Genomic DNA, 125,726 nt, shown 5'->3' with positions numbered 1-125,726 from the left:
TTTTAAATTATCACCTTGTGTAGACGTCTCTTATTCCATTACCTCTTTAGATCATCTTACACATTTTGGTTCTGGACTCAGCCATTTAATCTCTTTAATTCCATTCTTTAAAAAAAACAATCTTCCTTTTAGTGATTAAATACTTAGACTCAATGCAAACCAAATTCCATCTTATTATTTAAAACTTAAATGTTGAAACCAAAATTACTTGCATTTAAAAAAAATTCATATTTATTCACATTGGCAAGAATTCAATGATCTCCTGAGAAGATAACCTCAGAACATTATTTCACCGTATTGTTGGTGTTCTTTGGTAAAGTGGAGCAATGTTGCATTTTGTGCCCAAGTTAAAGTTAAATGTTTGTTAAAATGGTCCACAACACACTTCATATTAACATTTAGCTAATAATCAAGTTACAAAAACAGTTGGGAATAATGATAGAAACTGAGCAAAATGTGGCTTCTCAACATCAATGTAAAGGATTAATTCCAGTATTGAACCAGTTGTCTCATGATGAACAATATTTTAAAAACTTGCTTTAACTGCTTGTTTAAAGATAGTACAACAGCCCTTAGTGGACTTTATTGATATTCAAAATGTTTTTGCATACAACTGTAGCCCTATAATATAACACTGTTTTAAATAATAAGAATGAAATCTAGTAGAAACCTGCGGACTCACACTGTAAAAGCAGAAGACATTTCTGCATGTTAAGCTTGAAGGTCTAGTTGATCAAAATATTGATTTTACTGATTAAACAAACTGTGTTCAAATTGTAGTGTGATTTATTTAATGCAAAGGTAAAAGAGAAACAGATTAAGAGACAAAATAAGGCTGTCTTTAGCTGATCTTTCCATTGCCTCTTAAACTGATGCTCCATGTCTTTAACATTCCAAGCATTTGAAACTCATAAAAGGACCTCCATTATGTTGATGACCAGATGGGGGCAACAATTAAGGCATACAAAAATATATAGGATTTTTTTTACACAGTATGTTGTTTTGAAGAAACTTAGAGTTATGATTCCACAATAACAAAGTTTTTTATAACTGTTCTCAGTCAAATAGTGATTTGGTGTAGAAGAACTTGTTTTTAACCCCCTGCAGTGTATATGATTTTAGTAACAATCCTAATGTCCAACCCACGGGGCTGTAAAAAAGTAAAAAAAAAAAAAAAAATTCCAGATCTATAAAAAACTTTATGATTGTACAAAAAAATGACCTGATTTAAAACAAAACTGAGTATCTAAATAATTAACGCACTCCCAGTCTGGATGGATGGATGGATGGATGGATGGATGGATGGACGGATGGATGGTAAACTTCAAAAACTTTCTTTTGATTGGGACATAATGTGTTGCTTTTAGACATTTTCGCAGCCTTGTGTCATCAGATTTTATCTAAATAATTTCACATAGTGTGAATATATATATATATATATACTTAAACAGACGGATGCTTATACAGACGAAATGAATAGTAATGGTAAACCAACCAGACGTTGTGGTGATGGACAAAAAGCAGAGGAAAGCTTGTGGTAGACATAGAAATACCAAGTCACTGCAACATCAGGAAAAAAGAACATGAAAAACAAGAGAAATACCAGGGGCTGAGAGAAGAGCTGGAGAAAACCTGGAAGGTCAAGGCATCAGTGGTACCCGTGGCACTGGGGCCCTCGGTGCAATGACCCCCAAGCTGAAGGAGTGGTTACAATAGATCCCTGGAAATACATCAGACATCTGGGTCCAGAAGAGTGTAGTTCTAGGAACAGGAAAGATACTGCTCAGAACTCTCACTTTCCTAATAACCTGGACTGGAGTGACAACATTAATGCTCTATAAAGCAAGGGTCTGGGCAGACCCATCCTACAGAGGAAGCTGAGATATTAAACGTGGTGAGCTCCTTAAGACCTATTTTGGCTCTGTTGTGGCTCCAACCATCTTCTGTGGTGTAGTTTGTTAAAGCAGCCACTTATCTTCCCTGAGAGGAGGAGGTTGGATAAGCTCATCAGGAAGGTCAGATTTCTACTAGGATCTAAACTGGACTCATTGCAGATAGCAGAAGTACTCAACATCAGTGTTGGACAATGTCTCCCACCCATTCATGGAGGTCTGCTGCACAGATATGTGTACTATGGAGTGTTATTCTGCAAGACCATATAATCATTGCTTCTTCTAAGTTGTTTATTGCACATTTTTTCCCTTTTTCTTGTAAACAGTCTATTGCCATTTTCATTGTAATAAGTTACATATATCCTTTAATTGGTGTACAGCATGTTTTTTGTCGTAAAATTTTCCATTACTTGCTAATAAAACACCCAAATTCCCCGTGGGAAAATAAAAAATTGTGTTTTTTATTTAATTGTGTATTTTTCTGTTTACATTTGGAATAGATGTCTGTTACTAGAATTTAAACTAATATTGCAATTAAACATGCACTTGTAGAAACCTAAGAATTTCTGACATTTGCAGCCTCTATACACATATTTTCTTCTTCATTTAAATGGTAAGTAAAAATAGAATTGAAACAAAATAGTACAATTCAAGAATTTTAGCCTTTTTGTTCATATAAGACATTTTATTTTGATTCAGCGGTTTATCTACGTTTTCATATAATATAAAAATTAATGGAACCGCATTGTGAAAAGAAGAAGGTTCACGATTAAATTGTAACTTGTTGTAATACCAGGTTTAAGAGTGTAAAATGACATTGACCTGTTTTTATTTTTATCATATATTTTTTATTGAAAAAAAAGAACATACATGAACAATATAGAACATTAATAATTACAAACATATACAACAAAAAAGGGCTTTACAGAACAGAACTATTATTTTAAAATGTCCAAATCAAATCTATGCTCGAGGGTTTTAATTCTTTAAGGGCAGTTATAATTTGCATGGCTTTAGCATTTGAACTAAATTTTAAGGACTCTATATGCAGTTAACTTTTCTCCATCCCAAACAAAACATCCTTATCTGTTAAAGTAATGTTAAGATTTTTTTGATTAAAAAAAAAATTGACATATCTCTCCAGAATATGTTGGTATAAATACAGTCCCCCCCCAAAAAATATGGATAAGCTTTTTTTCATTATTTTTACAAAAAGTACACATTGGGTCCAAATCCCATTTATATCTTTTTTTTTTATCAAAATTGCTTTAACAGGATAAACATTATCAATAATTTTATAAGATATTTCTCTTACTTTATTTTTTATTAAGTATTTTTTAAGGCGCTTGACCTGTTGTCATGCATGTGTTCCTAACTATCTAGCGTGACGAGCTGCCGTTCTGGATTCTGATTGGCTCCGATGGTTAAATGGGCGGGGTTAAAAGAAACCAGGAAGTGTTGATCCGTACTGTCGCAATGTATGTAAATATGAAAGAATGTGGTATTTAAAACCACAATTCAGTCATACTAGGCCCAAATAGTTTAAAGACCATGTTCACCTATATGTTAGTCCCCTGACAGAAAACCAAGTTGTAGAATTAAATGCAGAACTTGTATTAATCTACTGGGATCTAAGAGTTACTGTATGATAATTGATCACGTCATTCTATATGAATTTATTGCCTAGTTCAGTTAGGATTTGATGTTTTGTAGCGTTGTCATGAGGTCATGAAGCCTGTCAGGCCAGGTATTTGTGCAACGTGTGCGTGTTGAAAGGTTGACACCCCACATTGATAGCTTTAGTTGAGGCTCGAGCGAGGAAGTAAGTGATAAAAGTAGTCTTTTTAATAATTGGATAATACGTGCCTCGGAAAAAACTTGCTTGTATTTTGTTTTTCTAAGTATGTTGAGCTCAATGTTAGGCTCCCATGTCTGTTGTGCTATTGTGTGGAATGGATAAAGCTGTGCGGGGGGAGGAGGAGGAGGAGAGGACGACTAGATAAGAGGGAGAAGTGCTTTATTGGCTGCCTGCTGCCGCTTAAACCCTATTTTTTTCAACCCTAAAACAAAATGACTTGTCGTTTGTGTTTTAGGCCGTAAAGCAACAACATCCAAACCGCAACAGCGACGGTAGAGGACATGATAACCGTGGAGCGGGCCTTTATTTCCATTCCGCAGCGCCTACGCCGAGCTCATTGAGTCGGTATCCAGCGTCCAGACATGGGGAAGGAGGTAAACGGCGTTTCGCGGAGCCGCTTTGAGGTGAGTTAATATGTTGACTGACAGTCTGCGACTCGGACACAGCCGAGCCGTTAGAAGCGTTAAGCACGCGCCCCCGAACAATGGCTGGAGCTGTAATTATTAAAAAAGAAACGACGCTGCAGCTTCCGCAGTCGGTGTGTTTTTAGGATTAGGTCAAAACACAGTTGTTGTTTTTTTTGTTTTGTTCGGATAACATCCATCCGAGGCCTAGCGTGTCATCTAACTAAGGACTAATGACAGCGTTTGCAATATAACCCTTCGGTATCTCTTTCTCGGCTAAAGGCTAAACTTGATGCGTAAAATGTTCACTTCTTTTTACATTTTAGCCGTTAAAACAAAGGCAACGAGGCCACGGAGCGCAGCACAACTTTCACAGTCGGACTGGTGGATGTCTTTTGTTTTTTCTTCACCAACCTATTCATTTTTAACTTGTTATAAAAGTGGTAGATTGCTTTATAGGTTCGGCTTTTGTTCGGTCCAACCACATATTTGTGTACGAATGTGGTCGCGGCCCTCTGCCCATTACTGCTGCCCTTAAATACAAAGCAACGGCTCCAAATTACAGTAATATAACCTGTGGAGATAAACAGGACGACCAACTGGTTAAATGCACAGATAATCGGAGGTAGACCCAAAAACTTAAGTGTTATGTTATGTGAATATTTGGGTGAGCATGTATCTCATGGGTGACATTGACTACGGCAGCGTTGGCAGTGGATGTTTAATCCCCAGCTAGCTTGGGATTTGTGTGCGGTTTTATTTATTTTTAACGATGCAACAGCTGACTACTCAGAAGACTCAGGCCCTTTTACCTTCTGTCCCGACAGCTGCGGCCAATCTAATAAAGCTACCTGGAATTGGGACAGGAAAGAACCGGAAATGGCTGGACCGGCCCTTCAATATAAAAGTATTTTATGACACAAAGTTGGAAGGTGATTAGATATATATCACCTATTAGTTGAGGTTCATAATAAGAAACGATTTGTTCGATTTGTCTGTATTCCTGCTCATGTAGGAATTGAAGGAAATGAAGAAGTAGATATATTAGCTAAACCAGGGTTTCCGCAGGTCATTAAAAATCATTGAAAGTCATTAAATTATTAGTTTTTAAATTAAGGCCTTAATTGGCATTAAAATTCATTAAATTTGATAAGCGTGGCATTAAAATGGCTTTGGAAAAGAAGCTTGAGGCGGACAAAAGGCTAGAGAATGGGGGGAAAAATTCAAATTTGAACCAAAGTAGCGGGAAAACGAGGAACTAGGGACATGGCTGCAGCCTGTCCATGGTGAAAATGACAAAGGATTTTGCCGTATATATATATATATATATATATATATATATATATATATATATACAAAGTCATGGTACTTGTTGATGGCATTAAGATTATTTCTAAGAGCATTAAATAACAGTCCTTAAAATCTGATATTATTAACATAAGTATTCCTTTAAGCAAAAGTGAGAGTAAATCTATAATTCAGGATAAAATCTGTACAGTTTGGCAGGAACAATAGGATAATCGCGACACTGGTAGAGATCTATATAAAATTCAAAAGACTGTGGGCGGTAATGGTTGTACAAATGGAAGGCAGAAAGAAGGGGTAGTCATATCTCAACTTAGAGTTGGTCATACTCTACTTAATGGTTCTCTTTTCAGAATAGGGAAACATGACACAGGAACTTGTAATCACCGTAATCAGATGGAAACAGTGGAACGTGTAATATTAGAATTAGTATTCACAGGAACGTCAGCATTTAAAGTCAATACTAAATAGAGAAGTACATCTAATTCTGCTAAAAATCAGTTAATTAGATAAAAAAACACTGGATTATTATGCGTTAGACTGGATTATTATATGTATTTAAAGTGAGAATAGAAGTGTGTGTATGCATGTGCATATACACACATACTAATTTATATGTGAGTTTGTATAGATATTGATCAATAGATAATATGCAGATTCTTGGATACCATTAAGGTTTGAATTAATAACTTCTCCCTGACATCATTGATAACCACACTCCAGTCTGGTAGGTGGCAGTAAATGCACCTTAAGTTGGTTGCCATCCGCCAATTAAAAAAATAATAATAGGAAGAAGTTTGAAGGAGATAAGTCTAATATAAGTCTTACTAAGCAGCCTTAGTAAGTCGTAGGGAAGTCATATTTAAATTTTAAATAATTCTGGCGTAAACATGTATATAAATGTACTTTATTAGACCATATAGTTTCAAAAGTTAGAAAATTTCTGTCTGAAAATCTGTGGGGGTTTTTTTCTTTTTTTTTTTAGTTATTTTATGCAGGCCAGTTAGTTATATGTCAGCTTGTACACCTAAATTCGTCCAATCGTATATATCAATGGTCAATCAAATTTTTTTTGGTCATAACAGCTGGATTCATATTTCGCAGCTAATACACGCAATGGTTGAAATAAGAACCGTTTACTTTACCATTAAGTTCCGTCCCAGTGTTCACGGGGATGGACGTCTGTGTCTTCGGCAGGCATAGAGCTAAGAGAACTGGCAGCGTTGCGAGGCGAGGGCTGAAACATGTATGGCTGTAAGTCTTCTACACCAAACCAAGCTTCTGGCGTTCTCTTCCACAACATCTTCGTCCCCGCTTTCCTCCTCTAAATAAAAAATGAATGACGGAGGAGAATCATCCACGACCTTCGACACTAAACTCTCCTCCTCTTGCATGTTTCCACTGTCCATAGCGTTCCTTGACAGTGTCTTTTCAAGCATCTTGCTAACCAGTTAGCAACTTAGTGCTAATTGGTCCCACTGGAATTTCCCATTGGGAACCAACTAGCACTAAGTTGCTAACTGGTTAGCAAGATGCTTCCGTGACACCAGCCACAACCAAATTTGCTTGCGAACCTTCTACCACAACAATCCCGCCCCCTTGATAATCGACCAATTACATTCACTTTATTCACTCATGTATAGTCGTGGATCACTCGGGAGAATTCTGGAATCGTTGGAACAGCCACTTCCCCATGACTTTAATCCTCTTTAGCTATTTATTCTAATCGTTTTATCATAATTTATTTATCATAAATTACATTGTTGATGCAAGATGAATCAATCCAGGCTACCAAATTGTACAAATACAAACCTATCAATTGTCTTTATAGCCTATATTTTTGCATGGTCTTTGTTTATGATTTGGTATTAGGTGGGGGGAAACAGGACGTGTTGCCAGCCTTGTATTGCCTAGTGAGTGCAATCAATGCACCATGCATGTCTTCAGCCTCTGGGAGGAGACCAGAATGACCAAAGGAAACCAACCAGTAGTACAAATAGCCGAAACTCATTGTTCAATTTGCACCCCTAAACTTCTCCTTATCTTTGTGTATTTAAACCCTAGTGAACTGGATTTTATAATGGTTTTGTTTTTTTTTACAACTTATTATGATGAAGAGTAAGAGGTTCATTGTTATTTAAGAGAAATATTTCATGAAGACTCTCCATTTGTTTTTTTGTTTTTTTCACTGTTTTGATTGTGACCCAAGTAAAATTTGACATTATATGATTGTCACCCAGAGCTTACTGGATAGGCATTTGCCCCCTTTGATTCTGACAAACAGCATCAACATGCCAGCTGCTGAATGCATACAGTAAGCCACTCAGTTGTAATAAAGCTAATGCTGTCCAAACAGAACATATGTTCTACTAGGGCTGCAAAGAACTGTCATTTTGAAAAGAATTAATCTGTTACTTATTTTTTCGATTAATAATCAGATAGCAAAAGGGTCCTAAAATGATGATTTTTATGAAACTAAAACTTTTCCACTTGAGGAGTTCTGGATAGAGCATACTGATAGAAGAAAACTTTTTTTAAATCTTCAATGCAAAAAGGTTTATATATTTTTTACAAACTTGATTTAATTACTGTTTAATGTGGGTTGCTCTGTCAGCTAAAAGCATATTTTACAGTCTCTATGATGGTAATGATTAATCCATTACTAAATTAGTTGACGTTTATTTCAGTAATCGATTAATCACCATTAATCAGATTAATCCTATAAATTCTTTCAGCCCTATATTGTACATTTAAGATTAAAAAGTCTCTTTGTCTTTAAATGGGCATAGTCCTCCAGAACTATTTGAAGGGAATTTTTATCCATTGAACTGAGCTTTCCGATTTGTTATTTAGCCATTTACAATTCATTTAAATATTCAATAGATGGGTTTTTGTGAAGTTCAAACATTCGATGGCTGTGAATTTACTAAATGGATTTAATTTGACATTAATAGATAAATGGATCAACAGATAAATCAAACTGCAGCCCTACTGAACAATATAAAGGGGTAGACATCTTTTATTGAAGTTGTCAAATCACATTTTGTACAAGTAACTGAATGGTTTATAGGAAGTTACTTTGAAATGAGTATCAAAATAAGTACAAAATGTCCTTCAAACAATGTCAGTCAGGCATGTTTGACACTAAACATTTCATGTCATGGATAAACTACTTGCCAAAAAAATCTAGGCGTAGAGAAATATAAAGATGTCAGTACCTCTACTGTCTGAATCGGTGTTCTAGAAACGTATCAGGAGTAACTGTTTACCAATTCCTTTACTTGTGACTTTGATAATCAGCTTCAATGCATACACTATAGTTGGTGTCTTATTCTGACACAATATCACTTTGCATCTTATGGTATGAGTTCCTCATTTCACACAGTTTTGACAGTTATAAAGATTTGTTACAGTTTTGGTGGTTACAAAAGCGATGCATCTAAACACATACAATTTGGTTAAAATGCCAAAATGGTTTGAATTTCATTATATAAATTATGCACAAGCGGAATTCCTTGTTTGAGAAACATTTCTACTTTATTACCAAGTAAAATTTGGCCTCATATTAGATTTATGTCAGTCAGTCAACATTTATTTGATGTTTGAGCTCAGGTTTCTCGTTTATAAATCATGGAAATGGAAGAATTTACTTTTGTTTAGTTATTTTTTCTGATTGGCCACATAGTTCCTGTAATTGAATAACAGTGCTGGCCTAGTGGTTAGAGAATTGCACTTGGAATCCAGAGGTTCTGAGTTAGAGCCCAACTCCCACAGACTGTTACTTCCTAAACAAAGACTCCACGCTGCTCCCCGGGCGCCGCACAATGGCAGCCCACTGCCCCCAAAGGGGATGGGTTAAATTTAGCGAGTTAATTTCATTGCTCTGTACTTGTTTTTTTTTTCCAGTTTTTATTGTCATTAAATTTTACAACTCACTTTTAACCTACTCTCAAATTTTGAAATCATCCAGTGAATGCTTTAGGATTTTATAATTATTAAGGTTTCAACTATTAAAGTACTTTGTTAAAAATATCTTCTGAAAAGTAGAGGGTGCATTTTTTCCCCCGCTCTGTTTATCATGAGATATAGGCTTCAGTACAAAATACAAAACATTTTATCAGGCTTTTATTTTGAAATGCGGTAAGCGGAAGTGGTCCTTTTTTCACACAATCAACTTAGCCTTTGTGTGCTTCCTCATAACCACAACAACTTAAGCTGCATTTCCAGTCTTGGCCTTCGAAACAGAGTCATCACTTTTCTGTAGAAGGAAAATAAAAAGTAATTAAACTTAAAATTAAATGTAACTTACATTTATAAAGTAATGACAGGTGATGTCTTTTATTTAAAATGCCTGTTAATCTGGTGGGTCCAAAATGATAATTAAGTTTTAAAAATTAGAACAAACAATTGTACTGTTTGAACATAAAATGTTTCATTTTTTTTTTATCGTTGACTTACTTTGTAATTTGTAAATATTTTTTCCTGAATTTTGGACATGAGTTGTATTCAATTTAAAGTGAAAAGCTATATCTACATATTTCACGATAGACTGTGGCGTAACTTTAGAAAAGCTAAATTAATTGAGCAGTGGTCTTTGTTTTTATGGAGAATATCAGGAAAAAATGGCTGAAATTTGGTTCTTCTGCTTATCTTTTTCAATTAAAGGCAGTAATTCCAACATAAGCCCTCCATCACCGCTTTATCCTTTATCAATATTGTTAGTTTTTTATGTATTGCTCTTATTTTTTTCTTTTTCTTATAATTGTTTTTTACAGCAATATTACCACTATTTCTAATTCACTTCATATGTTGTTGTTTTTTTTCACCGATTACACCGATAACTGGAGCTGTATGGAGCTTGGGTCAAAGCAGCACAACATTTTTTTTTACCCATCTGTTGGTGGACACTACCGATCACCTGACTGAAAGAATAATAATAGTAAAAAAAAAAAAATCACAGTCAGTGATGTTGCTGAAACTTAGGATTCCAGAAGAGATGGAATTTTTAAAGTACAACTTTGAGTGGCAAATGTGTTACCTACTGACATGTACTGGGCAGGCTTTTATTTAATCAAGTGATGTTTTATGAAGAAAAGGGCAATAAAAATGGATATTATTCTGTCTATTAAGCAGTTAAAATTAATCCTGAATTTATAAGGTATGATTGCTTAATTATATTAGTCATTATAACAATGGACTACTTGTTAAAAAGAAACAAATTTGTTATATCTTAGCAGAAAATGATAATACTTGTCCTTTTAAATAAAAGCAACAATATGAATTAAAAATAATTCCTAAATGTTGCATTTTCTACTGTAGATTATAAGGTGGAAAGTTGCAACTGAATATGGCACTGACTATTGAATCGATGCGGTCCTTAGCTCTCTCTCTAGTGAGCCGTCTGATTGTTTTTTGAGTTTTTGCGACACTGTTGGCTCGTTTTTTCGACAGTGGGCTGACAGGAAAGGGGGTATAAGAGAGGGGAAGAGACATGCGGCGAAGGACCACAGGCAGGATTCGAACCCGGGTCCGGTACGTCGAGGACAAAGGCCTCCGTACATCGGTCGTGCGCACTAACCGCTGCGTCACCTGCACACCTAAGCAGTGTGATTGTCAATTGAAACTGTTGTTTCACTTTGAGCAGTGGTCTTTGGTTTTTTATGGCGAACATCAGGAAGAAATTACTGAAAAACCAACTTGTTAATTGAAATTAAAACTGAGTGTTAAGTAGACATCCTTTCCTATAACTTAATTTAAAAAAGACCTACGAAATATTTCTGAAAGTTTTTACTTATTTTAAGCTAAATGTATTGAGAAGGAATCAAATCAAGACTTCTGGACAGTATTGCACTATGTTTTCGTGATTTAAAAGGTGTTTTTTTTTTTTTTTACCACTGAGGCAATTTCTGCTTTTTCATAGATTCTTAGAAATAAACAATTTTAGAAGATTAAAAGTTAACAACATATTTATTTGATATTTTTGCAAATTGAGTACAGGAATAGCACAAATAAATGGTTCCATAACATTTCTCTGTGCTTCAATTTGATCAAAGTCTTACAAGTCAAAGACTCGATTCAATCAAGAGCATTTTAATCAATCTGACTGTATTGTCTCTGTAAAGTGCCTTGACATGTGCTGTAAGATATAAATAAACCGGCGCTTTATAAATAAACTGAATTGAATTGGTCTTTAACTAGAGGTTGCAGCTTTTCAAGCTTTTTTCCAGGCTTGCTTTTCTGATTATAGTTGACCAGTGGAGGCATCATAATGCTTTCTTTCATTGAATATCAGGTTCATTTTATGTTAGATTACAAAAGAGCACAGTGTATGACTGGTAAACATGCACATCTGTCTCCTTGGAACAGGCGCTGGGTTATTTGTCCGTAAAAGAAACACTCTGGAAAGGCGAGCTGTCATAGCCGGTTTGCCCCAAATCCAAACAGCAAATGCCTGTCCCTTCTTCTCCCTCAAAATTTTACACATGTGTGCTGGCAGGCAGCCCTTTGTGTAGACAGCTTTGTATGTGTGTGTGTATGCAGAGTTTGTGTTTATCAGAGGCATAAAAAAAGGCTTTGACCCAAGGCTCACTGGCTCTTTAAAGGTCCAGGCATTAATTTCCCCCGGCAGACATGTCAGTTTGTTTTTTATGCTGATGAATGAGTTGAAGTCCAACAATATCTGAGGCCTTTGTGCGGTTTCAGACGCCCATAATTAAAGTAGCTCCCTCAGCGGTGCTGTAAATTATTTCTATTGTTTCAAGACAATTAATAAATTCTTAGTTTAGTTTTAATTGTGGATGACTGATTAAGCTAACAAAACGGCAAATCAGGAGTAAGAAAATGTCTTAATTTATTGTTGCAACAAAACCCTCAGTCCAACTGCTTTGGTCTTGCTTTATTTTTGTTCCAAAGCTTTTGTTGTGACTAAGGATTACTCTGTCTGTAAGAGCTGCCAAAAATTTTTCGTCTTCTGTTCTGTAATCTAGCTCAGATCAACTTCTTCCAATCAATCAGGTACACTTCAGGTTTTAAGCAGCAGGTTTGTGGGTAACAGCATCTAAAGATTGATTTAGTCTCTGTGGACTTAGACCTTTGCATTAGAATTAAACCCCTTTCAAACATGTGTTTTTGTTTTGTTGTCTCTAAATCCTTTAGAATCTTACAGGAAAAGCGTCATGAAAGGCTCAAGAAAGCTGACCCCGATGATGACTCCTAAAACTTTCTGATGATGATGATTTTAATGTCAAAACTTATTAGTGTAAACACAGGAATACGGCTATTATGCATTAAAAAAACGATAAGATGAAATCAAAGGTCAAAACAGCTGCTAGTACACAAGACAAAGTCCTTTAGTGGGGATTTTCCTTGAGAATCCTTACATTCGATCTAGTCTGTGTCAATAGATTGTTAGAAAGTATCTGTTGATGCAATTACATGTCTGTATGGTGGGCTTTTTTTCAGGGGATGGGACACTTTAAGAAAAGACAGCAACACTGATATCCTCCCATTTCTTTTCAGATGTTCACAAATAGTGACGAGGCGGTCATCAATAAGAAGTTGCCTAAAGAGCTGCTGCTACGGTGAGTGACATTTCAAAACTTCTGCAGTCAGCATATCTGCAGGTTTTGTAAGATGGAGATGGGGGGGTGCTGGAGTGTTACCCACCTCATACTTCACAGCCACAATTTGAATCAGCAGAAGTAAATCCAGTAGCATCTATGCACCATTTTTTTATCCTGTAACCCCTTAAGCACCACATTCACAGGCGCACATGAAAACACGTTGTGCATTTTGCAATCATGTATGCTCACTTGCCCAACCACCCGTTTTCCCTTTTGTTACCCAAGTTGCTCTGCTCCCCGAATGCTATAAGTATAATTAAAGACAGATGCTGGTGGCTATAAAACATTTAAATTGATTTCAGACAACAAAAAAAAACTAAACTAAACAACAACCCCTTAGTAAACAGAAAATGAAGAACATAACTCAATCCTGGGCCATGCCAGACAATCTCCCTGCACTGCGACAGGTGCAGGGAGGTGCAGAGCTGTAATTTCTAAAGCTGGCAGATGGTGCTGCGACTCGCTGTTTCCCTGCTTCTTTCCTAATATGCTCTTAGCTGCATTCTAAGATCCTGTCATAGTTTAACTTAGATCTTTTTGGAGTTTTTTTTTTATGGAAACAAGCCTATATCACAGAAAAAAATCACAGTTATATTTTCTGCTCACGTTCAGTTATATTAGCCAGTTTACTCGCTGCCTGGTGCTGTGGGTGAAACAGATGCAAAGTTGACCTAAGGTTAACCTAAAGCCATTGACAAGTTCTTGGCAGACACATGTAAGTGGCTGAGGAGTCATCTTGGATGAAAAGCCTTACATGTGGATTATATATTATTGGCACAACTTCTGCCCTCAACTTTTCTTCTCTCAAAAAGTCAGAAGGATTCAAAATAAAAATAAAAAATCAGTTTTTAAAAAATCTTTCTACCTTTAATGATGTTCTTTAACAGATGTAGAATCGTTGCTGTCGCTAAAATCCTTAGCCCTCAGTGTGCAGTTGAATTTGTACCTATCCACTGTGAATATTTTTGCAGACTTCCGTGGTTTTGGAGGGAAACCAAATGGATTTTAACTGTTATCATATTTGATTGTATTTGTTTTCATCTCTGGAGATCGACCGATAAATAAGGCGGCTGATATCTTGAGCCAAAACTGGCCTGTTTTTCTTGTATCACCTGATTCATTTGTGCTATTGCTGATTCATCAGCGAAGTGAGCAGCCACGCCTCGCCTCCATTCGCTATAAATTGGTAATTTTTTGTTTGATTTGTTAATAAATGTTGCTTTTTGTTTTTGTTCAAACTGGGACTTGACATTTTTAATCATCCTTTCACTTTTATCATGTGAATGGGAGGAAGAGAAAGCATTAGGAGCCCCTATAAACTACCTATAAAACATCTACAGGACCTATCGTTGATCAGTTTAACTGATGTGAAAACAATCAGTTACAGCCTTAAAAAAAAAAAACCTTGAATAAGTTAATCTCTATTGTTTATAGTTAAAGGGATTATGGTAAAAAAAAAAGAAGCAGCAATTCCTTTGCAGTTTTTGAAGATGGCTGTATGTAAAAGCAATCATATCCTAGCAAACAAACAAGGTACTAGTTTAAAAAACTTAATTAAGTAAGCTTCAGGAGATAATTGAGTAGTGTTGATGTCATTCTTAACACTAATCTGTACACAGTGGCTGCATTTAGTTATATATATTTTTTAGTGTATTGATAACCTTAGTGGGAAAAACTAATTATGTGACGATACTTTTTAGAGTTTTCAAACATTATCTGGAATTTATTTATTTTTTAATGATAACCCTAAGTTCCTAAGTATTTTTTTTCCGTAAATGTCCGTCGTCATGGCTACAAGAGATGGACCGATACATTTGCCAGCCAATATTGGCCAATATTCTTTACTTTATCGGTGTAACTGATTTATTAGTTCGATCATCCACAATGCTTGGAGATCAAGTGAAGAATATTAATTTCTGCTCCATCAATCTGCTATTCATCTTGATTTTTTTCTTTGTGTTTTCTTTGACTCAGGTTTCAGCTCTTAAAAACCTATAGGGTTAGAGTTGATTCCTTCCTGGTCAAAACGTCCGCTGCTAAGCCAGGCCAACAATGACCTTAACGACTTCCCATTACAAAGGGGTGGAGCTGTTTTTGGTTAAATTTGCAAGTTTTTTAACAATAACAAGGCTTTTGTTGGGCTACTCTGTAAAGCCTGGAACTCAACGCTACTCCAGACATTTTTAATTGAAAAAAGCTTCCTGGATATGAAGTGAAACGTCTTCATACTTTGAAAACAAAGTCCAGTGGTTTTGTTTTCAACTTTTTTGTAATGACTATGACCTGGATAACTGAGAATCTTCACCAGCATTTTCTTTAAATTATTTATTTTTTAACATCCATAAAGTGTTACTTTGTGCTTAAAATTACTCTTATATAAAATATGTTTTTTTTTCGTTTAGTTTCTGGGAGAAGAAAAAGCAATATTGGCCTAAAGTATCGGCCTTAAAGTATCAACAGTGGATTGGTTAGACTGATGTCAAAATAATCGGTATTAACCTTTAAAAAACTGTATTGATCGATCTCTAGGAGCCACACATATTTGTTAATCAGTTATTTGTAGACAAGCATCCTGGTTCCAACTGCATCCTGTTGGACTTTGTTGACACAGCAGGTCTTGTTGCTTAATTAAAAGGGGCGACAGTGGCGTCGGATGTAGGAGTTTGCCCTGAAATCGAAGGATTGTAGGTTCAAGCGCCGGCTCCAACTTTCAGTGTCCTTGTGTCCTTGAGCAAGACACTTCACCTGCATTGTCTACTGATGGTGGTCAGAGGGCCCGGTGGCGCCAGTGTACGGCAGCCCCGCTTCTGTCAGTGAGCCCCAGGGCAGCTGTGGCTACAATGTAGCTTGCCACCATCAGTGTGTGAAAAAAACGCTATACAAGTTCAGGCCATTTAAAATGTTTTGTTTTTCTGAAATCACAAATTTTTCTCATGGCTGTTCATACTACTTGTTAAATGCTCCTGGTGTCTGAACTGTTCAGGACATCAAAGCTATGTAGATGTCACACAGCTGTGTACTGTTTACAGAAGTAATGATTAATATTACTATCACTGTTCAATGAAGCTTGATTTAATTAAAATATACATAATAATAATGGTAGATGACAGCGTCTCTGTGTTATTATGAAGTCCTCCAGCAATGGGAGCCAAGAGTATCATGGCGCCATCATTAACAAAGAAGGAAAAGCGGCACAGCTGTTAACAATGGCTATTTGCAAAGCAATCAGTGAATACTGCTGCTGCAGAGGAGTTTGTGTTTATTTGTTGTGGGGGATCTGGTAATGATGTTAAAGTCTGATGAATTGTGGCATGACTTTTTTCACTGCAGAGGCTCTAAAGTTTCTGATTTAGACCCACACATGGAAGTGGAACAAATAAGATATTTTGGGTTTGGGAAGCGATCAAAGTTGGGTCGTTCAGATGGCTGTAGAAAAGTCCCATAATAGTGGCACATAGGCCGAGAGATCAGATTTGGGTCACATTTGCCTGCAGCATGAAGGTAGGATGTCCTGGAAGCTTTTAACTACTGAGCCTCTCACTATGTCCTATTTGGAAGATTATAAATGTTGGTTTATGCTTTTGATTTGATTATATTCAAAGTAAAAAAAACAAAAAAACAAAATTGTAAATGCAATTCACAAAAGCAGTCACCTGCCATCGATGGATAAAACCTGAAACAATAAAGTTAGCTAAACTAGACATTTGTGACTCACACAAAGAAACAACCTTTAGCCAGGGGGGCCAGAGTCTCTGAACGGTCCCTGTCTGTCTTCCAGAATCTTTTCCTTTCTGGATGTGGTGACACTGTGTCGATGTGCCCAGGTCTCACGGGTGAGTCTGTGTTCACTGTTTGCATATTTGCATGTTTCTGCATGTGTGAGTAGCTGTATAGCATAAGAATTCAACTCTAGACTTCTGTATTTTCTCTTTGAATCCAGTCCTGGAATGTCTTGGCCTTGGATGGCAGCAACTGGCAGCGAATTGACCTCTTTGATTTTCAGAGGGACATTGAGGTGAGCAGATCCTAAATGACTTCCTGATTAACTGGTAATGCCACTTAAGAAGTTATGAGGATATTTAAAAAGTCCTAGAAATGACCTTAGATGATTGTTTCGTTGCAGGGCCGGGTGGTGGAAAACATTTCCAAGCGATGTGGAGGCTTTCTTAGAAAACTCAGCTTAAGGGGTTGCCTGGGTGTCGGTGACACTGCCTTAAGGTGAGTTTGTAGTTTTAGTCCTAAATTGTAAATTGTAAGAAGAATCTATACCCAAGTTTTTCAACAGCTGTTATTTCAATGCTTCTCTTTAGGACTTTTGCACAGAACTGCAGGAATATTGAGCTACTTAGTTTGAATGGCTGCACCAAAATAACTGACAGGTATGCATTTAGCTCTTTTCGGGTTATTTAACCACAGTTTCTTCCTGAAAATGCTCAATTTGTTTCTCTGTGTCTGCAGCACTTGTAATAGCCTCAGTAAGTTCTGTCCAAAGTTGAAGCACCTGGACCTTGCATCCTGTACCTCAATCACCAACCTGTCTCTTAAAGCTCTCAGGTATGTTGGATCCATATAGAAACATCACTGGCATCTTAATACGATGACAGATGGAACTTTTAGGGTATTAAAAATAACAAAAGCGATGATTCTTCTGGTTGTATAAGTGTTCACGTTCCTGATACTTGTTAATAACATTTTGATATCAATAGTCTTTTATTTTCTATTGTAAAATTAAATCCCTCTTTATGTTTTGGTTGACTTCCTAAGGTGAAGCCACAGCATGATGCTGCCACCACCATGTCTGATTGTTTTTGTGGTGTTGCTTTGACGGTCTAGGGTTTTTGGTGCCAAACATACCTTAGGAAATGTTCGTTCGAAGGGTTCATTAGTTTATTACACTATAACTCATAACTTCACAAGAGTTTTGGCTATTTTACCTCGGCAAGATGTTTTCTTTGGAATAAATGGATTTTCAACATAGAAAGGGCTGAAATGACTAAATGGATTAATCACAAATAATTGATTGATGAATCAGTCATCATAGGCTGATCGTTAAGTGGTGTATAGAGACCTATAGGGACTAAACCTGCCAGTTGTTGAAATACCTACTGACTCAGAAGCAATTAAGCCAAAAGTGTATGGATAGTGCATACATTTTGTCCTTAAAAAAAAAAAAAAAAATTCTATCTATCAATGTCCTGTAATCAGAACTCCTGCAGTGCAATTTCTGAGCATTGAATGGAGTGTTTTTCAAAATTTATTTTAGGCAATTAAAATGCATTTAAAGTCTGCAATAAATGTTTTTTTTTTTTTTTTAGTTGGAGCACATTTTTTATTGATGTATGTGATTGACGAAGGGTATCCCTTTTTAAATTAAGTGAAAATATTTGCTTGGTTGTTTACTAAAATAATTTATCTGCAGCAAGTAGAATTTAATTGAAATACAGGTGCTGGTCATAAAATTAGAATATCATGAAAAAGTAGATTGATTTCAGTAATTCCATTTAAAAAGTGAAACTTGTATATTATATTCATACATTACATACAAACTCATATATTTCAGATGTTTATTTTGTTTAATTTTGATGATTACAAATGACAACAAATGAAAATCTCAAATTCATCATATCAGAAAATTAGAATATTACTGAAGACCAATAAAAACAAAGGATTTATAGAAATGTTGGCCAACTGAAAAGTATGAACATGAAAAGTATGAGCATGTACAGCACTCAGTATTTAGTTGGGCCTCCTTTGGCCTGTATTACTGCAGCAATGCGGCGTGGCATGGAGTCGATCAGTCTGTGGCACTGCTCAGGTGTTATGATAGCCCAGGTTGCTCTAATAGTGGCTTTTAGCTCTTCTGAATTGTTGGGTCTGGTGTATTGCATCTTCTTCTTCACAATACCCCATAGATTTTCTATGGGGTTAAGGTCAGGAGAGTTTGCTGGCCAATTAAGAACAGGGATACCATGGTCCTTCAACCAGGTACTGGTAGCTTTGGCACTGTGTGCAGGTGCCAAGTCCTGTTGGAAAATGAAATCTGCATCTCCAAAAAGTTGGTCAGCTGCAGGAAGCATGAAGTGCTCTAAAACTTCCTGGTATGTGGCTGCGTTGACCCTGGACCTCAGAAAACACAATGGACCAACACCAGCAGATGACATGGCACCCCAAACCATCACTGACTGTGGAAACTTTACACTGGACTTCAAGCAACGTGGATGAAGTGCCTCTCTTCTTTTCCTCCAGACTCTGGGACCTTGATTTCCAAAGGAAATGCAAAATTTACTTTCATCAGAGAACATGACTTTGGACCACTCACCAGCAGTCCAGTCCTGTTTCTCTTTAGCCCAGGCAAGACGCTTCTGACGCTGTCTGTGGTTCAAGAGTGGCTTGACACAAGGAATGCGACAGCAGAAACCCATGTCTTTCATACGTCTGTGTGTGGTGGTTCTTGAAGCACTCACTCCAGCTGCAGTCCACTCTTTGTGAATCTCCCCCACATTTTTGAAGGGGTTTTGTTTCACAATCCTCTCCAGGGTGCGGTTATCTCTCTTGCTTGTACACTTTTTTCGACCACATCTTTTCCTTCCCTTCGCCTATCTATTAATGTGCTTGGACACTGAGCTCTGTGAACAGCCAGCCTCTTTAGCGATGACCTTTTGTGTCTTGCCCTCCTTGTGCAAGGTGTCGATGGTCGTCTTTTGGACAACTGTCAAGTCAGCAGTCTTCCCCATGATTGTGTAGCCTATAGAACTAGACTGAAAGACCATTTAAAGGCTTTTGCAGGTGGTTTGAGTTAATTAGCTGATTAGAGTGTGGCACCAGGGGCCATCAATTTTGAACCTTTTCACAATATTCTAATTTTCTGATATGATGAATTTGAGATTTTCATTTGTTGTCATTTGTAATCATCAAAATTAAACAAAATAAACATCTGAAATATATGAGTTTGTATGTAATGTATGAATATAATATACAAGTTTCACTTTTTAAATGGAATTACTGAAATCAATCTACTTTTTCATGATATTCTAATTTTATGACCAGCACCTGTATGCAAACTGTTTGGGAAAAATTAACTTAAGTGATAATTATGTTAATAAAAAAAACTGTCGAGAGATGAATCATTAGCAAAGTAACGGCTGGAGGACCAATCCTACCATAGTTAAAGATGCATAAAGAATTAAATTAATATAACCCACTGCCAAAATACTGGCTAAAAATTAATGAACCATTAAATACAATGAACTGATAAAATAAAAAAAATTTATGAAATACTTCCATATAAGCATACAGTTGTACATTTTACATACCCTGTCAGGGTCGCGGTGAGGTCGGTTCCTGTCTTTGGCAGTCTATGAAGAGGAGGGGGGGTTCAGCCTGGGCAGGTCACCAGTCTGTCGCAGAGCAACGCTGAGACTCACACCTCAGGACAATTTAGAGATGCCAAATAACCTAACAGTCATGTTTTTGGAATATGGGAGAAAACCAATGCATGCACGAAAGACCCCGGGCTGGGAATCAAGCCCAGAACACTGTTGCAAGGTGCAGCGCTAGAACCTGTGCCACGGTGCTGCCCTACAAACATAGGTAGCTATGAATAACTAAAACGACTACATAAGCCTGATTGAGCTCCTAAACTAAAATGTTTTTGGAGGCAATCACTTTATCCGGTGTTTTCTGTAAAGTTCAAAAAATGTCAGAATTCTACACCTGTTCTACTGTTCATGAGCAAGGCACTAAATCTGTCTGGGATGGTTCAAAATCATTTTATTTTACTAATTCATGTAGTCATTTTCTATTTATTACTTTTTTTTAGTTTTGTGTTATTTGAATTCCTAATGTGAATTGATCATATTCTTTAATGGTAGCGTACATAAACTTTCAAGCACATATGTGTCAATCTTTTATTTAAACTGTTCTATATATCTCTGTGTTTTTATTTGTATTTTTTATTTAAACAATGAATATTCAGTGATAGTTTTTTTTCTGGATTGCTGTATTTTTTGTCCATATTATTACAAGTAAATGTTTTGCTGTTTTATTTTTCATAACCCTTTTATTTTTATTTTTACCATCCAAATATACCTAAAACATGTTTTCCAGCCTTTATATTATTTCCTTTTCTTTTCCTTGTGCTAAGGGGTGTACCTGTTTCTAATATATCAGATTGTCTATAACTGAAGTAAAATTTGTTTCAGTGATTTTGTAGTTTTAGGATATGCTATTACCGGTAATGTATATGTGTTTTTCTGAACAGCTGTTTGTTTTTTGTTGTTTTTTTTCATCCTGTGCGGCAATCCAGAAAACTTGTAGAATTAATGTTGAGAACTTTACTTTTCTAAAAGGCCGCTGTATTTGCTTCTCCTTTGTCTCTGTTAGTGAGGGTTGTCCTTTGCTAGAGCAGCTGAACATCTCCTGGTGTGATCAGGTCACAAAAGATGGCATCCAAGCTCTGGTGCGCTCCTGTCCTGGACTCAAAGGCCTTTTTCTTAAGGGCTGCACACAGGTACAGCAGAGTGCATTGAGTGAACTGTTGATCATTTTAGTCCATGTGAAAATAAATCAACAGAACCAACCATTTGAGATAAAAGGCTTTATTAAAGTTCGTTGTATTGATTTCTTATGGAACATAAATAAACAAAATGAGTCGCTTTTTAATCAGCATAAGATGTTTTGGGTTAGAAGGTTACTATTTACTGTAAACGTCAAGTTATATAAAACTTGTGTTCAAAGACGGTTTAAGGTGCCACAGATCTGATCCCTATAATATAAAATTTGTGCTTAAAATAGGAGATAAGAGTATTAAAGGCAAGTTAATGTTTCACACCTGATCCTTTCCCCCCCATAGCTGGAAGACGAGGCTCTGAAGCATATCGGGGCACACTGTCCAGAGCTGGTTACCCTCAACCTGCAGACCTGCTCAGTAAGTCCTCTTGCAAAATGAGGAAGTTGTTTTTCCTTTGAAATGCAGGGAAGAAAAAAGCTTAATAATTAGCCAACAGCATATTACGGAAACTGATTCTGTAATATGACCGTTTCTGATTCTTGAATGGCTTACTGAACGAGTATTTTAGCACTTTTATTTTCTTTTCTTTGCGGAAAGGACATTCAGATACGGCAACGAAGTTAGGTGACTGTTCAGTTACCCTGAAGGTACTGCTTTAGTAAAATAAACAAAACGTTTTCTAAGTGTCCTCAAGATGAGGATAACATCATGATCTTAAGGTATTTACTATTTATTTTCTCTGCTTGCTGTACCGGTCTCTTGTTCAGCAGCTCTGAAACAACAAAGAGATTAAAGTGATAAAGCATCAATGTTCAGTGATGCTTTCTGTCCCTTAAGACTTAAGTTGTAAATCTTCATTCAGGTGAATCCAGCTAGCACATTCCTTCTGTTTCCTCCAAAATTCTTTCCTTATAATAATAATAATAGCTCTTAAGTCCTGAATAGTTCTTAAGTAAAGCCATGAATCTTTCCTAAATAAAGGTCAAGCAAGGCAGATCTGAAACCACACTTGTACGCAAATACTTTGAATAACTTCAGTGTGTTGTGTGCTTATTAGTGTTAATTTAGCTTATAAATAGGCTTCATTGAAGGTCAGACTACTTTATCTTTTAAATAAATCTGTGCAGACGGCAATCGGTGCAGATATGATTACTTGGATTGTTCAGTATTCATTTTGGTCTTTCACTTCTTTGCATTCATGGTAGTATGATATCAGATTTATTATTTTCTAGGACTGGATCAGTTGAAAGAAGACATTGGAGTCTGGGACATTATGTTTTAGCAAATTCTCTTTTATCCCATAGTTTTAAGAAGATATTCAATCTCTTATTGATTCCTTAATAAAAAGGAATCCACTAGATGGTTTCACTGCAGGTTTTTGCTTCCTTTTGTTGATTCCTGAACATTGACTTTAACTCGGTAGTTTGAAGCCTGGTGTGGTTTAGTTCTTGGTTTGATTTCATATGCGATCTCATGGATAGTGTTCTCTCTTGTTTTCTCATTTTGTGGATAACTACTCTCACTCTGGTGCACTTGAGACCCAAAGTCCTGGAAATGCCCTTAGAACGCTACACAGACTGATGTTATGATTGTATTCAATCTGTTCGTTCATTTAATTCGATTGTGGGCATGATGAGTAGGTTCTGAGATCTTTTACTCTGCCCCATGTTGCCAGACAGGTTCTACTTTAGTGTTTTTCTTGTTTTTTTCTCTTTTTTTAATGTATGTGAATCGCACCTGCTTTGAGCAAATGAAATAAATATCACAATTAACTCTTGATTTGACAAAGTATGCAGGAACAATTTCCATGGCTGCTTAGATTAACTTTATCCCTCAATTATTTTCTCTCTAAAGATTTGAAAGCTGCTTGCCTCTTTCATCTTGGTCTGATATTTATATTAATTGTGGGAGTTAATATAAACTGGGGGAGTGGCGGCCTAGTGGTTTTGAATCCTGAGATTGTGAGTTTGATCCCCCACTCCCACAGACTGCCACTCTGAGTCCCTGAGCAAGACCCTTAACCCCACACTTAAGGGTGCTCCCCTGGCGCCGCACAATGGCAGCCCACTGCTCCCCAAGGGGATGGGTTAGATGCAGAAAAGTAATTTCCCTCTGGGATTATTAGAGTATATAAAATACAAAAAAAACTTAGTATAAAATATGGATCTAAAGATATGGTCTTACAAAAAAAGCGGGAAAAGGTCCTTGTTCATCACTGTATATGTCTGAAAGGGTTAAAGCAGAGGAAAAAATGTGCATTGAACAAATATTACAAGTTACTCTCCAATGTGGTTCAATGGCTGCCATACTAGTTTTCCTTGGTGAAATGTGATGTTCTGCCCATTGGCCAGGCACCCATAGTCAGCATGATTATAAATGAATAAACAACATTCTTACTCCATCTTTGTCGTTATTTGACTCCTAAATCTCTTAGTTTCAGTTAATTGTGTACGAATCAAAACATAATTCAACACATTGTTCTTGTTCTTCATTATGAATTTGTCCTCCAAATGTGTATCTCATGGTGGCGCTCTGGGTGTAGCTGATATCCGTCAGACTGAAGGCCGACAACAGGTGTCGTTATTGGGTTAGTTTGATCATTTAGATAAAATTGGATTTGGATAACTTTAATTAAATCAGTTGTTGACAAACTTACCGAAGACATATGATGCCTGATTTTCATACAACACTTAAAGATCTGTTTCCTTATGCTGGAACCAATTGGTACTAGAAGGCATTAAACCATGTTGTTAGGAATAGCTCTCATTATAAAAAGCTCCAATGTCTACATGCTGTCGAGCTCCGTCTACGCCAGCCAAGCTCGTACAAAGCCTCCTCTGTTCACGTTGATCATCTCGCTGTTTTAACAGACAGTCTGATGTTTCAGCAGCTGCCTGATTACAGTTCTGCTTCACTTATGATGCTAACACTCATACCATTTGGTGCCCGATTATTGAAAGCTCTTTGCAAGTTAATTCTTCGCTAATCCATCAAATGTGCATTGATTTGACTAATTTGATAATTATCTTTTTAAGCTAATTTTAAGTTTTTAACTTGTAAACAAAAGCTGCATACATCAAAACACATTTAAAATCCAAAAACAAAAAGATAAGAAATAAAATTTGATTTAAAGTGAGTCGAAAACTTGCAAACAAAACCCTGTTTATTATTAACTGGTTTAGAATGGCCTTGAAAACAGTGACACCATAAATTCAAGTCTTTCTGCAGTTGATTCGAGTTCAAGGGAGTTGCAAACTGAAAGGATTTATTTTTTATGCCACGATCAGTGAGAACATTTGGTTGATTTAGGGAAATGAACTCAAATGAATGTCGTAAGTAAATTCCTAAATGGTTTCTAACATTAGGGGGAGGAAAAAAACCCTAAGAGCTTCCAGGTGATTTGATGCTGTGGGGTTTTTTTTATACACTAAAACTTTAATTCCGTTATGAGCTATAGAAATTCCTTAGTTTGTGGTTTGATTCAGGACAAGACATGGAAAAGGCTGAAAATGAATGGAAGTCCATGCAAAGTCCTCACTAAATGGTTAAAGCACGTGTAAAGTCTCCTCATTTCCAATATTGTGTTTGAGTTTTTGAATATAAACCTATTTTGCTGTTCATTGTTTTTGTGAGTATACCATAGAAGAAGATATGAGAATTTAGCTAACATTTCTTTTTTTTTTTTCCTTAAAATGAGCAGCAGATCACAGATGAGGGCCTCATAACTATCTGTCGAGGTTGTCATCGTCTGCAGTCTCTCTGTGTGTCGGGTTGTGCCAACATTACAGACGCCATCTTACACGCACTGGGACAAAACTGCCCGCGTCTCAGGTACGTCTGCAGATCCACATTAACTGGGAATTTACTACTTTTAACACCCTCCAAAAGCTCATGTTTACTCCATCCAACTATTGCATCTTTTTGTTTTTCTTCCAGAATATTAGAAGTGGCTCGCTGCTCTCAGCTTACAGACGTGGGCTTTACTACATTAGCAAGGGTAAGGGCGTTTTAATGGTTGTTGTTTTTTTTGTTAAAGAAGACCTAGCTGTGTGGAAGATTAATTTTCATGTTTTCTTTTTTTGTAGAATTGCCATGAACTTGAGAAGATGGATTTAGAAGAGTGTGTACAGGTGAATACAGACATTTAAAGAATGGATTCCTCAAGTAGGAGGATGTACATTAATTGAAAGGATTTTCTTTTCCTCCGTTTTGTACCAGATCACAGATGGAACTTTAATCCAGCTGTCCATTCACTGCCCTCGCCTGCAAGTCCTGGTGAGTCCATGTGCTCTCCACCGTATCTTATTGTTGCTTCTGTTATATTTCTTTGCTCTTTTTTGAGTAACCTGGTTCTCATGGTGGAACCACTGTTTTCCCTCAGAGTCTGTCTCATTGTGAGCTGATCACAGACGATGGCATCAGACACCTGGGCAGCGGCCCCTGCGCTCACGACCGCCTGGAGGTGATCGAGCTGGACAACTGCCCCCTCATCACAGACGCCTCGCTGGAGCACCTGAAAAGCTGCCACAGTCTGGATCGCATTGAGCTTTATGACTGCCAACAGATAACCCGTGCTGGCATCAAAAGACTAAGGGTAAGTAGGGATGGGTATCGTTACGGATTTAACCTTAACACTGCTCTTGATCTGTATTTTATTGATGCCTTTTTTATTTTTAAAAACGAGGGTAAAAAAAACAACAAAACAAATAATGAGCATTGAGCCGTTTATTTTTTAAACATTTTAAACAAAAGCATACCAAATGACTTAAAAGTGATAAATAACTTTATCTGCAACAATAAAACACTAAATAACAAATAACTTTATATTTAAACAAAATACCTAAACAGTTTATCTTATATAAAAAGTAACCTGTATAATTGTAGGAAACGGGACTATCAAAGTTGGCAAAACAGGTAAAAAAAATGAACCGTGGGCTTCATGGTGGGTAGTGCTGCTGCCTTGCAGCAATCCCGGCCTGCGTCAAAATCGAGTTACCGAGAAACAGCCGGTGTTTCTCGGTTTTGTTCCACCCTTGTCTCTGCAACGCCTCCACTTATCACCAAATCAAACATACTAAGAAAACCATACAGAGAAAAACGGGGCTGCCTTTTACAGCTGCTTTTTGTATCTCTGCTTCTGTCTCCTTGAACCCCAATCGGCCCTGGCAGATGGCCGCTCACACTGAGCCTGGTTCTGCTGGAGGTTTCTTCCTGTTAAAAGGGAGTTTTTCCTCTCTACTGTCGCTACAAGCATGCTTAGTGTGAGGGATTGTATTTGAGTCAATGAGTCAATGCTATCAACTGTTTTTCCTCAGATAGAAAACTTTGAATCAATTTGATTGTTTGATCTGGTTGAACTGTAAAGTGCCTTGAGATGACATGTGTTGTGAATTTGGGGCTATATAAATAAACTGAATTGAATTGAATTCAAAATAGCTGCAAAAAAGACTTAGCACTGGTTATGTTGTGTCTTTAAAACTGATTTATTTTGTTCCCTGCTAAAAAAAAGTTTGTGAATTCAGTTAAATAATTGTTAAAATATATCTGTCATCTGTGTGTTTTTAGCTTTCTTCCTGTATGGGAAGCTTTTCAAAATTTGAAACATTAGTGCAGTGGTTTATGTTATAATAAACCTTTGGGTTCAGAAAGTTGTCGCAAGCAGGTTTTTCTTGTGTTTCTTGTGAATTTGGTCTTAAATTTGTATTTCAAGTGGCATTTAAAAATTCTAAAATTTAACTTGCCTTATGCTGTAGGAACCCTGTCTCTACGTTGCCCTTAGGTGTGTGTGCATGGTTATGTGTCTCTGTGTTGCCCTGCGACAGACTGGCGACCTGGTGTCATTGTACAGTGGACTAAATGTAGATCCATACAAATAGAGCTGGGTGATATTATTACTTTTTTTTTAATTGAAGTTTTCCTCGGGTAACTGTTCAGCTGTCACTTAATGCCACAGCATACATGCAGAAAACCATATATAATTATACTCCTTGAATTTACTTAATGTCTCAATGGGGAAAAAATGAAAGAAAAAGGAGAAAAGTTGTCAAAATCAACACATCAACCTTTTTTTAAAAACATTTTATCATTGATAATTCAAATTCATTGTTTAGACAATAAATAAAACTTGTTATGACTAGAAATTTCTAACGGTGAACAAAATGATACATATGCACCCTGAAAAGCTAAACTTTTTGATTTTGATCGTTGGAAAACCTTCTGACTTTAATTCCTTTCTACTTTGTGATGAGTTATCAAATAAGAACCAAATGAAATGCCTTGAAATGTAGCTGTGATGAGATCATAAACATTTACTGAAACAGTTCTAACTAAAACATCATTAGTTCAACTTTTCTATTTTCTTTAGCCCAACTGTTTTTAATATTCTTTTTTGTTTCTGCATTTTTCTTTCTACTTGCTTTGATTCTGTTTTATTTTCCTGTATTTTAATCATGTAAAGCATTTTGCATTGTCTTTGTACTGAATTGTGCGATACAAATAAATTTGCCCTGCCTTGCCTACTGAAATATCCATCATCCAACCTTTTTTTTTGTTTACTAAATATCTTAATGTTTGATATTCATTAGGGTTAGCATGAACATGAAGCATCTGAAACTGGCTCCAACACTAGCATGCTGTTTGCGCACTAGTGATTCAGGTCCATACAGTGTAAAGCTCCATATTTGGAGCAGTAGACTTGCAGACCCTGCAGCTGTTCCCCAACAGTAACTGTGCTAACTTTTAAACATGATTGGTAATCCAAGGGCAGGGAGTTTTATTTTAGTTTCCAAACTGACTTGTGAGTCACTGCACCGCCCACACATAGCTGGTAAACACGAGCTGGGCTCGTCATAGTTTGATGTCAGGCCTGCCTGCTTGATTTGGATAAGAATCAATCACAGCATGACTGCATCAGTAAACAGGAGTTTTCTGCCACTGGAGTTACGTTTACCGACTCGAGATTCTCAAAGTAGTTTTTTTCATTCAGGCATTAATATATTTCTTATGTTTCTTCCTCCCCCTCAGACTCATCTGCCTAACATTAAAGTGCACGCATACTTCGCTCCTGTCACTCCACCCCCCTCCGTCGGGGGCAGCCGTCAGAGGTTTTGCCGCTGCTGCATTCTGCTATGATGCAAAGACATCCCTCCCCCCTCCCCCTCCCCAGTGTCAACTCCCCAAACACATTGCCACACCTTCTCATCTTCTGTCAAAAGCAAAAGCATACAAAAATCTTCATGCTGGTGTGCCCGCTCTGCTTTCTTCTCGTTGGAGCTTCAGAGAAAGGGAGAGAACCAAATCGAATGATGGAGATCAGGATTCTGGATATCCATCCTGGAAAAAAAAAAGGTTTTGACCCCCCCACCCCCCAAACCATACATGGAAACTGTGTCGTCTTCATCGGGCACATCAGTATTATAAAGAGGGGCTACGTGCATAGCAGCTGTGCTCATCAGTGCTATAAGATTTCACCTAAATGAAGTATGGACGCATCCCCCTCCCCCATTAAACTCTGAATTTCCCTTGGTTCTGAAGGTCACTCAAAAGCTACCTCTAAACAGGAACTGCACTTGAGTAAGACCAGTGTTTGCTGATTATTTCAAAGAATAAAAGCGGCAGCGACGAAGCCCAAAAACTGCCAGCAGCTCCGACAAAGAAAAGCAAATAAAGCAATTAGAACTCGCAGCTATTTGCACTTACAGTGAAAAAGAAAACAATGATCAGACACTTTACTAACATCACACACTGGCGCTCACAGCTGTCGTCCTCTCACCTCTATCCGTTACAATCAGACGCTTTAAGATACTGAAGAGAATGGAAAAAAAAATTCAAATATTTTTCTAAAACTCAAGACTCACAAGTGGGGACTTAAGAAGATGCCAAATCTTGCATGTAACTCCTCTAGTCTTTTTTTTCTTTTGTTTTTTTTTTAATTAAGAAGACAAACGAGTGTAAATATTTAACGGATTTAGAGGCGAAGCCAGCAAACAGAAGCAGGACCGTGACCTAAGATGGGGGCAGTGATTTCTAATCAGAGGAAGATCCGGCAAAGTTCGAGCATGCTCGTTTACATACTGATTAGCTGGAGAGTCTGAGCCAGCTGTGTTTTGAGGCGAACTGATGGTGGCCTGTTACAGCTTATGACGACAACAGAAATAAAAAACGTTTTCTTTCCCTAAGAGGTAGAACTGGTGGAAAGAAAAATCCGGCATCACTACAGGAATACGAGCTGTCGAAGAACAATGGAAAGATAAAGCCAACTTTAGAAAGGAAAAAAAAAAACGGTGTTGGATCGTCTTCTTTCCGTTAGTTTGATTTCATTGAGTTGCTTTTTTTTTTTCGTGTGGAGGACAAAGGACATGCTTAAGGTCTAGATCTGCATCTCCTCCACTCCTAAGAGGCCTTGCAGGAGCACCTCTATCTGACTGAGACCATTGACCCTGCAGTCGCTTAAAGAGGAAGCTGACTGAATCTGAGGAGCGCACTATCTTGGCCTGCAGAGGAGGAGCTTCTACAGGACATCAGCTCCTGACCTTTTGAAGTATTGAAGCCTTTTCTTATGAATTGCTCTGTCCTGCTTTCACATCTGCTTCTTCCTATTTCTCCATATAAATGTTATTTTTTTTTCTCTCCTTGCTGTAATTTCTTCTGAGTCTTTCGCTCTTGTTTTGCTGTGGTTTGAGTTCTGTCTCCGTTGTGTTTGAGGTCGTAAGTCCAAGTCTTTGTGGAAAGAGCTTAAGCCCCATTTTTCAATCCTAGTTTTCATCTGATGGAGTTTATTTCATTAAGTTTGTTACTAAATGTGTAGCATTTGTCCGTGGGAAGTGTTGGCATCAGTGCAATTGTCCTTTTTTTCTAACTACATAAAATATGTGGCGATTTCTAGTTGAATGTTTTAATCAAGGAGAGGAATATTATTTAAAATTACCCCACCAACATGCTTTTTTTAAAATTTTGCCTTGTTTTCAGGAAAAGAAAAACTTTATTCAATGTCCTCACCCTATTTGCTTCAAACTAAGGGGCAAATACGAGCACTGAGCATTATTTTAACATGCATTGCAACAAATTGGCATCAGGGAATCCAAATCACGATTCTATTCAGCTTGAATTTAGTCAAAAGAGGGCTTTATGAGAGGATTTCTATAGAGGCGAGTCAAAAAATTCAGAATACATTAACAAACTCTCTCTGTGCTCCAGAAAACAAGACTTCAAGTTTGGTTGTGACACCTGTCTGTCCTCAGGTTCACCAGTGCAGCTAACAGCGACATGCTTTCAACCTGCTCCTGAAAGTTTCATGTGTACTAAAGAAAATGTCATTTGATGCTACAAAAAGAAAACAAAAGAACACAAAACACTACAGTTTCCACCTTGGACTCCTTTTCCAGTGCAGTATCAAACTCTTATCTTTATATCTGAGCTCTGTATCCCCGGGTTTACATGGATATTGGAGCCTCACGCTCCAGTTCTGTCTGTTTAATGCACGTTTTGTCCTAAACACTGGAGTTGGGTTAAGAAGAACAACAGAAAGGCAGAAAAAGCTGAATCAACAGTCTGTGTTGGAGGTAGAAAATTTGACACCTGAGAAATAATAAAAAAAAAGCAGTTTTGGAAGTGACTGTAGTTCATATAATTACTGTAAATCTTTTTCCTTTTCTTTCTTTTTTTATAATTAACCAATATAAAGAAAAATGTATGTATGAATAAATATATACCTATATTATTAAGACTTGTGTTTTTATATTTTTGTTCTGGTTGATGGCGGTTTAACACAGTAGATGGCAGCAAAGAACACGCTATGCTAAATCCATCTTGGCTACTTTACTTTTACCCCCACTTTAGAAAGTTGAACTTGGATTGATTCTGATATTTCACTTGATTCAAAATATTTCTAAAGAACTCATTGATTAAAATATAAGTTTGTTTCATTTATTACTCCTGGGGTTTTTTCCTCAGTGGTTTATGTGGGCTAATTAAAGACCCTCATATAAAAACAAACTAAAAAAATAACCAGTTTACTTGTAAACTCCTGTTTTAAGGTCTGATTTGAAAGAGCCAACTGTCCCAGCACATCTCGACCTTCCAAGGAGTTCATTAAAACTGAGCATAAAAGTTTTACCCTGCCTATTTAGTTACATTCAAACATACAAACTGGTATTTGAGTCCGGATTGTTTATATCTATGAAACATGTATAGAGGAGCAGTATAGTGGATTGAATGCAGATCCACACAAATAGAGCTGGGTGATATTATACTATATATTAACTTTTTTTTTTTTTACAATGGAAAAAATCGACATCTAAATGAGTCATTTTTTCTTAAAATAAGTGCATTTTTTTCTTGAATGGAGGAGTTAAGTGGGACACTTCGCCAATGTAAATAAGACGATTTTAATTTAAAATAAAAAAAATTGTATCGTTTTATTTCAAGTTTATATTATCTAATTATATTATTTTAAGAGTAAAAATACTCATTTCATCTACAGATCATAATATTTACCTACTCAAATCAAGGGTAAATGCACCTAATTTAACAATTGTCTACTTATTTCTAGATAATTTTTGCAGTGTAAACATGAAGCCAATGCATTTTCTTTAATGACTCTGGAACCAGTATTTATGAGCTTTGTGTGTCTTTTATTGACACCTCTAAATACACTTGAGGAGAAGATCAGGTGATTGAAAATCAAAGTCTAGCTGTTTTCTTGTGTGCTCGTTTGCAGTTATCTCTGCATGATGTTTCTTTAAAAATAGAGCTATGCTCATATAACAATAGACTTGACTCCAATGTTATGTTTTGAGTCTAAAATTAGATGTAATTTTCTCTTTACACTTAGGCTCATTGAGTCTCTACAACTTAGTTGTTTTGTGAACAGAACCAATAACTTATGATCTATGGTGACAAACGTAATAAATGACACCCAATAATACTAAAGTAGAGGCTCTGATGGTAAGAGCATGACCCTACAGCAAAAGTGCATTATGTAGTGTAGTGGAAAGTCTAACCGATGAGCACTAAAAGTCTTGTCAGCCTTCAGTGCTGTCTGCAGAAAAAAAATAGTAAAAATGATCCAAAAAATGTTATTCCATCTTTTTATCTAGGTGAAAAAAACAAAAAATATCTACATATTGATTGTTGGCTGGAATGAGATCAGATACAGTTAATGTGTGTTTAATTTAACTTCTGATTCAATGGAAAGGACCAACTCCAACTCTATCTAAAAATCTAACCATGAATCTTTGAAACCTTCTTTAGGCGTGTTCATATCTCTAGTGGACATTTGGCGGGGTGGGATACAGGCCGGACAGTTCAGCAATCCATCACAGGGAAAGAGACATGACACATACAGCGACTCATGCACACACTCATACCTACGGGCAAATGAGTAAAGAAGCCAAAGTAACTGAAAAGCACACTTCCAACTGAAGATCATTCAAACTTTAGATAGGAAATCATATATCAATAATCACTGCACCACAAGTCTTGAATAAAAAAAAAAGAGTATTAAACATTTGAAAGAATAAGAAAAATAACAGCATTGTCTAGAATAATTTCCTTTGCATACAAACTGCTAATAACTGCACAGTTTGATGGCTGCAGGTTTGAACAGTATCTCTTGGATTCTGTTTGCTTAGATTATTTTGTCTGTGGTGAAAGCACAGATGAGCAATTGGAGCCAATTTATCTCAGAGGGCCCCCAAAGAGCAGCAGCTCTGGTCCTGCGGCTGCACCATGACGACCGCTGTCACGGCTGGGATCTGTCTTCCGCCGCATGAGGCTCATTTTGTTCCTCTCGTCGTCCTGCATCTCTCCTCTGTGTCTAAATCACTGAGGCTGAAACTGTGTGTTCCACTCCTGTGTTTAAGGTTCATGTTTAGATGGAGTTTTCATTGCACCTGGGGTATAACGTAAAGAGATGAAAGGAAGATGGCTCAGAGGAAGACATTTAAATTCCCTCCCTTATTTAGTTTCTCTCAGCTGCTCTCCTTTCCTGAGTTTGTACACAGATGGTTTGGAGCAGAGCTCTTAGCACACCAACATATTGCGCTTCTTGTTATTTCTATCAACAAAGGCAATGCCATAAAAACAGACTGACAATTTTTAAAAATCGTTCTCAGTGTGCTTCATTAGTCTAAAACGTGTCAGGATGTTGCTTAAATAGAAACATGTCAGGCTCCTTTTATTTCTTACCATTGTGACATTAATAGTAGCTGTAACTCGTCACATGAGTGTGTTTTATAAGAAGTTTTTTTAGACACGTGAATTTGGAGATAGGAGTGACCTAGTTGGAACTATTATAGCGGATGTTATAACCATGTAATGAAGCACAGGCACATGCTGTGTCCACTACCTCAGGATGGTGAAAGATAAATCGGGGAGTTGAATAAAATGTCAAACATTATTCAAGTAATATGGTTATTTTTAATTTACCCTTAGCACAGCAGAAGGGCTGCAAAAAAACTTGATACTTTCCATATCTGTGTTGATACAATGCTATGGAAAAAATATTCCTACAACCAGAAATTTCAGGATTGTGTATAAGAGAAACCTTTACTAATAATGGTTTAAAAGGTTTGCGTGAGATTTTAGTTTATCCCCATGTGTCAACAATAGGTGGTGAGGTTGCTGGAGGACCCAGATGCAGAGATGAGTTCTGAGAGGTTTAATTGCTGACCATAGGTAGCAGAGGCAGAAATCCAACTTAAAATATAAAACAAACCAAAACCATGGAGACATCAAGGGGAAAAACGAGCCTGAGGAGCCATGGGCAGATGAGCTGAGAAGATGAGTACAGCGTTGAGAAGGAACCAGCACTGAGTGACTGCAGAGGTGGAGTATTTAAGGAGAACAAAACAAAGGATGGACTAACGAGCTGAATGGGGAGCAGGTTTGGGTGGGACTGGCAAGAGGGAATCCAAGGGGAAAGAAAACAATCACAAGGGGGCAACAGAGAGTAACCAAAGAATGCTTGAATATCATGGAAAATAAAAACAACTGATAACAGAAAACTGAAAACTCAGAGTCAAAACAAATGAGAACCATAACACCGTGTTACACGGAAGCCTCTGCATAAAGCCTCTTGCCTAGAGAATCCAAGTAATTAGTAAATAGCATATAAGCTTGTTTAAATTCAGGAATAAAGCTTGTAAAAATCCATGGGTTACAGAGAGCATATAAGCATTTAAAGAGCATGGCAGTTAAACAATAAGATCAACCTATAAAAGAACAAATTTCAAAATGTAAGAATGGAATCTCAGAGATCAGCAGCTCAGGTGAAATCAATCTGAATGTATGATGGAAGACTTCAAATAATCCAGAATAAACCACTAGTGACATGAGGATGGCAGGATCCTGATGTAGGAATAATTTTCATCAGCATTTATAGAGAAGCTGCATGATGGGAAAATGGTTTGATCCTGGAGAGAAAGCTGAACGAGTTCAAATAAAACACATTTTACACTTTTCAGATTATACTAATAAAAATTAGCGACAATTGGACGCTTTCAACATAAATCAATTTAGATAGATAAGGCATCCAGAACTAATAATAGACATATTCGGTGAACATAAAAAGAACAGGTCTATTTTAATAGATAATTCTGTTCCTTTATCATTTGAACCAAATGCTATATTTCGCTGCAAACTAAATATATGGGCTGATTTTGCTAAATGAATCCCAAATGAGTTGTTTAAAAAAAATCCTCCAATCGTGCGCCTCAGACGCATGGATAGGCGTGTCTGAAACTGCGCTTAAAATTAAATCTGTGCGTTCATAATGACCAGAGTTTCCAGATACTCTTCACATCTCACAGCTTCCTTCTTTGTGCTTAAATTTGCTTTTAAATAAATTTTCACACCTCAACGTTGATTTGAATCTTTCTGTGGCATCTGGAGGACGGAATTTTTGCCACATTGGAGCTTTGTGCGCGTCAGACGGCGATCCACGGGCCAGTTTGGAGAGGAGAATTCAGCCTTCTGTTGAACGCATGTCCTCACATGGCCTGGAAGCAAATATAGCTCAGTCACTTGCTATAGGACTTGCTGCACCAGTTCTTTTTTTTTTACCCGATCATGGTGTGGAGGAGAGTGACCTCGTAGCAGCAGCAGTGCGCAATCTTCCATCTGACGTGGATCTGCTCTCTGCCGGTATTTCGCAAAGCTGAAAGCATCATTATTTTACCCAGTTTGAGGAGTTGAAAGTTTTCAGTTTTGTATTCTTGTATTCATTGACTCTCATCGACTCAGTGATGATAACTGAGGACAATGAGATGGAGAGCGACGCGCAGCTCCAGCGCTCCCCAAACAACATGCCCATCCAGCCGGTTTCATCCAAGGCAAGTACTTTTGACGTCTCTTGTGTATTTATTTTACTAATTCACAATACAGATTACACATAGATCCTTTTCCAAAGTAAAAATAAGGCTCAGTAAAAACTTTGGAAACGGTTGCCTCCAAAATCCCAGAGAAATTAATTGAATAAATCTGCTTTGTTTTATTGTTGTTTTTAATTTTCATTTCCACCTCTAATATTTTTGGATTACGTAATGGGGTTGACAACATTTCATAAATGCAGTTGTATTCAAATGACTGCGTCACTAGGTGTAATCTCCCACGTAACATCTGATGTCACTTTCCCTCCTGTATGTGCCTCTTCAACACACTGAGACACACACTGACTGGTAAAATAAGAAAAATGGTTCTCACTCAGACGACCAAACAGAAACACATCTGTTGGTTCATGTTTTATTAATTACATGGTGAAGCATTATTTATTAAGTACTCTAGTTGCAAAGATGAATTGGTATTTTACTGTAAATGCTTATGCATTTGCATTATTGTTTGTTTTATTATGATTATTTTCTAATCCACAGTGCTGATCTCAGTGTTACCTCATTTAAAAAAAAAAAACAATATGCAGGGAAATCTTTACAGGTGCAAATTTGGACTTAAACAGGCTAAATAGATTTTTTTTTTCTTTACACAAACTACCTGACAGGAGCCTGACATACTTTAAAGTCTCTGTTTAATGATGCCATTTGGGTTGTTGACTCAACTTTATAAAAAAAGATGTATAGGAAAAGGAGCTCTGAAAGCTTTGACATCGCATGGAACAATAGGTCATTAGTTGATCTTCTTGCACAACTTTCCCTTCAGTGGAGTCTTTGTCTCTACCTCATGCCCACGCACAAACACTGCAGGCTGCACGTTTGAAGCAAAGTGACACTCCTGAGCGACGCAGTCAGATGCTCCACTGCAAGCCTCTGTGCTGCATCTAAATATTTGATGCCCTCCATGAGAAGATGACATTGCTCCCGGCTTACTGTGCTCACTTTCTGTATCTGCTCCATATCCACACTCTTCTGAAGCTGAGACCAAAGAAAATCAGCAGATTCAGCTGCAGGCAGGACCAAAAATGTTCACATCAATAGAAGTCCTGATTTTGGCTTCAACTACATTATATCTTTCATAACAAAATCATTATGAGTTTGCTTGCCCCCACCTGCTCTTTCCGTTGATTAAACACATCCTATTCTAAATTGAAGTGGCTTTTTATAAATTCCCTTTAAGTATATAGTGTGAAATAAGCCTTTACCTGTTAAAGAAGTGTTGTGTTTTTTACCAAACTCACAAATCTTGGATCAACATGCAAATTTTTGCATCAAAAGAAGACATCAAATACAAGAGCAGTTTTTTAATTGAAAATCCCTATCCACTCCAACCTGTGTGAAAAAGTACTCAACCCTTTTTAAAACCACGGATTAACTGCCACTCGACCAGTGTCGGACCTGTAAAATAAAGAAAGGAAAAATGGCTTTGGAGTGGCCTAGTAAAGTTTTCAATCCAACAAACAGCCTGTTTGGTTTAAATGTCTATAAAAGATGATATAAAATTGTCTTTACTATCCATTTTCCATCACGCTTTATCCCTGCTGGGGTCATGTGGGGTGCTGGTGCCTATCTCCAGCTGTCTATGGGCAGGATAAACCCTGGACAGGTTGACTGTCTATCGCGGGGCAACATAGAGAAAAACAAACATTCACACCTAAGTAGAATTTAGAGAAACCAATAAACCTAACAGTTGTGTTTTTAGACTGTGGGAGGAAGCCAGAGTACCTAGAGAGAACATGCAAACTCCATGCAGAAAGACCCTGGGCCAGGAATCAAACCTGGAACCTTCTTGCTACAAGGCAGCAGTGCTACCCACTGTTGCACTGAGCAGCCTTTACCAGTTATTACAAATCTAGCAGCAGTTGCTTCTGGAAGTGCTTTTTTTTTTAAACCTTACTATAAATAGTGACAGCCCACAACAAATGCCATCTGAAGGCACTCACCGATACAAACAGTTCAGTTTCAAATCCATGCATATAAAAGAATATAGTAGTAACCAATCACAATATCTATCGAAACAGGTAATTGCATGGGGTCCTTCACACTAGCATGAATTAATGACTCATTATTGGTGCTTTTTCTGCTAAAAAACAGTTCCACTGCTAAATGGGTCCACCAAAATATGTGGTTCTGATGAGGCTATCTTGACTACAATTTTATGTGGGACAGCATACACAAACATGGTCATTAGCAGCTGTTGGTAGAGTCAACCCCCCCCCAGGTATTTTGTCCCACTACTCATTAGCAAACTGCTCCAGTTGTCTCAGGTTTGAAGGGTTCCTTTCCCAGATGACATGCTTCAGCTCCTTACAAAGAGGCTGAATAGGATCTAGGTCAGGGCTCATAGAGGGACACTTCAAGATGGTCTGATGTTTTCCTCTCAGCCATTTTGGCTGTTTTCAGCTGTTAGTTTTGGGTCATTATCCTGTTGAAGATCCATGACATGCGACTGAGACCAAACTTTCTGACACTAGGCAGAACATTTCTCTCTAGAATCCATTGATAGTCTTCAATTTTTAATTGGCCCCTACAGAGAATCAAGACACTGTGTGCAAGATGAAGCAAAGCAGGCCCAGAACATGACGGAGCCTCCTCCTTGTTTCACAGTTTGCTTATCTTAATATGCTTCATTTTCGTAGTGCTGATGTGCTTTGGCAAAAACGTTCAAAATTTGTCTCATCTGTCCATAGGACATTCTCCCAGATGCTCTGTGGCTTGCTAACATGTAGTTTGGCAAATTCCATTCTGGCTTTTTCATGATTTAATTTAATGTTGTTATCCTTTGTCATCCCTCATTAAGTCCACTTTGTCCCTAACAACAACATGTGATCTGACAGTGAAGTTACTTGAGCTTGAAGTTCACCTTTAATCTCTTTATAGGTTTCTTCTGGGCTCTTTTTTTTTCTTTTTTCTTTTGAACCATTCATATCCTTCGCGTTGCTTAGGTTTCCTCCTGTGGCCAAGTTTAGGGAGGTTGACTACTGTGGTGTAGCCAGAACAGTTTTTTAGGGGTGACCAGACAGAGACAAATATGCAAAGAAGCATGGCTATTTCTGGGGAAAAAAGTAATAAATTTGATAAATAATTGTTGTGCATAATATTAATATTTACATATACCTACATTCAATGGATTTATTTGTTATTCATCTCTAATTACACTGAAGACTCTGAGATGACTGTAGATACATAACTCTTTCTGCTCTTCCATAAAACTACTTCTAAATAGAATAGGAATTTAATACTTCATCATCTTTCATGTAAGTATATTGATGTGAGGGATTAACTAGTGTATTATTATTATCTCAGTTTATTGTTGATATACAAGTAATGAAAATGTAAAATTAGTTTTAGAGCGGAACTGCTTATGAATTATGACCACATGGGATCACCTGGCCCCCCTTTTACCTCCCATAGATCTAAGATTTGTGAATAATAAATGGAACTGTTGTCACAGGAACATCAAGCTGATTGGGTATGGTCCTATTGCCTTTGCCTCTAACATGCTCGCCTATCATTTACTTTCTAATCTCCTGAGACAACTAATTCCTTCACCTCCAAATCATATTTAATCTCAGCCCCAAAGTAATATGCTTTGTTGAGGTACCAGAGTATTAATTTTACCCGTGTCAGGAACACCTAATCAGGAGCATTTCTGAAGTATAAATTCCATCCACAGGAGGTAATTTTGAAGTAATCTAATCAGACTCAGACATGTGTCAATGTCTTAATTGGACAGGAAGAGACTGGCAGAGAGAGGCTCTGGTAGCAGATACTCTTAGAATTCCACCAGCAGCAAATTCCAGCATAGATGGGTATATAAAATCATGGATGGCTTTAAATACTGCCAAAATGATTAGGAGGAAAGGATATATGGACTGTCTCTGCAGCATCCAACAATGTGCGATGGCCTACTTCCAACATTGGCAGGAACCTGAGTAAAACATCCAGTGATAAGTTGTGTTGTGAGTTGGTTTTTGAGAGTATTTGAATCCGTTTGAGTGTTTGATGAGAGACTTGTGAACAGGTAAGCCACTTTCTCCTTGTAGATAATGCAGCTCAGAGTTTTTAAGTACTGTCAGCAGCAACGGCAAACATATCTACATTATGCTGGGGATCGTCGGCCCATTTTTCAGTTTGTCTGCCAAATGGTGATGATTTCACCAAATTATCCATGTTCACACTCTGGAATATTCATCCAGCTCTTAAAATCCACACTTAGCATTTCAGCACAGCTGGCTCAGTGATAAAATATGGAGGACATTCACACTGTGGGGAAAATTGCTATTTATTTCAGCTTGAATTTTAAATGACACATGATTGTAATTAAAGTAAGCTATCTTTATTTGCATCTAAAGTATTTAAAGGACAACTTCATCCACAAAAAAGCTTGAGAAATATATAATGCGTTTGTAAATAGAGATGTTAGTTACGCCACATTAGTCTCCCCAAAAATGTGATCTCTACCAACAGTGAACTCTACCCTTACTGGGACACTTTTTGTTATAGTAGTATAATCTGACAGACACAATTTTAAACAAACCCTACCTTTAACCAGAGTTTGTTTATTTAGTGGGGGGAAACATGACATGTTTGGAATAAATTCATATTGACCAAACCTGTCACAGCTCAGAACAGAGGGCCCAATTTTCAAGTCAAGACTGACAGTGGGATTACCCAAAACATTTATTAAAAACATCGGATCTGCAGTTACAGGAGCTAGTGTCATGAAGCGAGGACAGATGGACCCAGTATTCAAGGAGAGACAGTCAGTAGGCAAGTTCAAAACGTTTATTAAATGAAAAACTAAAAGGGGAGCTGCTAGGATCTGTGGCATGCGGCGACTGCAGGTGGGGGGGCGGGGCACCGCCCTATCACAGACACTCTGTTAGTGGGAGAAACACAGGTAAGTGACCACGATCATCTGACAGAAGATGATTATCTGAGTTGGTCACTTACCTGGTTTAACAGTGCAGTCCAATAATTCCCCCAATTCTGCAGTTCCAGAGGTCTTGCAGGAAGCCGATCCTGGTCAGGGATCCAGAACAGACAGGAACAGACAGAACAGGCAGGATCCAGGTTTCCAGGTATCCTAGAGCTCCCAGGCGGGTTCAGAGTCTGACAGGGTCTGGAAGCATGAACAGGCAGTCACGCACTGGAGCAGACAGCATCAGGTGCAGACGGGCAGGCTCAGTTGCAGAGGGTAGCCGAGACAGGACGTGGAACCAGAACTTGATGCAGGACCTTTAAACTGGTATCCTCCTTGGAGCCAGGCTTGCTGGGATACAAACTGAACCTCCCCGCGTACAGAGCCAAAAACCAAGAGGGCTCAGCAGCAGAGGAACAGTGGACAAGCAGGAGATGAGAAGGACACAAAACCCTCCTTCCACTGGCCGCCAGGATCCAGGACATGAACCGTGGCATCAACATAACAGGCAGGCTAACAGAAAAACAAATAATGATTTGGCCCCGAATGCTCAGGCTGAACAGAATATAAACCAAAAGAAACAGGTGAGAGGAATAAATGATAATTGAGGCAGGGAGAGAAAACGACAGGTGAAAGAACTTAACAATTAAGGAATAGTAAACAGGCCAGATCATGACAGCTAGGGCATTTAAGGCAGGATCCTCTGGTTTTATAGATCAGTCCGTGCCCGGAGAACGGGACTGATTTCAACCGGTTGGCTGACAACAAGACGTGGCAGGCACTGCCCATAGAGTCCAAGACGCCGTATTCCCAGAGGACGTAGAACAAGCAGGAGATCAGATCCAAGCAGACAAAGGAAGGCAGGATAATCCAGAGGGCAAAGCCAAAGCCGGTACCAAAGACGTGTTTAGGATTCAGAACCAGGAGATCAGACGTCCGAATAGCTTGAGAAGGAAAATCCAGGTCGGTGTCAGAAGGCAGTTAGAAGTTCAGCAAACAGGCAGAATACAGCAGGAGTCCAAAGACAGGTCAGGCAAACAGATCAGATGGGAACAGGTAGGTTCAGTGGTTGAGAGGGCAGAACAGGATCAGGTAATCAGAAACACTAAGGTTAAGGTTGAGGTTAAGGTTAACTTAGCAGAGATAATGTGACCCCAAAAAGCACAAAAACATCTTTTGATGACATTTTCATAGTCGTCTCTGAAGTAGGCCAAGGTCTTTCTTAATGAATGATCACACCTTCATTGGTGTGATCTTTATTGATGTGACGTTACGATAAAGGTGAGCCTCTGAAATATTGGAGTCTTGGTCAGAAGGGCAAAAAAGATACTCAGCGCTCGGAGTTTCTCCTCCATTAAGCAATTCTTGAGACGGAGCTATAGAGAGATAGTATGTGTGTGGTTCTGCATGAATAAGCTTGATTGATCGCATGTGTGTACCAGTGTTTGTGATAGAAGAAGAAAACTGGAAGGAGCCTGTGATTATGCATTGCTTATCTCATATTCATAGCAGGAATCTGCCATCCAGCTATGCATAATAACCAATTTTAGGACATGAAATTGGTGAAGACAGTGTGTTTTGCAGGCTATACACGGAGATTGTGCGATATAGGAAAATAATGGGAAAAGTATAAAGTTCTTTTTCTTTTTGTATCCATGTGGCGAAGCTTTAAATACTTCATACCATAGTAGCCTACTTTAGGAGTATAATTTCCTTTGAAACTGCATATTCTTCCTGTGACCTAGAACTGCTGTGAGCCAGGAGACTCTGTCTTTCACAGCACATTTACACCAAAGCTGGTCCTCTTTAAAATAAAATATCCCCATTTAGAACAAGGTTGGACACTTTGACGTTTCTCATGTATTAATCATTTGACTGTGGCGTTTTAAAGTGAGCAGTACAGCCTGTATACACAGATAAGTGGACTCTATTGAAGAAAAAAAAATGGTTTTGTAATTTTCAGCTGTTATAATTGGATTAACTGTCAGAACAGATACAATATAGTGGCTCTTTTTTAATATATCCTGGATTATCACCATTCTTTAAATAGCACAGAGAGACATTTTGCAATGTTGGAGTGGACTCTCTATTAGAAATATGACATAAAGACATTTGAAAAAGGGTAAAATATGTGATGCTTAAGACATTCAACCAAAAAAAAAAAAAAAAAAGACAGAACAAACAGAACAAAAAACAACCATTTTAAAAGACATTAAAGTGTCGCAAACTTCAAACAATGACTCAGAGAGTGTTTTTTAATGAAAACTCTATAAAGAATATGCCAGTTTTTAGAGATCACTAAAAACTGTGGATATAAGCCACCTTCCTGTTGGGACCGAGGTTTTATTGTTCTGTTGTGACCTCTAGACACCCCCGCACATCCTATAAATATCTCAGTCTGGCCTCATTAAATTTTAACAGAAGCCTCAAAGACACATGTCTGTGTTCAACAAAGGTCTTATTACTCTTTTTTTAGCCGATCAAACTCTGCTTTCTTCTGTTGGAGCTTTGATTTTTGACATTTAGACCAAAACATGTGAGAACTGTGAATGAAGGAAGGTTTGTGAAACATGGTGTGCTCATGCAGTTCTAGGGAGATGAGTGATTAGAAGCCAATTAGATATATGATTTTAGAATAAATAAGAATAAAATAAAGGAAAATTTTTTGTCTGAAGTCAATATAGCTACACGGAAGAACGGATGTAAAAAAAGACATTTTAACATCTAATCTGTAGTTATGTGATTAGTTTCTGAAATGTTAGACCCGCCTTTGAAAATGGGCTTGACCTGCTCCATTCCAGACCTAAATGCCGTTTTCATGCCGTAAGCCAACTGGCTGGCCAGGGAAGAACCAGTATGGATGCATGGATGGAAATGATTGTTTGATCACAAAACAGTTGATCACATTTCTTTTCTTTCTTTTAATATTTTTACCATCTATTCGGAATTGCAAAGACATTATGGTCTTTGCACTCTCTCAAAATGGAGAGAAAACCAGATTTTTGGCTGCAACCTTTCAAGGTATTGTGATCTCTCCACTTAAAAACAAATACATCTCATAGTTCATACAAGCTTACTGTTCCCGAATGTCCTCCCTGACCCCTAAATACCTCAATCACTGTATAGAGCCGGGACTATATAGTTGACTTTATAGCGAACTCAGTTAACTTTAGTCTGATTTATACTCAGAAACCAGGTTGTCTGTGTCTGTCGCAGTGAATGCAAATGTACCCCCGCCCCTCTCACTCTGGTGCACCTCTCCAAAATTGTAGGTGATCACAGCCTCTGATTTGTCAAATCTACATCAGCTCTACACTATGCTTATTTCCTGTTTGGTACCTTACCGGCTTGTTTTGTTTGTATGACCGCCATTGTGGAAAACAACTCTGGATCCCCGCACTTTTTTGTTGTTGCACAAACTTGCCCCCACTTCCAGTCGCTCTGCCCCCCGCTGGCTCCCTTCCCACATCCGCCGGAGTTCTTGGACCAGCCCCGGAGCTCACGGCTTGGTTCTGCTTCGCTGTAGTCGACTAAAATCCCGGACGATTTTCAGGTGTTAGGTTGGGATCACAGTCATAAATATTGATCTTTTGAATTGACCAACAAAGGGGTTTTTGGTCACTTTCCAGTGATATTCTTATTGAAACAGAGACCTTTTTAGACCACTTGGTTCATATATAACTCTTAGTAATGGAGATTGACCTTCACAAAATTCAGTTGAAATTCTTTTCTTTACAAGGTTCAAAGTATTACATTTCTAAGGTTTTTAGAATGACAAAAAAATTATCAGTGGCTTTAGTTTTATTTTTTGTTAAAACAGAACACAAAACTTATATAGCCAAAGCCATTACCTTACATTTTTTTAGGAATGAAAAGTAGGACATGTCCAGGAAAAAGAGGACGTCTGGTCACCCTAATCTAGACCAACAGCTAGTTCCTGATTGTCCCTCTGTGTGGAATAACAGCGCAGACTACGCTTCAGTATTGGGCATAAATCAAAAATATCTACGACAAGCTCACTGCAACACACTGCTGCAGGGAGTATAACAAGTCCTTTACCGTACACACTGATGATCACATTCCTGTTGGTCCACTATGCAATGCGTGGGCCATCTTTGTTATTAGTCGCTGCTGCCGGGTTGCGACAGCCTATGGCGATAGCAGGCCGCTGTGACAGCAAATCCCACAATGCTTTCAGGAGATATCTCTGTGCAAAGCATTCTGGAATATATGCCTCTTCTTCTTCTTCTTTCTTCTCATGCACTTCGTGGACACTTTTTCTCTTACGACTCTCAGCCATTTTCAAAGAGAAAGGAGAGCTTCAATGAGTGTCTGAAACCGTAGTTCACCACAGATATATGTCTGAAAGTGTGCAAGCACAGAAAAAGATAGCTAACGGGGCGAGCACGTAGGATGGTTACGTAAACATATAACCAAAATGATTAACAATTAGGAGGACCACTTATTTAGATGATCCACCCGGAAATAAATAATTGTCCTCTATACCTTTAAGCACACAAAAAAGCACTTTGTATGATCTCAGACTTTATGCTTTCTGAAATAATATGTGGAACATTTTGCCTGTTTTTATGTGTGTTAATAGAAGTTAAACTGATTTTCAAGAGGAGCATTATCTAAGCCCGTTGCTGTTTGTGACCATTGCAGTCCAAGATAAACAGTTCAGTGTCTCCTGGAAACCAGTGCAGCTTCTGACACTGTAGCATTTAAAAAAATATTATTTGAATTATCCCAAGGTATAATTCAAAATAATAAAAAAAACATTTCTAAAGATGTGCTAAAAGTGTTCTAATAGTTTTACCTTGAAGAATGACAAAATATTATGTCTATAGTGCTCTACCAACACAGATATTGACAACACATATTTGATTAAAGTATCTATCTAAATAAGATCCATCCTCATGAGGCAGTGTGTCTAAGGTATGAACATTTAACCACGTATGGTTTTAGGGCTCAAATTGCCCGATCTTCATGTTACTAAATAAAAAAAACATGCAAATTGGGAAGGTTATCTTCACACCAGGTGCAAGTCCAGTTGGTGAAGTTTGTAAAATGACTGAAACAGTGGGTGTAAAGGTTTTTTTTCATGGATCTTCATAAACACGAAGATCAAATGCTTATGACCAAACCACACAAAAAACAAGGTTAAGGAAATGCAAATGTGAACACCATCTGCAATTTATAATTTTTTGCATATTTAGTTAAGGAGTTTGTCGTGCAAATTCTCAAGCAAAATAATTTACTGTTAATTTTGCAAAAAGGAGGCATCATTGCAGTAAATGATGATGGAGAGAGGGTGTCTCTATATATGTAAGCATATTTGGACTGTTAGATTAGTTTGATCTGAGCCCCTGGGCTACAACCTGTAGCAGGTGGAAGAGGTGTTCAAAATATGGTGCTTACAGCAAAACCAGCCGTCTTATTGAATCTGGATTTATTGTGTTTAACATAAAAAAAAAGATTAAATCGGGAATTATTAATTTACAGATAAAAGTGTAACTTTTGCTTTCTGTTTCTTTGACTTTGACCACTGATCATATAAAAGATGAAGGTAGTGCCCCCCTCATAAATACAATAAAGTGAAAAACACAATAAATACAATAAAACAACAAAATACAATAAACTTATTAGAGAGAAATATAAAGACTGCATGTAGTTGAAGCATCGGTTTCTGTTCTAAAATTAGACAAAGATGATTTTCCCCTCAGCATATTTTGCTGAGCACTACCCTCTCTGATTACTATGCCCATGAACCTTTCTGAAAAATTTCTATTATTGGATAAATTCAAAGAGCTGACTTGATTTGTGTGAAATGAAGTTAGAGGGCTTTGTCACAATGTCTTTGTTTCCATGATAAATGCTTCTCTGAACCAGCCTCTTGCTTCCATGAGCGCTTCTTACCTCTTACAAAGATTCATGTGAGATGACAGCAATGCCTTCCATTGAGCGTGAGGTCACCCTGTCCTTCAATAGGTGGTAGAATTCTCTCAGATAATGCTTAAATGAAGGCTAACGGGAAGGTTTTTTTGGAACTGCACACTGACAGTAATTCAGACATGTGCTTCAGTCGGAGCTGTTATGCTGCCACTCGACTGCGATGATTGGAGCTTGGCTCTAGGCGTATCAGATATACAGGTGCTGGTCATAAAATTAGAATATCATGAAAAAGTAGATTGATTTCAGTAATTCCATTTAAAAAGTGAAACTTGTATATTATATTCATACATTACATACAAACTCATATATTTCAGATGTTTATTTTGTTTAATTTTGATGATTACAAATGACAACAAATGAAAATCTCAAATTCATCATATCAGAAAATTAGAATATTGTGAAAAGGTTCAAAATTGATGGCCCCTGGTGCCACACTCTAATCAGCTAATTAACTCAAACCACCTGCAAAAGCCTTTAAATGGTCTTTCAGTCTAGTTCTATAGGCTACACAATCATGGGGAAGACTGCTGACTTGACAGTTGTCCAAAAGACGACCATCGACACCTTGCACAAGGAGGGCAAGACACAAAAGGTCATCGCTAAAGAGGCTGGCTGTTCACAGAGCTCAGTGTCCAAGCACATTAATAGAGAGGCGAAGGGAAGGAAAAGATGTGGTCGAAAAAAGTGTACAAGCAAGAGAGATAACCGCACCCTGGAGAGGATTGTGAAACAAAACCCCTTCAAAAATGTGGGGGAGATTCACAAAGAGTGGACTGCAGCTGGAGTGAGTGCTTCAAGAACCACCACACACAGACGTATGAAAGACATGGTGTTCTGCTGTCGCATTCCTTGTGTCAAGCCACTCTTGAACCACAGACAGCGTCAGAAGCGTCTTGCCTGGGCTAAAGAGAAACAGGACTGGACTGCTGGTGAGTGGTCCAAAGTCATGTTCTCTGATGAAAGTAAATTTTGCATTTCCTTTGGAAATCAAGGTCCCAGAGTCTGGAGGAAAAGAAGAGAGGCACTTCATCCACGTTGCTTGAAGTCCAGTGTAAAGTTTCCACAGTCAGTGATGGTTTGGGGTGCCATGTCATCTGCTGGTGTTGGTCCATTGTGTTTTCTGAGGTCCAGGGTCAACGCAGCCACATACCAGGAAGTTTTAGAGCACTTCATGCTTCCTGCAGCTGACCAACTTTTTGGAGATGCAGATTTCATTTTCCAACAGGACTTGGCACCTGCACACAGTGCCAAAGCTACCAGTACCTGGTTGAAGGACCATGGTATCCCTGTTCTTAATTGGCCAGCAAACTCTCCTGACCTTAACCCCATAGAAAATCTATGGGGTATTGTGAAGAAGAAGATGCAATACACCAGACCCAACAATTCAGAAGAGCTAAAAGCCACTATTAGAGCAACCTGGGCTATCATAACACCTGAGCAGTGCCACAGACTGATCGACTCCATGCCACGCCGCATTGCTGCAGTAATACAGGCCAAAGGAGGCCCAACTAAATACTGAGTGCTGTACATGCTCATACTTTTCATGTTCATACTTTTCAGTTGGCCAACATTTCTATAAATCCTTTGTTTTTATTGGTCTTCAGTAATATTCTAATTTTCTGATATGATGAATTTGAGATTTTCATTTGTTGTCATTTGTAATCATCAAAATTAAACAAAATAAACATCTGAAATATATGAGTTTGTATGTAATGTATGAATATAATATACAAGTTTCACTTTTTAAATGGAATTACTGAAATCAATCTACTTTTTCATGATATTCTAATTTTATGACCAGCACCTGTAGAAAGAGTCGAGGAAGAGTAATGAAAATTACAGAAAATATAGAAGACTTGATAACATTTAGTCATGGCTGGAAGTTAGGAGGCGTTGTGGTTAAATTGATTTAATCTAGACTTGTGTTTCTTAATGACTCCTTATTTCTCTATATAAACCAGATCTATTTGTCTGGAAAAGCGCATTAAGACAACTTTTGTTGTGAATCGGAGCTCTATGAATAAAAATAAATGTGATTAATTTTTTTTAGCATAATAATGAGGTTGGCATGACAACCAGGGTAATCAGTAACAATAGTTTTCAACAATATCTCTTCCTGTTCATATGCAAACTACTTATTAGATGTGTACAGGAAAAATAAAAACAACAATTTAGTATAGGAAAAAATTATTTTTCTTAAAAAAACTGATGAAGAAGGATGGATGGATAGACAAACAAATAAAGGACAGACAGATGGACGCATGAGTAGATAATTATCCAGTTTTGGACAATATCTTGATCATACTGACTTTTTCAGACTGTGTGTAAATCCTGCTAACTATTATTTGAATGCTTTTATTGGAACACGCAACAAAGGAGAAACAATCATGTTTAAATATTCAGAATATAATTCCTCCAGTCATTGGGGGAATATCTGCATATGAATGCAACACATACTTTGCATCCAGATGAAGAGAAGCTGCACATTGCTTCCAGCTGACATCATTTTTCTACAAAGTTACACGACAGTTCAATGATGGCATCTGTCACATTTCAGTTTTTTTTCTTTTTTCTCGGATATTATATCAGCAAAGACAATGCTTACAATTAAAAATCTTTTTCACAACAAGGTGCAAAAAGCAGAAAACACGTTCACAAGCAAAAAGAGCTGGAACAGTTCAATGTATACAGAGTATGTATTGGTGTAATCTAATGAGGTCATACTATCCAAATGGAGTTATGCCGGAAACATATGGATGGAACAAATGCACCTTCTATCTTTTGTCTCTGTGTTTGCCCCTATGTGTCCCTCACACAGAAGAATACTACTCTTAAATAGACAAAGTGTCTTCATATCTCATTACCAGACACGCAGGGCTGCAAACAACATGTCTCCGAAAAGTGATTAGGTTTGGCACAGAGCAGAAACGAGCATGCACTGGCAAACAGGCGGACCATCTGCACACAGTGTCTGCATTACTCTGATTGTCTGTCTGTCTGTCTGTCTGTCAGGCAGTTTGGCTATGCAGAGCCATTCTTCCCCTGCAACAAGACAGTTCCCTTCAACAGCACAGTTTCCTTGCTGACTGGAGCAGCATGTCATCATCATGTCATTAGCATATGTGTGCAAAGCTGCTGGTTAATTTCTGAAAATGTACATTCATCAATCATTGCCAGGCAGCTGCAGCTCAAGTAGCATTTTTCATATTTTGAGCCTTTTAAAAATAGGCATCAGCTAGTTATGTACTTATACCTGATTAAAACACACTGTGCAAAGGTTTAGAGACCATTTTTTAATTGCTTCTAAGAGGCCATAGTTTTCTGGGGTTTTTTTTGTTGCATTTGTTTGAAGTGGTATTAAACTTAAGTTTTTACAGTTCTTATATCTTTTTGTCATTCCAAAGCATGTTTAGAAAAATTTGAAAAGTGACAGATTGAGGTAGAGTTTTCATGCCCATTTGTTAAGAAAAAAACATTAACATTTTGATCTCCATTTATTTATTTATAATTCATTTATGACAACCAGGTTGTAAACAATGTGGCAATGACTTTGGCTTCAAATTAGTTCTTGACCAAATTTAATCTGCTCTTGGACTGACTTTAGAAAATTTTACTACTGATTTAAACTCATGTTAAATGAAAAAAGTGAGCCCCTATTCTGATAGTGGTCATTATCAAGTACTATTATATCAAAATACTGAAGAAAAGAAAAGACTTTTCAAAAGAAAATAAGAAGGAAAAGGCAATTTCTTCTCTGAAATCTCACCAGAAAATTTCAGCTATTTTAACTTGAGTATTTTTTGGTAAGTTTCAAGGTTAATAAGCAAAGCATTTTGTGTAATTGCAGGTTGTTGACATAAAACTTGTGAACAAAGCAGACAAGGTCCACAAAATATTTTACATTACCTGAAACCTATAACCAAGGAAGTATGAAAGACTTTTAATCAAACCATTTTGCTGTAGTATATTGGCTTAACATTGTTTGCTCAGCACAAACCTTTATGCTTTAAATGTTATTGTACCAACATCATCAGGTTAACAATCACCTGAACCTGCTGTTAACATGTGATAACACTGTTTAATCCCATTTAATCCTGCTAACCCCCTACTGACCACTACAGAAGAAAAAACATTTACACACTGCAGATTTCAATTTAAAACAACATGGTGGCATAAAAGGAAAAGGCTTATCTTGTTTAACCATGAACCAAATGCACAGAGAACACTTTTGTCTCACTTTAGGGCATTTTGAAACTTTAGTATTATTACTTTATCCACATGAGGCAATAATGAATGTCATGAGTCAATGTTATTTTCCCATTGAGAGCGGGTCTGAGCTCGGTGTTTTGTTTACATATACTGCGATATTGCTTGTGCTGTCCTGAGCGTGCATTCAGCATTATTACCTCCTGCTCATTACTGTTTATTCGTTGTATACCTTTCTGTTTTCGTCTATTTGTGCAGCTCCAGAGATTGAAACGCTCGCTGTCCTTCAAGACCATGATGCGCAGCAAGAGCGTGGAGAACTTCTTCCAAAGGTCCTACAGCGATGCTCGCCTGCCTGCAGACTTCATCACTGATCCACCGCCACCTTCTCCTCCGCTGCCACCCGGCTCCCCTCTTGTTGGAGAGCGTTCGCCCTCCATTTCACCGTCTCTTAGCCCCAACCCTTCCATCTGTTCCCACTCACCGTCTCTCAGCCTTTCCCCATCGCTGCCTGCCAAGCCTCCCCGAGCTCAGATTAACCACTGCTTTCAGGACCACATCTTTCGGAAGCCCACTAACTGCCAGCACTGCAAGCAAATGATAGTGGGTAAGGTGCTAAACCTGTTCTCAAAAGATTACTGCATTCTGTGTCTAAATATTTGAAACAGATAAGGCTTGATGACGATTTACAGACGACATAGAAATACATTTGTTACGAAGCATCTTAATGTTGTAAGGAAACTGCTCTGTTTCAGTATATTTGGGTCAATGATCATAGAAGGTAAAGAGAAAGAAATCTACAAACATTAGAAAACACTTCAATAAACAAATGACTGTAAAAATGTCATATATATCATTCAGTTTTCCAGTTATGCTCCATTCTCACCTAATTCTGTTTTGCAAAGCAGTCCCAAGTGTTTTATTATTGACACACATAGAAAAGCAAAACTGAAGACAAGACGTCCTTTACGTCATACTTACACCTCCTAGATGTAAATGAGCACCAACTGAGACCGAAGTGGTTTTCTTCTTCTTTACAATTTTTCCTCCCGGGAAATAATTCCCACAATGATGATTGTACAAGTTTTCTAATTTGTCTCACTTCTCTCTTTTCCTGTCCTCTGCTAAGAGAGAAACGAGACATACTGTGCAGATTTCAAATGTGTCCCGATTTGATATCCTTAGTTAGAATCACTATATCTATTATATGTTTATGCGGATTAAAACATGTGACCTCTGTATGGTGACCTCAGTCCTTGAGGCTGTTGCAGGTTCAAATCCTGGCATGTCTACCTATGCTGTAAGGCTACCCCCTTCTCTCACGTATCCCAATTTCCTGTTAGTTTGCTCTCAAATAACGGCTAGAGAAAAAAAGTAGTTTCATCTCATGTTAAGCTCTTTAATTTTCCTTCCAATCAACTAGGCTAAATAAGATCATGGCCGTATTATCATGAGATCCCCTCTGTTTATCCCACTTCTCAGGTTTTGCTCAAATGGATTCTCTAAACTCAACCTCCTTAGGTCTTGGTCATGTCTTGTCTCTTTAGCTTATCTCTTGCTCCTAAGGGACTCTTACCGGGTAGTTGAAGTAATTTAGAAATACTAATTCACAGAATGATGTGAATATGAGAGGCTTAAAGTGATCTCAGGAGATGAGATGGAACATCAGATGAGCAACACATTTTTCCTTTGGGCATTTTTTATTCTCTACCCATGCATTATTCTCATATGTTAATTTTTTTTTACCCCATGAAGCAAAGGTAAACACAGCTGGAGGAGAATCTTAATTTAATCAAAAATGCAAATCAGAAAGGAAACATGTAAGCTTTAGAAGGAAATATTCAGGAAAACCGCTTTTCTGATACCTTGTGCGATGTCATCAGAAGCATGTTTTTTATATATATATATATATATATATATATATATATATATATATATATATATATATATATATATATATATATATATATTTTATATTTATTTCTAGGGATGCACGATATTGGGATTGCGGCCGTTATCCGATATGCCGATATTTTAAAACTCATGTAGCCGATAACCGATATCGATACTGATGTTAAAGCTGGACAAAAATAAGTAGTCATTGAAAATAGCAGTTTTGTTATCCATTTCTGACACTTTGAAAAATAATATACAGTACTCAAATATATTTTCATATGCTGATATCAAATTGATTTTTAAAAACGCGGTATCGATCTATTTTACTTTCAAAATCTTGTAAAATTTCATCGTTCTGTTACAAACTCTCATGATATTTTGCAAATTCTTGTGAGATTTTGTTAGTAAAATAGATCGATACCGAGTCAATATATCAACATATAAAAATATGGCAAAATTTCGTGAATTTTCGGGGGATTTCATAGCATAACGATGACATATAGCAATATTACATTAGTAAAAGAGATTGATATGGTGTTTTTAAATGGCAATATATCAGCATATGAAGATATTGTGATATTTTAATGTATCAATATTTTTTCCCTCGTCTTTAGAAGTTTTTAAGTCTGTAAAAAAGAAGTTTTTGAGGAAGAAGAAGAAGTAGTATTATATTTTTTTTTTTAGACTTTAGAAACTCAGAAGCTGATCAAATATCGGGTTAAATATCGGTGGGGTGGCCGATGTCCGATATTCAGTACTCAAGCCGAAACCGATAAGGGGCCGATTATATCGTGCATCCCTATTTATTTCATTTTCACAACAAAAAGATAAAAACAGAATAATGTTTCACTAAAAAAGAAAATGTGATGGACAGCTGCCAAAAAACCCTCAAGGGGCTTAATGAGTGGCAGTCCTCATAAAAACAAATTTATTTCACCATTTCAAAACATCTACAAAAGCACAAAAAAACATTTCTTTGTATAAAACAATTTAAAATATCGTTTAAACCACAAATCCATATAGAAAATTCAGACAACTTAGTAGCAACAATTTTACTCTCCGTTTAAATTGTTCTTTAGAAAGATCTGTCAGTGATGTGGGAAGACTGTTCCATGTCCTTGATCCTCTGTATAATAGATTAAATTGTGTTTGAGTTGTACGAGAATAAGGAGGCCTGATAAGACAACTACTACGAGTTGGATACTGGTGAAATTCATTATTAAAAGTAAAAATATTACAAAAGTGCTGGGAAAGTAACTTTTTCTAACGTACAAGCTTGGTTTTGGGATATAAAATAGCCACAAAAGAGAATTAATTTTCCCTAACCAGGGTTGATGATTGAAGTCAAAATTAATAATCTTACCAAAAGTCCAGCTTAAGCTTTAGAAATGTTATCTGCTCTAATATGTTGCACAGATGAACCAAACAGAAGGTTAAAGAAAGTACTGTTTTTAATTAACTTGACAAATTCTCAAACAGTTAGATTTGCTTTGGCTGCATTCAATGAACATTTAATTAAAAGTGACTTGTTTCCCTCTGTGTGATTTAAGTGAAGATATTTTTTTGGAAAGTTTGTTGCTCTTCTGAGCTAACAGCTACTAGTATTTCTGCTAAATGCGTTTCCTGTCAGTATGACTGATTACAACCTCCTACCTGCTCCCCTGTGTTTGCGTCTGTGCTGTTGTTTTGCATACATTGTGGAGTTTATTTATGTAATGCATCACCTCGCTCTGGCTGCACTCATCTGCAGTCCTCAAATAAAGTCTAGCCTCTGTGTCCTTGTTAAGCTGATTAAGTACAATCAATGTTCCTCTTTAAAGTAAAAAGCTTTGCCTTCTTTAAGCCCTGCAATTTTTTCCCTTTATCTATAAGTGCCTTGTTGATGTTATCCTCATCCAGAGCAAATTTAGAAATCAGTCTTTCTTTGGATTAAAAACAAAAAAGGCTTTGCCCCTTTCATGCATGAAAACACTGTTTATCTCATTAGAAAACAAATTAGGAAGAAAACATCTGGAGGTGGATTTTTTTCTCCCCCTTTTAATATTTTAAATTGAAGGAAAACACTTGATGAATCACTTTTAAATCGATTATGTCTGAAATATCTTCAGCTGGTTTTCAATCTTGTGCTGTTGATTATAAGCTGTTAGTATCACCACCTGCAACACTGTCAGCTGGATAAAAACTAGGACAGAGCTAGATAAAGTGAGAAGAAAGAAATCTGCTTATGTGATCTGCAGGCCACTTTGTTCTCTTCACGCTTTTTTTATGTAGCCTGCTGCTTCCCTTTAGAAAAATGTTTCAGCTTGTTTGTGTCTGCATCGACGTCTGCGTTTCTTGGATTTCATTTGTTGCTTCTTTCCCTCTCTGTAGGAAATTCCAAACAAGCTCTGCGGTGTAAAACGTGCAAGATGGCTGCTCACCTGTGGTGCACATCAGAACTTTCACAGCAGCAATGTCATGGAAAGGTACATAAACTAAGTTTTGTGCTGCAATTATTGATTTAACCTACAGAATTCTTATCGGAATTTTACTGACATTATGTCTTATCTATAGGAAAAATGGTCTGCTTTTTTGCTTTATTTTTTGTTATTATAGTGCAAGAAACTGGAAAAACAAAAACATGAAGCACATATTTAGTACAATACCGTGTAAAGATTTCAAATTGATAAAAATGTGTGCTTGATCAAAAAAAAAAGGAAGATCAAGGTAAAAATGTTTGAGGTGAGGTTAATTAAATAATTTACCCTGAAAACAAGGGAGGACATGTTGTTTTTCTCTGTTTAATGACCTTGATGTGTCAAGATAAGGCAGAAAATACTAATTAGACCCAAGGCCTTCAAATTATAAAAAACAACAACAAAACAATGAAGAATTAACAGATGAAGTAAATCCTCCAAACGAAATGCAATAAAGAAACCTATTATAGCAAATGTAATGTTTATCCGATGACTTTTTTCAAACACTCATTTTTACATTAACTTTTAATATTATTATTATTCTTTAAATAATAGCGATAATCTGTTTGAAAAGATCATGGAAAAAAGGGTTTTGAGCTCTTTGAAGAGAAGCTTTTAGAATTACCTGATGAGGTTGCCATCTGTGTGGAAATATAAGAGTAGCATAAGGCATTTACTTTAGGGACACAATACTATCAGAGCGCTTAGGAAAACCAGATGATTGCATCCGGTCATTGACTTGCGAGACATGCTACTCCTGGAAGAGCCTGCGGTGATGACCTTTGCGAGCATTTTGTTGTTGACTCTTGAGCAATCCCTCAATCCACGCATGCAAAGAGCGACAGTGGAGAGGAAAACTCTTTTAACAGGAAAAAACCTTCAGTACAAGCAGGCTAGCGTAAGCTTCCTTTTGCCGAGGCCGACTGAGGTTCAAGGAGACAGAAGCAAACATAAGAAAAGAAGCAGAGATACAAAAGGTAACTGTCAACCAGTTCAACAGGAAAGAAACAGCCAGGAAGATTGGCTCCAAGCCAGTTGTACTAGTAACAATAAAAGAAACAGGACTACACAGGAAACAGGCCAAACTCCAATATCAATAAACAGAGATGTCGATAGCAGCACAGTTGATATTTCAATCCAGGATGGAGTCACAGCCGAACAGGAACAGACCAGATGAAGCTCCTAAAAAGAGAAAAAGCAGAGAGAGCATAAAGTTATAAGTTAAACTTGACAAATATTGCATTAGGAGAATAGAGATAGAATGAAGCAGAAGAAGGAAAAGTGCTCCCTATGTGATCCAGCAGCCCAAACATATAGCAGCACAAATACAGAAATTCTTCCCCACCAGATCGGGCTGTTAACGCTCTACGTCCACCTACTGCTCTGCTCACCCAGCGACTAAGCAAACACTACTCTGTTTTCAACCCTAAGCTTTATCAAAAAGGAAAGTTTTAAGCCTAGCCTTAAATGCCCACACGGTGTCTGCTTCATGGACTAAAGCTGGTCATTGGTTCGATAGGATCCTAAAAACTTAGGTCAGCAGTAAAAACAGGAAGTGACCATGATACATCCCACGGCCAGCAACAGCACCCTCTAGGTCAGGGGTCGGCAACCCAAACTGCTCAGAGAGCCATATTGGACAAAAAAAACCAAATCTGCCTGGAGCAGCAAAAATGTAAAAGTCTTATATCAGCCTCATATGGCAACATGGGCTCTAAGTGTATTATCCCACTATAGAAAAGGACTATGTGGGCATATATTATAAGCATTCATGATTAAATGTTTATCTTGGAGCAAATGTCACAGCATGAGGTGAGGGAGGAGCAGTGAACGCTCTCACTGCGCACCGCCCTTCACGGTGTGGTTTAAGTTTTGTTGCATTGATGAAATTATAGAAACACAATAAAGGAATCTTTCTATGGTGGAGGTGTTTCTGTTGGGAGGAGTTGATTGAGTCATGAGGAACCAAACAGGAACTGACATCCACCAGAGCAGAGCTCTCTAACCCTGAATTCCCACATCCTCTGTCACCAGCGTTCCTTGGTGTGATTTATATTTTTAGGATTTGGGGAAAAAATGGAAGAAAGTTCAATACCTGCATTAGAGAGCTACTTGTTTGATCTGATTTTCATACATTATTGAAAAAGCTCCAGGGAGCCGCAAGGGGGGCGCCAAAGAGCCGCGGGTTGCCGACAACTGTCTAGGTGCTACAGTATACTTAGAGGGTGCTGCTAGTAAAGAACATTCAAAGACCTGAACAACATCCAACATTCTTAGGTTTTTCCTTTAAAGCATGCTTACCCTGAGAAAAGACAGAAAGATGCTAAAACAAGTCTCTGTAAAAACGCTGAAATTTCATCATGGGACCTACAGCGGGATCTGTAGAAATCAAAGTGCACGCTAGTAAAGCATCTCTTACTTCCATGGGAGGTATGTGGGTGGAAAACCTTTGAAGAAATAAAAAGGACAGGCTGATATTTTCCATTGACAGTGACAAGAACTCCTGGAATGATGTTCTATGGACAGATGAGTCTATAATTGAGTTGTGTGGAATCTAGAGCAGAGGATATGTTTGGCATTAATCAGATACAGCGTTCCAGGAAAATAATTTCATACCAACTGTGAGGAATGGAGCAGGAAGTGCCATCGATCAGTGGTGATTCACTGCAGCAGAACCCAGGCCAGCTCACAATCACCACCATAAATTCTAGCATTCACCAGAGGGTGATTAAAGGAAATTTGAGACCATCTGTAAGCTGAGGCAGAACTAAACCCTGAACATGACTATGAATAAAAATAAAAGAAAAATTACCAGCAAATTAACCAGAACCTCACTTAGGATTAAAAAATGGGATTTGGATAAATTTTCTCCATTTACTTACAAATAATTTATTTGATTCTTCTTCGATTAAAAAAAAAGGAAATGAAGAAATATAATAATATTTACATTAGTCATCACTGCTGGTGGTTTTGTAGAGTTTCTGATCATAGCTCAGACTAGTAAAGATGAAACCTTTGAAGCTTCAGCTCTCTGTCTAATCTTCATCTGAAGTGAATCTGCCAGGGAAAAGACCGACGAACTACATGAAAGCGCTTCAGATGCTGTGTGGGAAGTTAGGAAAATTCCCATGCTACCTCCTTAATTCCGCCCTGACTAGTGTCTATTCTTTCTGCCTTGTGTCACAGCATAGACCAGGAGGATTTATTATTGTTTTTCTTTTAAATGTGTTTAAATTAAATCCTGCCATGGAAACCTCAACTACTTTACCTCAAGTGCATTTCTATGAGTTTTATGGTGTTGTTAAAAATAAATATATATATTCTTTTTAATCCAATCTGCATTTATAATCACAATTTAGGTGTCAGTCTGAATGCAGATTTTTATGGATGTGAAAATGAACCATGGATTAATTTGATTTACCTTTGAGAAATAAGAAACAGATAAATAATTTAAGAAAATGTATAACTGCCTTCTTTGAATCAGTTTGACTGTGTTATCTGGTTCTGTAAAGTGCCTTGAGATGACATGAGTTGTGAATTGGCCCTATATAAATAAACTGAATTGAATTGAATTGAAGTGAAAACTTATAGTTGGTTCACAAAAGTTTTAAGTTATCATGGAGCCTAAAACCGTTTCCTCCAAAATTGTAAAATTTCAGATTAGTGATACCTCTCTTGGTGCATAGGTGAGATCATTAGTGTGCAGCAAAAGGTGAGATCCTCTGAGAGCAACTTCAGAAATTTAAAGAGCACATTGTTGAAAACAGCTCAGTGGATTTTGACAGCTTTGCACAAACAGGACAGGATGTAGGGGAGTGAAAAGGGCACGGAAAGCTAAATTACATCTGCTTAGAAAAAGATCCAAATAAAGCTAAAGGTACATTTGGTTTTTGCTCCTCTATGACAGAGAGGCTCAGCTTCTACATTTGCAAGTAAAGACGAAGGAATTCTGACTTCAACTGAAAAGCTTACTGAGCTTAATTCAGTGTGAAATCGTAGACTTATGGACCCACAAACAGATTTCCTTAGCCACGCTTGTACCTAAGTAATAAGCGCTGTGTTTGTGTTTTTGATCTAGTAATTTTCACATGGCTTCATTAGGGTCCCTAAATCACTGCACATCTGAGTCCATTTTCCTCTTGGCTAAATCTGTATACAGGAAGCAATAGAAGCTAAAATAGTCCTTCTGCTTTCTGCTCTCCTCCATTAGTCTGGAGCATTCAAGCGAAACTTCAGCTCTCCGATGCTCGTCAATGACCAATTGGCTGTCGTCAAGGAAGTTCAGCCATGCCAAGGTGAGCAAGCACAGAGTGCCAGTGTGTGTGTGCGTGTGAAAGTGCTTGCACAGGTTTGTTTGCGTCCCTGCGCTTTTGTTTTGTGACTTTGCTCTGTCTAGTGATTTGGGGATATTTTTAGATTTTTGTGAGCTTTCATGTACGATAACAAACCCAGAGCTTCCTCCCTCTCACCTGACAACCATGAAAGCATGAAGTGGGGAAAAAAGATAAAGAAGAAGAAGAGCAACTTCAGCCTTTCTTGGAGGCTTTGGGATGGTCTGCACTGAAAGTATGTGAATAAATATTTATAAGCTGTGATGTTTATGTTTTTTAATCTGTTTATGATTTGCGTCGTATACCCCCGGACTGTTAAGGTTCAGAGACAGGCACTGCAGTTTGCATGTTTACAATCTCCGTAAACATTGAAATGCTCCCTAATTTATAATCAGCATAAGCTCTCTCCAACTCTCTCCTGAGATGCGATTACACCTCATAAATTATGTTTTAAACATATGTTGAATTCTCACTGCTCTTATTTAATCCCTTCTCTATAAATACTTGAATATATTCCTGTTTTTTTGTTTTTTTTTGGATGAGAGCTTATTTTGTAGGAGAAAAGACAGTTGTAGTTAAAAAGTGTGTACCAATAAATCTATCACATAAACGATGCAATATTGAGTTAATAGGGATGAAAACATGTTAAACTTCAGGAATATATTTGGGGAAAATCTGCAATTTCGGAGTTTAAGTAGTAGATTTTAGTAAAAATCATAGCATGGTAGAATATACTGCCTTTTAGAAAAGAGAGCATCAGTGTTCAAGCATTGTATTTCACCTTAATCTGATAATGTAGCATGCTTTTTTTGTTGGTCACTGTGTTACAGTGGCGGGCAGTGCATCTGGTACCTAGGCCTTCAGTGGGCACCCTTCAACTTCTTCTTAACTCCTTGATATCCTAGTTTGTATATGTATGCCTGTATTAATTTTTTATATATATATATATATATATATATATATATGGTTGCCAAAAGTTGCTGTTCTGTGAATGTGTAATAACTGGCGCTGAGGGAATGCACATGCTGTCTTTGTTAATACAAAGGATTTGTTGCATAATTGCAATCATGGGTGTCAAGGGGTTAATATCACTTTTCCTATTTTAGTTAAAAAAAAAAACATCAAAAGTTCTCAAATATGAAATGTAACAAGCGCAGATATAACAGAGAGTAAGATTATTGTGCGGGTGGATACAGAGATTAATTAGCAAGAAGCCCAGTTTAGACAACAACAATCCTCTATTCTAAAACCACAACTCCACCACATTTACATCATCAGTAGCCAATATGCATCTAATTGCCACATAGAATAGAGCATAAAGCATGAAAATTAAAAATATCGCACTCACCAGAGATGCAGATTATTTATAAACAAATTCCATCCTTCTGTCTTTGTGCAGAAAGTCTTAGTATCTTCATTTAGTATTAGCTATTGAGGCCAGAAAAACTTTTCCCAAAAGCGAATCTGAAATCCAGATTATCACCAGCTTAACTTGGCTGTAAAGGCTTTGCTCTAACTGACCAATTAGAGGACAGAAAATGCTGACATTCAGACGGGCCCTCTAGCTGGTTCTGTGGGGTAAATCTGAAATCTGATTGGAGAAAACGTTCCTCACTAACATTGATAAGGAAATATCAGCAATCGTAGCTGATTCTGAAGGCCCTGGGCAGATTTGATTGACATAGCAATGCACTAAAGCTGCAATCTGATTGGACAAAAAAATAGCAACCAGATAAATGTAATGGAAGCAGCCCAGCCAAGAAAAATACTACAAAATTAAGAGGATAGATTACTTGGAATAGATGAAAACAGCTGCAAAAATAAGTTAACTTCAAATTTGAAATGCTATATATATATATATATATATATATATATATATATATATATATATATATATATATATATATATATATATATATATATATATATATATATATATATATATATATTGCAGATTTACTCAAGAAAAAGTTACACAAGTTCTATGCAAGTGCTGCTCTAAAAACCTGATCTTAATATAATCCATTCTATTCTATTCTGTGCTATGCATACTGAAGATTAACTCAGTTTTGTCTTCTACACAATTACATTTACACCAGCAGGACCTGACTTTCAATTACATCAGCCAAACTTCAGCTAATGATTAATTTACCACTATGGATGAGATTTGGGGTGTTAGACCGTAGCTATCAAGTGTAGATGTCATTCCTAAAATGAGAAAAAGAAACAAAATAATGATGGCACTGCAAAAGAAAAGCTTCTCCTAAAAATTGTATATTCTACTTTCATCCTCCCAATACACTACACTATTTAAAACTCCAGAGCTTCAAAGTTAGCACACTTGCTTCTAAGCCACAGCAAGTTGTTAAATTCTTCATGGAATATTTTTTAAACTATGGGTCTCTTTTCACCCACATGCATTGCAAAATGGAAACATAAGTGACATATTCTGAAGAAATCTTAATTTACTTGTTTTGTATGAATTCAGTGAAGCTTTCACAGATCACAAGCTTTGTTTTAAATAATAGATATTGACATATCCCTATCGCTTTCCTTACTGACAGCACTATTCAGATAGCGCTTTCTCATGAGGATGCACAATTTGAAAGGAGCCACTGAGTGGATGAGTTCACGATCAAGATGGTTTAGTCGTCCAAATCGGGTTTTTTTAGCCCCTCAAAATATGATGGGGTTTTCTTCAAAGTGAAACTGTCACAGTCTTGGTTTTGTTATGTTTATTTAGAGTATTCAGCTTTACTTTGCTTCTTGTTTTAGTGTTTAATTATTATTTTGTTGTTTTCTTGTTAGTTCCTGTCTTCCAGGTTTTCCATTTGTTGTCCTCTGCTGCCCTCTTGTGTCCTCTTTCCCTAGCTCTGTTTTCTGCTCTGTCCTCACCTGTTTTCAATTCCCTCGTTAGCCCTCTCTTTGTCTCTGTCCCCTTTAAAAGCCCTCCCTCTTCAGTTCCTGTTTGATGGATCCTCGTCTAACGTCTTTCTGCTTACCTCGTCTCTCCCTGGCTCCTAGAGTTTGGTTTCCCCCGATGTCTCCTTGGTTCTGGTTTGTTTGTTATTTTTGTTGGATTTTTGATTCCTGCCTCCGTACCTGAGAACCTCATTAAACCCACCTAAATTCACCATTGCCTACTTGCCTCTGCTTTTGGGTCCTCAATCCACACCAAATCGTGACAGAAACATGTCAAGAGCCTTCGATAAGTAGGCTACATAGAAGAAATTTCCATCCATATTAGGCGGACTGTTTATGCACTGACTGTTTTGAAGATGTTGCCTCCAAACCGAAGAGAATGCTCACTGTTGTGCATAATTTTCTTCATTTTATGAAGAAATTTCTTTTTTTATTTGGTACTGGAACAAGACAACAGGTCTACCACATCATTGAAACTGTCTCCTGGGTCAGTCTAAGGTTGAAGCATGTTTAGAATCCCACTGACTGCTCTGCCCAGGCCTTTAGGACTCTGGGGCTGACAACATCTGGATCTGTGATTCAGTCTCTCCAGCTGCCTCTTCACTTGACTTCTAGAGACAGACAGGTGGAGAGGGGGGGCATCTTCTGAATGGGTTGAAGATAAATACATAGATGCAGGAGGGTCTATGGCAGAAATGGGAGATAACATATTTTGGTTGAAAGAGGGAATTTTTGGGTCAAACGAGGGAGGAAATGGTGAGTTTGGTCAGTTTGACTGTAGGCAGGAGAAAATGATGCTAAGCTTGTCCCTGAACTGAACATTTTGACGAATGTATTTAGTTTGTTGTCTCTGTCCAGACTTCCATCTGTCTGATCCTCCTTCAGCTTAAAGCCTATAATCCCTGACCACTACTCTCTTATATTGTTCTACTGGAGCTCTAATTTTTTCCTCTGCGTATCATTACTTTTTCTTATCCTGACCTAATGTTGTTTTTGTATACTCAATAATCTCTGTCTCCCTTTCTAAATATTATTTTGTCTTGTTTTATGGTTCCTTCTGATCACTGTCGATCCAGGGTTTATTATTGGTGAAGTGTTTCACTGTTCTGGTGCGGATATTTTTACCTGGAAAGAAATGTCTATAGTCAGTCACTCACACTCAGTCCTGGTATTGATGTCCTCTCCATGTGGCTGACAGAGTATTTCCTAGTCTGTAGCCTCAAAACAACCTTGCACAGGTTCTTCAGCTTCCTGTGACCATCTTCTTAAAGATGTCTTTAATACAGGTTTTTCTCTTATAAAGGTTTATACTCTGAGATGAGAAAGGAAGACAGCGATATAATTGGATATTTTTGAGAAAATCGTTCATCCACACATTTTCTGGGTTTGCCGATGTCTATCTCCAGCCGTCAATTGGCAAGAGGCAGGGTACACCTTGGACAGGTCGCCAGGCTATTGCAGGGCAACATCGAGACAAACAGGACAAACAACCATTCAAACTGGCCTGGAATCGAACCCAGAACCTTCTTGCTTAAAGGCAGCAGTGCTAACAACTGTTCCACTGTGCAACCCTAAGAAAAGATTTAATTGAATAATATTTCTCCTACACTAATCTTTTGAAGTGTGACTTAATTTGACCTTGAAATCACTTACATTAATAAAATAATTCTACCTTATATTTACATTCTTTCAGATAGAATGGAAAAGTCCTTCAGTGACCCTTGGTTTTAAAATAATTACATGTCAATTTGAAAAATCTACTTTCTTACACTACTACTTCTTACTTACATATGACTTTACTGTGAATGTCTGGGACATTTAATGGCACATGTTTTATTTAAACTTGAACTTGTTTATTGATGTCATATTTACATCTATTTATTTTGCAATATATCTTTTTATCTAATTTTATCCTATTTATTAGGTGCTTTAGGTGGTCAAAAGATGCAAATTGCTGGAAATCCATCAAAGGAAAGCGATTACAAAATGCACTGCAATGTCAAAAATTAGGCTCGAAACACTGAAAGTAGAATAACACACAAATATATAAAATATATAACTATGAAAAATATTGTTGCAATGCACATAAATAGTAGCAAAAACAATTCCATGTTAAAGAGAGCTGCAAACTTTTTACGCATAGTGAAAGTGCTCCAGACCACTAGGAGGAGGCAATTTTCCACTCATATGGGCCCAGAGAAAAAAATATATTACTACAAATGAATGCCTTCGGACCAGAACCCTTGAAAACACGTAAATGGGATACCTGCCCAGATAACATTTGGAGGTAAGAAAAAAGTTAGATTGACCTTTAAATCTTTTTAAACACTTTATCTCCCAGAGCATCCCGTTTATGTCTGGTCCCATGTGAGTGATTGATCTTCTCAACCTAGTGGTCTGGAGCTCTTCTGTTCTGGTGAAGATTCTCAGTCATCCAGGTCATAGTCATTCCAAAAAAGTCAAAAAACAAAACAAAAACAAAGGCTTGTTTTGGCTTTTGACTTTAACAGGTGAGGTGTTCTGTTCCCCGGTTCAGCCAGGCCAACAATTCCATCTATCGACCGCCCCCTTTTCAGAGACATAGACTGGTATCTGGTATTGTGGGCTAAAAATTAACCCAAATGACCCCCATTCCAATGGGATGGACCCATTCGTCCGGTTAAATTTGCATGCTTTCTAAGCCAAAGCAAGGCTTTGTTTTTTGTCCACTCTATAAAGCCTCAAACTCAACGCTATTTCTGACATTTTGAATTGAAAAAGCTTCCTAGATGGGAAACCAAACATCTTCAAACTTGGAAACAAAGTCTAGTCGATTAGTTTTTTTAACTTTTCGGAATTAACTTACTATGTTCTTGCTACTTGCAGCATTTTTTCCTTTGCATATGTTGTGTGTTTGTTGGTTGGCATCATTCATTTGTTTGCAGCAGGTTTTGTGTTTGCAGCATGTTTGCACTTTGCTGTTTTATATTCTCTGTAACAGCAGGTATTTAGCAGGATTTTCCCGTTGTATGTGTTTTGTGTCTTAGGCTAGTTTTTGTTTGCTGATGTCATTTTTGTGTATGTTGTACTTTTTTTGCTGCACCTTTATGCATTTGCAGTGCCTTTGCACCTCTCAGCCACCATACTGTACATTTAACTCTCCATATACAAGTAGATTAAATGTGCAACACAGGTTAAACGTGTAACCAAAGAATCACATAACTGTAAAAAATAAAAATTCTTATGAATATTGAAACTGCAAATGAAATAGGAAGGAGGAAGGACCTACAATAACTTTCCTTTGTTCACTTATGCTCAGTTTGTCACTGAATGAGCTCTGCAGTTCTGCCACAATGCCATGCATGTATTCCAAGATATTGTCTAAGACTTATGTTAATTTTTCTAACGCTCTTTTGTCTCTCATCACTTGACCTCATTTAAGGGAGCATCTCTGCATAAAGAAAGCCTTCCTGATGAGCTTAACTGACTGCTTCCTCTCAGCTGTTGTCAGCTGCTGTTATAACAGAAAACACCAAAAAGTTATGTTTATGCCACAACTGAGTCAAAAAAGTCTTCAGGAGCCCTTCCCCAGAAATACACATACAAAAGTCTGCTCTGGCCGTCAGTGTAAACACCATTGTTGATTTCAATCCAGCTTATTGTCCAGGTGCACACCAAGGTACTTATAAGAGTTCAACATCTCATGTCAGTTCCTTGGATATCCATCCGTCAAAGCCGCACACTGACAGCAATTGGCTGGAGGCATTGCTAGACAGACTGCAGTTTGGCAAGACATTTTTCTGTGTTTTATTATCACAAGACCTCATGTCTCGATATGTTGTTACACCACTAGAAGCTCTTGTAGTGCTTCATCTCTTGTGAAATAAGCAACATTATGCTGATTAACTCAGGATCTCATGCTGGGACTTTTTGTACATCCATCAGGATACAAACAACCTGCAGCATTAAAGCTGGGACTTTACCAGGGCCTGCTGACTCTTCAGTCTGTTATGCTTAAAATTAGGGCTGCAACTAACGATTATTTTAAAAATCGATGAATCGGACGATTATTTTTTCGATTAATCGATGAATCGGACAAAAAAAAAATTTATATTAACCTCTTTATTCCAAAATAAACATTTTAGACAGAACAAACAAGCACACAAGTACAGGTTGCTCATTAACTGTACTGGTGCAATATGAAAAATAAATGTTTGTGTTAAAACTACGCAAACTTACATGAGAAATGTAGCTGTACATCCACAAAATATAGGCTACTTTGTTTCATAAAGCGCAAAAAAAGACATTTTTGTTTTTAAAAGCCCCTAAGGGGTTCAAACAATAGGCCCCCCCCCATTTCAACAGATGAGTTTTTTTTTAGACTAGAAGAGTTCTGCCTTTTAAGACAGGAAAGTATAGCAGTTAAAGTTGCTACTTGAGAAAATACTGAACCATAGAGATAAAAATAGCCCTGTGATTCAAATTATAAATTGTATTTGGAATAAAAACGAGAGAACTAGGGGTGCTAAAAAACACATCCTCCAAAGACAGATATTTACATGGGAATGTGGCATATAATTAATTGACATATTACTGATCTTGCTGGATTTTATTCTGCTTTACTTCCATAAATTGCAGGATCTTCTTTACTTTATCTTTGCCAGAAGATTTAAACTTTAAAAGCCTTGCCCTAATAATTTGCAAGTTAATTTATTTATAAAGTAAATGTAAACGCTGCTTAAGCTAATTCAAATGAAATTAAAAGTAAAATAAGTAGCCAACCTTATCACTGTCTGTCACCTACTAACACGGTAAGGAAAGCATCAGATGAGCTACCTGAGAAACTAACGTTACGTTTCCCCACTTTAAAACCAAACAAACATGGTGGTTCCGTGCCATGTTAATTTGTTTTGAAAAAAGTTGCATGTTATCACTTTTTTCGCTTTACAAAGCGCAGGCTATTTTAATTATTGTGATCAATTTGCGCCGTCAATCCCGGTGCATGCGCGCTTCATTTGCAGTCTGGACGCTGAGGCTCTGACTGCAGCTGAGAGGGACTCCTGCGGGAGCGGGGGGAGGCGCCCCACGGCAGAGTAGGAACGATACATGCCTTCACGTAAGAGTCTACAAAAGCCGGCAGTGACACCGTAAAAAGTCGCCAGATTTGTCGCTAGTCGCTTTTTTGAAAAATAGTCGCTGGAGGGGTCTGAAAAGTCGCTGAGTTGGCAACACTGCTCCTGCGGCGCTGACTCGCTCTGCCATATTTTTTTTTCTTCCTCTTTCAGTCAAGAGGCAGTGATGACGGCGCGGCGGATGACGCAATAATCGCGCGACACAACTAATCGATGATGAAATTCGTTGCCAACGCTTTTAAAAGTCGATTTTTATCGATTTTATCGATTCGTTGTTGCAGCCCTACTTAAAATGTCTTGATATTTGCTGAAATACAGATCTCATGTTACTGAAAATTACTATGATATCATTAATAGGACTGTAGTGAGATCTTTTGGTATTTAGTGCAATGAAAATGAACTCCATCCTAGAAAGAGATGTCTACCATGCACGAATGTTCAGTGTTATAGGATTACAGCCATGGACTCCCATATATTATGGTACACAAATATCAAAGAAGGTTTGCAAATGAAACCCTGAAGGTTGTGTTCCTGAATCTTATTTTGAAGTCACAAAGAAAGCAGTACATTAGTTTCTCTGTTGTGATGATCAATAAACCCAACTCTCACAAAAGATCCTAAAATGTGGCACAATTTTGGTTACTCAATCAAATAAATAAACTGTTACAGGGACAATAAAAAAAGAAAAAAAAAGAAAAATGCAATTGTCCAATGCTGTTAAACTAAACTGTTCTTTCCCTGTTTTTTAAATCAGCCTTGGCATGGAGAAATTGTTGTGTTTTTATTATGTTTTTATTAAATTGGAGGAAAAAGGGGATCTGACAATGGAAAAAAAAAATTGAAAGTAAAAGAAATATTTTGGAGAGAACACATTTTCACACTGACTCCAAAAACTGATGTTTTTTTTTTAGAGTGAAGAGAAAATATTTTGTCATGAAATAAATAAAAAATATAAACTGATGAATTTATTTTCCAGGGGAAAAAGCTCTCATAAAAACATATTTTTACACTCAAATGTTGTGTTTTGTTCTTTTGCAATTAGAGTGAAAAAAAAAATCTATAAAAATATGCTGATGAAGGTTCTCAGTCATCAGAATGGGTCGTTAGTTCCATCGTTAGCCTGTAATATCTGAACCTGTCTATGATTCTAGGGGTCGGTCGTTAAAGCAGGGATTGTCATTAAGGGGGGGATTGTCTCTTGACAGGTTTCAGGTATTACAGGAGACAATCCCCCCCTTAATGGCAATCCCTGCTTTAACGGCCGACCCCTAGAATCATAGACAGGTTCAGATATTACAGGCTAACGATGGAACTAACGACCCATTCATCGGTTTCCATTGCATGTTTCCAAGCGATACAAGGCGTTGTCTATATAAGACTCAAACTCACTGCGGATCCAGACATTTGAATTGAGAAAGCTTCCTGGAGAGGTGGCGAAACGTCTTCAAATCTTGAAAACCAAGTCCAGTGCAGTGGCGGCTGGTGAAAAATATTTTTGGTGGGGCTGATATAGCCTAGTGTATGTCTCCAACTAATCCGGAATAAGAATTCAAATAAACAATTGGACAATACATACAATTTAACAGTAATGATTTAATTTACTATATAATAACAGTAACAGTGATGATTTGGGTCACTGTGACGGGGTTCTTTGGCCTCCAAGAATCCAGTCTCAGTCGGGTTACCGGTGATTTATTGAGCTCAAAAACTCAAAACAGGGTGCAAAAGAAACTAAACATTTACAAGATCCTCTGGGCCTCAGCCTCCCTCCAGTTACCAGCAATGTAACAAAGAAACAGAAAACAAAAATTGCCGCTTTTCTTCCCACAGCCCTCATTAAATAGTTTAAGCCCCTCCCCTCAGGCTCTCTTATTTCTGATTTCTTCTCATTAATCAGTTTTGTCCATATATTACCTCCACAAACAATTGATGTACAAAAACAAATAATTTTTACAACTTATTTCTTTTACACAGATTCATTGACTTATTCAATTACACCAAACTGGGTTTGAACCCAGCAAAGACGCAGCCAGACTGAAGATGACAAGTCCCCGTAGCATAAACACGTACACACCCACACCCCCCACACACCCACACACACACACACACACACACACACGGCTAACCCCACTGAAATATTAAGTGTGCACCCTCAATACGCCAGCAGGTAACCAGGACAGCTTGTGTGTTTTAAGTTCATGGAGCTACTGGTCTCAGCGCGAGTGTATTGGTCCTCACAAACACAGTATAACAGGAATGTGTGTGTGGCGCGCAAAGTTAGAGAGGTTGTTTTAAGCGACGAGGTGGATTCGTCACAGTCACAATAACCATGACATGAAATGTTCATATCCTACAACAGGGATGTTCTTCTGGCAAACGGGTAGATAAATAAGAATCTCACCGAATTTGGTGGAAGCTGCATCTCCTTCGTTACATTCGCCATCTTCCCTCTAACTGACTGCACCTGCGCTTGGGTTCAGAAGCCTGTTAAAGTGCAGTATTTTCAGCGCCCCAAGACCATAAAGTTCCGAGACGCTGATTGGCCATTAAATTCACCTAGCAATAGTACATGATTGACAGATTCTCTGCAAATGTGGGGCTGTCTGATCAGCGCCCCCAGAACAGAGACGGTAGGAGTCTGTCTGTGGAAATCCACAAATTAATGACAGTAGATAGGGAAATGTAGTTTATATAATTTGTTTTGCTTATAGGTACACAGTCTAGAGAGTAAAACTGACATTTATGAGTTAATTTCTAAAAATATATTTTACGTTTCTCTCTTCTTATCAGGGAGGGCGGTGCCCCAGCGCCCCCTATGGGCCGGCCGCCACTGGTCCAGTGGATATTTTTTTGAATTTTTACGGAAAATCTATAAAAATAGATTTCTATCTCAAAAACCTTTTATTCCTGACAAGAGATAAGAAATACTAAATTTTTAATGGAATTGTAAATTCTTTCTGTCTCATCTAACACAAACTTATACACTTGTGCAGAATCATACGTGCTAAAATCCTTGTGCCCTCCATTCCGCTTGTGTTGAGCTGGATGGAAAAGAGAGCAGAAAATCGAATTCTTAACCTAAAATATGCTGCTGTAGTACTGAGCACTGGAGTCTACATGCAACACAGAGATGAAGACTTTAAGGGGATTTCCATATTTTAAATATCTTATCTTATTCTCTTTGTACTCTACTGCAGCTCCAGATATATCAAAGCCCTTAAACTAAGACTCAGTGAAGGTATTAGAATGTCTTGATGTCTTCTTAACTTTTGGCTGCTGTGTACTTTCAGATGTAAAGTGGGTCACTTTGGTCCAGGGCTGACTGCATTACCGCTGTTATATTTAGCCCGCTTCCTCCAGATTCTCACAGGCACAAAAGCTGTGATGTACAGCATTATCTCAGCGTCTCATCCTAATTGTGGCATGCCTGCAGCAAAAGCCTGGAGTTAATTAATAATTTATGTGTGTGATTTTTACTCAGTCATAAATATTTGCGTGTGCATGTGTGTGTGTGTGTGGTTTCAGAGGCTGCGCGGATGCGTGTAGACCCTGTGTATGCTGCCTTGCGCTACGGGACGTCCTTGGCACAGATGAGCCGTTCCAGTTTTGGCAGTTTATCAGAATCACCAACACGCAGCTTGGTACGGCACCATTACCCTGTCGATGTGGGTGGAAGACAGTTCAATGTGTGTTTTAGACATAAAAATGGGTTTGATGACCCCAGTCTACTGACTGCCTGACCAGGTACTGAGGGCACGTATGGGGATATATAGGATAGAAAATTTACTAGACTGTCAACTTTTACTGAGCTTAAGAAATTCTTTTGAGCTTCATATAATGTTTAAATAATCAATAAATAATATTTCAAAAGGCCAAATACGACTTAAAAAAAGGAAAAATTTGAAAAAAAAAATAATTGTTATTGTTCGTCTCTTGTTCTGTTTGGTTTAATGTTGCTTTTTCTGTTTATTATTGTCTTCTTCGCTCCAGTTTTGTTTGCTTGATATTTGCTTTCTTTTTTTCATGTATTGGTTACATTTCATCTATAAGAAGTCCAATGTCATTTTTTATTGTTTTGTTTTTTTGTTAATATATGCTGTTTGCACCAGATGTCTACACTTATCCTTTTCTCCACGTTACTGGATCACCACTGCATCTTCTTGTCCCTCCAACCTTCAGCAATGCAGGGCTGTGAAAGGTGTTTGGGTATTTGTCATATTTAAATTTTTTCTAATCATAAAACAAGTTTTAATTTCTGTCAAAGACAACCTGAATAATAACAATAAAAATAAACTTTATTGATCTCACACTGGAGAAATTCACCTCTGCATTTAACCCATCTTCTTGGGGAGCAGTGGGCTGCCATTGTATGGCGCCCGGGGAGCAGTGTGGGGTCTTGCTCAGGGACCCAGAGTGCAGGCTGTGGGGATCGTACCGGGTACTTGCAACCCTCTCACTCTGCCCTAACGAATAAGGTGCAAGAAGTTAATAATTTAGTTGATAAAGGTAAAAGTCTATCCAAACCAACATGACCCTATGTAACAAATAACAGCTCACTAGGCCTAATAACTGACTGTGCCGCATTGACGGTAAAAACAGCATGAATGAATGAACCAAACATGTGCAATGACTACAAATATGGTGCAGAGAAGCTCTTTTTATCTTTTTTATGAGTTTCTTTTTTAAATTTAGCTGCACTAGAGGATATTTCCAGTGAATGGCTAAGTGCTTCTGTTTTATTTAAGTACAATGCCTCCAAACCTTTTCAGAGTTGGATTTGTGGTAGGATTTTACTGTAGGGTAGTAAATTTTAGGGGCTCCTTCGGTTAAAGCAAGTTTTTCAGGTGCAGAAGCAGGAAAGCAGCCCTAAAATGTCCCACTAAAATAAACAGATTTAACTTTAGAGTCGGTTAAGTCGGATTTCTTCTGAAAGAATAACATTTTATAGGAGGCATATTGAGGAGACAACACTTTAAAAGTTCCATGTTTTTCTCCTCTGGTCCATTGAGGACTTTCTCAAAGCTTTTCAGTACGATGAAGACATTTTTAGCATGTATAGGATACACCATTTTGATCCTTTTTGGTCAGCTGGCCATGGAACACCTCAATGGATGCCATATTCTTTTTTTTCTTATTGTTAAGTTGTTCATAACTAATGAATTCAGGTGGTATTTGCAGTGCTTCACATGTTCCTCTGGGTTCTGTTACCTTTTAGATGAGTTGTCAGTGTTCTCTGAGTATTTTTGGGTCTGTAGGCCACACCACACTGGAAAAAATTGAAATCTGGATAAGTAATTTTTTCCTAAAATAAGTGTATTTGTTCTTGGATTGAGGAGGTAAACGAGACATTTTGCTAATGGAAAAAGACAATTTACACTTAAAATAAAAAAAATAAAAAATTACATAGTATTATTTCAAGTGCATAGTATCTAAATATCTTATTTTAAGAGTAAAAATATTAATTCCATTGGCAAAGTACCTCATTTACTTACTCATATTAAGTGTAAATACACATGATTTAAGAAATGTTTACTTATCTCTAGATAGTTTTTCCAGTGCAGTGATGGTTTGGCGCTGTTTTATCTTTTCTCTATTTGTAAATTATTTAAAATCCCAAGGCCTTGAAAATGGCTTTAAAAACCGTTCCAAAAATGTCTTGATATCATGCTTTTTGAACTGTTTTAAACTTTTATTGTGGCTCGGTATGAACAATGTGTTGAAGTTACAGGACTGATGGTAATCAGAACAGGGTGTGGCTTTTGAAACTGAAGCAAAAGGCAGAAAATTATAATAAAATGCGATGAATTGTTCCAAAAACTAGGCTGATATCATTAGATTTTTTTTTTTTTTTTTGTAAACCTATCATTTTTTTTGTGTGTTTATGTAGACTAACTTTGTCAGATATTGAGATTTATTTGATGGCCTCGTTTAATAACATGGCAAATAATAATCAGGGTAGCGGTTCACCATCAAGCACAAACAAACCCCAAAATATGCAGCCAAGGCTACAAGGGAATTGTTTCATAAAAGCATGTTTAAAATCTGAATGACAAAAATACACCTTTCAATCTTTGGGAATAATTTTAAAAGCTGATTATTAGACAACTTCTCTAACCAGTCTGATTCAGCTCGATTATTTATGAATGTTGGGCATATTCCTCATATTAGTAATACCTTTGAAAATTCTGTACATTTTACATGTCTTTTTTCCATTGTTTAATTATAAACTGCTTAATGTTAGTCTAGCACAAAAATGTAGAATTAAAATGGGTGATTAATTAAAGGGTCAGACATTCTTTTTGCAATAAGAGAACCATTGCAGTAAAGTGATATTAATGTCTCCCACTAACATGTAAATGGGCAATTTCTGACAGTGTAATAATTGTAAGATAATTAGGAAAATAATATTCTCAATGGTTGAAAACAACCTGATTTTACATCTGGTGAAAAAAACAACAACTCCTTTCCGTCATCTTGGTGCTAACGTTTTATTGTTTCCTCTTTATTTCCCTCTTCAAGGGGGAGGGAGGTGAAGAGAGGGAGGAGAGACAGTGCAGCATGGAGGAGGAGATAACACAAGAAACAGGGGGTAAACACTGCTGTGTGTATGTGGATATGTGCTGTATGCATGGGTCAATGTCTGCTTTGTTACCTGTGTGTGACTGACTGTGCAAGAGAGACATTTAATGTTTGCTTAAAAAAAAATAAATAAAAAAGCATGGTTTTCAGTGTGTTTCCTTTTACTTCCTTCAAAGAAATCCTCTCGACCCTTCCAGAGAAAGAGATGGAGAAGGAGGTGGAGCAGAGCAGCGAGCAAGCTGAGATTCTTGCAGAGGACAGCAGTGCAAAGGTAATGCTCTGTTAAATCAGCTGTTATCTGAAGGTCCACCTTTGATGTTTTATACCCAGCATTTTTATTTCTGTCTCATGAACTGAAATAATCCCCCCCAGTTGCCCAAGCGCATCGAAGTCCACTCCATCCACACCTATGTAGCGCTCTACAGGTTCCTGCCTCAGGAGCAGAACGACCTGGAACTACAGTGAGTAAAAGCCATAAATAAATCTTTTTTTATTTCCATATATCTGCAAGTGAGGGTATATGTGTTTGTGTGGAGGCGTGTTTTGCTTTTGTCAGAGTTCTCCCTGGTATTTAGCCCTGCGGTTATTCTTTTGGAATAAAATGTCCCAGCCATCTGTAGAGGACAATGTTTGGCTCCCCCTAAGGACAACTAATTATAAACTTGGATGCCAGCGTTGTTTCCTCGTAGAGGTAGTTTAAATCAGCTGCATCCTTTTCAGGGGGAAGCACAACAGAGAGTAACTAAGAAACTAAAAGGAGGCCGACAGGAAACTGCAATGAATACAAGCATATATATAGGAAAGGAAGATATTCTTGCTGCTGCTAAAGGGCAAGTATCAATGTAGGAGTTCTGTCAGATGAAGGATGAGAAGATTAAGGACAGACCTTGTGATGTGAGGATCTTATGAGAGTGTATTGTCAGTTAGAGGACAGCTTTCACAAAGGCAGCACTTCAAGACTGTTAAGAGACATCTGTGATTCTGTAGATGAGTACAGAATTTAAAGAAAGGCAGATGCAATTCCCTTAGGACTTGGAAAGATAGAAATCTTAACCAGTGGTTATTTTTACTTTAGTTATCATAGGAAAATAAACTTCCTCTTTCTCTGCAGACCAGAAAACATTAAATACAAACATTTAAAGTAGATCTGCTTTATTTGAACTTTCTGGATTAAATACTGTTAATTCTTTAAAAAAAACTTATATTTATGCCTCAACAATCTTAGTTGTTGTTAAGGCTCTGAACAGAGAACCCAAGCAAACTCAAGCAGACTGTATTATATATCTAAACGTGTTTATTTAAAGTAATGGATCTGCAGCGAACAGTTAGGGTGTCTAAGGGAAGAACCTCTGGTCCTAAAGTTCAGTCTGTGCTCAGAGGATGAGGTAGGTTCCAGTCGGTCGGCTGCCCAGGGAGTCACTGGCGTTGAAGCCTCAGAGGCCGAAGAATAGAAAAGAGATCAGATCCGAGCAGATAAAGGAAGGCAGGATAATCCATAGGGCGAAAACAAAACCAGTTTCGAGGAGGTGCTCAGGAGTCCAGGCCAGAAGATCAGAGATACGAAGAGGTACCGAAGGGAAATCCAGGACGGTGTCAGGAATGAGTTCCAGGTTTGGTCAACAGGCAGAATCCAGCAGGAGTCTGAAGACAGGTCAGGCAAACAGATCAGAATGGGAACAGGCAGTATCAGAGGTCCAAAGCAGTGGCGGCTGGTGAAAAATATTTTTGGTGGGGCTGATATAGCCTAGTGTATGTCTCCAACTAACCCGGAATAAGAATTCAAATAAACAATTGGACAATACATACAATTTAACAGTAATGATTTAATTTACTATATAATAACAGTAACAGTGATGATTTGGGTCACTGTGACGGGGTTCTTTGGCCTCCAAGAATCCAGTCTCAGTCGGGTTACCGGTGTTGGTGATTTATTGAGCTCAAAAACTCAAAACAGGGTGCAAAAGAAACTAAACATATACAAGATACTCTGGGCCTCAGCCTCCCTCCAGTTACCAGCAATGTAACAAAGAAACAGAAAACAAAAATTGCCGCTTTTCTTCCCACAGCCCTCATTAAATAGTTTAAGCCCCTCACCTCAGGCTCTCTTATTTCTGATTTCTTCTCATTAATCAGTTTTGTCCATATATTACCTCCACAAACAATTGATGTACAAAAACAAATAATTTTTACAACTTCATTCTTTTACACAGATTCATTGACTTATTCAATTACACCAAACTGGGTTTGAACCCAGCAAAGACGCAGCCAGACTGAAGATGACAAGTCCCCGCATAAACACGTACACACCCACACCCCCCACATACCCACACACACACACACACACACACACACACACACACACACACACACACACACACACACACACACACACACGGCTAACCCCACTGAAATATTAAGTGTGCATCCTCAATACGCCAGCAGGTAACCAGGACAGCTTGTGTGTTTTAAGTTCATGGAGCTACTGATCTCAGCGCGAGTGTATTGGTCCTCACAAACACAGTATAACAGGAATGTGTGTGTGGCGCTCAAAGTTAGAGAGGTTGTTTTAAGCGACGAGGTGGATTCGTCACAGTCACAATAACCATGAAATGAAATGTTCATATCATACAACAGGGATGTTCTTCTGGCAAACGGGTAGATAAATAAGGATCTCACCGAATTTGGTGGAAGCTGCATCTCGCTCGTTACATTCGCCATCTTCCCTCTAATTGTCTGCACCTGCGCTTGGGTTCAGAAGAGAAGCCTGTAAAAGCGCAGTATTTTCAGCGCCCCAATACCATAAAGTTCCGAGACGCTGATTGGCCATTAAATTCACCTAGCAATAGTACATGATTGACAGATTCTCTGCAAATGTGGGTCAGTCTGATCACAGCCCCCAGAACAGAGACGGTAGGAGTCTGTCTGTGGAAATCCACAAATTAATGACAGTAGATAGGGAAATGTAGTTTATATAATTTGTTTTGCTTATAGTTACACAGTCTAGAGAGTAAAACAGACATTTATGAGTTAATTTCTAAAAATATATTTTACGTTTCTCTCTTCTTATCAGGGAGGGCGGTGCCCCAGCGCCCCCTATGGGCCGGCCGCCACTGGTCCAAAGGCAGAACGGATCAGATATTCAGAACACACTTTTATTCGCTAGAAGACTCTCACCAAGGGCTTGAATAATCTGGTACTGATGACTGGAAGAAGGCAGTTTAAATAGAGGCAGGAACAGGTGACACAAATGAGCAGTAACAAGAAACTGGACAGAACTAGGCAGGTGAAGAAAATTAGTAATCAGGCAAGTCATCAGCGCAATTGTTATTTTTCTATCAGTCTTAAAGAATAAATCTAAGCATTAAACCATCTTGTTTAATTAGCAATCCATATTGTTAAGCAATTTAGAGATAAATAGGTAAGATTTACAAATAATAAAAAACTATAATTATTTTAAGAAAAGTAAATTTCACATAAAAGGTGATTCATTAAGCAATTACTTTGCTTTTGCTGACTGTTCTTCACTTGCTGTGTGCCATAGAATTTATCTTAAAATATCTGTATTTGTTTTTAAATGTCTTAATATTCTCACTCTCTCTTGCTTTATCTGTACTTTTCTTAAAGTTCTCCAAGGTCAGGTGACCAGTTTGTCTGTATTGTGCCAAAGATCATTTTAAAACTTAGATGTCATTGGTTTTTGCATTTGCCTTACGTATTGAGGAGGAATTAGTGTTGAATCACTTTTGAGGAAGTATCTACCTGAAACGTCTCTATATTGAACATCAAAGCTAGAGGACATTGGTTTCCTCTAGACTAAAAACACAAAATTAAATAAGGTAGATTAAGTCAGGAAACGCTTTTACAAACACTGATTTGAAGGTGAAGAGGGATAATGAAAATATAAAGTAGTTACTGTAAATGTGAAGCCAATATCTGACTTAGAATAAATATTATAGATTTTTTATCACCTGCCTTCAAGCAAAGCTGGTATTTGCCATGATTTAAAGAAGGTTAATCCCACCGTTGACGCTTACTTCAAAATGTCATCAGCAGATTTTAAAAGAAAGTTCTTAGCCTCTTAGCAATAGCTTCAAAAATATTTTCAATAAATGAGGCCTAATCCACTGTTTTAGGAACAATATGGGTTTATTTCTAGTGTTAAGGCTGTAAGTGTGTTGATTTGGTCACATTTACAGCTTACACCCAAGAAAATATACGTACAGACAAGCGACTGGGGTGTACCGTCTGCTTGGTTATCTAGGACAGCGACTGTTGTCTACATCTTCTGATGTGGAGAAAGGGTCTCTCAAACCCAGCAGCACAATAAAAAAAAAGCCTAGGTTTGGTCTGCTGCAGTTTTAATCAGCGCTGTGGCAGAGACAACAGAGTCCAACAGGAAGACCTTATGACTCCCATGTCAGTTTCTTTGTAACCTTTGCAAAAAGACACAAAGACGGAGGCACGTTTTAACAGCCGTGGCGTTGTTACCATGGGTACTACAGCTTTTTGTTGCTACTTAGATAATGTTATCTTTTGTGCTTAAGCTCAGTTCGGTCTTCTGTTTTTCTGTGCTCTCTTGTTGCCTCCTGCCTGCTATGTATTACTGTCATGCGGCCCTCTCCCCCTTTTCTTCATCTCAATCACCTCTCCATTTATATATCTTTTAAAAAACAAAGTCTCTTGTTTTTTTCTCCTTTTAGTCCTGGGGATCGGGTGCAGGTCACAGACGACTCTAATGAGGAGTGGTGGAAGGTGGGTGTGTGTGTGTTCACTTGCTTATGTATCTCAGAGTTTTTTTTTTTGTGTCCAAAAAGGTTTATGAATGCGCATTTATTGTGCAAATGTGCTAATTCAGATCTGTAAATCAAATCTTTAGTACGTAACACCTGCTCCATTTTTCATAGACATGCAGGCAGCCACTTTCTGAAATAGAACATAATTTCCTCTGAAAATTACCAAAAGACTTTAGCATAATGAACCTGACTTGTGTTTCAGCATCAACAAGGTGTTTATTGAGTCAGTAATGCGCTTCACTCGCTCCCGATGGGAAAAAAAAAAATTTATGTCTGAGTTTGTGTGTCTTTGTATTTGCGATTCAGCTCCGGACAAAAAGACAGATTCAGATTTAGTCTAAATAATATATAGAGTCTGTGTACTTTTCAACAGCAGATTTGTTTTTGCTTCACCTACGGCTTAAGTAGCCACATATCCAGCAGCAGCCTAAAAAAAATCTGACAAAACATTTACGGCATCTTTAAATTATGGATAATTTGTGAATCATCTGTTCATTACTAATGCATGGTTTGTAAATCACCCAATAAACATGGCTGCACCTGAGGCAGTCAGCAATATACATTGAAATATTGTTACTTGAATCTCATAAATTTTCCATCACTTTGCATCGATCCTGATCTAAAATAATCAGTTGTTCTAATTTTAGTTTGAATACATGAGAAATAAGTATGCATGCTTCTATTGCTGCCTTTGTGATTTATTACTGCATCCTATGAGGTTTGGATTTGAATGTTAAAAAAACCAAATAGCTAAGAAGAAGCTGACAGCCACTCAGGATCGCAGAAATTAATGAAGGGAGCAATTGTCGTTTGTTCCAACAATCCAAACAATTTGACTGAACAATTTCAAAACCTCCATAAATCTGATCTGAAGAGGCTGTGGTAGGATGATTTCTTTGCAAAAAAAAATCTTTTCAGCTTGGCAATAAAATCTTCAAAACCTTTGAAACGATTGCCGTAAAGTAAAGGAAAGTAGTAGATTATAAGACTCAGATACCCAAACTTTCAATATAAAGTTAATAAACAGATATATTGGTATAGATGAATGCAAAGAAGAAGCTTTTTTTTTGCCACAAGTGAGTCTAGAAATTTTGTAGAAATACAGAGTTTTCATCACGATGCAGGCTTTTTATATGCAAAGTATTTGTTCAGAATACAGCCTTTCTAAACTTTCTTTTAAACAGGGTTTTCAATAAATGTATTAAAGAAGTTAAACTTAAAAGATTTTAATGTAGAAGGCTGAACAGACACATGCACATCGAATAAGCTGCATCCACACTTTTCTAATGTATTGTATTATTGCGTTTATGAGAGATCAAGTAGCAGTTATGGTGGCTTTTAATCAATTTTGACCTAAAGGTTTTAGTAATTCAATTAAAAAGTTACAGTTACAGGACAGTAAGTATTAATAAAAGAAACTATTCCTTTCCAGAAAAAAATATATTTAAGGATTCATGCTGGACCGATTCATTTCGTTTATTTTATTAAAATGTTGTTGAGCAATGCGGCAGACTTCAATGGAAGATTCAGGGATTGCAGAATAACTTTAGTTATTAGTAATTACATATATATTTTTTTACCCTAGTCATTTAAATTTAGAGACACATGATATGACAAATGATATTAATGAGTATTTAACCTCACTAATCATTTCCTTCAAGACATAACATCACATTTGTGTCGTTGAGTATGAGTTCAGCCTATGACGGTCATGAGAAATTATGTTTTTGTGTTTTTTTAGGGGAAAAGTGGTGACAGAGTTGGCTTTTTCCCTGCCAACTTTGTTCAAAGGGTCCGACCAGGAGAGCGGGTCTGGCGGGTTGTCCACGGGGTTCCTGGCAATAGAGAAAGGGGACACATGGCAGTGAGGGAGTCCCAGGTAATGTTCAGAGTGTTTATATTCTTCTTTGCTTACACTTGTCTTTGATTTCCTTGAGCTCCTCTTGTGTATTAGGTTCTCATTACCCCAAATGTAAACCGAATCCAGCTCTGCTTCAGCTGATTAGCTGCAAACTTTAGCAAATATGTAGGCATTATAAACAATTAGATAGAGCATTTACACAGCCTTCACATGGTGGAGCGGTAAGTTGTCAACCATTCTGGAAAAATTCGACATTTATCCGTTTTTGCCCACAATGCCAAAGCACAATCAATCTACACTAAGCATAATGCACTAAGAAGAAAACAATCACAACATTAGTTGTTTTATAACATTTTCTTCAAGTCCCTCTGTGGTGTAGAGGCTTAACTTTTTGTCTTTAATACGGGGGCATAAAAAATCTAAGTCAGTGTGGAAGATGTAATTCTGTGGCGACCCCTGAATGAGGAAGTAACCCAAAGAACTCATGTACGTATGTAAGTGCACACAATAGATCCATTATTGGGCTATATCTAATAATTTAGGTAACCAAAACCTAAAAATTAAACATTAAATCCCTGCACTCAGAACTTAACTATTATAGAAATAGAATATAATTGGTATTATTATAAAGTTAAATTGTCTTAAAACCCATTAAATGGTTTGTTCTGGTCTGATTTCCACGTTTATGTTTTCTTTTATGAAGATCTGTTTTTTTGCTCTTTGAAGCAAACATCAGCTTTGCACCATAGCAGAGCAGAGTAGGCTATTCTATACAGCTGCCAACTTTAAGTAAGACAAGTAAAACAAATCCGATGTTAGACCTCACTCATTAGAAGTTTTTGAAAAATAAATAAAAAAGATATTTTTTTAGTTTCTGTTCATCAGAGCTTTCCAGAATTCAACCCAAGAACCATTAATGTTGCTTTGAATGATTAGAAATTTGCTGACAGACAAAGTCAATGAACAGCAATTATTTTTGAATAAAGAGTAACACATATATATTCTTGTTGCACTGTGATTAACAAACTGAACACAGTGCAATTTCTTGATGTTCTTTAATAAAGATGAGTGGGTGTCTAGGGGGTGGGTAATAGTATATGTGAAGTTGGACTAGTTATTGCTATATACGTTTTTATCTCTTAACGATACCTTCCTTTTTTTACATGACTATAAAGGCAATCCAAGTCTGAATCCGTAGTATTTGAATAAACTTAAGTTGCTCGTCTATGTTTTTCCACTGGATCAATACGATTTAAATCAGACATAGTAACAGTTTTCAGTAGATGTTTATTTCAGTTTGATTATTCTGCCAAGATGTCCTTTCTTTTTAAAAGCCAGGAGTGTGAGAAGATATTTTGGATTTTACGTGAATTACAGATAAATCTTCTAAATTAATCAGACTACTTGTTTTTTTTTTCACTTTCACTTATAATATATTTTTTTGGCCCATAAGAACCTAACAGCTTTACCCTTGATGCCGAAACATTCTCACAACTTTGCTGAAAAAAACACTGCATAAACATAAGGCTTATCCCAGTGTGCATGTTTTTTTTTAAAAAAACACCTAAGTAATGTCTAACAGGTTAATAGATATCTCGTCTGAATGTTAAATAGTTTTTCATCTCAGGAGGATATTTGAAAAGACTTGATGTTTTCTTTTTTTTTTCTCTCTCTCTCTGTGAATCAATTTATTATGACTCAGAGATGTGGGCACATTATTTTAAGACTTATAAATTAACAGTAACTACTAATGGAAAAAGGTGTTTAAAGTGTTTAGCAATTCAGCTCATTTGTATTTAATTGTATTAAGTAATGAATATTTGATAAAATTTAAATTCATCTGTATTTTTCCTTCTTCCCCAGTTTCAGATCAGTAGAGATACTGATACATTATAACATTATAAAGAAAATTATTACGACTTCAGGTGTGAAGAGCAATGGAAGGAAAGCGAGGCCACACGTTTAGTCCAATGCAAGCATGGATAAAAATCCCTTTCTCTGCTACAACCAGAAGGACAAATATCGCAGATTGTGAACCAGTAAAATGATAATCCTTCAATTACCCGTTGATTGATGATACTTAGTCATCTTTACCAAGAAGGTCTTTAAAGCACAAATACGACACTTACCGTATTTTCACTACCATAAGGCGCACCGTACTAAAAGGCGCAGTCTCAGTTATGTGTCCCATTTCTGTATTTAACACACACATAAGGCGCACCGGACTATAGGGCGCATTTTTTATATACAGGTACATGTCCTCTACTACCTTTAAATAGCTCTACTGCGTATTTTTAAAATGCAGCGGGCCCAAAACGGAGTATGACTGTGCTTTATTCATGTATTTATTACAAATTAATCAAACCTGCGAGCTGGCCATGAGACAGACACATCGCAGATGACACAGCGCTGTGATCACTCCTAAATTAACTTAAAATCCTGAAACCTGCCGACGGAATATGTTCGCTTTTATTGCCGGTATCCTGGTGCCTGCACTGTAAATTATTTAGATGAAAAACACCTGCCAGCCGCCGTGTGAGGCTGCTGTTGAAGGGATTTACTGTCGGTGTACCGCTGGTATGTGGGGGTCTGAGCGCCTCCGACAGAAATAGATAATCTGGATGAACTGACTGCAATTAAGTTTTCAGGTGGCCTTTCTCACTTAAAAACATATTAAAACTACTTTATTCCCACTGATCACAGCAAATATAGCTGCAAGATTTAGATTATTCAGATAAAAAAACACCTGCCAGCCACCGCGGTGAAGAGGAGGAGACCCGCCCAGAGGCTGCTGTTGAATTAAGTTTTCAGGTAGAAAAATAGAGCGGGAGTAAAACTGAGTATGTTTGTGCTTTATTCATGTATTTATTACAAAGTATTAATCAAACCCATCAAAGTCATCATCCTCTGTTTCTGAATTAAACAGCAGCGCTAAATCAGACATGCCAATTTCCCATTCTTCGCTGTCAGTCACTTTCCGTGCAGCGCAACTCCTCAGAAATAATGCCGGCTTTTGCAAAAGCTTGAAGAACAGAGCCAGCAGACACTTTAGTCCAAGCATCTACAATCCATCCGCAAACGGTGGCGTAACTTGCCCGGCGCTGCCTTCCACTTATCCTGAAACTGTGGTCTCTGTCGGCCATCCATCGCTCCCACGCCGCTCGCAGCCTTACTTTGAACGGCCGCTTCACACCGATGTTGGGTGGTTGAAGTTCCTTTGTCAGACCCCCGGGATAACGGCGAGCACAGCGTTCATTTGATTCATCTTTTTTTTTCACATCGGCTGTGAGATGGGCACGCAGCGATGGTGATGCGTGGAAAAAAGCACCTGGTCTCCTCACATACACCTGCCTTTCATCATCTCCCCAGCCCGTTTCATAGATCAGCTTCTCTGATTGGTTGATGCGGCGCGTCCAGCAGCAAAACTTCAATTTTTCCATCTCGAGCAGCAGCAGCGCGTTGGCGGCGCGCTCCCGACGCGCTGCACCTGCAGCTCAAAACGCGCTGCAGGACCTTTTGCTGCACCTATACGCGCGTCAACCATTGACTTTGCATGTAAACTCGCTGCTTCTGCTGCACCTGCTGGGTCCGGTTCACACCGATGCCCAGCGGTTGAACAGCGAGCACAGGGTTAATTTGTTTCCCCATGTTTTTCACATCAGCTGTGAGATGGGCACGCATGGAGTTACATATTAACAGCGATGGTGATGAGTGGAAAAAAACACCTGGTCTCCTTACATTCAGCCACTCTTTCATCATCTCCTCAATGAGGTGGTCTCAAAAGTCGCAGTTACAACACACATAGGGCGCACCGCACCATAGGGCGCACCGCACATTTTGAGGGGAAAAAAAGACGTTTAAGTGCGCCTTATAGTCGTGAAAATACGGTATAAGTATACATAAAATGTGAAAACATTCATAGTAATAACTGGGTTATGTTAGAAATAACTGCAACTACAGAAGATAATTTATAAAATGAATCCGCTTTGTGGTTTTCTTCAAAAGAAAAATGAAGATGATAGAGAAAGATGGATTCTAGATGGATGTTTATCAAAGCTCAAGGTCTGCAGATCTGTGTGCACCGAATGATAAACATCTTACCTTCAAACTAGAATAATGGATCTGACCTTCTGTGATTGACCTGAAGAGTGAATACATAATAATATCACATCTGATGAGGGTATATACACCATATTATCCTTATTGTGACTCTAAAAGATCACTGTAATTTAGAAATATCAGACCCTAAAGGATATCCTTAGATTTGTATGGTTAATTTTCCTTCCCTCTCCTTTTAGATTTGTGTTGGGAAGAGAGAAGATGGAGAAGCGTTTCTGAAGCTGAGCAGTGGCAAGAAGAGGGGCCTGGTTCCAGCCGACTCCATAGAGGAGATCTGAACTTTATTTCCCTTCTACACTTTAAACTTTCAGCACCACACTCTGTCCTCTCTCTGGAGAAATGACCATCTAAGCCTCTGCAGTTGCACAGAAACACCTGCACACCACCGTCCTCGATAAACATGTTTTCTGAGAGAATTCGTCGACCGATGTCCTGCTCCTAAAGATGGAAGGGACTCTACGTTAAGATAAAGGGAAGCAGAGGTCAATCTGGCTTTAAACGTTTGGATCAGATTTCGTTTTGCTCGTCAAAAACACTTTTTCCAACTGTGGGAGGAGGATGAATCTTGTTATGGGAACATCATGGTTGTGTCAGTGTCCTTTTCTTGCTTCTACCCACTCTGTGTGTCTCATCACTATCTGCTCATTTCAGGGCTTTTTTTCCCCCTGAGGGTTGTTATATTGTACTGCTACTGCAACTAGAGACTCTTTGCAAGAAACGACCACTGCCATCTATTGAAAGCAACACTGCCACAAGAGCAACTTCCGGCTGAGATTGGAGGAGGTTGTGCAAACTTTAAGCCTGCATTAGACAGTAAACTAATAAATATAAAAATGCAGGATCATTTTTACAGGAAAATGTAAGGCTTCAAGGATCTTGTCACAAATGATCAAATTTGTATTTTACAGACTTTTCAAAGTGTGGTAGTATCTATAATAGGATTTGAAAATAATTCATCATCTTTTAAGTTTTAATGTGAAACCCTTAAACACGTAACGGGTAACAGCTGCAACTCAATGTTCAATAACCTGCTTGAATTTTGAAAGATTGCTTTAAAAACAACTGGTGTAAGATGATGGTACCCAATCATTTTATGCAGCCATTTTGCAGTAATTGTCTGTGCTTCAGTGGTTGTCTGTATACGGTATACACCCCTGTTATACTATGACATTTACCTTGTACAGTTTATCTGAAAATCAAATCAACTTAAAAATAAAAAGGTGCAATAACCTGGTTGCATAACTGTAATTTGCATAAATTACACATTTAATCGAAACTTTGTTGATAAACCTTTTGCAAAGGAAACCATAGTTAAAAAATTATAATAATCAAATTTTAAATCAGGTTCAAAATCGGGCATCTCCTCCTTACATATCGAAGGTACAATGCATACCAGAAAAAAAGGTTAATGCAGAAATTCATCACGCTTCAACAAAATATTTGCATCAAGGTCTGCATATTTTTGCAGGCAGGTAATAGCACCTCATATTTTTGTTGAAAAGGTTTGGAAGCAATTTGTCATGGTCTGTTTTTTTTTTTTTTTATCACAAAGCCCTGGCTTTTAAAAGCAGTGTGTAAATGTTTGGGTGTCTCTGTGGAATAAGAAAAAAAATCAAAGGAAGTTTGTTGAAAGAACCAGATCATTTAGAAGGAGCAGTCTCCGTTTTGAGCTTGATGAGAGCAGAGAGCACGAAGAAAAAGGTGTCAACAAGTGTGGAAGTTCAAAGCGGAAGACGCTGTTCTCCTGTTTTCACACACCAGCTCGCTGTGGACTGGGAGGTTGCCGCCTGCTGAGACTCTCTCAAGTCGCCGCAGCGTGCGTTACAAGTCCTGCCCGGCGTTTTTTAACACATTCTCTGCAGATGAAAACAACAGGGAATAAAACCGATCTGCAGCCATTGTTCCTGAAAATAAGAACAGCAACATTTTAAGGATCTCTCTGGCTGTGACAGAGTCTAAGTTTCTCTGACAGTTCAGAGGAAGAGGCGATGCAGGAAAAGAGATGACAGGATCGTTGAACCGTTATGAGTCAACTTGCACTGAGGTAACATTCATTCATTGATCAAATGTCAGCCTGACTTCCTCTCCTCCCAGTTTGAACTTTCCTGTCCTCTTGCTATTGATGAGGCTAGTCAGCTGTGGCATACAGTGAGCACATTCCTTCCTTGTAACCCGGCATACTTTGGATAGTTTAGACATCTATTATTATTATTGTATTCATATTGCAACAAATTTGATGCATTTCCTGCCAGACCTCCTTCTGCTTGAAGTAGAAAATCATAGTAGCCAATATAAGTAATAAAATCCATGTTTTGGCCTTTAAAAGGTAAAAGTAGCTTTATGTAGGAATTTTCAACATTTTAGTCTTCAAACCATATTGAACGTTCCCATAAGACTCGCAAGGTTTTCAATTTGTGTCTTCATCAAAAAGCCTCAATAACAGAATATCTTCAGCATCGTCTTCAGTCATTATTACCCTGTGAAAGATGGATAAAAAGCCTTAAAATATCATCAGAATATTATTATTATAGCATATATTGCAGTTCATTGGTTCTACAGTTTACAATGAAAAGAGTAAGCTTTTACTTTAAGAATATTAATTCCTAAATGAGAGTTATTCCATTCTACGAATGAATCCTTTTTTTAATGACAAAGATAAAATAATGTCATCCCCAACAGTTTCTAGATTCAAGATTAATGCAACTGAAGCCTTATCATCATTATTTACTCTAATATGGGTCAGTATAAGCCATTCTGACCCATTCCAGTGGTCATAACAATAGTTAAAGTATACCAAAAATGGGAGCATGAGAAAATGTTGATTTTGGCTTTTGTGCACAAATAACCAAGATGGGCTAAAGAAACTGTATAATCTGATGCCGCAAAGTCTCCAAAACAACACTTAAATGATTAAACGATCATTAAATAATCTAAATACTGAATACCTTTTTGGAGTTTTCTTTAATATGTATGAGATGATTAGAATAAAATTAAAAAGGTGCTTAATGCTCACATCATCAAGGATGGTGGAGGATCAGTAATGCTGTGGATGTGTCCCTATTCTATAAACCTTGGGAACCTTGTTAAGCTGAAAAAGATAACTGACAGTTAAATTTCCAATTTTAATTTCTAAAAAATTAAAATTGGGCCTCTGCCAGATCACAGTAGTGGTTTATAATGGCTCTCAGTTAAATATCTGAGCAAATTAACTCAGAACTTGTTAACCTGACCCTCCAATGGTCAACCTTTTCCCATGGCTATAACAAGCACAATTAAGGGGAGAACATTTTAGGAGAAAAAAGAAAAACTTTAATTGACACCCCAACCCAGGAAAAAAAAGACCTTTCATTAAAGGAGAGTTCTATCTTTTCTATTTTAGTGTAAGAGCAATAAACACAATCTTACTTTAATGCTTTTTAGACATCTTGAGCACAGGCATCAGTAACCATGCAGGGGACTGTGTAAAGGGGTCAGTTAATCTTGATGCGCACCAGCACCTCTTTTCTTTCGCTGCGTTGAGTTTGTGTCGTAACACACCTCTAAGATTTCTAAATGTGAATTCTATGTTTGTCTTGTGTCATCAGTAAATGTCTGGCTTCTTACCTCAATAAAATGTCTTTACACATCGTGGTTGTCCCATTTTTTGACACAACATGCATATAGTCACAGTACAGATCCTCATTAAGGTCCGCTTGACAGAAGACAGGGCATCTGGTGTTTTTCTGGTGCTGTGTTTTGGCTAAATGAGGCCACTTCTATTCTCTTACTGCTGTCCATGCATAATGCACCATCCTCCAGCCACGACCTCTGTGTCTGCTGTTCACAGAGGAATGCCAGACTGATGCTCAAGACAGCTGAAATATAAATAGCACTTAATGGCACTGCTGGAAGGAGTGTAATTATGGCATTTTTATTGTATTACCAGCAGCAACATGAATCAGCGGAGAAGTAACATCGTTTACTATGAGCAGACGTTTTATTTGCTAGTAGTTTTCATTCCACGTGAATAAGAATACTTTTGTCTGTTATGTATAATTCAGCTTACTAAAGTGGTGATATCTGCCTAGTGATGTGGTTGCAAGCATGGAGTTGTATGTTCTCCTTGTGCATAAGTGGGTTCTCTCCGGGTACTCTGACGTCCTCTAAGTCCAAAAATGTGACTTTTAGGTTTGTTGGGCTGTTTAAATTGTCTTTAGATGATAGTTTGTGTATGCATGGTTGTTTATTCAGGGTGTCTGTTTTGACCTGCAACGGACTGGCAGCCTGTCCAATTAGGGATGAGCTCTTTAGTGATGGCTGAGAGACAAGCATTAATAGAATATTCATGTTTTCATTATTCTGAAAACACGACGGGATGCTCTGCACCAGATTTAGCTAACAGTTATTTTCCATCTGTAGCCATTAATCGAGTCACATAACTATTCATTCTCCACCATAGAAATTGCAGTAAGAAAGATTATAGTAAGAAAATCTACTATAATCATACAATAAAAGCTACATACTGGTTCTCAACCACATCATACATGAACATTTTAAATCAACCACACACCAATCCAGCATACAGGTAATCCATCATGCTGAATTCACTCATACCAAAATTAAAAGCTACTTATTATTGGCCAATTCAATAACTCAGAAGCGATTGTGTTAGCCATAAGAGAGAGTGCCATAGTTGTTGCAAGTTTGTGTGAAAGACAGAAGAGAGCGTCCAATCACAGAGGATCTGAGCGGGATGGTAAAATCTGAATTAGCAGCTGATCAAGATTTTCTGATTGAATGATCTGAACGAAGCTGAAATAATTATTTTAGAGAAGATGGAGCAGTTTATGTAAAATTCAAAACAGCAGTAGCAGTTGGGAGAAGAGCATTATGCTTTCAACATTTAACAAATTGAGTCTAAGTTGGTTTGTTTTTTTGTATATTTATATAGAACAGGGGTCCGTGATGCTCGAAGCAGCCCATCCTTTAAAACATGGAGCTGTGGATCTTTATTTATAGTCATAAACTTTTTGTTTCTTGTCCACAGCTTCAAAAACAATAGATTGAATTTTGACTTAAGAGCTTGTTGGTTTAGTTTACCACCAAGAGAGGCAGTTGCACACCTCCATTAGCACTTGACAGAACTACCCATCTGCTGTGACTCAGAGCACAGCAAGTCTTCTCAGTCTGATGAAACTTTGCCAGTGTGAGAGAAAGCTGAACAGTCCTATCTTTCTCTCCCTCCGCCAAGACAATCTCATTTAATCTTTTCCTGGCATGGTCCACCTATCCATCACTCGCTTCCTTACTCCGGTTTTACAGCCGCAGACCAGTTCTCGATCAAGAGTCTTCCACCCAATCAGCTCTTTCTGACCTCCTCCATCATATTTTGTCATTGTAATCATAACAGTAGTTTCTTTCATTACTTCTTATTAAGTTATTTTAAAAGTCTACCCACACCTAGCCTGACTGAATCACAGAGAGAAATATGAGGATGTGATGAAGGTTCCTAGAGTGAAGCAGCCTATTAATAATGACTCATTTCTCCTGGCAGCTTGGCCATATCCTGGCCATAATGTCCACTTTCTAAGGTAGTAAACGGGGGGAAATAATGAAGGCCAGGTGTAAAAGGGTCATATATAAAATTTAGCCAGGCATCATATCGGCTGACCTAACATGCACCCTGCTTGCGCTTCTGTATAATAACTGTCTGCCATCATTATTCATACAGTGTCCCCTGCTGCTGTTATTACATCCTCAACCTTTAGAGCCGCCTTCATGTTTGTTTTAGGATTCAGTGCCTCAGAGGCTCAGTTCAGGGGAACGATGAACCATAGGAAAAGAGAGGATGTCTGAGAGCATCAGCTGCTGTAGTGAACACTGCCATCCCATTTACCTTTCATCCACACTGATCAAAGGATTACACATCATATCCCAACCTCGATTAAGCTCTTTGCACCTTATTATACACGCACACCCCTATCTACATTATTTAGGGAAGCACAAAAAGAAAAAAATACATATGGGGTACCACAATACTTTGAGATCAGTAAATCATTTTTGAATTGACATGACTTGAATTTAATTAATTGCACTGAATGGATTTAAACTTACTAGACTTGAATAAATGTAATAGAATAGACTTGAATTGAACAGAACTGAACTGAATTCAATTTAACTTAATTTCATATAACTGAATTAACTGAGCAAGCTTACATGGTTTTTATGGTAAGGTATGCTTAAATCCATTTATCTGCCTGTCTGTCTGTCTGTTTGTCTTTCCGCAAATTGTCTCATCTGTGTGCTTCATCTACACTATAATGCTTAATAGTTTGTTGTAGCAAAATAATCTGTTGTTTGCAGTAATATAATCATACTCTGTATTAAAACCTAGTGGAAAAGCCCCATAATGATCATATATCTGTGTGCTATACACATTTAATACCCTCATATATAGATTTGTGCATACTGAAGTTTTCACACCATTTGACTTGACGTAGCAGAGGAAGCAAATACAAACAAAAGCAGCTGTCTAGGGAATCCAACTGCTCAAAATATAGAGGCCATTAATGGAAAGTTATTCTAGGAATAGCAGGTAATCACAGGTTTCCAACACACCCACCCACGTGAAATAACCTGTCCCTGATACTTGCTGAGAGAAATGTAAAGAATTATTTCCTCAGCATTGTGAATAACATACCATTAATGCTTCTTTGTCGCCCACACAGGAAGCGAATGCAACGCAAGTGGTCCTCTACTTCAAGCAATATGCAAATGATGGTGCTGTTACAAAGAGGGACAAAAACAATTTACTGTATCTTGTGATTGCATGCGCGTAGTTTGAAAATAGCACAGAGGCTGGGCTAAAAGTCATCTTTCTATTCTGGTTTTACATCTCCTCCATTTCACCTCGATTCACATTTCTTATTACTTGTGCAAAATAAAACAAAAGAAAGTCATTAAGCAAATACACATATAATCACTGAACAGGTTTTTTTTTTAAATAAAACAAAACATCCGAAACACAGAGAACATTCAAAACGCACATGATTACAAACTCAAGGCCAGCGAGGATGAAGTCCGAAAAAAACAACAAAAAACTAGTTTACAGAAGAATGAAATGTGAGGCAGATTTATGTCTCTCCATCTTCTGTAGAGCTGCAAAAATAGCAAAAATGATGATAGCTCATTTTCAGCCTGCCGAAGATTTAGCTGTGGATTTGTGAGTGCTTCAAAAGAAAGGATGAGACAGCCATAAAGAAGATTGTACCAATGGAAAACCTTCCTTTTGCATTTTAAAATAAAGATCCAAATCATCTTTGATGTTTCAGCTCGGTGTACTGACAGCACTTACAGCTGAGGAGACTTACCCATGAGCAAATATTTGTTTCGTTGGTAACTAAAAAAATCAAATTAAATCTTTTATATCAAGCTCCTTTTACTTTGTTCTCTAAATTTGACAAGAAGATTGAGCATTTGACAAATGCATATTTTTCTAAATGTATCCAATGGGTAAGCAGATAACAGGACAGTGTTATGCTGCTTTTCTAAATTGTTTTTTATTTTATAAAAAAAACAACTTTATTTTTCTATCATATACACAATATGGGCAAAAGTACTCAATCACCCATCCAAATATTGGAAATTATCCTTTCCAATCACAGTGATAACCAGAGGTGTATAAAAAAGGCACCTAGATATGCTGCACCAACATAAATTTGTGAAATTATGGGTCGCTCTCAGGAGCTCGATGAATTTCAAGTAGGTACTTTGATGGGATGCCACCTGGGCAGGAAAAATCCAGCGGTCAAATTTCCTAACCCATATATATGTATACATATATATAGTTACAAAGATCACAATATTAACACTTACCCTCTTTGTTTTATATATATTTATAAAAAAAAAAAAAAACTCCTCCTCACCGATCGGGGGTGGTCTTCCCCCCTTTTTCCTCCAAGCTCGGGTCCTCTACCAGAGGCCTGGGAGGTTGAGGGTTCTGCACAGTTTCTTTGCTGTTCCTAGAACTGCTCTCTTCTTTACCGAGATGTCTGATGTATTTCCAGGGATCTGCTTTAACCAATCGTCACTGCCCCGAGGGCCCCAATGACCACGGGCACCACTGATGCCTTGACCTTCTATGTTTCTCCAGCTCTTCTCTGAGCCCCTGGTATCTCTCTAGTTTTTCATGTTCTTTTTTCCTGATGTTGCAGTCACCTGGTATTTCTATGTCTACCACAACAGCTTTCCTCTGCTTCTTGTCCATCTTGACAATGTCTAGTTGGTTTGCCATTACCATTCGGTCCGTCCATATCTGGAAGTCTCACAGGATCTTTGCTCGGTCATTCTACCATTTTGACCTTGGGGTTTCCAGCAAATACTCTGCACAGATGTTCCTGTATACTATTCCAGCCACTTGGTTATGGCACACCATGTTAGCTTACCCTGCCAGCATCTTACACCCTGCAGTTATGTGCTGGATTGTCACAGGGGCCTCTTTGCACAGTTTGCACCTGGGGTCTTGTCTGGTGTGGTAGGTCTGGGCCTCTATTGGTCTGTGCAGCCATGATGAGTGCCTCTGTGCTGTCCTTCAGTCTATCTATCTATCTATCTATCTATCTATCTATCTATCTATCTATCTATCTATCTATCTATCTATCTATCTATCTATCTATCTATCTATCTATCTATCTATCTATCTATCTATCTATCTATCTATCTATCTATCTATCTATCTATCTATCTATCTATATATATATATATATATATATATATATATATGGACATCCATATATATCTATATATATATTTATTTATACAATGATTGACGCCATGCTGAACCAAGATCACGACAGGTAGATAGACACTCCATATGAGACACTCCAGTTATTAAACATGTGATAACTATGAGTGACTGACAGAGGAGTCAGTACTGATGACTGATGTTTTAAGCTGGACACTGACTTATCAGTTCTCTGCCCCTCATCACTGCTGATTAGAGAGAGACCAGCGTAGACGCCCCCTTGAATCTTTGATTGCCCTTACATTTGTACGACACAATCTCTCTTTAATTAAAGCCAACTAAGACAGCCCTCCCCGTGCTCGTGCACACACACACACTAACAGAAAAACAAACTATATGCTTCATTAAAGAAACATGAGCTCCAGGTCTCCCAGTGAGCCCTCTTTCGCTTTCTTGCAGCTCTTCTTCGTCTCTCCTAGAATAAGCAGCCAGAGGTGTTGCTTGTGGCGGAGCGTTGCTCTACGAGCTGGAACTACTGCAGCACACAAACAAAGCTGTTACAATGAACAACTCAAATCATCCTTCTCTCTGCAAAGATGACCTTTACTTTGGCTTCAGCAGATACATAAATCCAAACAAAGGGCCTGGAATAAAAGGTAGAAGTACTTGTTAGGTTTTAAACTGCTCAAATCTCAATTTTGGTTAATTTGTTGTGAATTTATTTGGCTGCTATTTATTTTACCAGGAAAAAAAATTTTTTAGGGGGTAAATATTGTATTTGTGGGTGAGTACATATAAATCTCTAGGTCCCTTTACTTACAACTGAATGACGCATCCCAAACAGAAAAGATGGATGACTTTTTTTTTTGCATAAAAAAGGAATTTTTAAAGACAAAAATAAAGGAAATGGAAATGTAAAAGTCACTCTGAAAGAATTAATGACCCCTTTGATTCCTTAACTTACATTTCTGTGCCTAATTAAAAGAGTTAACATGATCTTATATTTACATTTGAAGAGTCCTTTAACCCACACTCACCCTATCTTTAGCCTGATAGCACCAAGAGCATAAAGTCAGAGAAATATATCTAAATGAAATCACATCTTTCACAATTTTGGGGGGAATAAAACTGGAATTGCAAAATGTTTACGCTTTCGGGAGCTGGTTGCTGTATGACAACTAAAATAGGGTAGACTAAAAAAGGTTGATATGGATTGTGAAACTGTTCTTGCAGAAGACATCTGAAGAATATCAAGCTATGCTGTAACTATCATTTCAGTCCGTGGACAGCACACTAAAAAAAGGATCCACAACCAAAGGCCCGTAGGACTCAGAAAAATAGTTTTTGCCTCAATACTTTTTAGCTTTTATAGGGAATTTAAGATGGATTTTATTATTATGTTTTTATATATTACATTAATTTAAAGAAGAAAGCAGTAATGTTTAACTATCCTGTTCAGTTGCATTCTTTTTCTTGTTTTTACTTCAGCCAAGGTTACAGTTTCTTTTCATTGAGGTTCTGTTTTTCATATACATTGGTTATGGTTTTCACCTGAGGGGAAAAATAATTCTGTTTCAACATTTGGAAGAAATAAACAAGTAAAACTGCCAAGTTGTCTGCACATATATCCTGTCTGGAACTGTGTTAGTCCCTGCTTTTCCCCATAGATGAGGCTGAGGATCTAACAGCAGCCACAGTAGTTCTAAAAAAAAAAAAACGTTCTTTAGACAGACAGTAGATCTCTTTGGGAATGCAGAGCAGTCGTTTATTTATAGATAATAAAATAAAGTCCTTGAAAAAAGAACACACCAAATACAGTAAAACATAGTTGCGTCTCCATCTTGCTGCTGGGTGGCTTTGCTACCTCTGGAACAGGAAGCACTGAATCTGTCAAAAGCAGATTTCAGTCGGATTATGTTTATGGCATATCAGAGCCAGACACAATCAAGACAAAGTTTTTATCTAAGAAACGTTCAAAATTCACAGCTTTTAAAGAATAATTTATTAACTTAAAGCATTGTGCACTGAACCTCCCCCCCAAAAAAACAGTGCATCTTAAATTTGCTATTCAGCAGCATCACTTTAAAATCAGATGACTCCAGGTTGCATGAGACCGTAAGCAATTTTTCATTTAAGTACTGACTTTAATTAGACACAAATAAGGAAATAAGTACTGTTGCACTGATACCAGTATTGGGCGGGGCCTTGATCCCGCACTAAAATGTTGGTATCGGTATCGGTGAGTACCAACAAATACGGCACCGATACCATTTTGAGAGCAAAAAGTTTATTCAACTTTTCTCATCCATTCCAGGTAGGCAATAAAAAGTTCTACTGGATTCACTTTGTATTGTCCTTTGTATTTTTCCTGCTTCACAAAGGTAGGCAGCAGCTTGACAAAGCCATGATGGCAATAATTTTACATCCAAGTAGTATGCAGTTCTTCACATATACAGTTAGGGCCAGAAATATTTGGACAGTAACACAATTTTTGCTAGTTGGGCTCTACGTGCCACCGCATTGGATTTGAATTGAAACCTCTACAACAGAATTCCAGTGCAGATTGTAACGTTTAATTTAAAGGGTTGAACAAAAATATCTGATAGAAAATGTAGGAATTGTACACATTTCTTTACAAACACTCATTTTAGGGGCTCAAAAGTAATTGGACAAGTAAACATAACCCAAACGAAATAGTTTTTTTTCAATATTTTGTGACGAATCCTTTGGAGGCAATCACTGCCTTAAGTCTGGAACCCATGGAAATCACCAAACGCTGGGTTTCCTCCTTCTTAATGCTTTGCCAGGCCTTTACAGCCGCAACCCAGACACATCAATTTTAAACAGATTGTATTGGTATGGTATCGGGGCCAAAAAATGGCATCGGCGCAACACTGGTAATATGTAAGTTTAAAATTGTTTTGAGCAAATCTGTGTTAAAACTGGTAAAATGTTTTAGATTTAAAATCCAGTGAGAATGACACACTTCACGTTTGTTAGAATTTTTTGCACATTTAGAGATTTAGAGATAGTAGACTCTATAACTACGGGAGACATTTGTAACATATTTCTCCTGAGAAAAAAGTGTTTCAGCAAACAAAGGAAGACAATAGCTCAAACACATGCTGAAAGGGCCTTAGACACCTCTGCCTTGGGAGACATTCTTCTTTTAGACTAAAGTATATCACAGAAAGATAATCAGGACACTTGAGGAAAGCAAGCCTTGAATGAAGAACTTTTTCATGCTGTTCTCTGTCTAGCATCAGATAGCCATGCGCTATAAGGACAGCCCAGATATATAACTTCAGGTTTGACACAAGCATCAAAAGGGAAATTTTCCCCATGATAATTACAACAGGTTTGAATGGAAAGAAACCAGATTTTTCCTCAGTTTTGTTTAAAACATCCTGACACCTATGCAGAAGCCTTTATCAAACCTAGAGGCTTGCTGATGAGTAACATGGGGTCTTCAACCATTTAATCAACCCAGAAGTATACTGTATACACATCATGTATTCTTCTCCTTCTACTGCATTAATCTCTTGTTGCCCTTCCCTCTATACCTACACTTCCTTTCTATAAAACCTTTGACACCTCTGATAGGCCTGATTGATAGCTTATTGTTAGCTCTGATATTAACTGCAATGTTACACCCTATTTCCAAGTGTCTTTGAATAAAAGCATCTGCTAAATGTACGAACATAAACATATGTAATGTATGGGATCTGAATGAATGGGGCTCCAAGGCAGGAGTTCGCTTATATAACGGACAAGCTCTATTCAAAACAAATAGACTGCCAGAAGCTACAGGTAGATGTTGAACTCTTAATATTTCTAAATGTTTAGCTCAACAAAAATGATGCAAGGCAATATCTGGTATTTTAATTTGTATAAAATCCTCAAAATCTAGATTTATTCCAGTAATAATCCATTTCTCTGCAGCTCCGACTGCAGAGAAATGGATTATTAAGTTAGTCATTAATCATAGTCCTGTGTTTTGTGAGCATGTTTAGCATGCTGCTGCAGCTAATGATGCAGAAGAAAACAAAAAACATTACCAGTTTGTGACACTTGGATAAAGTTTACTCTGAATTAGCTCAAAAATTAGTCAGTCTTAGTTGTCACTTTAATGAGCTACTGAGACTGTTGAGGTTGAAGATGACATCTTTTTAGTATTTCAGTTCCAGTCAAAACACTGACATCAAAATTCAATATGGTGGCCGCCTCAAATCTGTTGGTATATATCTGAAAAAAGTCTGTTCAACATTTTGTACCTCTGCTTGTAAACATTTTGCAACACTTAAAATAAGCACAAATTTATTGTTTTTAGTTGGTATTGTGACCTGCAGTTATCTGCCTCTTTGGGAACAACAGTTTGCTGACTCTTCGGGGTCCCCAGTAACATCACTTAGAAAAAGAAAAAACAAAAAGCACTTTTAGTTGATGCCATTAGTATTACCACTATACCTATGGTTAATTGCTTTTTTAGAAATGTTTCAATTCCTACCAATTGTTTTGTTCATAAGGTTGCCCAGCAGAGGATGTACTTCCTGCGGCAGCTGAAGAAATTCAACCTGCCCAGGACAATGATGGTGCAGTTCTACTCCTCCATCATTGAGTCCATCCTCACTTCCTCCATCACTATCTGGTACGCTGGTGACACCGCTAAGGACAAGAGCAGACTGCAGCGTGTCATCCAGTCTGCAGAGAAGGTGATTGGCTGCAACCTCCCATCTCTCCAGGAGCTGCACGCCTCCAGGACTCTGAGGCATGCAGGGAAGATTGTGGCTGATCCCTCGCACCCCAGTCACAGATTATTTCAGACACTTCCCTCTGGCAGGAGGCTGCGGTCCATCAGGACCAGAACCTTCTATCTTGTTTTGTTTTTTGTCTGCACCAACAACACCAAGTCAAATTCCTTGTAAGTGCAAACCTACTTGGCAATAAACTTGATTCTGATTCTGATTCTGATACCATTCTGTGGGTCAAAAGCCAAATTGTAGGGGCCACCAGGACACATTAGGGGACCTCGGGAAATTACAGGACAAATAAGAGACAGATATGCAAAAATATCTAAATGTTATTTTAATTATCATAACAATACATTTTTCAATCATTTTAAAGAAAGATAAGTTGCAATAACATATCATATTAAAATGACACACTCTGGGGATTTATAACTGAACTCTAAGGCTCTTCCCTGTCGAAGCTTCTTTATACAGTAGAAAAACTTAGAGTTTGTTTTTAATTAAAGGTATTTCAAACAAAACATGGAGCAGGTCTATGGATAATGGCATGTGTGCGGCAATGACAAACATTAAGCCAAGCCATCCCACCACACACAAATGGTTGATTTTTTTTTCGTTCTCCTCTTGTAATAAACAGTTTGTTGGAGAAGTCTGTGTCACTGGAAAATGATAGTGCTGAAAAACAAGCAGTCAACATTCTGATGGAAAAGAAACTGTTGATAATTATTGATAATTTAATAAAAGCAAGAAAATTTTTCTAAAACTAGATTTTATTATACATATTTTGTAGCATTGTATGTAGGTTTACTGCCTGAACCTAATGCAGTTTTGTGGGCTGAGGCATGAAATGTTTGACAACCTCCGTAGTGACCCCCGTTGTAAACAAGGCATGGTTATGTTGACAGTACCAGTCATCATCAGTATATTGCATCAATAACTGTCACTGGGGCTTTTAGTGTCTGATTTATGTTAACCGTAAGTAATAAATACCCTCTAAAAGAAAAGCAGTACAACTTTAAGCATTGCTGTTTAGTTTTTTTTTCAAATGTATATCTTTTCAATCCAGTATCACTACAGTATTTTATAGTTTTGTGTTATTTTTAGCCTCCATTTCATTTGATGCCCACTAAATTGCATTTCTGAAACATTTGCCTAAAGGGTTGCATAATCCCAGGCTTTTTTTCTGCTTCATATGACCTTTCCCTCACTAAAACTAATTGCTCAGAATAACATGGCTGCTAATAAACACTGGTCCCTGCTGTTTTCGCTGCATTTTCGTTTATAATGAATCGAGAGCTGGTTAAATTCAATCAGAAACTATTTGTGTCTCTAATGCAAATCCCATGGGCAAAATTTAAAAACGTTAGTGGGAGCAGAAAGGTCTTAGTCATGTCGCAGTTGATTTAATCACATCTTTATTATCTGACCTATTGGATGAATGATTGCACAGTAGCTCCAACTTTCTTCATATCTACACGTTGAAAAACACGACTGCTGTCTCACTCCCTGATTTGATCGCTTGCAGCACTTTTAATTACTGGTGGAGCTTGAGTCAAGTACAAGGTTCTTCTCAGAGGCCACCACTTTGATTGATGAAGCAGCAAACACGATGAATATGAGGAAATGAGGACATCACTGGAGGTTCTAATGTGCCTGTCAACAAAAGGAAGTGTAATCAAACCAAGATTTGTGGGTCTGGTTATCAGGTCTCATCGTTGGTAACACAGATCATCGGCTGAGAAAATCATTGCTAATCAGATCAAAATGGCTCAGACTTTCTGCCGAGATGAATCATGTCAGCAAGTCATGCAGAGATGCTCTGTTTGCATTAATGACTGAGTTACACAGTTTTATGTCACAGTGAAGGAGCACTGCAACAAAAGCGTAAAAAGGCATTCAGTAAATATTTAGTTCTCTATGTTGCATTGAACAGGAACAACTGTTTAATATCTTTAAATAGTCATCAGAAGCATTTCTTCAGGCTTCCAAACTGTCCACCAAAGTGTTATCTTGGACCTTTGCGAACATTTAAGTTATTCTATTGTTCCTTTCTTTCCATAATATTTTAATTAGTTAAGATTGAAATTGGTGTAATCTTTAATGGACAAATTTGGATAAGGATTGTGACTAAATTTTTCAATCACTCATTTGTTAATCCACAGTCCAAACAAAAACCACAGTAAGCAGTTAGCAACGGTTCTGCAGGGCTTCTGATGCATTTCAGCAGCAGAAGCTCAAAGAGTTTCAAATCTGTAGACACCATGAGATCTGAGATTTGTGAAACTCTTTTATTTTATTTTGTTTGTCTGCTTAAGGTGATGGTTTCTTTGCACAAGGTGTTGATTATTTCAAAGAACGCAGGATGTTCAACACCCTACTCTTTCTACAACGTTTGGAAAAGATTTGGGCCTTTAACATTACAGATTAGCTCACAAATTTAAAGTAATAGAGGATGATCTTTTATTTCCGGTAGGATTATCTTATCAGTGGTCCTCCTAATTGTCAATCATTCTGGTGATATGTTTACTTAAAGCCATCCTACGTTCTCGTCCCATCAGATATCTTTTTCTGCGCATGTGCACTTTGAAACCGTTGCTCACCACAAATATGCGTCTTAAACAGTCGATGAAGCTCACCTTTCTCACCGCAAGTCTATGAAAATGGCCGAGGGGCGTAAGAGAAAAAGTGCCTGCAAAGTATTTGAGAAGAAAAGAAAGGCTTCAGAAGAGGCAGAAATCTCCTGGAATGCTTTGCACGTAGAGCTCTACTTGCAAAGCATTATGGGATTTGCAGTCACAGCGGCCCGCTGTTGCTACCCGACAGCAGCGACAAATAACAAAGAAGGCGCAGGCACCGCACGGTGGAGGAGGAGTTACATGACCAACGGAGCAAAAAGCAGTGATCATCTGTCCGAACGGTAAGTTAACTGAGTTTGCTATGAAGTGCACCATATAGTCGTACGTGGACACAGTAATCTTGTTTGAGCTATGAGAACAGCACTTTTGAAACAGGGCCTGCACAAGGAGAATTGGGCTCATGCATGCTCTTGCACATGCATTTTTTTTATAAGTGGAGAGGGCGAGTCTTTTAAAAAATCCTCCACAATACCTTTAACATGCAGATGAAGAACTAATCACATATTCATCTTTATATGACAGACCCAAGAAGGATTTGGTGGACACTATACCATCACATTTGTGATGTTAGGGTATCTTGCATGTTAACCAACACATTTTTTTCTAATAAATAATAGGAATTCATGTTTTTCAGTACATAGTAGCTTTTGGTGTAACAGAAGATAAAGAAAGATATGAAGGATGTAAATGCTTAACGTTTATATTTCATCATCAGCGAGACAAATTCCTTAACTTACTCTGTTCACATCATAGATTGTTCTTCATATGCCTTTTTATGATGAAAAACATTGTAAGGCACAATGATTTAAGAGCGTTTTACAATGAAAAAACAACTCATAGAGATGGGTGAAGGAGAGAATGGTCAGGATAGAGCTTTGATGCATAAAGGGTCATGATTTAACAATTTAAATAAGATGATAAACAGCCAACCTGCTAATAGCAAATCACTTAGGGGCATTAATAACAACGGGGTAAGGGTAAATGCATAATCTTTCTTGTCATGGCAGTCGACCCGATGTGCAGGACAAAATAGTCAATTATGCAGTGGTCCAGTGGAGATAACAGCTTCGACAAAAATATGAGACAGGCGGAAGGAGAAAAAAAAAAAACAAACACTATCAATCTCTGTCCTCTTGGATGACTTTCAGCCTGCTGGTCACTGCTGTTTCTGCTCCAGTTTCCTAGAAACTGAGGACTCCTGCCTACAAACACCATTTTAAAATGGGATCAATTTGCTTTGGTAAATTTTTGTCCACTGCAGATGATACAGTACACACTAAGTGTTATTAGTCCCCATGCTGTCATTGTTTTATTGAGTCTTTATCGTTGCTCATGGACTTCCTGCACCATTAACTTTCACTCAAAGCCAGTAGCAGCCAGTAAATTGAGGCTTAGAATGCTTAAACATTAGCTGAGAATTAGGGTTGAGGTACAATAAATTATGTATTATAATCACAAAAAGGTCAAATAACTAATACTAGTAATTACTTTGAAAATAAAATCTAATCATTCAATTTGTATGTCAGGAGTTTTTTTATTGCATTGTGTTTGAAATTGAAGAAATAGGCTTTTTTGGGTTGGAATTCTACATTTCTGTTTGACAAAGGATGTGTCTGATAAAATCATTGATCTGTGGTACTACAGTGTCGAGCAATTGAGCACTTAGCATGTGTGAAAGTGTGAAAAATTCTCAGAAGACATCCGATTAGCGGGATATTTAGTGGACTCTGTGCAGACCAGTAAAGCTCATCCACATCAAATCCACATCAAATTCAAACATCACTTGTTGTGTGCACTGATGCACAGTCCTGTAGGAAGAGGGAGGGGCCATCTTTAGACTGCTCCTGAAATGTTTTACCATTAAATTATCCAAAATATTTTGGTATGCACAAAAGTTCACATTTTCTTGTCATAAAACTGGCAACATGATCGTCCCTTCCCCAGATATTGCACTTGGAACAAGACCAGACACCTACCTTTTACATGGCAACTGTGTTCTAGAGATATATGCATTTAAGTTCTTTAATATTTAATCAAATAACTTTCAGTCTGTGTGTTTAGACAACAACTAAAAAAGAAATTAAACCACTAGCATTGTCAAAGAGCAAACTAAATGCATATGGAATAAATTTGCAACAAGTTTTATTTAGAATATTGGAATTTATCAAAAAACGTATTTAACTCCAACTAAATTTTATTTCCGTTCAAAATTCTTAACTAAGCTGGTGAAATTTAACTGCTAATCTATGGAAGCATAAATTAAGAAGGGACAAATACAAATGGTTGAATGCGATCACCAATGTAAATCAGAGGTAGATTAAACATTATTTTGGGAAATAATAAGTTAGAGAATGATTTGCATCATAAGAAATCAATAACCATTTGGATCTGTGATTCTTAATGTCATGTGATTTTCTTTATCTGGAAATAACAAAAAAAAAGGGTTAGGAACTTTTTAAAAAAATCATCACTGCATTTTTTTGGGGGTCGATCGGTAACTAACAAAGCTGCTAACTTAGTTAGAGGAGTACAGTTAGTCATCAACTGAACCAAAAGAATGAACTGTGCTTGAGAAAGATGCTTAGGGAAGAGCTATCTGGCAGTAGCAGCAAACAGATACAAATGGGATTTTTTTTAAATGAACAGCCATCCATCCATCCATCCATCCATCCATCCATCCATCCATCCATCCATCCATCCATCCATCCATCCATCCATCCATCCATCATTTGTCCGTCAGGGCACAGGGCAAAAAAAAAACATCTACACCGAAGGTGACATTTAGAGCCACCAACTAACTTAAGAGTGATATTTTTTGGACAGTAAGGGCCGGATTTATCAAGATCCAATTTTGCGTGCAGTAATTTGCGCTCGCAAACTGGAATTTTGCGCGAGGGGCTGAACCATGGTTTGCGGGTGATTTAACAAGAGTGATTGCGTAACTGGTGGAAGGTGCAAAACTGTTGGAGACGCCCTATTTAAATGATGGTTTTGCGCGTTTTGTGGTTTGCGGCAAAGTAGTTTGTAGTCTGTACAAACTAGTGCATTAAGAATTTTAAATCTTACAGTGACCCCCAACAAAAAAAATAAATAAGTAAATATATATATATATATATATATATATATATATATATATATATATATATATATATATATATATATATATATATATATATATATATATATATATATATATATATATATATATATATATATATAAATTGGCAACCTTTATTCCCTAAGGTGGTATGTGCTGCAGTAAAAAAAAAAAAAAAAAAAAAAAAAAAAAAAAAAAAAAAACATGTTTTGTATTGGCCTGTGACTGTGGATGAGATCCCCGCAGCATTTGGCACGTTGCTCCACAGGCGCAGGGGGAGAACCCCGACCCCGTCGGACAGCACTTCTGAAAAAACGAGATTAGGAGATCCCAGCTCTCGCTGCAACCGTACGCTGGAATGACCCAGATGCAAAAAAGTGCAATGTTGCAAGGAGTTTCGTGATATCTGGTATTGCGTGGGTCCTCCTTGTGCCTGGCTCCAAATCCATTCGGAGTTCCCCCAACAGCTCCAAAATGGCAATGCTGGATAAACGATATGTTTTGATGATCGTTTCCTCATTCATTGCAAAAATATTCACACGGAGTGAAAAAATGCGTTCTCTGCGTCTCCTTGCTTTATTTCCATGTCTCCTTCTTGCGACAATAACCGCTGCCATGTGTGCGCAATTACGCATGCAGACCATTTGCACCTTCTTTTGAAACGTGTTAAATATAGAGTCAGATATCGTTAGCAAAATTGCGTTCAAGTTTGATAAATCACTTTGCGAGTGCTAAATTAATATATTTACATGTTCTCCTCCCACAAGACGCACTTTAGCGTGTAAACGCCCCATATTGCATATTCATTGCAGAAAAAGTACTAAATGGATCAGAGGCGCTATTTAGCACGTTTTAAAGACCAAATGCTTTTAGCACGCTGTTGATAGATCAGTTTGTACATTTTTTAGCGTGCGCAGTGAAATAGCTCACGTTTTAATACACGCAAACCTTTGATAGATCCGGCCCTAAGAGGAAGAACCTAGAAAACCCATACTTGTGCTGGGAGAACATGCAAGCTCTTTGCAGAAAGACCCAAAGTCAGGGACTGAACCAAGGAGCTTCTTGCTTCAAGGAAACAGGGGAACCATGTAGTCCATGTTTTCATTCATGTTTTAGCATGTTAGGGTAATAAGGGAATAGGAAAACACAAAACCTTGACATGACATCAGCGTTTAAACCCTTAATGATCTTAAGTTTATCACAACTTTATGATTAACACTTTAGGATCAGGTGGAAAGCATCTGCTGCGGCCATTGGCTGCACAGGAATCAGACCACAGTTTGGATCAACGTTTAAAAAATGTTGTCACCTGTCTGCTTGGTGGACATTAAACGAAGAACATTTTTTTATCGGGCCCAGCAGGGAGCTTCGGCATATGAGATTTTTTCTGAAAAGGGGTTGTTTCACCCACAGTATGTCAAAACTGCCTGTGATCCAGTGGGTCATCCATAATTCACAATCCCTTCCATGCTCATATTTGTCTCATGGCTGAGAAGCACAACAGCTTCAAACCCAGACTCATCCATAAGATTGTCAAAAGGAGAAGCAGGATTTGTCCTACCAGAGACTGAGCCTCGACAGCTCAAAAATCCATTGAAAACAGGCTTTACATCCCTGCAGCTGAAGCTTTGCATTGCATGGAGTGATTTGGCTTGAATGCAGCTGCTTAGCTCCCTATGCACTGTTTGGAGGTTTGTCACCATTGAGCTCAGCTCACAATGCATGTCAGGATCATGTGCCTCCATTTGGCACTCTGTGGCAGAGTTGCTGTATTTCTCATTCACTTCCATTTTGTTACAACACCACTGACACTTAATAGTGCAACATGTTAGTATTCTTTCATAGCTCCACGATGTAATTCACCTTTTCTGAGAACAACCGATCTGTCTACATGTTTTTGTGTTTGATGTTATACATCTGTAGCCGTGGAAACGATCAAAATGCCTGATTTGTTTGGATGAGTTGGAGAATAATTTTGGCAGCATAGCAAATATATTCATATATAGTCATCATTGGTGAGTCACACTAAGTTGCAGCCCAGCGAGGTGTTTACATATACAACAGCACCAAACCTGATGAGTAAGCTACTGTGGTATTGTATCATAGATTAATCAAGGGCACTAAGGAAAGCCCAGCATCTGTCTTCAGCATTTGCTTTGCTAAATGTTTAATAATATCCACCCTGATGTGGTCTTTAGTTGTTTCAACTATGCTCCCTCCTTGATCCAGCTTTATTTCAATCTGAAAAACTCACACAAAGAGAAAAGACAATTAGAAGACATTTATTGATACAATTACTTTTTCTTTGGCGCTCAGACCTCGGCAGAAAACATATTGCTTAATTTTGATCCATATGCATGAACAGGAGTAAAGTACAGGGATGTTTCCGCCCAGGCCTTAAAGTGGCTGGTCAGTCTGTAGACTGCTGATGAGACGGTCTGCTGAGCTTTCTGGGGAGATCCAGTGGACTGCGTGAGCTGATACTAGAGCTTCACTCAGGGACCTTGAAGATGGAAGTCCAGTTGGATATACAGGTAGAGACAATCTGTCCATGATGAGCAAGCATGAAGCAACAGTGGAAAGGAAAAACTCCCCATTGGAAAGAAACCTCTGGCAGAACCAGGCTCAACATGGCTGTCTTCTGCCCGACCGGTTGAAATGAGACCGGTTGAAATGACGCTCTGATGAAGCTTTAGCTACGATGGTGGAGGAGGAGCTGGAGGTTGGTTGAAACAGGGTCATCTGAATGACGTCACACAGCGCAACCACCGCCTGCGCACAGGAGCAGACAAGTTGCGGATCAGAGGCCGTTCAAGATGAACTTTGGATGCCGATTGTCTTTTGTTGAGGTATGGTTCAAAGCTGATTGGCTGTGTCACAGGTGGATGTAGGAGAGCAATCAGTTTCTTCAGTTGAACTACTGCCAAGGCTTAATTTCTGCACAGGATGTAAAAGTAGCTTCCACTATATATGTGCAGGACTGTGGATGCCGTATTAATTCTGCTGATATAGGGCCGGATCTATCAAAGGTTTGCGTGTATAAAAACGTGAGCTATTTCACTGCGCACCCTAAAAAATGTACAAACCGATCTATCAACAGCGTGCTAAAAGGATTTGGTCTTTAAAACGTGCTAAATAGCGCCTCTTATCCATTTAGTACTTTTTCTGCAATGAATATGCAATATGGGGCGTTTACACGCAAAAGTGCGTCTTGTGGGAGGAGAACATGTAAATATATTAATTTAGGACTCGCAAAGTGATTTATCAAACCTGAAAGCAATTTTGCTGACGGTATCTGACTCTATATTTAACACGTTTCAAAAGAAGGTGCAAATGGTCTGTATGCATAATTGCGCACACATGGCAGCGGTTATTGTCGCAATAAGGAGACATCGAAATGAAGCAAGGAGACGCAGAGAACGCATTTTTTTCACTCCGTGTGAATATTTTTGCAATGAAGGAGGAAACGATCATCAAAACATATCGTTTATCCAGCATTGCCATTTTGGAGCTGTTGGGGGAACTCCGAATGGATTTGGAGCCAGCCACAAGGAGGACCCACGCAATACCAGATATCACAAAACTCCTTGCAACATTGCACTTTTTTGCATCTGGGATCTCCCAATCTCGTTTTTCAGAAGTGCTGTCCGACGTTCTAAATGCCATGTCTCCCTGACGCCCTACCGGAGAACCCCGACCTCCCCCTTGCGCCTGTGGAGCAACATGCCAATGCTGGGGGGAAGCGTACGCGCATCATCTTATCCACAGTCACTTCTTGTGAGCCATTTGGTAAGTGCATTTTTCAGCTACATATCATCTTAGGGAATAAAGGTTGCCAAGGTTTATATATATATATATATATATATATATATATATATATATATATATATATATATATATATATATATATATATATATATATATATATATATATATATATATATATTTATATATATATATATTTATTTATATATATATATATTTATATATATATATATATATATATATATATATATATATATATATATATATATATATATATATATATATATATATATATTTATAATAATATATTTATTTATTTTTTTTTTGGGAGGGGGTGGGGGTGTCACTGTAAGATTAAAATTTCTTAATGCACTAGTTTGCACAAACTAAAAACTACTTTGCCGCAAACCACAAAACGCGCAAAACCATAATTTAAATAGGGCGTCTCCAACAGTTTTGCACCTGCCACCAGTTACGCAATCGCTGTTGTTAAATCACCCGCAAACCATGGTTCAGCCCCTCGCGCAAAATTCCAGTTTGCGAGCGCAAATTACTGCACGCAAAATTGGATCTTGATAAATCCGGCCCATAGTCCTGTAGACGGGAAACTTTGAATTTCCTTTTATAGGCACAATATTTTGAAGGTTTATAAACTGTTTCAATTTCTTCTGTCTTGCACAGATGAGGAAGGAAAAATAGAAATGCATTTTTGTCCCCTAATGGGCTTTAAAATGCTACTTTACAACCCATTGACCAAGTTTCATTTGATTGGCTGACCACTTCAAGGGACATATCATTGCTTTGAAGCTCCAGCTCACTTATAGCCCTCTGAGTGCTGAGACCTATTCTCAAAATGATTCAGAACCACAAGAAGCCTTGTTCAATTGGTAAAAACAAGAAGTGATTACTGTTTGGGATTTTGTTGCAGATGCTTGATTGATTTTATTGTCTGTGATTGAACTGGGCTTCAGTTTTTATAAATTTTAGTTAAACATTATTAATATAAATCAGATTTCAGAGGGATATTATGTGGAAACGATCAAGACATTCTAAGCTGTGAAGGGAGACTATCAGCCGGTCAAAGGATGACATTCTAGACTAAAAAACAGCTGTGTTAAGATTTTTATCCCCTCTGCAAAGCTTAGAGACGAGAGTACCACAGTAAGGCATCCATTGTTCAGTTCCATTGTGGTAGTTCTGTCATAGCCAAGATGACATTTTCAAGTTGGTTTGAGATTATGAATCAATTCTGTTTTACTTCCCTTTCTTAAGGGCTCAGTTAGGGCTTAGAACTTCTGAATAGTTTAAAATAAACCTTAGACAATCAAGAAAAGCTTTGATTTAAATTAAAACTTTTCATCGTGAAGAAAAAAAAATCTTGAACATTTAATATACATTGTTGTCTTGTTTTTGCATCAAAAATACTTTTTGTAATTGTCAAAATTCACGTTTTGTTTTATCAGACCATAGTAAGAGATTAGCCAAGCATGAATGTTTTCTTTAAAAGGAAAAGCCTCCTTGCTCTGTTTTCTATCTATATAAAGAAAACTGAAGATTTTTTTTTTCACATGTAGAATACAATCAGAATGTGTCAGAAATGCCTGCTGCTTCTTTAGCCTGTTTGCATTAATTGTTCAGATACCTGACTGGTACCTTTGAGTCACTATAAGTTTTAAAACATGTCAGCGGTAGAAACAGAAGAGGGCAAATAAGCAAAAGTCAGGAAGATGCCATTATGGCTGAATTTTTTCCAGGTTTGTTTCATAAGAACTTGCAAAAATATTTGCAACCGCATCACTGCACTTTGATACAATTAATCTTTTCACAAATTTGTTATTTAGTTAAAATGAATTAGATTATTGTCACGCTGGGATCTCTTTACATGTGATATTTTTTTTACAAAGAAACCTGATTATTACCTGGTTTGTGTAGACTTTAGAAAAAATACTTTATAATCATTATTATTATTTAAAGAAACCTATTGACCTCCTACTAAGGTCATAGATCAGTTCACACTTACAAGCAAGGCTCACATATACTGTACAGAGAATGACAAAAGTAATACCCAACAAGGACAATGGAGGGAAAAAAAGCTGATCTTGTTGCACCTGTTCAGAAGCCAGCTCCTGGTCATTTACTTTCTCCTCTCAGCTCTGCTTTCATGTACAATTTTGCTATGAAAAGCCTTAAAACAAGGCCATGGGAAAAGAAAACTGGAGTGGTTAAAGGTTTTGGGTCATCTATTCTGGAACATGCAGTCTAATTCAGGACATGACGATTGTAGTTAACCTACTTTGATTTATTTTCTTGTTTCGTTTTCTTTGCTCTGTGAGAGTGAGGCTTTTATCTTCTTGGGTGTTCTGTGAATAAGACTAGACAAAAATGGGTTACCATTTAAATTAAATATGTCTCAAAGTTGCAAAGTAACAGGAAGCTGGCATTGAGGCACTTTTTAACTTTAGCGTAGAGCACCTCTGGGTAAAAGTTTACATACATTAATTTTGGGCATCAATGTCCCATTCATGTTATTAAGCTACATCTGAAAATAACGCTTTAGAAGACTATAATCTCAAGGTAACCTGAATAAATCATAGAATTATGCATTACCTGTAATTTTACTTAGAAACTGCAAAAGCTGCATACATTCCCACTGCTATTAGAGCAAAGGCTCTGGGATGTTTTTTTTTTTTTTATTATTCATTGGATTAAAAACAAAAATAAAAAAATATTTCTATGCAAGATTTTTATCCATCCGACTCAAAATGTCCTATTCAGCTGAAAAGATTCAGGAAAAACTTTGTCTCAAGTCAAATGGACACACTAGTGTCCCTGTCCATCATGGAGGCGGCTCTACATCCCCATGAACTGAGAGGGAGATCACCAAGAAAGCATTTCTCACAGATCAGCTCCTTTAAGCTCAATTGAAATGTGAAGCTACCAACAAGAACAACCAATGTTCTTTTTTATATTACCGTATTTTCACGACCATAAGGCGCACCGGACTAAAAGGCGCACTCTCAGTTATGTGTCCCATTTCTGTATTTAACACACACATAAGGCGCACCGGACTATAGGGCGCGTTTTTTATATACAGGTACATGTCCTCTACTACCTTTAAATACCTCTACTGCGTATTTAAAAATACAGCGGGGGCAAAACTGAGTATGACTGTGCTTTATTCATGTATTTATTACAAAGTATTAATCAAACCTGGGTGCTGGCCGTGAGACAGACACATCGCAGATGACAAAGCGCTGTGATCACTCCTAAATTAACTTAAAATCCTGAAACCTGCCGACAGAATATGTTCGCTTTTATTACCGGTATCCTGGTGCCTGCAGCTAAAATTATTTAGATGAAAAACACCTGCCAGCAGCCGCGGTGAACGAAAGGATTTCTCCTGTCGGTGCACCGCTGGTATGTGGGGGTCTGAGCGCCTCCGACAGAAATAGATAATCTGGATGAACTGACTGCAATTATTAAGTTTTCAGGTGGCCTTTCTCACTTAAAAACATATTAAAACTACTTTATTCCCACTGATCACAGCAAATATAGCTGCAAGATTTAGATTATTTAGATGAAAAAACACCTGCCAGCCACCGCGCTGAAGAGGAGGAGGAGACCAGAGGCTGCTGTTGAATTAAGTTTTCAGGTAGAAAAATAGAGCGGGAGCAAACCTGAGTATGATTGTGCTTTATTCATGTATTTATTACAAAGTATTAATCAAACCCATCAAAGTCATCATCCTCTGTTATCCTCAGCATTCCTCTGAATTAAACAGCTGCGCTAAATCAGACATGCCAGTTTCCCCTTCTTCGCTGTCAGAGTCACTTTCCGTGCAGCGCGGCTCCTCAGAAATAATGCCGGCTTTTGCGAAAGCTTGAACAACAGAGCCAGCAGACACGTTAGTCCATCTACAATCCATCCGCAAACGGTGGCGTAACTTGCCCGGCGCTGCCTTCCATTTATCATGAAACTGTGGTCTCAGTCTGTCATCCATCGCTCCCACGCCGCTCGCAGCCTTACTGTGAACGGCCGCTTCACACCGATATCGAGCGGTTGAAGTTCCTCTGTCAGACCCCCGGGATAACGGCGAGCACAGCGTTCATTTGATTCACCTTTTTTTCACATCGGCTGTGAGATGGGCACGCAGCGATGGTGATGCGTGGAAAAAACCACCTAGTCTTCTCACATACACCTGCCTCAGCCACGCATCCACCCAGCCTTTTCATTTGCGTTAATATCATCAGAGCGCTGTGTCTGTCTCGCTGCCAGCTCCCAGATCAGCTTCTCTGATTGGTTGATGCGGCGCGTCCAGCAGCAAAACTTCAATTTTTCCATCTGAGCTGCAGCAGCGCATTGGCGGTGCGTCAGATGCTTAAACGCTCCCGACGTGCTGCACCAAAACGCGCTGCGGGACCTTTTGCTGTGCCTATACGCGCGTCAACCATTGACTTTGCATGTAAACACGCTGCTTCTGCTGCACCTGCTGGGTCCGGTTCACACCGATGTCGAGCGGTTGAACAGCGAGCACAGCGTTAATTTGTTTCCCCATGTTTTTCACATCAGCTGTGAGATGGGCACGCATGGAGTTACATATTAACAGCGATGGTGAGGGGTGGAAAAAAAACACCTGGTCTCCTTACATTCAGCCACTCTTTCATCATCTCCTCAATGAGGTGGTCTCAAAAGTCGCAGTTACAACACACATAGGGCGCACCGCACCATAGGGCGCACCGCACATTTTGAGGAAAAAAAAAGACGTTTAAGTGCGCCTTATAGTCGTGAAAATACGGTATTTCCATTTTTTATTTGGTTAAAATACCATGACGTATGAGTCAAGGTCAGACCTAAAAAATATGTTATTGTAGAGCATGGTAGTGGCAGCATAATGCGGATGGTCTGTTTTGCCCTTAGTTACACTGCTGCATTTCAGAAAATGAATGGAATAAAAAAGAATTACCAACTTCTTAACTTCACCTACATTCATTTATCAGACCTCAGCTTTATTAGAGATTTATAAGACAGTATTGATCTTGAAAAAAACTAAATTATAACACATCCTGCCTGAATTATGCCATAATGATTGCCAAGAGAAATATGATTTCTGTACAGCTCTTACATATTTACCCAAATTTAAGTTGGAGAGTGGAATTATCTTAGCCTGTATATACGGTAAATTTTTTCAGCATGTGGATTAGATCAAATCCAAATAGGTTTGAACCTTTTTTTGTTACGGTTTGATGCGTTTAAAGAAGGCATTTCTTTTAATCTTGACAGAAATGCATTTATTAGGCCATCCGTGTGTTGAAGTGATTAGAGCAATGTTCAGATTTGAATTTGAGGTAAATGCAGCATGAGTGTTACTGCATTTCTGGGGACATCCCAGACTGCTGGGTCCCAAAAAGGAGCACCATAGAGAACAGTGTTGGGCTCAGATATTCTGCTGGTGGTGTAATCCTACATGCAGTAGAAGATGCTGAAAATCTTAGCAAAGACAATAGTTCATGCACCATCAGAAGTGCATATTTGGCATTGAAAGACAATGGATGTCGCATGTCCTGACCACAGAAGAATGGAGGACATCGATGAGGGATTTTATAGTATTGCACACATGAATTAGGCTACACTTTACAAAAAAAATCTTAACAGGTGGACTACTTTTTTCATTTTTTTTCATACAGGATTCCTTGTTGTTAATGGTAAGATATAATTCTAGAATTAACCATCTTAAAACATTGAAAAACAAAAATTCTGCTGCCAAATTAAGTTTTTAACATTAAATTAAATCAATGAAGTTCTCAGTATCCAATGCCAAGAATCGCACATGAAAGAAAACTCCACTGGAACAGATGACTGAATGGCTGAACAGAACTGTAATATAAATCTACCACATCTGAACATATCGTTATATTGGCTTCCACGGTTTATTTTCAGGTTAATAGTGATAGAAATGACAACTCCTTAATGGCTATTTCACTTAGAATTAAGGAATTGGTATTTTGGGCTGCTTAGTTAGTTGATCCACTTTCCTTTTTAAATCAATCTGCGATCGACCTCACTGTATTAAAGAAAACTCCAGACCCTCGTTTAGCTTTATTACACCTGTGGAGCCTGCCTTGGTGTTTGAATCTGATGAAACAAGGACGCAATCCTCACGCTGAGTTGAGTCTGGCTCTATCCCATGCTGGGATATCTTAAACCAGCTTTGTTGCATAGGGCTGTGCTCAAATTATCTTTTTAAGCGGAATATACACAATACTCCAACTAAAAAAAGATGGGGGAAATAAAAGTGTAAATCACAGAAAATAAGCAAACTGTTCAATAATCCAGAACACATCTGTATGCAACCAGAGTAGACATTGAGATATTTAAGGTCATAGTACCCAACTAAAAATCTAAATACCAAATCTATGTGCAAATCTCTGACTAGAAATGCATCTGAGCTTTACGTACAAATGGTGCCAAACAACCTCGGATGATGTTTTCTTTTAACAGGCTGCTTCATCTAGATGTTACGTTTCCAGATATCCAAATATGTGGTTTTCAAAAAGATTAAGCAATAAGTTTTTTAAAATCACTTTCTAAGCCTTTAAAAACGGTAAGGTCATGTTAGCAGTTGGGATCTGGCATGGCCTTTGAGTGAAAGCATAAGATGTGGTTTACTGCATAATTCATGTCATATGCTGTTCTATTAATTCATAACCAGGACAATTAGTGTGGCTCAAGGGAAAAAGTGGATTAGCTTTTCCAATATCAAAATATGTTTAAACTACATTTCAGTTTGAAATCTCAAGCTTTTCGTTGCATTTGACTGAAATCCACTGTGCACAGTGATTTTGACATTTTTTTTAAAAAGGTATTCCGAGGCTTTTATCTTTGATTTGTTGGCAAGCTTTCCAGCTAGAACAGCCAAGACACTGGAGATGATTCAGAGACTAACAGCTGCAGTTAGCTGAGAGTAAGTGCAAATAAAAGCTTAGGCTCAAAAAACAAGCAAGTCAGTGTTTGCAAGTCAACACAAAGGGCATGAAGGTAGATCAGCAGTGAGGCTTAAAAATTAAGAAAATCTACCTTCAAAGTGAAGGAAAAGTAAAGCCATTAAACTTTACCTGGAAGGCATTTGCACCTTAGAAACTGCTCAACCAGCTTCCTGATCCAGGATAATGAGTTTTACAGACACTGGAACAAGGACCTATTCACCCATAAATGCACTTTTTCCTGCCAAGGAGCATTACAGATCAGTTTTAATGCTTTGAGTCTTAATGTTTCAACAAAAATTACAAAAAAATAAAATCTTCGAATCCAAATGTGGCCTTTAAAACTAAACTGCATTTTAATTGCTTTGTTTTAGAATAGAAAATCCCTTTGTCCCACAATGGGGAAATTGTGTTACAGCAGCAAAAGGTTATAGCAGAAGTGGTCCCACAATGTAAACCTTAGAAAGTGTATAAAACAGAACATTTAAGTAAACAAATAATGTACTATTTTTAATATAAATGCATCTGCAGAGTAAACGGCTGTGGACGTTTTTACAGTAATGGATGTGATGAATGGCTATACAGGTGCTGGTCATAAAATTAGAATATCATGAAAAAGTAGATTGATTTCAGTAATTCCATTTAAAAAGTGAAACTTGTATATTATATTCATACATTACATACAAACTCATATATTTCAGATGTTTATTTTGTTTAATTTTGATGATTACAAATGACAACAAATGAAAATCTCAAATTCATCATATCAGAAAATTAGAATATTGTGAAAAGGTTCAAAATTGATGGCCCCTGGTGCCACACTCTAATCAGCTAATTAACTCAAACCACCTGCAAAAGCCTTTAAATGGTCTTTCAGTCTAGTTCTATAGGCTACACAATCATGGGGAAGACTGCTGACTTGACAGTTGTCCAAAAGACGACCATCGACACCTTGCACAAGGAGGGCAAGACACAAAAGGTCATCGCTAAAGAGGCTGGCTGTTCACAGAGCTCAGTGTCCAAGCACATTAATAGAGAGGCGAAGGGAAGGAAAAGATGTGGTCGAAAAAAGTGTACAAGCAAGAGAGATAACCGCACCCTGGAGAGGATTGTGAAACAAAACCCATTCAAAAATGTGGGGGAGATTCACAAAGAGTGGACTGCAGCTGGAGTGAGTGCTTCAAGAACCACCACACACAGACGTATGAAAGACATGGGTTTCTGCTGTCGCATTCCTTGTGTCAAGCCACTCTTGAACCACAGACAGCGTCAGAAGCGTCTTGCCTGGGCTAAAGAGAAACAGGACTGGACTGCTGGTGAGTGGTCCAAAGTCATGTTCTCTGATGAAAGTAAATTTTGCATTTCCTTTGGAAATCAAGGTCCCAGAGTCTGGAGGAAAAGAAGAGAGGCACTTCATCCACGTTGCTTGAAGTCCAGTGTAAAGTTTCCACAGTCAGTGATGGTTTGGGGTGCCATGTCATCTGCTGGTGTTGGTCCATTGTGTTTTCTGAGGTCCAGGGTCAACGCAGCCACATACCAGGAAGTTTTAGAGCACTTCATGCTTCCTGCAGCTGACCAACTTTTTGGAGATGCAGATTTCATTTTCCAACAGGACTTGGCACCTGCACACAGTGCCAAAGCTACCAGTACCTGGTTGAAGGACCATGGTATCCCTGTTCTTAATTGGCCAGCAAACTCTCCTGACCTTAACCCCATAGAAAATCTATGGGGTATTGTGAAGAAGAAGATGCAATACACCAGACCCAACAATTCAGAAGAGCTAAAAGCCACTATTAGAGCAACCTGGGCTATCATAACACCTGAGCAGTGCCACAGACTGATCGACTCCATGCCACGCCGCATTGCTGCAGTAATACAGGCCAAAGGAGGCCCAACTAAATACTGAGTGCTGTACATGCTCATACTTTTCATGTTCATACTTTTCAGTTGGCCAACATTTCTATAAATCCTTTGTTTTTATTGGTCTTCAGTAATATTCTAATTTTCTGATATGATGAATTTGAGATTTTCATTTGTTGTCATTTGTAATCATCAAAATTAAACAAAATAAACATCTGAAATATATGAGTTTGTATGTAATGTATGAATATAATATACAAGTTTCACTTTTTAAATGGAATTACTGAAATCAATCTACTTTTTCATGATATTCTAATTTTATGACCAGCACCTGTAGAATAGTTTTATCCTACATCAAGAAAAACCTTGATGTTAAAAATCTTTATGACTAAGATTCTTAACTTCTAAAGTTTAACTGCACATAAACCAAGAGTGGAAATGAAATGCCTACCTCTACTGACTAAGAAAACTTGTAGAACAGCAGTTTTGAAACCTTTGTGTAAATCTGTAGACTTTGTTCTAATCTGATCCACCCCCAAGTTACTGTGATTCAGCAATTACTCATGCAGTTTTGTTCTTTGCTATGGAGCACTAACATGAAGCCAAGGCAGACACGAGGGCAGCAGGAGGAGAGCAGCTGTGTGAGTGGGCCTCTGTCAAGATGCTTTCCATTGCATTTAAGAGGCGGGTTATCATGTTAGACCATAGAAGAAAATCCAGACTGCCAGTATAACTTGCTGTTAAACTTAATTTATTGGGTAATCATGCAAGAAAAATCAACCTTTAAAAGTAAAGTAGTTTCCTTGTTATTTTGCATCAAATTCAAATAAAATAAAATTAAAGTGACCCAATCGTTGTATATAAATGTAGGAAAACAATACAGCCATCAATGCATTTCTTTTCAACTTTTCACCGATGCAACCTTTGGCATCTCCAAAGGACGCGACTGCTTAATCCCAAACAAGCCGCGCAAGTTGACTTCTGGATCTACATAGTGAGGGATCTTCCGTTCACTGAACAGGCCTGAAAGGTTGGTTTCCACTTTGGCACGTCTGGAGATCCGCATGCGGAGGGCAAAGAGACGTCCCAGGTTATCCTCCACCAGCGGATGATCGTTTCCATTCAAGCGCTTCTGCCAGGTTTTCTTTAGTCTCTTTCGTTTCTGTAGGGATAATAAGTTTAAACGACTGAATTCTTAAAGAAAATAATGTTATTTTGTGGGAAGTTACCCTCAGCGTTGCGGCAGTGGTGTCATGCTGAAGAAGGTGCCTCGTCATGCTCTCCTGCAGAAGACAAAACCTTTCATTTCTGCTAACTATTCACACAAAACATTTTCTCAATCCGTCCAATACTCACCCTCATAGCAAACATCCGGGGGCAGTCAGGGAAGGAACACTTGTATTTCAACAACTGCAGATGCACCTTGCGAATGTGATGCTCCAAGTTAAAGGTTGTGGAGAAGTAGGCCTGGCAGTTATCTTTGGGACACATGAGCACCGGCTTGTGGGAAGCGTGGGACCGTTTGTGCCTCTGCAGAGCAGCACCTTTCTTAAACTCCTTTTTGCAGACTGGGCAGGTAACAGTAGCTGTAAAACAGAGGTGTTAAACTTAAGAAAAACTATGCAGTACATAGGGTTTCTAGAAAGCACCTTTAAGGAACAGAAATATTAAAACCTTCAGTTTGTCAGCTTATACAGATTAAGCCCAATTTAAAATATGCTATGAATATTTCCCACATTCAAGGACTGTTTTGATTCCTTCTAATTGAAAATCCTGGTGCATTTCAGCACCAAGACAGTTCTATAGTATACAAGTAGCTAGTAATGCAAGAAAACAAAAACAGTTTGCATTATTAAACAAACCAAGTCACTCTAAAATGTTATGCAGACAATCTGCTAATTTTAAATTTACCCAGTAACTGCCAGTCAAACCTGGCCCCTCTTTGCAGAATCAGTACTGATTAGTTTAAACACCATTAGACTGCTTCAATTTTTGCTGCAATTTACTGTCTGATCTGTTCCAACTGCTCATTAATGGCTGGCAGTTAAAATATTAAAATATCAGTAGTGGCTGGAGAGCAAATTTGCCCCTTTCCATCCAATTCTGAGGCCCTCAGTCTTCAGCCAGCCATATGACCTAATTCTACCTACCTGGATGTTTGGCCATGTGTTTTTGAAGTTTTCCCCAAGTGTGTTCAAGCACCTGGCAGCCTTCATGAGGGCAGAGGTAACCTGCAGATGCAAAAACAAATTGCAACGTTGAGTTAAAAAGTGCATTTCCTTCTTCCCCTCTGAGACAACTTAAACCAAAAGCTTTCTTCTGTTCAACATTTTACAGCCTCCCCTTACAGACCAAAACCCAACAATCACTGGAAACAAACCTGCATGCTTCTTTTCATGGGCTTTGCGTGCGATGTGGGAGCTGAATGTTTCAGTGCATCCATCCTTGGTACAACTACACCCAGAAATAGTACAAAGGCTCAGAGGACAATCTATTCTATATTAAATTCTGCTCATGCACCATGCTTTACACAATGCCATCAAGTCGTAACATACTTGAACGCTGCAGGCACATCATGCTCCTTTAAGTGCAGCTTTAACATTCTGCGCTTCTTGAAGCTCAGACTGCAGGTTGGTTGGATGCACTACAGGAAAAAAAAAAAGCTCGATTAAACTGGCTTTAACCTAAACTCTACTTTGTCGCCATCTAGTGGAGAATTTGGTTTATACAGACCTTAAAAAAGCCATCTTTGTCTCCATGTGCGAAGTGCGTGTGCCTTTTCAACTTGTTTGCAAAGAAGAAAATCTTTCCACAGTTTGCCATTTTGCATCTGGGAAACAGATTTTATGAAATACCTGGTTTGGAAAGTTTTGATTCAGTTTAATTTTACTTACTGGAACTCTTTAATCCCTTTATGCTGCACCAAGTGGCGTTTCAGGTGGGATGTCCTCTTGAAGCGACGACCGCATCCAAGGACTGCGCACTGGCAGGGCCGCTGAGGAGAGACAGGTTAACAACGATGGCTTTAAAGCTCATTATGCACATTTTGAAGCGTTTGCCTTACAGCCCCGGTGTGCAGAGTCTGGTGCTCTTTTAACTTCCATTCCCTTGAGAAAGTGGCCCCACAGTCAGCATGGCCGCAGCTGAACAATCGGGCCCCACAGTGAACACCATTCATTCTTCTCTATGATCCAAACTCTGGATGCTGGGAGGCCGCCGCGGTTCCACACCTCTTTTTATAATATCCCAGCACACTTAACACTAATTAGCGACCAGGGGAGTGGCATTAACAACAGCTGTAACTAGTTTAATTAATTAGCAGGGCTGCAAACTTTTCACCAAACCTAGGAGTGAGATTTTTAAAGAAAATGGACATGCATACTATAAATCCCTTACCAAAAAGTTTATTCAAGTATACTCAAAATGCACTAATTTCATACTTAAAAATCAGGCAGTGCACTTAGAGTTTACTTATTCTAAACTATATTTCATATACTTAACAATAGTGTGGTCAAGTACACTTGACCATACTATTGTTTACTTTCTTGTTTACTAAAGTATACTTTAAGTATACTTACCGTAAGTAAACTTAAAAATATATTTTCTATTTGCACTACCTTGTAAGATGCTATTTTACTTTTTATATTTTATAATTTAGTTTGAAGAAGTATTACTTTAGTAATACTTCCAAGTACACTAAAAGTACATTGTATATTTTCTAAACTTATACTTAAGTATTCTTAATAGAATTTACTTCAAGTATACTACTTTTTGCTAAGGGATGATTTATAGCTATAAGCAGTAGAAATATTTAACCACAATTATAAAATAAACTAGAAGTAAGTGAATCAAACCCAACATTTTATTTCTGAGGCTGAAGTCCTTAGGATAAAATACAAAACATTGAGGTCTTAACAAAACTAAGTTACTCTCTCCATTATGTTTCATATCTATTAGTTTTGTTTTGGTATAATAATTTAAGAATACTTTTAGATGTGTTGACTTTTTGAGATAAATGTCATTCTTTGCATTAAACCAGAATATGATTGCATTGCCTGTGCAACATCTGTATACACAAAATTTCAAAATAAATAACAATAAAGTTGTCTAAGTGCCTGTGGACAAAACCAAACTACACTCAATTTTCTACACTGGAAAAATGATCTAGAAATAAGTAAAAAGTTCTTAAATTAAGTTTAATTACCCTAAAATTGAGTAGGTAAATGAGATAGTTTGCCAATGGAATGAGTGTTTTTACTCTTCAAATAAGATAATTAGATCATATGTACTCGAAATAAGACAATGCAATTATGTTTTCTTATTTTAAATGTAAATTGTCTTGTTCTATTGGTAAAATGTCTCTTTTACCTTCTTGATCCAAGAACAAATGCACTCATTTTAAGAATAAATGACTTGTCTAGATTTTTTTAGATGACTTCTGCTCTAAAATGGAAATCTATAGTTATGGTGGATTAGTTATGGATTAATTTTTCATTGCATGGGATTATATATTTTAAATGTATCAATCAAGAACACATTCTATTCATATACCGCTTCTATGAGTTTTTTGCATATTACTGGCTATATAAAGGAAAAGAAATGCCCCCTGAAAAGAAAAACAAAAAACACAATTAAAACTGCTAAACACTATGATGAAAGTAAGCTACCAAGTGAACATGATTTTGTTTTTTATTCCAATATTACGAGTTGGTAAATTAAACTAAAGGCAGGGCTACCAACTTTTCAACAGACCTTGGGGTGAGATTTTGAAACAGTTTGGACAGGAAACCCTGTCAGGGTTAGATGAGCATAGGTGCAGCTATAGGTTGGAGGATTTCAGAGGATTTAACTGAAACAAAGTTGTAAAATATATAATTTTTATAGCACAGCAAATGTTACTGAGTTACAATAATTGAACTGTAGTTATGTGGAAAATTTTTCACTCAAAATACATCATTTTCTATATTCTGGTCATTTTCAGAGGACTGAAGTAAAGAAGTATGGGCCCTACATCTTGTTTATTAATTATTCTATGCAGTTAAAGTAACATAACCGATAGCGAACAAATAATAATAATAGTTGGTAATAGGCTAAGGATTAAAAATCTTAAGTTATTTTCTTATTAGTTTTTTTTTGTTTTTGTTTTTTTTTTACAATTGACAAAACACCCAAACAATTCATACCTTCTATGAGGCTGTAGATTCAATAAAAACTTATCATGAAAAAAGCACTTCTGTTGATGTTTGATTTTGGTAGATGTGATGGAAATTAAGTTTTTAAACATATTCAATGGACCAAAATAAGAATAAATGAATAAGATCTTTAATAATAAAATGAGAACATCCCTCTTGTTCCTCTTATATCAATCCTGGATAACTGAGCTGTTCTGCACATCCTCTCTGAATGTTGTTTGGCTTTTCTTGGCTGGCCAATCATTTGAAAAATTAAATGCAATGGTTCCTTTTCTTTTTGTTGCCCTCCTATGGGTTTGAAAGGAAAACCTGAAAGCTTTAAGAATTCAGTTTAGTTTATTGTTGATTTAATTAGTCCTAAAATCCAACAGGAGATTATTAAACTAAACTGAGCAGTAATTATTTAACTTGTGAGCAAAACTTGGAGTAAAACTGGGACTAAACCAGGATGATAAACTAGAGCAAACAAGGAGTAAAGCTCAGTAAAAAAAAAAAGAAAAAAGCACTAGGTATAGACTAAACAAACCTTTTTATTTGATGATACACTTCAGTCTCCAAAGTGATAATTTAAGCTAAACGCAGGGGAGGAGCTAGACTGGGGGACCAGGGGCGGCCATAGCTACCCTTAGCCAATCATTGGCCACCCCTGTGGTCACCCCTACCATTTATTCCCTACAATACAGACGGTGACAGCAGTAATACTTAACATTTAAAGTTTATATATGCAAACAATTACATGACTACAAAAACCTCATGGTTAATTATGCAAATCAATATACTAACATTAAAGATAAATACAGAATTCATGCTCTTTTCAGAACTAGATTTGATCTTATTTGGGGTAAAGAGGAAATCATGTCTCTGCAAGTTATCTAGGAATCTTTACTGAAATCAGAGATAAATAACTACTTTAATAATAAGTAATCCATTTAATGTTGCTATTAGTACACGTAAATATAAATTTTATACTGAATGATTATTAATAAAAGTAGGTAACTAATGACAGTGAATAACTTGAAAGAATTTTGTCCACCTTTAATTAAGACAGCATGGATGTTTAAATATATGCATCTATTTGTTAGCAAAGGCTGTAAAGTATAGTTTGTCTTTATTTAGACATTATGGATGTTGTGCTCGTTAATTTTCCTGTTGGAACAGTGTAGATTGACCCTGAGGTTCTGGCGTCTGTCTGCTTGCGGCCACCCCTCATCGTACATTGGTTATTGCCTGGTCACCCTTATTAAAATTTTTTGGCTAAGCCTCTGGCTAAATGCTGTATATTTTATTCTAGACTGCTTAAAATCTTCATTAATTTACAAAGTGAATTATCTAAGTCCAGATAAAATAAGATAAAATTAAAATGACATTACTCGTAATAACTGCTGAGAATTCAATATCTGGGAACAACACAGACACCTGCTGCTCGGTTGGTATTGGCAAAAACAACACAAAACAAAAGTATAATTAACTTTTTTTTTTCTTTTTTCTTTTTATAGATTCCCAAACCCATTAATGGGGTCCTAGCTTTAAGTACAAAGTTTATTTCCTTTTTTAATGAGGTCATGTTTAAAAGACAAGATGAGATGTGCACTTATTCTCTATTTTTTAGCTTACAGACCCAACCATCCCACTAACTGCACGTGCAATGTGGCTCTATGAACGCAAGAGGGCAGTATGGTTTCACCATTTTCTAAAGTAAATTTCTGTTAACCCTTTATAAGGCACTTAGTGAAATACTTTGAAATTCAAAATTTCAAGTCACTTTTGCTATTGGAGGACAGAACAAGAGAATATTACTTTTGCTACATTCGACCAAAGCATTTCCATAACCAAAATCAAGGTTAGTGTAAACACCAAAGCAGTCATTTCCCATAATAACGGGAAAAACAAAAACAAAGAGTGCTTCTATAATAAATGAATTTAAAAAATAGAATATGATTAGCAAAACATTAATGCTGATACAGGAATTTTTATTTTTACTTTTTAACTTCAATGTGGCTTTTAAGCTTTAACTTTTTCATTTAACTTATAACTTAAAATAAATCTGATTTACAGTCACCCAAGAACCAACATTACATTATTGATGTTTGCTGATGAAGCAGTAACAGATTTAAAACAGAGGAGAACCCTACAGACCGCAGTTGACCTAAGATTTTTCCTTTTGTGCTGCAAAGTGGTGTTTGTATCTAATTTACCATTTTTGGTAACTTAGATATAATTAGTTACCTGAACAGAAGAGTTGATCAAAATATGGTAAAAAATGAAACAACTAATTTCATTAACATAGAGGTTTACATCACATGAGAATTAGAAGCAGAATTTAAAATTAAAGTTGGAATCCAAGGGGGAAAAAACAAAAACAAAGAAAACATTAACTTTATAGCAAATAACATCATTTTATATATAAATAAAAGTACCAGTTACAAAAATAAGAAGCAAATAATTTGAGCAGTTATAAAACTCACTAGACGATATCCAAATGTTTATTAGTTTCTTTTGTGATACATACCTTTTAATAGGATTAAAATGTTTTTGATAGTTTTATGTAAACATTTTAGAGGGGGAGGGGCAGGAAAATGTGTTTTGTGAAAGCTGCACAAGGAAAAGGGACAGCATCAGCCTTCACAGTGTTGTAAAAATAAACTCAATTAAAAGTTTGAGCAAAGGCTTCAAGAACAATTCACACGTATCCAGGAAACTGACTGCAGACGTTGCATTTAAATCAAGACAATAAGAAGAAATGTATTGATACAATTACTTTGTCTTTGGCTTTCAGACCTCAGCAGGAAACATAGCACTTAATTTTGATAGATATGCATGAACAGGAGCAAAGAATAGGACTGTTTCCCCCCCAGCCCTGAAACTGGTTGTGGAGAGGAGATAGATGAAGTTGGTCAGTCTGTAGACTGCTGGTTAGCGAGACGGTCTGCTGAGCTTTATGGGGAGATCCAGTGGCTTGCGTGAGCTGATACTAGAGCTTCACTCAGGGACCTGGAAGATGGAAGTCCAGTTGGATAATACAGGTTGAGAGAACCTGTCAATGATGATCAAGCATGAAGCGACAGTGGAGAGGAAAAACTCCCCGTTGGGAAGAAACCTCTGGAAGAACCAGGCTCAACATGGTTGTCTTTTACCGGACAGGTTGAAATGAGACAGGAAACGCAGTGAGAGTCCAGGAGGAATGACTCTCTGATGAAGCTTTAGCTACGATGGTGGAGGAGGGGATGGAGGTGGGTTGAAACAGGGTCATCTGAATTAAGTCATAGCGCATCCACCGCCTGCGCACAGGAGCAGATAGGTGCGCATCGGAGGCCTTTTAAGATGAGCTTGGATGCCGATTGGCTTTCGTGGAGGTGTGGTTCAAAGCTGATTGGCTGTGTCGCAGGTGGATGTATGAAAAGCAATGAGTTTCTTCAGTTGAACTTCTGCCTAAGCTCCATTAATGTGGAAAAAAAAAGTGCCATAACACAGAATTCAAGTTGGTTTAGGTCAACATATAGAATCCAGTAAGTGACGTTTTAGGAGCCATGTTTTCTGCTGCTGAAGTCCCACATACATTTGATCAAATCCAAAGCCAACAAATGAGAACAAATTTAAAT

The 125,726-nt window shown here is 37.7% G+C and overlaps 3 protein-coding genes across 4 annotated transcripts; 2 read left to right on the top strand and 1 right to left on the bottom strand.

Moving 5' to 3' along the window:
• The first annotated feature begins 3,557 nt into the window (after positions 1–3,557).
• Positions 3,558–31,312, top strand: fbxl20 (F-box and leucine-rich repeat protein 20). Of its 2 annotated transcripts, XM_038297321.1 has the most exons (16): positions 3,558–3,714; positions 3,986–4,154; positions 12,978–13,039; positions 16,860–16,914; positions 17,022–17,096; positions 17,205–17,299; positions 17,392–17,460; positions 17,540–17,635; positions 21,464–21,590; positions 21,933–22,007; positions 25,291–25,421; positions 25,527–25,587; positions 25,676–25,720; positions 25,809–25,865; positions 25,972–26,184; positions 28,614–31,312. In XM_038297321.1, exons 2-16 carry the CDS (start codon positions 4,113–4,115, stop codon positions 28,719–28,721), a joined length of 1,311 nt encoding a protein of 436 aa, XP_038153249.1. In that variant the 5' UTR covers positions 3,558–3,714; positions 3,986–4,112; the 3' UTR covers positions 28,722–31,312. The 2 variants fall into 2 exon arrangements, with proteins under 2 accessions (XP_038153249.1, XP_038153248.1); XM_038297320.1 differs by lacking the exon at positions 3,558–3,714 and having other exon boundaries at positions 3,841–4,154.
• A 4,049-nt stretch (positions 31,313–35,361) lies between these two features.
• LOC119791291 (SH3 and cysteine-rich domain-containing protein 2-like) lies at positions 35,362–87,459 on the top strand. Its single transcript, XM_038297315.1, has 12 exons — positions 35,362–35,732; positions 35,832–35,920; positions 51,318–51,666; positions 55,326–55,420; positions 59,622–59,706; positions 71,301–71,416; positions 74,295–74,364; positions 74,531–74,625; positions 74,727–74,815; positions 79,055–79,106; positions 80,889–81,026; positions 85,307–87,459. The coding sequence occupies exons 1-12, from the start codon at positions 35,573–35,575 to the stop codon at positions 85,403–85,405; spliced, it is 1,437 nt and encodes a 478-aa protein (XP_038153243.1). The 5' UTR covers positions 35,362–35,572; the 3' UTR covers positions 85,406–87,459.
• A 30,281-nt stretch (positions 87,460–117,740) lies between these two features.
• Positions 117,741–120,113, bottom strand: si:dkey-208k4.2 (uncharacterized protein LOC570186 homolog). The gene is made up of 9 exons (XM_038297351.1): positions 120,000–120,113; positions 119,830–119,930; positions 119,669–119,765; positions 119,491–119,579; positions 119,316–119,389; positions 119,086–119,166; positions 118,292–118,521; positions 118,166–118,218; positions 117,741–118,107 (listed from the first exon to the last, which is right to left on the bottom strand). The coding sequence occupies exons 1-9, from the start codon at positions 120,111–120,113 to the stop codon at positions 117,837–117,839; spliced, it is 1,110 nt and encodes a 369-aa protein (XP_038153279.1). The 3' UTR covers positions 117,741–117,836.
• Positions 120,114–125,726: the final 5,613 nt, after the last annotated feature.

Source organism: Cyprinodon tularosa, unplaced genomic scaffold, assembly GCF_016077235.1.
Source record: "Cyprinodon tularosa strain WSP-4 unplaced genomic scaffold, ASM1607723v1 ctg386, whole genome shotgun sequence".
In the NCBI taxonomy this organism is placed as follows: domain Eukaryota; kingdom Metazoa; phylum Chordata; class Actinopteri; order Cyprinodontiformes; family Cyprinodontidae; genus Cyprinodon; species Cyprinodon tularosa.
Note: the sequence above shows the minus strand (reverse complement) of the source record. Positions and strands in the feature narration are given on the sequence as shown.

Coding starts and splice junctions, on each gene's coding strand:
- si:dkey-208k4.2 (XM_038297351.1), bottom strand. CDS start 120,113: ATGAATGGTGTTCACTGTGGGGCCCGATTGTTCAGCTGCGGCCATGCT. Junction 119,931..119,999: donor AGACTCTGCACACCGGGGCT/GTAAGGCAAACG, acceptor GTCTCTCCTCAG/CGGCCCTGCCAGTGCGCAGT. Junction 119,766..119,829: donor AAAGGGATTAAAGAGTTCCA/GTAAGTAAAATT, acceptor TCTGTTTCCCAG/ATGCAAAATGGCAAACTGTG.
- fbxl20 (XM_038297321.1), top strand. CDS start 4,113: ATGGGGAAGGAGGTAAACGGCGTTTCGCGGAGCCGCTTTGAG. Junction 4,155..12,977: donor TTTCGCGGAGCCGCTTTGAG/GTGAGTTAATAT, acceptor ATTTCTTTTCAG/ATGTTCACAAATAGTGACGA. Junction 21,591..21,932: donor TTCTTAAGGGCTGCACACAG/GTACAGCAGAGT, acceptor TCCCCCCCATAG/CTGGAAGACGAGGCTCTGAA.
- LOC119791291 (XM_038297315.1), top strand. CDS start 35,573: ATGTCCTCACATGGCCTGGAAGCAAATATAGCTCAGTCACTTGCTATA. Junction 35,921..51,317: donor TCCAGCCGGTTTCATCCAAG/GCAAGTACTTTT, acceptor CTATTTGTGCAG/CTCCAGAGATTGAAACGCTC. Junction 79,107..80,888: donor CTAATGAGGAGTGGTGGAAG/GTGGGTGTGTGT, acceptor GTGTTTTTTTAG/GGGAAAAGTGGTGACAGAGT.